The 144,179-nt window shown below is 38.5% G+C and overlaps 1 protein-coding gene, 1 non-coding gene and 1 pseudogene across 4 annotated transcripts; 2 read left to right on the top strand and 1 right to left on the bottom strand.

Annotated features, from left to right (window-relative positions):
* The first annotated feature begins 16,659 nt into the window (after positions 1–16,659).
* On the top strand, positions 16,660–17,587 carry LOC113185173 (ATP synthase peripheral stalk subunit OSCP, mitochondrial-like; annotated as a pseudogene).
* A 26,705-nt stretch (positions 17,588–44,292) lies between these two features.
* LOC113185204 (integrator complex subunit 6-like) lies at positions 44,293–116,528 on the top strand. 3 transcript variants are annotated; one of them, XM_026392232.1, is made up of 18 exons: positions 44,293–44,747; positions 44,879–44,956; positions 66,550–66,699; positions 67,495–67,584; positions 67,827–68,010; positions 68,408–68,536; positions 78,574–78,737; positions 81,182–81,334; positions 84,464–84,596; positions 102,662–102,756; positions 103,728–103,838; positions 106,101–106,319; positions 107,305–107,428; positions 108,709–108,851; positions 110,395–110,629; positions 113,935–114,309; positions 115,173–115,266; positions 115,635–116,528. In XM_026392232.1, the coding sequence occupies exons 1-18, from the start codon at positions 44,637–44,639 to the stop codon at positions 115,741–115,743; spliced, it is 2,697 nt and encodes an 898-aa protein (XP_026248017.1). In that variant the 5' UTR covers positions 44,293–44,636; the 3' UTR covers positions 115,744–116,528. The 3 variants fall into 3 exon arrangements, with proteins under 3 accessions (XP_026248017.1, XP_026248019.1, XP_026248018.1); XM_026392234.1 differs by lacking the exon at positions 103,728–103,838 and having other exon boundaries at positions 110,395–110,497; XM_026392233.1 differs by lacking the exon at positions 103,728–103,838.
* Positions 116,529–142,225: 25,697 nt separating this feature from the next.
* Positions 142,226–142,332, bottom strand: LOC144250861 (U6 spliceosomal RNA). Its single transcript, XR_013342600.1, has one exon. It is a non-coding gene; the product is annotated as a U6 spliceosomal RNA (small nuclear RNA).
* Between the last annotated feature and the right edge of the window lie 1,847 nt (positions 142,333–144,179).

The raw sequence follows: 144,179 nt of genomic DNA, 5'->3' as shown, positions 1-144,179 counted from the left end.
TTTCTAAGTATAAAACACAATGTTAATTGAGATTCTGAAATGCCTCACACTATAGTACAGTACATTTAAATGTCTTGGTTGTTATCTTAGGATGTTCAGATATGAATGAAATGCTAGGGCAAAAAGAGATGAAGTGGAATGATGTTCAGGGTTGTAGCCAGGAAAATGAGAACAAAATGTATTAATCCCTCTGGTGGAAGCAATAGAATTGATTAGCAGGAAACTGGGAGATGATCTACTTTGAGGTATAGCTTTATATCATGGATCAAAAAACTTTGGGGGGGGGGGCTATAGTGTTGTAGAGCACTTTCCCAGAACACAGAAGGCCCAGGGTTCTATTATTAAGTCAATCTATATAGAAGATCACCACAGAGGGTCACCTATACCTTCAAATCTGAAAGATACATTGTGGAGCATTAAACTGCAGAAGTATTTAATAAAATATATAGGAATAATCTATATCAGTGGTAGGAATGTCAATAGCTCTAGCCCATTTGGGAAGCAGTTTTTAAATATTTATTAAGACTCATAAGCTGGGTACAGTGGTACATGCCTGTAATCCCAGTGACTCAGGAGGCTGAGGCAGGAGGATTGCAAGTTCAAAGCCAGCCTCAGCAATTTAGCAAGGTCCTATGAAACTTAGCAAGACCCTGTCTCAAAACAAAAAAAATTAAGGGTTGGGGATGTGGCTTAGTAGTAAAAATCTCCCTGGGTTCAATCCCTGTTACCCCCTGCACCCCCCAAAATGACTCATGAAATAGCTTGTACCATCTGACCCAGACATTCTCATTTTGGGGAGTGTGTTTCAGAGGAGTGACCTTTCTGCTGCCCATGGTCCATGGTTTCTGCTCTTGGGGAAGATCTGCCTTGTCAATTTTCTTCATGTCCACATCTGAGGAGAACACCAGAAAACAGAGCCCTTCTGGGTCTAGCAGCCCACTTCTTGGTAATACGCAAAGTGCAAAGTTGGGGAAGAACTCACAGGTCTTCATTGGTAAGATCAGAAATTCCTCCAGGACAATTCCTTTATCAGCTTAGAGGACTGGAGATCACATTGCTCTGGTCAAATCTATAGACTGATAATTACAGTAAAGAGTTACCAAAAATTAGATTTAAAATAAGTGGGTCTGTCTTTTAGCATTAGTATTTGTTGCTAAGACCATTCTCCTAGCCCTGGGCTTAATGGCTTCCTTGGTTTTTGCTTTGGAATAATTCAAAATAATAGCCTGGGATGGAGAGATGCCATAGGGATAATTGGTATCTTTCTCTGGTGCTCAAGAGATGTTGGGAGGTTCAGCCTCTGGCTTATCTTAGATCCAACTTCACTGGCCTTACTTTCGTCTTGGGGCAGATACTTGGAATTTGTCACCCTTGCACAGTTGTCTGACTCAGCCATCTTGATGTGTAGGCTGCAGTGCCTCTATTTGTAGAGGCCATATTTTTATTTCCCCCTCTTTAAGATGTGTCAGCTTCACCAATACTTGTGTCTTTCTTATAAAATCTTTCTGAATGCCACAAGGAACAAGCAAAGCAACACCTCTATCTCAATTCTCTACAAAATTATGTAAGCCCCTAGACTTAATAGACACAGTTTATTTAAAAACACTTTACAAGCTATTTTGAAGCCATAACTAGATTTTTCCATATTCCAACTCAATTGGATATCACTGATATCCACTCAACCTTGTCTTATGCTGTTGTTTAGATGGGAAAGATGAGCTTTTAAAAATTGCTGATGAGCTGGACGAGGGCACATACCTGTAATTGCAGTGACTCCAGAGGCTGAGGCAGGAGGTTCGGAAGTTTGATACTAACTTTAGCAACTTAGTGAGGCCCTAAGCAATTTAGCAAGACCCTGTCTCAAAATAAAAAGGACTGGGGATGTGACTCAGTGGTTAATCACCCCTAGGTCCAATTTCTGGTACCAAAAAAAAAAAAAAAAACCAAAAAACGCAACAAACAAAAAACGCTGATGAGAAACATTCAACATTAAGGGGTGAAGAGCAATTGAAAACAAAGGGAAAGGGGGTCTGGGGAAGTAGCTCAGTTGGTAGAGTGCTTGCCTCACATGCATAAATCCCTGAGTTCAAACCCCAGAACAGTGAAATGCAGTGATAATCAAAACTCAGTGAGTCCAGGTAGAAAAAACTAGCTCAGAAGAAGCAAATGTTCTTCCTCCATGACAGGAAGGAGGGAGGCATGGATGCCTGCAGATGTGGGTGGTATTTTAATGGCATGAAGGTCAAAAGATATGGGACTTCCTGCCGAAAAATGTCTATTTTCCCTACAGACTAGGAAGCAACTTTAAATTTTTTTTTTTACTGTGACTGGGGGTTAAAAAGACGGGGAAAGATTTTAAATAGGTCTTGTGGAACCAAAGAGAATGTGATGGCTAATTTTATGTGTCAGTTTCTTTCAGTTCTTCCCAGAGTCTTCAGCCTGAAGAATTTTAAGTTTCCAGCCCCCATAATCTCTTGAGCCAATTCCTTAAATTTTTCCCTCCCCCCCAACATTCTTTCTCTCCACACACCCTATTGATTCTGCTTCTCTGGAGGACCTTGGTCAACATCATAGAATGGGTTGAGGTCAGAGACCATGAATTCGTAATGTCTAACACCTATCCACATGGTGGCAGGATTTCATCTTGCAGTACTCAACAGTTATAAATAAAGTAAGACAGGGCAGCTGGATTGACATAGGATTGGATTATTCTACAAAGTGGAATAAAAGTATAAATCTAAGGGGGATGGAGTTGTTGAATGCTGTGCCACAGGTCTAGTCCAGATTGGGAAGGAACTGAAGACAGAACAGGATTAAGTGACTAGGATAACATGGAAGGGTCAGGGAACTACAGCCTACTAAAATGTCAAAGCAAAACCAAAAACAGGTATGTCATAGATTGGATTGTGCACATCCCCCCAAAAGTATATATTAAAGCCCTAATGCTTAGGATCTCAGAATGTGACATTACTTGGAAATAGTCTTTACAAAGGTAGTCCAATTAAAACGAGGTCATTAGTATGAGCTCTAATCCAATATGACTTTAAATGTCCTTAAAAAAAAAAAGAAAAGAAAAAGAAAAACCTGGGACACACACACACAAAAGGAAGACAATGTGAAGACACACAGGGAAAATGCCAAGTGAAGACAAGATTGCATTAAACACCAAAAGCTAGAAGAGAGACATGGATTCCCCTACAGGTGTTAGGGGGAGTACAACTCTGCTACACTTTAATTTCAGACTTCTAGTCTCCAGAATGTTGAGACAATAAATTTCTGCCATTTTAAGACCCCCAGCTTGCGGTTCTTTGTTACAGTAGCCCTAGGAAACAAATTCAAGTTATATGGAGAATAATAGAATCCCAAAGCCTTAAGGATAAGAGTTGATGAGAGTGTAGGCTCTAATTGACTCCAGACTCCTAACACAGTTGGGAAATCTTGAGGGGTATACAGAATAAACACTTCCCACAGAGTTCCTGAAGAATGTACATTTCTAGAGAGTGATGTAGGTAACTAGAGAATGATGTAAGTAACTAAGAGGTTTCCTTGGAGATACTGGATCTCTTCTCCCCAAATCTTGCCATTGGTCCTAGGGCACCCCACAGCAAACCATAGGTTCAGAATATAGGATGTCTTCAAGGAAACTATTTTGAGATTAAATGAGCACTGTATTACTGTCACTAAACATTGCTACAAGGCCAATTTTGCGAACCTATAATGGCAAACAGATTTGTGGTTCACCATAGAGTGACTTCCTTTGGCTGTCACTAGGCAACAAATCAAGATGGATCCATCTGTAGCCAATTACATGCTCTCTAGAAAAAGACATTTTAGAAAGTGAACCTATAAGTCCTTTTCAATACCATGTCCATGGCAGAAATTTTTTATTTTGCTGAAAATCATTTTAACTTGGTAGGAGCCCTTAAAAACAAGGATCAAAACTTCATGCCACACATTGGGTTATAAATGTAGTTCCAACACTCATTGTGAGTGGTGTCTAGTTTTGTTTCATTATATTAGAGTGGCAGGTAACTCCTTTTGGTGACCTACTTTTAGACTAAATGGAAAGTATCAATTAAAACCCATTTCATGCCATTTTCTTTTCAAAAATCAACATATTAAATAAACTTGAAGCAATATTTTTCCTTAACTATATTTTAATTAGACATTGACTACAAAGATAAATAGGACACAGTTCCTGCCTTAAGGAAATGTTGTACAATCTACTCAGGAAGATGGAAAAACATGTATGGAAAAACAATGCATTGTATCATAAGGATCATCTCATTGAATCCTCCTAACAGTTCTATGAGGAAGTACTACCTTTTGGCCATTGACAGATGAGGAAACCAAGACAGAAGTTAAATAAATTGCCTTTGACTACAGCTACCAAACAGTATTCAAGTCCATGTAGTCTGGTTCCAGAGGGCACAATTTTTTTGTGGGGGGGGGGGACATGATTGAGTCCAGGGATGTTTAATCACTGAGCCACATCCCCAGCCCTTTTTTAAAATTTTGAGGCAGGGTCTCACTACGTTGCTTAGGTCCTCACTAAGTTGCTGAGGTTGACCTTGAATTTGCAATCCTCCTGCCTCAGCCTCCTGAGTTGCTGAGATTAAAGATGTGTGTCACTATGCCCAGCTCCAGAGGGTATAATCTTAAGAATACAATACAGTAAAAATGTATGACTCTGAACAGCAACTTCCCAAATGTTCTATGTCTTGAAGTATGGCTAGAAGAGGAACATTTTAGAGAGAAATGTTTGGACATAATTTCACATCAGGTCCATAGTAGCTATATAATATGGATAGCTTTTTCAAAGTATACTTGGTTATTATAGGTCAACCAGTACCAATCAATTTTTATAAAAATCCCTAGATCTGTTATGCATGATGAAAGCTCTCACTCATTGATACTTCAGGGGAGATTCTGTCTCTCTGGTTTTTGTCTTAATCATCTTCATCATCTTCTGACTCCTCTGTTGTGTTCTTCCTCCATCAGTCCTAACTATGGCAGATGGAGTACAGGGAGCTATGGGAACCCAGAGGACAGGCACATCACCCAGACTTGGGAGACCAGGGTAGGATTATGACACCACTTCTTGAATCTAAGACATAAAGGATGAGTAAGAGTTAGCCAGGCAAAGAGTTGGAGAAGGGAAGTGACAAAGGCCTGGAGAGTGACCCTGACTGGTTCATAGACCTGTCAGTAGTCTGGCCTGACTGAAATATTGAAAGGGAAAGGATGGGTGAAATTTTTATGAGTGAACAAGAGGACACATTTAGTTTTTCTCACTAGAAGGACTATACCAAAGAAAGTAACAGACACAGTGAGAGTAGGGATGAGTTTCAGACATCTTTGCATTGTGTGTGCATCTAGCTCTCCCCGGGGCACATGACAATTGCTCAGGAATTGATTCTTAGTTTGCCATTCTGTCCCTTTACCTGCTAGGTCACTTAACAGATTCATTTTGGCCAAGGTGACAATCTGCCAAAAATCTGACTACAATAGAATTTCTTGTTCTCAAATATGTATTGTGGGTCTAGTTGACACTTTGGAGTGGCTTTTTCCCATGTGGTGACTCAGTGATACCTGCTGCTTTGATTTCATGGCATCTGCATCTCCATAGGTATTTCTACAATCACTGTGACAGTGGGAAGAGACACCAGAGCATCTCACTCAAATGCTCTAAACTGTCAGTTCATTATACTATTCACTGGCCAAGACAGGTCACATGGCTTGTCCCAGCAGCAAAGTAGAATGGGAAATGGAATCGTCACATATGCTCTGGAAGAGAAGACAATCAGCTAACATCAGCCAGGTGGGTGTGAGATTTCACTTAAGCAGATTTACTTATGCTATGGACTAAATGTCTGTATCTTCCTGAAATTCATGTGTTGAAACCTGATCACCAAGGTGATGATATTAGAAGACCTTTGAGAGGTGATTAGGTCACAAGGGCTCCACCCTTATAAATGACATCACTGCCCTGATGAAAGGGGCCCAGAGATCTGTCTGTCCCTTCCACCCAGTGAATACATATAGAAGGCACCATATATGAGGAATAGACCATTACTAGACACCAAATATGCTGTCACCTATTGTACCTCTCAACGTCCAGAACTGTAAGCAATACATTTGTCATTTATAAATTGCCCAGTCTAAACTATTTTGTTATGGCAGCTCAAATGAACTAAGACAATTTATGATTGTTGTGTTCCAAGTTGATCTGTTGGCGATTATATTCATACAGGAAACTATTCAAATGTTTGGGCTTAGATGGATTTGTTACAGTTGCTGCTTTCTTGACTGGAAACTATGCTATCATCTGTTCTTGGGTTTGAGCCAAGAATAATAAATCATCAGGCAAGACGATTACATTACTTGAGCCACTGTATTAGCCATGCTGTTCTCACCATTTGGAAAATGTGGCCTGTATATGTGTGAATGAAATTAGACAAACAACCAAGTGGCAGACCCAGGATAGATCCACTGTATTCTGGAAGATTGTCTGACAAAGATTTTCTTTCTTTATGTCTTTTGATGGGTGATTCAGCTATTTCATTGAATCAGGTTAGATTGAAACTAAGTCATAATTATTATCCATTTCTATCTATATTTCCTATATACAAACTGCAAAGTTACACTCCAGATGTATTTCCTGGAGTGTGTTCCCAGAGTGGGTATGTAAGATGCCTGGCCCTGAGAAACAACCCTAGAAAATTTGAATGTATGTGCACAGCACATGAAAGAATAATAGAGGCTGCTTAACATTAGCATACTCCAAATATGGATGATTTATATTACTTATTGGAACAATATGATGCATTTTTTTGTCCATCATGATATAAAGAGTTCAAAAGTTTGACAATATTAAAAAGGGTGTGCACAAGCCAGAGCACTCTCATTTAAAGTGTAAATGGATATAACTCTTTAACAGGCTATTTTGTTGTGTCTATTTTTTTTTTTTTTGAGAGAGAGAGAGAGAGAGAGAGAGAGGGAATTTTATTTTTTAGTTTTTCGGCAGACACAACATCTTTGTATGTGGTGCTGAGGATCAAACCTGGGCCACACGCATGCCAGGTGAGCGCACTACCGCTTGAGCCACATCCCCAGACCTGTAGTATCTATTAAAGATAACTTTTCAGACCCTGTGATCCAAAATTTTTAGTGTTCAAAATTTATCATATAGGAAAATTTCTAAAATGTGCAACAATTTAAGTATGTGTGTATTTGTTGCAGCATTGTTTGTAACAGGAAAAAAATGAAAATGACCCAAATATTTATCCATAGAGGAACTGAGAAAATATACTATAGTACACTATTTTTTAAATTAGCATATCTGCATGTATTGTACAGAAAGATGACTCATGCTATACAGGTCAGAGAAGAAGGCAATATTTCAAAACAGCATGAATAATTTGTTAAAAATTGATTTATCTTGGGCCCTGGGTATAGCTCAGTGGTAGAGCACTTGTTTAGCATGTATGACCCTGGGTTCCATTCCTAGCACCACACAAAGAAAGAAAATTTTATCTTAATAAATGCTGTTATTTATTTCAGAGGAAACAAATATTTAGAATAGATGCATTTATAAGCAGTTACATCTATAGAGCTGGAAATATGTGATACTTTCATTTTCTAAAATACATGTCTTAGTTTGTTCCTACTGCTATAACAAAATTCCTTAAATGGAATAATTTTCTAATAAGAAGTTTGGGAATTCCAAGATCGAGGTACTAGCGGATTCAGAGGCTCATTAAAGTGGGACTTCCCAACAATACCTAGCATATTGCTTGTACAAGTCAGGCTGTTAGTAAATATTTGAATAGAATGAATAAGTGAATGAATAAATTTCCATTATAACAACTGCTTTGCCAATATATAGATGCTGCCAGTAAATGGCAAAAGTCTTCTTTGACTCTTCTATCCAGTTCACTGCTCTTATAAGAGCCTACATTTGGCAAGTAGAGCACTGTTAGTTCAAGGTAGTTTGATAAAGCAGAAAGTGCTGAAGTCAGAGTCAGGTAACCTGGGCTTTTAGCCCCAGGTCTACCATTAACTATTTATGTGTGATTTCTAAGCCAGTTCTTCATTTTCTGGAGAGAGAGAGAGAGAGAGAGGGGGAGAGAGAGGGGGGAGAGAGAGGGGGGAGAGAGAGGGGGGAGAGAGAGGGGGGAGAGAGAGGGGGGAGAGAGAGGGGGGAGAGAGAGGGGGGAGAGAGGAGGGGGAGAGAGGGGGGGAGAGGGGGGGAGAGGGGGGGAGAGGGGGGGAGAGGGGGGAGAGAGGGGGGGGAGAGAGGGGGGGGAGAGAGGGGGGGGAGAGAGGGGGGGGAGAGAGGGGGGGGAGAGAGGGGGGGAGAGAGGGGGGGAGAGAGGGGGGGAGGGGGGAGAGGGGGGAGAGGGGGGAGAGGGGGGAGAGGGGGGAGAGGGGGGGAGAGAGGGGGGGAGAGAGGGGGGAGAGAGGGGGGGAGAGAGGGGGGGAGAGAGGGGGGGAGAGAGGGGGGGAGAGAGGGGGGAGAGGGGGGAGAGGGGGGAAGAGAGGGGGGAAGAGAGGGGGGGAGGGGGGGGAAGAGAGGGGGGAGGGGGGAAGAGAGGGGGGAGAGAGGGGGGAGAGAGGGGGGGAGAGAGGGGGGAGAGAGGGAGAGGGAGAGAGGGAGAGGGAGAGAGGGAGAGAGGGAGAGAGGGGAGAGGGGGAGAGGGGGAGAGGGGGAGAGGGGGAGAGGGGGAGAGGGGGAGAGGGAGAGAGGGAGAGAGGGAGAGAGGGAGAGAGGGAGAGAGGGAGAGAGGGAGAGAGGGAGAGAGGGAGAGAGAGAAGTGAAGGAGCAAGATTGGATGATTATCCAGAGTCTGACACTCTATGATCATTATCCTTGGAAAACTCAGGATATAGTGCTATGAGATCCAGGACTAGTTTCCACCATTGTTTCTCATTACTTTTATAATGTACTTAATCCTTTTTCCTCCAAACCTTCTTGCATTGTCTACATGTAAGCTTTTTTGGGGACACCTCACCTCCAAACCATAACATTCCGCCCCTGGTCCCAACAAGGGTACATTCACCTGCCAACGCAAAATACATTTAGTTCATTCCCAAGAGTCCCCATTGTCTTAACAATTCTGAAATTGCTCAGTGGTAGAGTCCAAATCTTCTCTGAGACTCAAGGCAATCTCATTGTGACCTCCTGTAAAATTAAAAGCAATTAACAACAACTATCCAATATACAATTGTACCCAGTAAATATTTCCATTCCCAAAATTAGGGGCATAGAAAGAAGGGATAGAATCAAAGCAAGACAAAAAAATCCACCTGGGCAAATAACTCCCAGAGCTCCACGTCTGGCATCTGGGGCATGTGTGCACCATGAAGTTCTCTCCAAAGGGTTTGTGTGGCTCTGCCCCAGTGGTCTCCTATTGGCTTGCCTCTGCTCAAGTCCTGCAATTTTCCTAACACGACTGCCGTAGTCTGGCTGGGCAGTTAGCGAGCCACTTATCACCACCACAGCACCACAGGAGCTCTTCAGGAATTCCCTCAGAGCCCAACTGCCACCACCAGCTTCCCATAAGCCTCTCAACCCCCCCCCCCACTCCTCCTGCTCTTGAGACCGATTGGCTGGGTGGCATGGGCGGAGCCAAAAGAGTCCCCCAATGAGCAGCTCCGTGGTCTGAAAGGGCGGGGAAACAGCGCAATGAGCATCACTGCAGAGGAGCCAATCAGCTGTCAGCTGGAAGTTTGCTGGGGCCGCTGTGAGCCAATCATCAGCTGGCAGCTCAAAGTTTGCTGGGCCGCTGTGAGCCAATCATCAGCTGGCAGCTGGAAGTTTGCTGGGGCTCTCAATAGACAACCTCCCATGTTACTGGAATTTCTTAATCTTAGGGGTCTCCACTGCAGCTTTGGGTTCCCGCTCATGTCTCCACACCTTGCCTTCTCAGGGGGTGCCCACAGGCACTCTGACCCTGCTGCACTTTGCCTGGCCTCCAAGGCCTTCCTTTGAATTCTGGATGGAGGCCTCCATGAACTCCTGACTCCAGCATCCTGCATTCCTGCAGAATCAGCACCACCTGGTTGAACTCTGCTGTTTGCTGCCATCTCCAGCAGTACTCAAACCTCTAGAGACCCTGGCTGCAGCAGCCTCTGAGTGTCTGGGTGGCTGAGCACTTTGTACAAACTGCATAGGCCCCTTTGTGCAAGAACAGTACCCCACTGGTCTCTTCAGGAGAATTTTCATCTTTATTCCCTTGAGCCCGAGACGGATGTGGTCTTGCCAGCTCCAGAGATACCGTCAGGCCTTCCTTGGTGTCTGAGAAAAGTCCTTCGCAATTTTTCCTCACCAAAAAAAAAAAAAAAAAAAAAAGTCCTTGACAACTGCAAGCTTCCTGAGCCCCAGCTTTGTTCCTACATTCATGTCCAAGTTTTCCAAATCTTTCTGCTCTTTCTCTTTCTCACATAAATTTGGCTAAATGCCACCAGCAATATCTCTACCACTTCCTAAATGCTATACTGCCTAGATATTTCTTCCACCATATTCACAAGCCCATTGCTTTTTAAATATATCTTATTTATTTATTTATTTATTTAGAGAGAAGTTTTTGATATTTATTTTTTAGTTTTCGGTGGACACAATCTTTATTTTTATGTGGTGCTGAGGTTCCAACCCAGTGCCTCACTTCTGGGAGGCAAGTGGTCTACCGCTGAGCCACAGCCTCAGCCCCAAGCCCATTGCTTTTAAAAAATCAGTTGCATAGAAGCACTCATGACACAGGCAAAGTGCAGAGTAGTCCTTGTCAAGAATATGACATCAGTGGCCTCTACTCCAAATTCTAGTAGGTCTCTCTTCTGAGACCTGTTGAGCCCTGTCTCCACTAGACAGAGTCCTATTGGGATTTTGATCTTGTGTGTGTGTGTGTGTGTGTGTGTGTGTGTGTGTGTGAGTGTGTGTGTGTGTGTGTGTGAGTGTGTGTGGTGCTGGGGATGAAACCTAGGGCCTTGGGCATGTAAGGCAAGCACTCTACCAACTGAGCTATGTCCCCAGTCTGGCATTCTGGTCTTCTGAGCTCCCGCCACAATTGGCCATTCATCCCCGAGTAGAGCAATCTAAAACATTTCCAGCTTGCACTGCTAACCACCTCAAAATTCTACCAACCAGTTTGAAAATGTTCCGAAAACTTATGAACCAAATGGTCAGGTCAATCACAGGAAAGACCTCAGTTCTTGGTCCCAATCTCTGTTTAAGACCCAACCAGAACAATCACAGACAAGGAAAAGGTTGAGGGCTCACAGTTTCAGAGGTCTTAGTGCATAGCAGGCCGGCTCCATTCCTCAGGGCTCAAGATGAGGCAGAACATCCAGGTGGAAGAGTGTGGTGGTAGAAGGCAGCTCATGATAAGAAAGCAGACCTAGAGACTCTGGGAGTGAGCGCTCCAGACAGGAAATATATACCCCATGGCCACGCCCCCAATGACACTTCCCCAAGACACAGCCCACCTGTCTGCAGCTATCACCCAGTTAATACCATCAGGAATTAATTCACTGATTAACTTAAGGCTATAACCCAATCATTTCTCCTCCAAACCTTCTTGCATTTTCTACATGTAAGCTTTTATGGGACACCTCACATGCAAACCATAATATCCAATTTACAAGGAGCAACTGATTTAACTTTAGCTTAACCAATGATATTAATACATCTAAATTGCACAAGGAGAGAATGAGAGAGGCCATGTGACTGATTTTTATCTATGCACATGCAGCACTAAGGGAAAGAAGGTGAATATCATAATATACTGCTATATTAATAAGCAAGTTTAAGTTTCTCTAAACTGTAAAATCCATTCTCTTTAATTATAATGTATACATATAGAAAGATGTATGGAAAAAATATACAAAATATAGTCCCTGTTTATGATAGTTAAGGCAATAAACAATTTTTATTTTTTATATGTAATTCTGCCTTTTCCCAATTCTTTATGGAACTGGCAGAATTTTTATAATGTAAAAATTAAAATGAATATCAAGGCCTATTGTGTTACTAATGAAAACATATGGTTAAGTTTCTCTTGATCATTAAACCCCATTTTGTTGCCCAACCTCCGCCCATCTGACAAATTCCCAAGAGTAGGATATAATTACAAAGGTGCCCCAGAAAGCAGCCTACTCACTTTTTTTTAGTTGTAAATTGACACAATATCTTTTTATATATTTATTTTTATGTGGTGCTGAGGATCGAACAGTGGTGGCTCACATCTGTGAGGCAAGCACTCTACCACTGAGCTACAGCCCCAGCCCCCAGCCTACTTGTTATTGAATCACTAAGTACTTAGTATCCTGGTAAAGTGGCCTGAACTGTGTGTGGGATGGCCCATTCTTTTTCTCTTGGCTCATCTTGGTTCCTCTTAGGAAACATCAAGGGACCCTGGGCTGTCTTGTCACAGTAGCCATATGAGATTAAGGAGCTCAAGGAGAACCTAGAGAAGTTGCCCCACACTGAAGAGATTAACCCCAGTCCTGTTCTGACTCAAATCTCTTGAATCTTCCCAGAGAATATTCTAACACCTAGTAGGGAAGAAGAAGGGAACAAGCCTGATATTCCCTTAAGGCAGGGGCTCTCCAACTTTGACAACTCCAGTAAACACACACCACATACTCTGGCACACATCTGAAACAAAAGTTCCACAAACAATACCCTATTATCAGGGCCTCTTTCCTAGGTTTGTGACCCATAGATAGCACAGGGCTCTTTGCTCAGAAGAGCCTATTCTTGATTTAAAGTTCTGTTCTTGCTGTATAGAAATTATTAACAATGTTTTTTTTTTACTTTCCAATTAGGAAATGCCAAGTACCTTTTATTCCTAAAGATATTATGAAGAAATATAATCAATTATTAAGTATTGAAGTATTCTGTTCTGATACTTGAAAATTAGATTCTCTATAGAGAAAACCAGTGCTTCTCAACCCTGGCTGTCAATTAGAACCACCTGATGTTAAAAACAATTTTGAACTCACATTTTTTAAGTGGAGTTAGAAGCAGTAGTTGAGCATGTACACTTGCATGCATGTGTGTATATGTTAGTGTGTGTACTGCCTGTTCTTACTTTCGTGTTTGCATGTGTTTGTGATGCCCCAGGAGTGCTGAGCTTCAGTGCCCCCATGTTTGTCAGTTCATCAACACTTGAGAGGAATATAAGCTACCACTGAGTATAGAGGGGACAGGGGGCAGTAGTGATAGTGACACACCAGAGACCACACTTTACTTTTGAACTTGAACTTATTTCCAACACAGAAAGAATGCAATGCAGTTCTGAGAAACATGAAAACCAAACAATCAAACTAGTGTCCCTTTATCCATGGTTTCACTTACCATGGTTTCAGTTACCCACTATTAGCAGTAACCACAAAATATTAAGTAGAAATTTCTAGAAGTAAGCAATTCACATTTCAAATCATGTGCCATTCTGAGTAGTGTGATAAAATCCTTTATCATTCTGCTTGGTCCTCCTGGAATGTTAATTATCTCTTTGTCCAGGTGCTCACCCATTAGTCACTTAGGAATCTTCCAGGATATCAGGTGGACTGTCATAGTATTGTAGTGCTTGTGTTCATTCAAGTCACCATTATTTTACTTAATCATAACCCCAAAACACAAAAGCAATGATGCTGGCAACTTTACTATATGTAGTATGTTGTTATAATTGTTTTACTTTATTATTGTTAATCTCTTACTATGCCTAGTTTATAAATAAATTTTGTAATAGGTAAGTGTGAACAAGAAAACACACACACACTACACATGCACACACATATGGTTCGGTAGTATTCTGAGTTTCAGACTTCCACTGGGGTCTTGAAGCATATCCCCTGGGGATAAAGGGAGACTATAGTATGCTGGAAACAATGACATAGAAGGAAATGGAAAAGATACAGCAAGTCTTTTCCTTTTGTCCTTCCTTACTAGCAAACTGAAAACAGAAAATATTTGTGGAATGTGTATCCATAGTGAAATTAAAAACAAATTAGTTTTGTTCATCATTCCCATTGTTCTAGTAAGAGCTACAAAATACTAATTGTGTAATGGGCAATTCCACAGGTTAATTAAATGATTTTGCATTTGCCTTTAAACTACCCTTGCAAAACATATAAATGAATGGTAAGATTCATGTTAACAATTATAAATGTCAATACTTTTTTAAAAATTAACATGAAAATAAATAGCAAATAAAAAATACCATGACAAATAGAGAGAAACTGCAGGAGGGGAAAAAAAAGGAAAATCTTTGTATTTGAGTACCTTTGGCAACACTCTTCCTGCTTTTTGGTCAAGTACTCTCACATTTCCATTTTGCACTGGACCTGCAAATTATGTAGCAAGTCCTGCTTATAATGTGTGAGATCCTTGATACTTTCTATTCTGGTCTTCTCTGTTTTTAAATGTTGTTCATGATCCACCAAATTGATTTCATGACCCCTAATGAGCTGTGACAAGCAGTTGGGAGAACAGTGCCCTAGAGGTTAGAATGCATGGTTAACATTCCCCCAAATGATTTTCTCCTCTATTAAACCAAAGGGCTTAACAGTGAGGCATGGGGTCAATCAAAGGTGGTATTGTTCCCCCTCCAGAAAGATAATCAGAGGTATCAGCCAAACCCTTCACAAGGCTGCTTGACTAATTATTGCCATGGCTTCTAGAACCAATGAGATGGATAATTTGGTCCTTCGAGGCCTATGCAAATATCTCTTTGATGTTGCCTCAGAAGTCTCTGTAATCCATCAAAGCAATACTTCAATTAAGTTTATCCCAAGTCTACCCAGGTAGTAGACCAAGAAGTCACCCCCTATACTATTTCTCATCTAAAATTATGCATAACTAAGTTATCCAAATAGGGTCACAAGACAGGATTATACAATGTGTTCCAGATATTAATATCCCATGGAGGAAACTGCATTTTGAACAACAATAAAACTGTTGGTTCAGAGCCTGAGCTTGGGAGTCAATTAGATCAGATACTAATCCTAGCTCTGTTCCTCTCTTGGGCATGTCATTTGGCCTTTCTGAGTATTGTTTTTCTCATCAAAAAAATAGGATTATTAATACTTACCTCATAGTGTTGCTGTGAGGATTCATGCTTGCAAAATACTAACAACACTTAGCAAATGATAGCTTTTATTGTTGTTGTACTTTCCAACACAGACATTTAATTAAAATTACCTACAATATATCTTCCTTATACAACTCTGTTCCTATACTATTCAGTCCACCCAGAAGGATCTTTTCTGATTGCCTGGTTCAGCCACTCTCAATTTGGAGCAACCTTGTTTTTTAGGCAGTATTTGACTATGTCTGGAAGCATTTTTGTTGTCATTCCCAGGGGAAGAACACTACAAGCATCTGGTGGGTAGAGACCAAGAAACGATTCTACACACCCTACAATGTATAGTACACATACACATCAAAGAATCATATAGGCAGGGCGCAGTGACACATGCCTGTAATCTGAGTGTCTTGGGAGGCTGAGGCAGGAGGATTGTGAGTTCAAAACCAGCCTCAGCAAAAGCGAAGCACTAAGCAACACAGTGAGATCCTGTCTCTAAATAAAATACAAAATAGGACTGGGGATGTGGCTCAGTGGCCGAGTACCCCCAAGTTCAATCCCTGGTACCACAAAACAACAACAATAACAACAAAAAGAACCATACAATTTGAAATATCAATAAAGTCAACACTAAGCACACCTGTCTTGGTTGAATCCTGGCTCAGAATTTCTTGGAAAGTATACAGCTCCTTTAACATCTCCCAAATTAGATTATCTAACCACACAGTTTTTATTTTCCAAAGTTCTCAGAGCTATAAGAATATATGACAAGGGCAAAGTAATTTTGATCCTTCATACTACAAAATACAATGCAGCCATAAAGGGAATGAAATGGACCATTAGCATAATAGCTAACATCTGTTCATCATTCTTGTGCTTTATATTGAGTATTACATTTGTTTCTTATAGCATTGTGAAGTAGTTCTTATTATGATCACCTGCCCCCCCCCATTTTATAGATAAGGAAAATGGAAGTCAAAGAAATCAGGTAGCATGCAAGTACTCAAGATCTTGAAACTTTAGAGTTTATTTTTGTCAACCAAAGGAAAATAACTGTTATATGGTATAATTCAATTGGGAGAGACAGATTTGAATGGTTTAGTATAATTTCAAAGGGCTGTGTTTCTCTAGTTGTGATTTACTTGTTTTAAGATCTTATTTTGGGTAAAGAGAAACTCTTCTTGAATTTCTCATTATTTTTATATTTCTATATATTCACTTGAGAGGCATGAGTTCAGGCACCATGGAATGGAATTAGGATATTAAATCATTTGAATTAAACATTTGAATGCTTCATACTAAAATGCAGTGGTTCTCAAAGAGTGACCTGTGGACCCCTAAGATTCCCTGAGATGCTTTCAGGAAGTCCATAAAGTTAAAACTAAGATGGTAATATCAAATAGTATCTGCCTTTTTAATTATATTGAAGTTTGCACTAATAGCACAAAGCAATAGTAAGTAAAACTGCTGCCACTTAAAAATCAAGGCAGTGAAATCACTAGTAGTCGTTGTAGCCTTCATGCCACATGCTCAGAGCAAAAGAAAAAAGCAGTATCATTTAGGTGAGGAGGGGATGGCCGCCCCAGCAGCATCCTGGCTCCCGCTCCAGGTGCAATGCTTCAGTACATCTGTGGTCAGACCGTTTACCAAGCTTGTGAGGTCACCTGTTCAGATATATGGCATTGAAGGTCGATATGCTCTTTATTCTGCTGCATCTAAACAGAATAAGCTGGAACAAGTAGAAAAGGAGTTGTTGATTGTAGCACAACTACTGAAGGAACCCAAGGTGGCTGCTTCTATTCTGAATCCCTAAAGTAAGCATACCATCAAAATGAAAAGCCTTGGGCTGGGGTTGTGGCTCAGTGGTAGAGCGCTTGCCTATCATGTGTGAGGCCTTGGGTTCGATTCTCAGCACCACATAAAATAAATAAATAAAATAAAGATATTGTGTCCAACAACAACTAAAAAATAAATATTAAAAAAATGAAAAGCCTAATCAGAGATATGAAAATTGTGCTCTATATGTGTAATATGAATTGTAATGCATTCTGCTGTCATACACAAATTTTAAAAAATTAATTTAAAAAAATTTTAAAAATAAATAAAAGTTCACCCATATAAAACAAAATGAAAAGCATAAATGACATGACAGCAAAAGAGAGGTTTTCCCCCAAATCTAACCTGATCAACTTGCTTGCTGAAAACGGTTGCCTAGACAATGCCCTTAACATCATTTCTGCCTTTTCTACCATTATGAGTGTGAACCGTGGAGAAGTACCGTGCACAGTGATCACCAGTTCTCCTTTACATGAAGCTTCCCCTTCTGAGTAAAGACAGTCCTAAAGAGCTTCCTAAGTCAAGGCCAAGTATTGAAATTAGATGTTAAGACTGATCCAGCAATCATGGGTGGAATGATTATCTGTATTGGAGAGAAATATGTTGATATGTCTGCAAAAACCAAGATTCAGAAGCTGAGCTGGGCTATGTGGAAGAGTATCTAAAAGTGTTGATTTTCTATCATCAGTGAAAATTCTTAAACATGGAGCAACAATAAAATGCTTCCTGAAAAGACCAAAAAAAAAAAAAAAAAAGGAATGGCTTTGGTAAAAGAGCAAAAATTGTTGGCTATATTAAATTCTAATCCTTTTATATTCTGCATTGATAAAATGAAAAGTTTATAAAGTACTTACACTTCATACTGAAGTCTGAAGTTTGTTTCAATGGAAAGCTCTTGTCCAGTTGTTTGAGTTGAATCTGAATATGAAAAAATTCATTGATAAGCTTTTGCATTTCACAATGCAACTTACCTTTAAGAAATTATCAAGTCATGGGGCTGGGTTGTAGCCCAGTAGTTGAGCACTTGCCTCACATGCGTGAGGCACTGGGTTCAATACTCAGCACCACATAAAAAATAAATAAATAAATAAATAAATAATAAAGCTATTGTGTCCATCTACAACTAAAAAAAGAAGTAAAAAAGAAATAAATTACCAAGTCAGGCTGGGGTTGTAGCTCAGTGGTAGAGTCCTTGCCTACCATGTGTGAGGCACTGGGTTCGATCCTTACAACCATATAAAAATAAAATAAAGGTATTGTGTTCATGTACAACAACAAAAAAATATTTTAAACAAAATAAACTACCAAGTCACATGACTTCACTGGTATATTCTGCAACTCAGTTAAAGATTAATAATACAGCTGGGCATGGCGGAGCATGCCTATAATCCCAGCAGCTGGGGAGGCTGAGGCAGGAGGAGTCCAAGTTTGAAGCCAGTTTCAGCAAATTAGTGAGAATAGCTAATATGAAAAGGATGGCCATTCCGAGTGTTGGTGAAGATGTAAGATAATTACAATTGTCAAACACTGCTGGTGAGAATTTAAAATTTAAAATTTAAAAATAACTATTTTGGAGAACAGTTTTGTAGTTAAAAAGTTCAACACGGGGTAGAGGGAGAGGAAGAATAGAAGTTCATTGGATTAGACAAAGGGGACTAAAGGGAAGGGAGGGGATGAGAATAGGAAAGACAGTGGAATGAATCAGATATAACTTTCCTGTGTTCACATATGAATACACAATAGAGTAACTCCACATCATGTACAACTACAAGAATGGGAAGTTATACTCCATCTATGCATGATATGTCAAAATTCATTCTACTGTCATGTATAATTAAAAAGAAGAAAAAAATGGGCTGGGGTTGTGGCTCAGTGGTAGAGCACTCACCTGGCACATGGAAGGCCCTGGGTTCGAGCCTTAGCACCACATTAAAAAATAAATAAAATAAAGGTATTGTGTCCAACTACAACTAAAAAATGAACATTTTTTTTAAAAAGAACAATAAAAAAACTTCACCACACACCTACCATATGATTTAACCATTTCACTTTTAGGTATTTGCTTGAGAAGGATAGTCTATGTCCACACAAAACTTGCAGATGCAGTTCTTCTTTGTAACTTTATTTGCAAGATACTCAAATAGAAAACCACACAATTATCTAGCAATAGGTGACAGAATAAGCAAAACATTGTTTATCTTCACAATTGACTACTACTCAGAATAAAAAGGAATTAACTTTTAAGACATGAAACCATAGATGAATCTCAAAACAAATATGCTGAGTGGAAAAAGATAGACAAAAAAGAGTTCAGACATTATGATTTAATTTATAGAACATTCAATAAAATGCAAATGATTCTATAGTAACAGGATTTCAGTGGTTGCCTGGCCCAGGTGGGGAACTCGCAGGGGCAAGAGTTAGTGAATACAGAGGGGTATATGGAAACTTTGGTGTATGATAGACATATTCATTATCTTGATTGTGGAAATTATTTCATGGATATATAATCAGTACTTGCCTCCCATCCATGGGATCTGTATGGTAGATTCTATTATTCACAGATAGAATTTATTAAAAAATTGTATCTGTTTAAATACATATAGACTTTTTTTTAATGTGTGATGTTCGGGATTTGACCCAGGGGCTTATACACACTATGCAGCTGCTCTACCATTAAGCCACATCCCCAATCCAAGACTGTTTTCTTGTCTCTATTCCCTAAAAAAATATAGTGTACCATCTACTTACATGGCATTTACATTATATTAGGTATTATAAGCAATCTAGAGATGATTTAAAGTACATGGGAGGATTTGAATAATTTATATGCAAATACTACCCCATTTCATATAACAGACTTGAGTATCCTCTGTTTTTAAAACATATTAACTGATATATAAAACAAAAAAACAAAACAAATAAATATAAGAATATAAAAAATATAAAAACAAAAATTGTACATATTAATAGGGCATCAGATGATTTTTATTAATTAATTTATTTTAATTAGGTATACATGACAGCAGAATGCATTTTGATTCATTGTACACAATTGCAGCACAACTTTTCATTTCTCTGATTGTATATGATGTACTGTTGCACCATATGTGCAGTCATACATGTACCTAGGGTAATGATGTCCATCTCATTCCATCATCTTTCCTTCCCCCATATACCCTCCCCTCCCCTCCCTCCCCTTTACCCAATCAAAGTTCCTCCATTTTTCCCATGCCTTCCTCATCCCATTATGGATCAGCATCCACTTATCAGAGAGAACATTCAGCATTTGTTTTATGGGGATTGGAGTACTTTGCTTGGCATGATATTCTCCAACTCCATCCATTTACCTGCAAATGCCATGATTTTATTCTCTTTAATGCTGAGTAATATTCCATTGTGTATATATACCACAGTTTCTTTATCCTTTCACCTACTGAAGGGCATCTAGGTTGCTTCCACAGTTTAGCTATTGTGAATTGTGCTATATGATGTGGCTGTGTCCCTGTACTATGCTGTTTTTAAGTCCTTTGGGTATAGACTGAGGAGTTGGATAACTGGGTCAAATTGGTGGTTCCATTCCCAGTTTTCCAAGGAATCTCCATACTGTTTTCCATATTGGTTGCACCAATTTGCAGTCTCACCATCAATGTGTGTGCCTTTTCCCCACATCCTCACCAATACTTATTGTTGTTTGTATTCTTAATAGCTGCCATTCTGACTGGAGTGAGATGAAATCTTAGAGTAGTTTTGATTTGCATTTCTCTAATTGCTGGAGATGTTGAACATTGTTTCATATATTTGTTGATTGAATATACATTTTCTTCTGAGAAATGTCTGTTTAGCTCCTTAGTCCATGTTGGGTTGTTTGTTTTTTTGTGTGTGTGTTAAGTTTTTTAAGTCCTTTATATATGCTACAGATTAGTGCTCTATCTGATGTGCATGTGGCAAAAAATTGCTCCCAAATGTATGCTCTCCATTAACCTCATTGATTTTTTTTTTTTTTTGCTGAGAAGAAGCTTTTTAGTTTGAGTCCATCCTATTTACTAATTCTTGATTTTAGTTCGTGAGCTATAGGAGTCTTTGTTAAGGAAGTTGGGGCCTAATCCCACATGATGGAGATTTGGGCCTACTTTTTTCCTTTATTAGGCGCAGGGTCTCTGAACTAATTCCTAGGTCCTTGATCCACTTTGAGTTGAGTTTTGTGCATGTTGAGAGATAGGGGTTTATTTTCATTTTGCTACATAAGACCTGACTTCCTTACTAAGACGTTAATGGAGTGTGTTTTGGTCTATTTGGTTCTTGTATTTGAGAAGGGTTTGTTTGACATACATGCCCCATTGTTTAGGGTATAGGTATTTATGATTGTTATGTTTTGTTGATGTATGAATCCCTTAAGCAGTATGTAATGTCCATCTTTATCCCTTTTGATTAACTCTGACTTGAAGTCTACTTTAGTTGATATGAGGATGGAAACCATTGCTTACATCTGCAGTCCATGTGAGTGGTACGTTTTTTCCCACCCTTTCACCTTCACTCTGTGGATGTTTTTTCCTGTGAGATGAGTCTCTTGAAGGCAACATATTGTTCAGTCTCTTTTTTACTCCAATCTGTCAGTCTGTGTCTTTTAAATGATGAATTTAGGCCATTCACATTCAGAATTATTGAAATATGATTTGTATTCCCGAACATTTTGGTTTATTCTTGCTTTTTAACTTGACTTGGATTCTCCTTTGATTGGCCTTTCCTTTAGTGTAGTTCCTCCCTTTTCATTGTTGTTTTTCATTTCCTCCTCATGGACTATTTTGTTGAGGATGCTCTGTAGTGCAGGCTTCCTCACTGTAAATTCTTTTAACTTTTGTTTATCATGAAAGGTTTTTATTTTGTCATCAAATCTGAAACTTCGTTTTGCTGGATGTAAGATTCTTGATTGGCGTCCACTTTCTTTCAGAGTTTGGTATATGTTGTTCCACAATCTCCTGGCTTTGGGGGTCTGGGTTAAAAAATCTGCTGAGATACAAATTAGTCTCCCTCTATATGTGATTTGATTCCTCTCTCCTGTGGCCTTTAAGATTCTGTCCTTATTCTGTATGCTAGGCATTTATGATTGTTATGTTTTGTTGATATATGAATCCCTTAAGCAGTACAAAATATCTTTATCCCTTTTGATTAACGCTGGCTTGAAGTCTACTTTATTTGATATGAGGATGGAAACCCTTGCTTATAACTGCAGTCTATGTGAGTGGTATATTATAATGTGCCTTGCTGTGGGTCTGTTGTGATTTTGTACATTTAGTGTCCTGTAAGCCTCTTTATTTGATTTTCCAGGTCATTATTTATGTTCAAAAAATTTTCCAATATTATTTCATTGAAGAGATTGTTCATTCCTTTGCTTTGAATCTCTGTGCCTTCCTCTATCAGAATAACTCTTAGATTTGGTTTTTTTATGCTGTCCCATAATTCTTAGAAATTCTGTTCATGGTTTCTTACCATCTTCACTGTGTGATCAACTTTATTTTCCAGATTGTATACTGTCTTTATTATCTGACATTCTGTCTTCCAAGCGATCTAGTCTGTTGGTGAAACTTTCTATTGAGTTTTTTTTTTAATTTGATTTATTGTATCCATCATTTCAAGGATTTCTGATTGGTTTTCTTCAAAATCTCTCTTTCTTGAAGTAGTCTTTTGCTACCTGTATTTGCTTGCTTATTGCCTTGTTGGTGTGATAAATGTTTGCCTGTATTTGCTCCTGTATCTGTTTATTGTTGTAATCAATGGTTGCCTGTATTTGCTCTCTTATCGCTTTGTTGGAGTGATCAATTTTTGCCTGTATTTGCTCATTTAGGTCATTCTTTAATTCACAGATCATTTTAATTATGAACCTTCTGAACTCCTTCTCTGACATTTCATCAACTTCGCTGTCCATGGGTTCTCTTATTATAGTGTCCTGGTTTGTTTGGGGCACTTTCCTCCCTTGTTTCTTCATGTTGCCTATGTGTCTTCCTTTCTTGCAGTGTGGATCTGAGATATTACAGTTTCTTCCCTATAATCTTGTACTATCCGTGCAGATTATCTGTACCTCACCTTGGTGTTGGGCTTCCATACCCCGCCCGTGTCCCACCATGGATGCTACTGAAACTAAAGGTGGTGGCAGCAATAGTGGAGGTAACTTGTGATAGCAGTGGAGGTGCCCCAATATGGATGAAACCTCTTTCAGAGATGGGGTTGGAATGGTGGGCCTTACACTGGTTTTGGGATGCCTGTTTGAAGATGCAGGTGCTTTTAGGCCCTGTCTGTTGTTGCAAGGTGGAGGATATGGCATCGGGAGGGATATGATGATAGCCACGTCTGGGCTCTGGTGTGGGTCTGTCTGTTGGTGGAGGCGGTCCTGGGCCTAAACTAGGCCTGGACTCCCACACAGGTGGCAGGGCCAGTCCAAGTGATGTTTTGATACATGTATACATTGTATAATCAGGTAATAATATCTTTCCTCATTTATCATTTTTATGGTGGAAACATTAAAAAATTCTTCTAGCTTTTAAAAATATACAGTAAATTATAGTTATCTATAATTACACTATGGTGCAATCACATACCAGAATTTCTTACTTCTATCCAACTGTAACATAGTACCCATGGATCAACTTCTTTCCCACCCGCTTCTCCCCTCTACTCTCCCTAGCCTTTGATAATCATCTTTCTATTTTCAACTTCTATAATATCAATTTTTTAGACTCCACATGTAAGTGAGATCATTCCATACTTGTTTTTCTCTGCTGGCTTATTTTACTTAACATAAAGATCTCCAGTTCCATCATGGTTGCAGTAGTGCATGCCTGTAATCCTAGCAACTCAGGAGGCTGAGTCAGGAGAATCATGAGTTCAAAGCCAGCCTCAGCAATGGTGAGGCGCTCAGCAACTCAGTGACACTCGTCTCTAAATAAAATACAAAATAGGGTTTGTGGCTCAGTGGTGAGTGCCCTGAGTTCAATACCTGGTATCAAAAAAAAAAAAAAAAAAAAGACAAAAGATCTTCAGTTCTATCCATGTTGTTGCAAATGACAGAACTTTATTCTTTTTTATGGTTAAATAATGTTCTGTTATGTATATGTACCACATTTTCCTTATCTATTTGATAAATATTATTTCTTGGCTATTGAAAACAGAGCTGCAATAAACATAGGAGTATAGATGTCCCTTCAACATACTGATTTCATTTGTTTTGGATATATACCTAGTAGTGGAGTTGATGGATCATATGGTAGTTTTATTTTGTATTTTTGAGGAATCTCCATATGTTTTATATGATGACTGAGTTTGTTTATATTATCAAAATTTATGTCTATATAAATTTTTAAATAGTCTCTTTACATGCAGTTTATCATACATCAGTTATATTTCAATAAATTATAAGGAATATATCTGCAAAAGTTATTAAAATACTCCTTTTTTCCAACTACATATCAATGTGAGCCCTGATTGTCTTTCACAAACTCTAACCAGAATAACATATGGCAACTGATTGAACACAGAAGCAGATATGAGGATCCAGCTGTCTTTTATTATACCAGGCATTAAAGAGATTTGCAAAAATGCAGAACAATGCCACTTTTCTCATTAATTTATTTGCTTGGGAAACATAAGGTTTTAAAATTTTATTTTGCCAGTTTGGGGAAATACCTGAAATCAATATGGAATTAAAATTCTAAATGGGACACAGCCCTCATCATCTATCTGGCTTTCTATCACACCTATGAATCACCATTCTGAAAGAAAATATATTTTAAGTAAGAATCTAGCTGACTTTTTTTTTCATCTTTTTTTCTAGAGATAGACAAAACAAGAGTACAAATATGAGGACCCTGAAAAATGTATAAATGGATTTGTTTGGAATAAAAACAAAAGAGTTCCCATAGACAAGAATAAAAAAATTTAAGGAATGAAATTGGTGGATAGAGGGGTAAATATGTAAGAATGGGTGGAAATTCAGAGTTGAAAATGCCATGAGATATGGTTAAAAAGTGAAAAGTAACTTGAAACTATATCTTAGTCTGCTTAGTCTATTAATGAAATGAGTCAGACTGAGAGTTAACCAGTGGAAGGTTATTCAAATGTCCATTAACAGAAAGCTGGACAAACAAATTCTGGGGTATTTTTACTATGGAGTGCTATCCAATAATAGAAAGGAATGGATTGTTGATAATACACAGCAGTAGATGAATCTCGGCAACACTATGGGAAATGAAAAAAGTCAGACTCAAAAGAATATATACAATACGGTTCCACTGGGGCTGGGGATGTAACTCAGTGATACAGCACTTATTTAGCATGTACAAGGGCCTAGGTTTAATCCCCAGCACTGCCAAAAATTAAAGGAATAAAAGAGAAAGAAAAGAAAAAAAAAAAACGATTCCATTTATACCAAGTTCAAACACAGACAAAAATAACCAATGGTGATGTAATTCAGAACAGAATTGGAGCCTATGAGGGTGTGGAAGGAGGCACAAAGAGACCTTTAACTCAATTAAATCATACCTCAAAAAAGTGAATGAACCAATGGATTAATTTTACTTTTAATCTACTTGTCATTGATTTAACCTAACATGCCTGTTTCCTTCCAACTGAAATCTCTGAAATGAGGCTTTCACTGCTGTCATAAAAACGAGTCATTTCTTCAGCAAAAACCTCCTGAATCCATACAATATTTCACACCTCCAGTACTTACTTTACTTATAACCTCCTATGTGGACACCCTGCTTCCAATCCTGCCCCACTGCAATCCTGCCCCACTGCAGGAGTTATTTTAATCAGATCAGGATGCACTCCTGCTTAAGCCTTCTAATGCTTTCCCAGCACATTTAGAAAGAAATTGAAGATTTTTTTTCTCTCTCCTACAAAGTCCTGCAAAGATATGTCCTGCCCTCCTAGCCTCCAGCCACTCTGCCACTTATTCCTGTTCTGTAGCTTCTCTGGCCTTCTTTCAGTTCAAAACACCAAACTCTTTCATGGCTCTGGACTCCAACTGTTTTTCTTCCCAAAGAACTCTTCCCTGCCCCTCTTTTACTGATAAACTCACACACATTTTGTAAATATATTGAATCCTATTTCTGTAAGAGTCCTTCCCAACTTCTTCAGTCTGTTAGAATTTCCCATACATCATTCTTATGTTGCATCTTGTTATATCTTTCATGGAATATAGCACAATTTGTAGTCTTATATTAGTTGGTGATTTCATTTGTTTATTGCATGTGTTCCCTGCTAACATACAGCATCTCCAGTGTTTAGCACTTGTCAATAAATATTTGGCAAGTGAATGAATGAATTGCTTATCTTGCTAATTAGCTTGAAAAGGATTGCATAATGAAATATTTTGGAGGATGTTGTAGACTAGCCTGATGAAAAAGAAAAGGGAACATTAGTGGAACTGGACAGAGTATAAAGAAGAGCAATATTGCAAAAGTGAAGGGCATCTGCTGTTTGAGAATCCTAAGTGATTTCATGGTACATGGTTCCAAAATGGGACTCTTTTTTTTGGTTCATGCCACAAGTGCTTAATTAGTGCTGGATGCTAGCAGAGAGCAGGGAACAAGAGAGGCAGTTCCTTTCCTCAGATAATTCATATTCTAGTGGAAGGCAAGAAAAAATAACCAAAAGTACTATATCTAATAGTTTTAAATTTGTAATGATAATATAAGGCTCGATCTGTAGAAGTGGCTCTACTTACTCTATGTCCATTTCCACATTTAAACACCCAGCAAGTACCAAGAAGTACCACCCTGACCTGGTCACTTTTCTTCTTTTTGCTTTTTCACTATTTTAGACGGAATTCTCACCCTACCATTTCTGTTTTCACTGTGGTTCCTGACCATGGCTGTACAGTGAAATTTCTCAGGGAACTTATAAGAACACCAGTACGATGCTAGGCCAGGTTCAATCCCTAGTCCTATCAAAAAAAAAAAAAATACTGATATCCAGGGCTTTCTCCTCCCCCAAGAGATTCTGATTTAATTGCTTTGGCATGTGGTCTAGGCATATGGATTTTTTTAAGCTTTCAAGGTGATTCTCATATGTAGCCAAGGTTTAGATGCCACATTACAAAGAATACTAAAAGACCCAATAAGGCTTTGGACATTTGTGATTTTGAACAAGACCTTATCTTTAGCTGGAACACTTCACATCAAACCATAACATTCTGCCCTGGCCTCCAAAAGCTTACATTCATCTGATAATGCAAAATACATTTAGTTTTTTCCCAAAAGTCCCCATTGTCTCAACAGTTCTGAGATTGCTCAGAGTTAGAATCCAAGATTTCTCTGAGGCTGAAGGCAATCTCACATTGTGAGCGCCTATAAAATTAAAAATAATTTACAAGTATCCAATATATAATTGTACACTTTTAATGCTGAGTAATATTCCATTGTGTGTGTGTGTGTGTGTGTGTGTATATATATATATATATATATATATATATATATATCACATTTTCTTTATCTATTCATCTGTTGCAGGGCACCTAGGTTGATCCCATAATTTAGCTATTGTGAATTGAGCTGCTATAAACATCAATGTGGCTGTGTCCCTGTAGTATGCTGATTTTAAGTCCTTTGGGTATATAGTGAGGAGTGGGATAACTAGGTCAAATGATGGTTCCATTCCAAGTTTTCTGAGGAATCTCCATACTGCTTTCCATATTGGCTGCACCAATGTGCAGTCCCACAAGCAATGTATATGTATACATTTTCCTCCAAATTCTCGCCAACACTTATTATTGTTTGTATTCTTGATAATTCCCATTCTTACTAGAGTGTGATGAAATCTCAGTGTAGTTTTAATTTGCATTTCTCTTATTGCTAGAGATGTTGAACTTTTTTTCATATATTTGTTGATCAATTGTATTTCTTTTTCTGTCTGAAATGTTTCTTCAGTTCCTTTGCCCATTTATTGATTGGGTTATATTTTTTCTGGTATTAAATGTTTTGAGTTCTTGATACATTCTGGAGATTAATGCTCTATCTGAGGTGCAGGTGGCAAAGATTTTGGTGAGCTTAATTTAAAAAGGGGGGGATGCCCAGGCATCCCTACTTCTGCTCTACAGATATTTTGATTCTATTGGTTTGGAACTAGACCTGGAAATTGAATAGTTTTGAAAGTTTCCCGAAGAAAAAGGTGCACTCATACAATCTTGGTGGGATTTTAAATTATTATTAAATTAGTACAATCACTATGGAAATCCATATGGAGGTTCCTCAAAAGACCAAGAATGGAACCACCATATGATCTATTTATACTACTTCTTGGTATTTATCCTAAAGAATTACAGCCATTATACTATAGCAATACATTCATGCCCAATTTATAGCAATGCAATTGACAGTATCCACATTATGGAACCAGCCTAGGTATTTTTCAACAGATGAATGACAAGAGAATATACAAAATATATTCATACAATAGAGTTTTATTTAGCAATAAAGAATGAAATTATGGAATTTTAAGGAAAATGAATGGGACTTGAGAACATTATGTTAAGCAAAATAAGCTAAACTCAGAAAGTCAACAGTCATATGTTTCCTCTCCTATGTGGAAGCTAGAGAGAAAAAGGGGGATGAAAGGGGGGGCATCTCATTAAAATAGAAGAGAGACTAGTAGAGGACAGGGACCAGAGGAAGAGAGAAGAGGAGGGAAAGGGGAAGTACTGAGGAATAAAATTGACCAAATTATGCAGTGTGCATGTATGGGTATGTACAAATGAAACCAACTATTATGTATAATTTGAATGCACCCATAAAAATAACACAATAGGGTTGAAGAAAAAAAGTTTCCCAGATATGAATGTTCATAGCAGCATTATTCATAATAACCCCAAAGTGGAAGTAAACTAAATATATATAAATGAATACATGATCAAATTCATACAATCAAATATCAAATATACCATCAAACAAAATATAGAAATACAAATAAAATATCCATAAAATGTGATAATATTCATCCAATAAAAGAAGTGAAATATTGATACCAGCTACAATATGAATAAACCTTATAAATATTACATAAAATGAAAGAAGTCAATTACAAAAGGCCACATTATATGGTTGTACTCATCGAAATGTCTAGAAATGGAAAATCTGTATAGTTAAAACTTAGTGGTTGTCAGAGTTGGTGAGATTGGAAGAAATCTAATTGCTGTAGAATTTCTTTTTGGAATGATGAAATGTTCTGGAATTAGTTGTGAGGGTTGTATAACCTTCTGAATATACTAAACACCACTAAATTATATTCTTTAAAAGGGTGAATAGGGCTGGGGATGTGGCTCAAGCGGTAGCGCGCTCGCCTGGCATGCGTGCGGCCCGGGTTCCATCCTCAGCACCACATACAAACATAAAGATGTTGTGTCCCCCGAGAACTAAAAAATAAATATTAAAAAAAAACTGCATTGTAAAAGGGTGAATATTCTGGAATGGGAACTTTATAGCAATAAAAAATTCTTGCCAAATGACATCCAATATATTCCAATAACTACAACAATATAACATAATACTTCACAAGAAGTCACAAGTGCTAACTAATATCCAGGTAAAGGGTCTGTTTCTATTTATGTAGGTCAGAATTTTCTAAACTTATCTGATTAAAAGAATAAACTGAGGGCTGGGGTTGTGACTCAGTGATAGAGTGCTTGCCTAGCATGTGTGAGGCACTGGGTTCAATTCTCAGCATGACATATAAATAAATGAATAAAATAGAGGTCCATCAATATCTGAAAACATTGTAAAAGAAAAGAAGAATAAACTGAGATCTTGTTGAAAATACAGAGTCTTAAACTCCTTCAGTAATGTTTTAGATTTTTGGATTATAATCAGATTTAGGTCTATAATGGCACCTGTAATTTTTTTTTTTAGAGAGAGAATTTTAATATTTATTTTTTAGTTTTCCGCGGACACAACATCTTTGTTGGTATGTGGTGCTGAGGATCGAACCCGGGCCGCATGCGCACCAGGCAAGCACGCTACCACTTGAGCCACATCCCCAGCCCTGTAATTTGTTCTTTTAACATTTACCTGGAGTGATTTTGATTTTTTAAGCAAGTTTTAAAAAGCCCTTCAAAAGATGAATGGATAAAGAAAATATGGTATATATACACAATGGAATATTACTCAGCCTTAAAGAAGAATGAAATTATGGTATTTGAAGATAAATGGATGCAGCTGGAGAATATCATGCTATGTGACATAAACCAAACCCAAAAAACCAAAGACCAAATGTTTTCTCTGATAAGCAGATGGTAATCCATAATGGGAGTGGGTGGGTGGGGAAGAATACAGGAACATTGTATTGTGCAGAGGGGAGTGAGGGGAGAGGAGGGGTTGTGGGGATTAAAAGGACAGTTGTTGAGAGCCACAGTTTAGTCGGAATGACGCCTGGCATTTTGCTAGAGAGAATGGTTGAAAGGTGACCCTGCTCCGGAATTAGGGCGGATCCTGGCGCTACTTTGGAGTTCTCTCGGGGGTTCAGGGAGAATTGGCGCACAGAGCCCGGTGGAGGTAGTGTGTTCTTGGGAAGTGTGTGTAGAGTGCCGGTGAGAGTTGGGGAATAAAGAGTTGCTGTTTGAACTTACAAGGCTTTGTGGCGGCTTGGCTATTTTGTGCCCAGCCAGACTGCAGCAGACAGTCTGGACATTATTACCCTATATACATGTATGATTATACTACTGGTGTGACTTTATACCATGTCCAGCCACAGGAATGAGAAGTTGTGCTCCATTTGCGTACACTGTGTCAAAATGCATTCTGCTGTAATGTATAACTAAAAAAATAGACTTAGGTAATGGGGAGCCATCAAAAGCTTTTTCTCTTGCAATTGAAGATTATATTAAGCCTGGTGCAGGAAGAAGGATCACAAGTTCCAGGTCAGCCTTAGCAACTTAGCGAGGCCCTAAGCAACTCAGTGAGACCCTGTCTCTAAATAAAATACAAAATAGGGCTGGGGATGTGGCTCAGTGGTTGAGTGCCCCTGGGTTAGAACCCCAGTACCAAATAAAAGAAAAGAAAATTATGTTATTTTCTAAAATGTCTCATTGTTTTGGTAGAAGTCACTTAATTTAATCAGAATTTTAATTTACCACGTTTGTCCAAGAGAAATGAAGTCTTCATATCATTGAGCTGTTTTAAACAATGAGAAATGTTCTCTGTATTTGTAAAGTTTATTTGATGTTAAGTCTAATTATGTCTCCATAGTTTGTTCCCACAGTTAACAGATGTTAAATTTGTGTCAACTGTAGATTTCTATATACTTTCTCATAGTTTGCCCTGTCTTGTTCCTTTTTCCTTCAACTGATATGTAGCACATTCTAAAAATTACATCATTTATACAATGTTTTTCAAAATGAAAAATTTCTTTCCTTTCTGACAATACTTTTTAAAAATATTCAAGCAATAAAGTAAAAAGTTAAGGTTTCTGTATATGTGTCTACTTCCCAGAAATAACTTATGTTAACACTATAGTATATTTACTTTCAGACATCTGATGTGTATATACAAAAGTGGAATTATAATATAACTTCTATTTTTTCACTTAATGTGGTGAAAACTTTTTATTTCAATCTTTTAATTTTTTTTCTTATCCACCAACTAAAAAACAACAAATAAATAGAAGGAAGACCACTAGAGTAGGGGAAGGGGTGCGGGGGAGGGAGGAGGAGAGGGAAAATGGAAGTATTAGGTATTGAAATGTATCAAATTATATTCCACACATGTAAGAATAGGTCAAAATGAACCCTGCTATTATGTATAACTATAAAGCACTAAGAAAACTAAGAAAAACATTTTTAAAAGCTTATGTTTCTTAATAACAGTGTGCCATTTCATTACTTGTGAATATGTGTGTCTTGTATGTGTGTGTGTATAGTAACTTATGTCATCAGTATACTTAAAAGCTATTGTAATCCATTTTGTTGCTACTGTGTTCTTTGCCTTTGAAATAAATATTTAAACATTTAAAAATAAAACAATAAATATACTAGGTGAAAAAGTACAATATACTTATCACCATGAATTAGGAAGAGCTTCTTAAACCATGGCAACCCCCCCCCCCCAGAAACTATAAAGAATATGCCAATCAACCCGGATGGCAGAATACTTAAAAAATTTTAACTGATACAATTAACAAAGTTAAAACATGTATTAACAGATTGGATTAAATTGTCACAACACCTGACAGAACTCACAGTGTTGCTGTGCAACAAGCTCAGCTCACAGAAAGTAGTAAGAAAAGTTCAAAATTAAGTAGGAACATGGGATAAGTGATATTAGTCAATTCATATTAAGTGAAATACAAGTGGCCCATAATCTTGTGAAATGCTGTTCAATTGCACTAATTAAATAAAAATTAAAACAACAATGCAATAGTACTTTTGCCTATTAGCTTTGAGTGTGGGAAAGCAGAGCTTCCTTAACTGTTACGAGTGTGAAAATTGGCACAACCACATCAAAAGGACAATTTTGCATTCCATTTTAATATTTAAAATATCTATAACCTATGATACAATGGTTGCATTTCTAGGACTCTAACCTATAGAAATGAATGAGGCATAAAGAAATATGAACAATTCCACATATTGCAGCAATATTTGAGAGCAAAATGTGGAACCAACCAGTAATTTTCCAGTAGGGAAATGGTTAAATAAATGATGGTGCAATACTCAGAAACTTTCTAATGAATGAAGTAAATATTCATGTATTATCATGAAAAAATATACAGGAAGTAATTTTAGGTAAAAAAAAACACCTAAATTGCACAATAATATTCATGCTATTATCCTTTTTAAAAAAAAGTTTCTTAACTGTATCTACAGTATATATATTTTTATATGCATTTCTGTGTATTTGTGACACAAGCACATGCACATACACATGTATATACTTAGAATAGGCACACACTCACACTAGAAAAATGTCTGGACCATAATACCACATATTAATAGTAACTACCTCTGGTGATAAGACATTTCTATCTTTATTTTAACAAATATGATTTGTTACAATGAAAAATCCAAGTGTTATTTTTGTAAAGATATATATAAAAGATAATTATTTAGAATATACATTTAGGATAATATGTATATATGTGTGTGCATGTGTGTGTGTGTGTGTGTGTGTGTGTGTGTGAATTTCCATCTAGAAGTTGTTTCTGTGAAAATTGACAGTTTTAGAGCAGGAATAAATATGAACAATTACAGCTTGGCTTTAGTTTAATGGGCAGAAAGGCAAATACCAAAGGACAGATAGCAGAGCCATTGTGGAAAGGAAAATCTATATGACCTGACAATGAATTATATGTAAGTGGAGAGATGGGGGTGAGTTAAGACACTGAAAGAAATTTGGAGATAGCATTAACCTGTGTGGTGAAGCTAGAGGAGCTGATTTTGAGGGGGGAAATCACGACTTCAGAGTCTAGACATATGTATTAGTTTATTGCTACCAAATAAATTTCTCCTAAACTTAGTGGCTAAAAAACTTGTTTCTACCCATGATCTCTGTGCCTAAGTTGGAAGATCCAAAAACTGGGGGCTAGAATCTCTGATGATCCTTTTACTTGCATGTCTAATGTTTGATGCAACTGGTGATTGGTGTCAGTTGGGAGCCTGGCAGGGACTATTGACCAATACACCAATAAGTGGCCTCTTCATGTGGCCTGGCTTCCATACAACATGGTGGCTGGGTTCTAATTCAGAGAGCATTCTGATGAGGGAAATACAGAGAGAGATCCAGGTGGCAATCATATTGCTTTTTAGGACCTTGCCTTGGCCATCACAACACACTGCTCTGCTGTATGCCACTGGCCACAGCAGTCACAAGCCCTCTTCTTCAGATTCGAGGGTGAGAAAACTAGACCCCACCTCCCAGATTGGAGAGTGTTATATTTTAAGAGCATGTGGGTTGAAATAAATGCATAGTTGTGTCCATCTTTGGAAAACAAATCTGTCATACTTCATCAGGCCTTAAGGTGAATTAGACTATTAATGGCTTCATGGATTATCACTTTGAGATGGATTTGCATTGTTTTAGTCAGTTTTTTCATTGCTGTGACCAAAATACCTAAAAAATCAACTTAGAGGAGAAAAAGTTCATTTGGGGTTCATGGTTTCAGAGGTCTCAATCCATAGATGGCTGACTCCATTTCTTTGGACCCAAGGTGAGGCAGCATATCATGGTCCAGTGGAGGAAAGACATTTCCCTCATGGAAGCAAGGAAGCAGAAAGAGAAGGGGAAAGGGGCCACAGGGAAGATGCACCCTTCAAGGGCATGCCCTCAGTGACCTACTCCTCCAGCCATGACCCACCTCCCTACAGTTACCACCTAGTCAGTTCATTCTAAGTAGGATGAATTGATTAGGTTACAATTCTCATAACCTAATAATTTTACCTCTAAATAACACAAGCTTTTGGGAGACACTTCATATCCAAGCCATAACATGCATATAGCCTAAGGACCCCAATGACATTCAATGCCTTAATCTAAACAAATATGTCACCATAAAGTTGGGGAGGCAACATCATTAATAGTAGGAAGCATGATTAGAATATGGGAGTTTTAATCTTTGATTTAAAAGACTTAATATAAAAACTTTAAAAATACTTAAAAGTCTTTCACATGGCTGTATTAGCTTTCTGTTGCTATGGCAAAATACCTCAGAATAACATTTTATGAAGGAAATATTTATTTTGGTTCATAGTTTCAGAGGTTTCAGTCCATGGCCACTTGGCTCCTTGGTTTCTTGGCTGTGGTGAGGCAGAACATCATGGCAGAAGGGGATGGTGGAGCAAAGCTGCTCAACTTATAGTGGTTGGAAAGTAAAGAAAGAAAGGAAGGGGATTGGGCAAGATATATCCTTCAAAGACACACTCCCAATGATCCACCTCTTCCAACTAGGCCTCACCTCCTGAAGCTTACATCAACTCCCAATAGTGCCATTAGCTGGGGGCCAAACATATGAGCCTTTGAGAGACATTTAAGATCCAAATCATAATAATGACATTCAAAGTTCCCTGTGATCTGGCTCTTGCCTAATTCTTGTGATTAATCTTCCATCTATTCCTTAATTTACATCTTAACTTCAATGCATGCCAAATGCCTAGAAGCTTATCAAATAAACTCTCTTAAGTCAGCTTCTATAAAAGCAGAGTGTGAGGCAGGGATTTGGGCCCTTGTAATTTACTGATGGAGACCACTCAGGAAGAAGGGAGTGATAGAAGCAGGATGGGGCAGGGGACAGAGCAAAGCAAGAATGTGGGCTGATTTACAGTCGAGCGTAGGTCCAGAGGGACACCACAAAGGTAATGCCATTCTGAGGCAAGTGTCAGGCAGTCATTGGCTGCAGGTTGGGGAAGGGGTCATGGCAAGCTGCTGAAATGATAGGGCCTGCCCATCATCCAAGGTGGCTTCCACTCCTAAGGGCTGTATTCTGGAGAAATGGGAGTAGTCTTCAAATGAGACAGCTGTAGGATTGGAACTCTGGCCAGTAAAGGGAACCTAGGAACTTGGGAACCTGGGAAGGCCACCTGTGGGGGCATCACACAAATGAACCAGTTTCAAGGCTTCAGCCTATGGTTCCTTTTATTTCCTTATTCTGGGAGATAATTGCCTCTCTTATCACTAGCTCTTCTTCATCTCAGGTGAAGTTCAGGTGCACCTCTTCCAGGAGGCTTTCCATGGTAACTCTTCAGCTACATCCTCTTCATCTATATTCATGTAGAACCTTGTTTAACTCTCTGTCTGTGAGCATTTACTGCACCATATTAAAAACATCTGTCTCTATATCAGGCTTTTACAGTGGAGTAGCAGCTTACCAAGGCAGGAACCATGTCCTGTTTGTCTTTCGACCTCAGGCATGTAGCAAAAGGGCCAAGCAGAACCTAAGTAAATATCTGATGAACTGAACACCAAGTAAAAGGCTTCTGTGGCCACGTAAGTCCAGCTGGCTGTGCTGCCAAGAACTCTTCCATGTGGGATGAGGGAAAATCAGAGACTAGCAATATTCTTAGGATGAATTAAGTGATTTATGATATAAAAACTAAGGGTTCTCACTATATGAAAGTAAAAGTATGATTCTACTATCCTTTTTTTTTTTTTCTTTGCAGTACTATGGATGGAACCCAGGGCTCCAGCATGATAGGTAAGCACTCTACCACTGAACTACACTCAGCCCTATGGATACATTTTAAAGGACACATTCTAACATTGATTCCATGTTGTCAATTTTTAAAAAATAGCCTTGGAAGGGGGGAGAGAAGAACAAAGAAGCCTATACTTTAGCAGGAATCAAAATGTTTGTTTTTTTAATTAGTGGAAATGGTTTGTGTAAAAGCTGGTTTTAAATTCTTCACATCACAGATCCTCCTAAGAAGTTAAGAGGAAAACTAAAATATATTGGCACTATGGGCTAAATAAGATGCAAAGGGCCTAAACCAAAAGAAAGGCAGCAGAGAGGGGGATTCAAGTGATATCCAAAAAGTAATAACTCCACAGTACTTGATGGCCTGGTGGATGTAATGGAAACAAGAGATGGAAAAAGATTCTAGGTTTCTAGAGACAGGAGAGGATAAGACTGGCTGTGACAGGCCTCCCTCGCCACTGTGCTTAGAATCACTCTGTGTGTCATGTGCACCCCTGGGGCTTCACAAATAGAATAATGATTCTCTTGCCTGGTGAGTTCCTATCATTCCATACTACAGCGGGGTATGGGGTGGTGGCCTCAGGGAAGTAAAGTAGAAGGAGGAGGGCTCCACAGAACTTATGAAGAGGAAAGATGGAGATTCTGAGGCCTCAGTGAAGATACTCATGCACCCTGACTTGTGGCAGGAAGTTACTCAAGTGGCATAACCCGCTGGGGATCTTTGTGGGGACTGCCCTGGGCCTAGTTCCTTCACCAGCTATTTTAATTTTAGCCTACATCACCTCTCAGAGCAACCAGGTCTATAAACATCCATATAGTTAGCTGTGCCTGGAACTTGGCAGAAGGGAACAGCTAATAAAAAAGAATTGTATTTGGCCTTCTGCTGGGCACTTGGCTGCCTTTGATTGACAGATGCCTGGATTTCACTTTGATTTTCTGGGTGTCTCACTATCATCACCATCCCTCAGCACCTCTCCTCCCATTGGGTTTCAGAAAGAGGGTTCCCTGAGCACAAGGGTTTTTTTAAAATATTTTATTAGTTATTCATGAATCTTTATTTATTTATTTGCTTATATGTGATGCTGAGACTCGAACCCACTGCCTCACACATGCTAGGCAAGTGCTCTACCACTGAGCCATAACCCCAGCCCCCCCCAGCAGAAGTTGATCAGAAGTTATCAGTAGGTAGATCACAGCAAATTGAGGCTCCATACAGTCCCACAAGATGGATTACCCAAGGCCAGTCTCTTGGGGAATGCAGGAGGGCAGTCTCCAGACTGTATTACTGCTTGAAGCTGGTTGACTTCTGCCCTCCTCTCTGTGGCCCATCTGCATCCTGCTGTCCTGGCTCCCTGGGCTTCTCTGTTGGCAACCTGGTTCCATGCTGGATTGCTCTCATATATCTGGGCTCTCAGGCACCCAGCACACACTCTTTCATTGTGATATTATTTCTGCACAGTGGGGAAGGTGAGCTTTGACTTAGGGTCAGGCAACTGACCAGCAGAGGGACCTAGGTTTCCTCACCTTCTCTTGGAAGAATAGTCCCTATCTCACTGGACTATGGCCCCAAGATAAGGTGTGCAAAGTGCAAGGTCCTTGCCTTGCACATAGTAAAATATAAGCAATGAAGCACTGAAAACTCTAGTATATTAAAAAAAAAAAAAAGCTGCCTGTGCAGCTTCTCCTCCTTCTGAGGTTTATGTTTATACTTCACCACACCAGATTGCTTCCTGGTTATTTCTACTTGGGTGGCCCACAGGCAATTCAAACTCACCTTGTCCCCCTGCACACAGAATTACCTTTAGTCTGCAGCCAGCGCAGACAGTGTGAATGGTTTGGCTACGTGGGAAAATCCTAAGGGAGTTTAAATTAAAGACACAGCTCTCATATTTTCACCTCTGAACATTCTTGCATTATCTCACACATGAATTTTTGAAGGACACTTCAGATCAAGATTATAATAGATAGTTACAAAGTCAGATCCTTCAGGAAACCTCTGTATGCATCCCTAAACTCTCTACTCCTTTTAGAATATGTCCTCATTCTTGTTGCTTCCATAACTTCCTGTATTTCCTGTCTGACAGCATTTAATATGTTATTGCATCTGCTCTTTTGCTTATTTTCCTTCTAGAATATAAACTTTATGAGGGTATGAACTATAACTTTTTTTGCAGTGATGGATATTAAACCCAGGACCTTGCATATGCTAGGCAAGTGTTCTACCAGTGAGCTACAGCTTCAACTAGTTTTTTTTTTTTAAATTGAACATTTAATTATATATAACTTATACTTTGTTTTAAAATGTAAGTATCATTTCTGATTCACTGGATGTAGGATATAGAGCAGTGGTATATAGAATCGTCATTTTTTTCCCTCCAGTACTGGTGATTAGGCCTAGGACCTCATGCATGATATGCAAGCACTCTTATATTGAGGTATATACCCAGCCCTGAATTATTCTTTGTGTGTGTGTGTGTGTGTATGTGTTGCTGAGGATTGAACCCATGGCTGTGTGCATGCAAGGCGAGCACTCTACCAACTGAGCTATATCCCCAGACCCTGAATTCTTCATTCTTTTTTTTTTTTGAAGGAGGAAATTTATTTTATTTTATTTTATTTTTGGTTTGTATTTATTTATTTATTTATTTATTTATTTATTTATTTATTTTTATTGGTTGTTCACAACATTACAAAGCTCTTGACATATCATATTTTATACATTAGATTGAAGTGGGTTATGAATTCCCAATTTTTACCCCAAATGCAGATTGAAGAATAACTATTTTTAAATTTGAGATGAGGTCTTACTGAATTGCCCAGGCTAGCCTTGAATTTGTGATCCTCATGTCTCAGCCTCCCAAGTAGCTGGGATTCCAGAAATGCACCACGTGCCCAGTGGACTATGTCTATTTTTAAAATTTTCTAGTTGTTGATGGACCTTTATTTTATTTATTTATAAGTGGTGCTGAGAATTGAACCCAGTGCCTCACACATGCTAGGCAAGCGCTCTACAACTGAGCCACAGCCTCAGTCCTGGACTATGTCTATTATTGCTTTTATTTAATACATATGAAGAGCTTACTCTCTACTAAGCACTTCTATAGGAGCTTTATAAGTATTAATTCATATAATCTTCAAAACGATCCTGAGATGCTATTATTATTACTGTTATTTAGATGATAAAGCTGGGACAGGGAGAGATTAAATAACTTGCCTAAGGTCACAATCTGGTAAATGGCACAGCTGGAATTCAACCCCCCCAAATCCAAGGACTTAATCACTAAAGTGTGCTGGTTCCCTTATTCCCCTATGTATTGCCATTGCCTGTCATCTGCAAGGCCTACCCAAGAAATATTTGAAAAAAAAAAAACAAAGAAAGGATGACTAAATGAACAGACTGTGGAAATAACACAGTCCTTTGTGAGGGCAGAGGGAAGAAATAAGTAGCTACAGAATGGGAAAGAGATTCAGCTAGGAATTAGCAAATGTTGTGGAAAAAAGTCCAAGGGGTCAAAAGACTCCAGGAGAAATGGCAGGTGATGAAAAGCAAGGTAGATGGGGGTGCAGGGAGCTCAGGAAGGCAAGTGACAAACAACTCTGCAATCAACAAAGGAAAATATAGAACAGACCATTGGACTTGGTCAGGGGCAGGCCACTGGGGACCTCTGAGCGGTTTCCATGGAGTGCTGGGGAGAGAAACCAGATTGTGCATGGTTGAGGAGTGAGTGGGTGGTGGAGACAGCAGGCGGGAGGTTGAACTCCCCTCTGAGCCATGAAAGGCAGGTTTTGGGAGGAGGTTAAGTAAGGTGTTTTTGTCAAGATGTGGAGATTAGGAGCTGCTTGAAGCCAAGAGAGAAGAAATCTTCGGAGGGAGAAGTCAAAGAGGCCTTCACCAAAGCAAAGTGTCGGTCTCCTACATGGTGGTGGACCACATGGTGGCCAGCCATATGAAGGGTAAACAAGGGGAAAGTCTGCTAACATCTGTGTGAAGGGAATAGAAGCCAGGAAAGTAGTACTTTGTAGAAAATTCCTTCCCAAGAAGCAAAAGGGGCCTCAGACATGAGGTAGAGAGTTCTGGAATAGGGGAGTGTGACAAGGTAGAAAAGCAAATTGATTTAGGGGCTCCTAGTGAATGAAAAGCAGATAAAGACTAGAGACATACAGAAGAAAGAGGAAACTATTTTCAAGAGCCCACAAGTTCAAAAAACATGAGATGACTAGAAGGAAGACAGGATGATTAGAACTACAATGAAAAAAAAAAAAAAAAAGAATCAGTTTACTGGCCAGAGGACTGACAGTGAAAAATGAGCCTGAAGTTAGGTAACAGTTGGGAAGAAGATTTGACTGAGGGTGACAGTGAGCATGCCCCCGCTAAAGAGTCACTTTATAAAGTAGGATGATTGGAACATAATGGATGCTGCAAGAGTTGGGAGGGGAAGGATGTCAATTCAATGTCTTATCTGAAGGGGCGTACTGGCACCTCAAATTAAAAGGCTGTTGATCCCTAGGGACAAGGACTTGGTCCTACAAGCCAACTCTGATAGGGGCTGGCAGGCAGGAGCAACAAAGCAGGGCTGAGTAGCCCCAGGAAAAGAGCCACAGGATAATACCCAAGTAGGAAAACAGGGAAAGAATGAGAACCACAGCATAGTTGACAATTTCTTTCTGCAGCCATGTATTTTTGTTTTATTGTGTATTTTTTTATTTTTGAAGTACTTGATTTGAACCTGTGGCCTCAAACAAGCTAGATGAGGGCCCTACCACTAAGCTACATCCCCAGCCCAACAAACATTTATTAAGCAAGTATTTTGTACCACACATTTGTTACAGGTACTGACTGAGTTCAAGGAGTTTACATTCTGGTGGGACAGATAAGTCAATTCAAGGCACAAATAACCCCAATACAAGGGGGTTGATATTCTGTAGCAAAAAATATGTCAAAAGAGCTCTGGAGGTCTATATACCCTCTACTATAATAGAGAGTTTATTTTCCTTCAGAAAAGGAAGAGTGGTTGCACACTGAGGGCTTGGGTTTTGGTTTAATGTGAATAAATAATACATTCAGTAAATTGTTATTTTTTGTATATTGTCACCATTTTTGTATTTTATGAGACATGTTATTTTTCAGATTCTATGTTTTCATTATTTCAATTACATTTGAGCTCATGCCACAAAAAATAAATAACATGCCTTGTTACAAATACACACACACACACACACACACACACACACACACACACACACACACACATATATTAAAAGGCATTTGCCTGCCTGGAAAGAATACCTTTTTTCAAAGGTCCACACTGTGGAAGCTGCATGTCCTCAGCCACTGCAGAATTGTGTAAATGAAACTATTTGTCCTTCACTAATGCTGGTAAATCATGTGTTGAGAGCCACAGTTTAGTCTGGCATTTTGCTAGATGGAATGGTTGAAAGGTGACCCTGCTCTGGGATTAGGGAGGCTCCCGGATTAGGGCGGATCCTGCTGGGATTAGGGCGGATCCTGCTGGGATTAGGGTGGATCCTGCTGCCTCAGGATCTTAGTTCCCAGTTGAGTTCTCCCAGGGTTCCGGGAGAATTGGTGCACGGAGCCCCGTGGAGGCAGTGTGTTCCCGGGAAGTGTGTGTAGAGTGCCCGTGAGAGTTTGGGAATAAAGAGTTGCTGTTTGAACCTAAAAGGCTTTGTGGCGGCTCTGTTATTTTGTGCCCAGCCAGACTGGGGCAATCATGTTTGAAAAGAGTTTCCGTATTATTCATCTGGGAGGGACTTTTTGTACGGTGATTTTTAACATAGCCTCTTTTCTGATTATTAAAGTAAGGCACGCTAGTTGGAAAAAAAGTTGAGAGACAGTGTAGAGGAGTTTTTTAAAATGTCATCTTAAAATGCCACTTGTGAACTGGGGCATATCATGGCTTAGCAGTCTTTTCATATATATATATATATATATATATATATATATATATATATGTATATAAATATATGTATATATGTATATATACATACATATATATCCATCACAATAAAATATAAACTTATAATAAGAAATTCTATAATTCTTCAACAAAAGGATAGTCTAAGCAATCAACTAACCCAATGCATGTATTTTGGCAGGCTGAACATGTCATATTATTACTCAGAATTGACTTTAACAAAAACTGAGCTAGGTGTTTCCAGGTAATGATCTTCTCCCTACCTAATGATAGGCTGAATTCTTAGATGGTTCCCATGATCTACATCTACTAGTATTATTACATCCAATGTAATCTCCTGCAGGACCTGTGGCTTTCTTCTAGTGAATAGAACATGGCAAAGGTAATGATTATGTTATATGAGGTTCCACATTAGCAGATCAGAGTGAGAGATTTCCCTGCTGGCCCTGAAGAAGAGGCCATGCCCCCATGGCTGGGAACTGCAATAGCAGGTGGGCCTGAGGGAGGCATCTAGCCTGCATACATACAGCCTCAAGGAAATGAGTTCTGCCAAGAGTCTGCATGAGCTCAGAAAATGATTCTTTTTCCAGTTGAGCTTCCAGAAGAAAGTGGCCTGACCAGGCCTTCACTATAGCCTTGTGAGACTGAGTAGAGAATCAGCTAGGTAAACCCAGAGCCCTGACTTCTTGAAACCATGAGATAGGTAATAGATGCATGTGCCATTTTAAGCTGCTGAATTTGTGCTAACTTGTTACAAAGAAATACAAAACTAATACACAGGTCCCCATCATTCCTATACTTTTAGTACCCTAGCCCATAAAGCTATTGTCCTCCATAATATTTGTATCAGCAGGATACAAATATTGTATCTTTTTCATCCTTATTTCTCCATTAGTTTCCTAACATTCCACCATACTGGCCTGAAATATACCATGCATAGAACAGTCTCTGACTGAATTTTCGTTCATACCATTCCTTCCAACCTAGAGTTCCTCCGTTCCCTTTTTTGCCTTGACCTTGAAACTTTCTGAACTTCTAGAACACTGGACCATTGCTTCCATTGCACTTTTTATTTGCATCATTGTTTGTCCCTGATTCATACACTGCCACATGACTTCTTTTGAAATCTTATTTTCCTGAAAATCCTATTGAATATGTATATAGAATATATATAACACATAGAATAAATACATAGGATGTCTACATAAAACATTTAAAAGATTATACATGTGTGAGTGAGAGAGATCATCTCTACTCACCAAAAGTGCGAACTCATTGAGGCTCAGGATTCTACATCATGTGTGCATAGCATGTTGCTAGAAATACTCTGTATTTAAAAATTGTGTCACATGGTCACCACCATGTCTAGTTGACCACTTACTTACTGAGCCCTTCCACAGAGACAGACCTGACTGCATCCCCATTGTTACCCTAATCTCAGGAGCTGCAATTTCCTATTCTGAAAATTGAGTATGATGTCATCTGCCATAATTATTTCAAAGATTAAATAAGTCTACCATGGGTGCCTGGCACTTCATGGGTGCTCAATTGTGAATTGAAGCTGAATTTAGGTTGGCAAACCTCCCATGTGTAAAGGCTGTGCAGACACACAGTGGTGGAATTATCACAGGCTTGCCAATGCTTCAAAGAGCTGAATAAAACTGAAGAAGTCTGTGTATACAAAACGCCAGTTTCCGTATCTGTTAAAGATTTAGTTTCCTTTCTAACTACATATATATGGACTACAAGGTCAGCAAATAATGCACAAATACAGATCAAGCCAGTGCTGAATCCAAAGGAATGCGAGTAATTCTGACCAGGAAACTTTGCTGCTTCTGAAATGTTTTGGTCTTAGCCACTGGCAGGATTGATCGATTGCAGTTAGTAAAGCATTTTCTGTGCGGCCCGTCCAAGCATCTGCTTCTGTACTTCTGTACAACTGTTGCTCAATTCACTATTCCTTTCGAATTACCATCTTTGAGGAGCAAGAGAAAATCTATCCAAGCCACCCGCACGAATCATCCTAAAGGCTTCCAAGTCCTTTAACAGAGAATCTGAGCCTACCAAGCAAGGGTCCTTTACATTTCCCTTTACCCCCTGCCTTGGTTCTAATTTCAACACCCTGGGTTCGCCCAAGTCCCTCCCCGTGAGCTGTCATCTGATGAATATGCAAATCCAAAATAATTGGCAGCCAATGGCGTGGATTGTGGTCACGTGGTACTGATGGTAGGTGAGCAGACAGAAGTTGTGTGTCGGTGAACAGAGAGAGCTCTCAGTCTGGGGCGAGCACTCTAGTCAGTGCAGAAGGATGCTTAGGCAGTAGTCCTGGCAGCGGCAGCGGCGGCAGTTGTGGTGGCAGGAGGAGAGGGGAGGGGGGAGGCCCCCAAGGGCTACACACGCTCACACTTTCAAGTTCCCTTGCAGGTTAAGGAGGTGGGGCTGCTAAAAGAGGACTCCAGGAGCTGTCCCATCTGTCCCGTCCCGTCTCCCCGTCTTCCTCTTTCTCCCTGCCCCCTGGCTCTGCGAGAGTTCAGGGTTCGGGTGGCCGTACGTGGCAGTGAGGGCAAGAGGGCCAGGAGAGTGGGAAGTAGAGACAGGGGTGCGGGGCAAGATGCCCATCCTGCTGTTCCTCATAGACACGTCCGCCTCCATGAACCAGCGCACTGACCTGGGCACCTCCTATTTGGACATTGCCAAAGGCGCTGTGGAGTTATTTTTGAAGGTAATGGGAAGGGAGGGGAGTGTTGGGTCTTGTTCCTGAGGGATTGGGAGGTGGATTTAGGTGCTTCTGTAATGCTCGTGTCATTCCCCTCCTTTTCTCTGCGACCTCCTCCGTCATCCCTCGTTCCGCAGCTGCGCGCCCGGGACCCGGCCAGCCGCGGAGACAGGTACATGCTGGTCACCTACGACGAGCCCCCGTACTGCATCAAGGTAAGCGGGCCAGCCGGGGAGTGGTGGGTGAGAAGCAGCAGCAAGTCGGCTGGGGCTGCTGGCGCCTCGGCCCCCTCCCGCCACGGTCCTGCGTCCCCGGCGGGCGTGCGGGCGACGCAGAGGGCGGGCGGAACGGTGCAGTCAGCCACTTCCGAGGAGCCAAGGCGCCCGGGATCCGAGATAGGGGAGTACCCCCGCGCCCCCACCCCGGAGAAACAGCGGGAGGGCAGAGGTCTTGGCGCGACGACTGCAGCCGCCTCGGAAGATGGCGGACATTTTGCTTTTGTATGAGGCAGAGAGAGTCTGAGGGCGCTGCGGAGATGGAAAGGAGGAGGGGAGGGAGGAGAAGAAGGAGGAAGGAGGGCCAAGCCCTGGAGGGAGGCTGTAAGGCGGGCCCGCCCCTTCGGAGAGCTCCGAGCGCGGCCCCGGCCCGGGCGGGCGGGCGGAGCCTGAAACTCCACCGGGAGGTGCTGCGGGCTGGGCGCGCGGGCTTTCCTGGAGCCCCAGCACCTCCTCGGGTTCCTCCTTCCTCCCCTCCGCCGGCCTGCCCAGTCTTCCCCCCCATCCTCAGACTTTTCGCTGCTTCTCCTTCTCCTCCTCTTCCTCTCGCTCCCCTCCCCTTCCTGCCAAATCTTGGCAGCGCCAGTCGCTGGCCTTCAAAGGCCACACACTGCTTTTGCACTCTGCAGCCTCAAACCTACCCCCGCCCAATTGGAAATCTGTCCGCCCAGCCAGCTCCCAACCCCCAGGCCCAGAGACTCAGTTTCTGCTGGGGACTCGGTCAGGTTCAGCCCCATTCTGTTACCTTAGCTACTGTTAGTGTTTCATCTGAGATTCCAGCGAAGCAACGACGTGGGAGAGATGCCCATGCACAACCCGCAAGGGGCAGAACTTTTTAGGGACCTGGCCTACCTATTTGCATCAGAAATTAGGTTTCTGCCAGCCACGTAGGGATTTGTCCAGGGACAAGCAAGAAAGGAAGGGAAGACTAAAATGTGAGCAGTTATACCCACCCAATTCGATGAGTAGATTCTCAGGGTTCTGATCCACCGGAGGAAAGTAGGGAGGACTTAGCCTATGTGGGATAGTTCATTTATGCTCTCATGGTAAGAAGATAAAGAACTTCTTCTCCTGAAGTTGCCAGATAAAATAGAACGCAAACTGGTAAATCAACCTGTGTAAGAGGCATGCTTGAATATATTGTCAATTTAAAGTTATTACCATAATCCTTGACGTCTTTCACTAGACTTTTTCCCCCTCGGAATTATGTCCATAGTGCTGCAGAGGTGCGGTCTGCATGTGTTGTAATCCGTTTCAGCAGAGTGAGGTGTTTTAATGACTGGAATCTACCAGACTGAATAGTTGGTCAAAGAGTTCCCTTCAGACATAAGAAAACCAACGGGAAGCTAATTTGGTAACCTGTAGCTTCCGTTAACAATTTCATGAATAGGTCCCTCTTGACACTGTTCTGGTTTCATTGCTTTGTTTTCAGTTTTTTAATATATCTTTTTACACAGTATATATCTTTCAAAATGCCATTAGCTTTTTGAAAAATGTCAGTTTTCTGACAATTTTTTTACGCCTACTAAAGCGCATGTTTGTACATCCTGGGTTTAAATGGCCACACCTTTTTGACTACTAATACAGATGAGAACACATCATTTGTAGTGTGAAAGTTTGAAGGCATGCTCCTCAATGTGGAAAAGTAAAAAGGATAAACTACAAAGTAGTGTGCCTGTGTTTTTCCTTTAAAGGAACAACTTATTTACATTTAAAAAAATGCTAAGACTTACTTAGCAAATGAATATATATATATATATATATATATATATATATATATAGAGAGAGAGAGAGAGAGAGAGAGAGAGAGAGAGAGAGAGGGAGATGTACACACATATATATATACACACATACACACATATATATTATCTATAAAACTTGCATGGCAATGTTTATAGAATCATTTTCTTTGGAAAGGAAAAAGAAAGTTTTATCCTACTCTTTTAACTCCAGCTGCCACATAGTTTTCAATACTTAAATTTTTTTAGTGATTATATATCTTAACTGTGGTTTTAAAAAAGCTCCAGATGGAACAGAAGGGAAAAAAGATGGATTTTAGTTCAGTAGAAATTTCATCTGTTGGCTCTTTTTATCCTGTTACCTTATATACTATATTTATTTTTTCAAAAGCAAAAAACATTTGATTTTTTTCCTCATTAGGTCAAATATGGTAAGCTACATTGTTTATGTGTTTTGTTATTGATCATTGATTATTATCTTAGTCTTTTTGCTTTTCCACAGTTTTTAAGGGCTTCAACTTTACTCTTAGGTGATTACTACATGTTCTAGAAAAAGGTTAATGATCTCATGATGTTCTTTTCATTTTGTTTTTCGTACTACAAATTCAAAAAAACATAGGTCATATTTTGGTAATATTTTCCTCTTCTGAGCCTCTTTTTGGTCATTCACTCCTAACCGCCCCCTACCCCATCATTCTGTTCTTTTGCTTTTAGGATCTAGTCTGCTTGGAAGGTTAGATATTTTAGAACATCTGGTGATTTTTTTTTTTTCTTAAGATTTACTCTAGTCTTTTACTTGCTAACAGTTAGGAGTCATAGATCTGTTTTCCGTCATCTCACTGTTTATGAAACAGGCCTTTCTTTGATTATCAGCAGGTATCTTAGTTCCTACTTAAAAAAGGTTCATTCTTCATTAGGAGTCTGAGGTCCTTTGAGCAAAGTGATGTTAGGGTTTTATTAGTAGATTATTCTTTGAAGAATAATCTCTGTGTGTTTTTTAAATTTCTCTAAGGTTAGAGAACCATTGTAACTGTTTTTCTCAGGTTTTGGTTATATCCAACTCTAAATACTGTAAAATGAATTTTATTTTCTACTAGAGAAGTCATTTCGGGCTGGGGATGTGGCTCAAGCGGTAGCGCGCTCGCCTGGCATGCGTGAGGCCCGGGTTCGATCCTCAGCACCACATACCAACAAAGATGTTGTGTCCACCGAGAACTAAAAATAAATAAATAAATAAATATTTAAAAAAAAAAAGCCATTTCTATTGGTATTGTAACAGGCATGAGTTGTGCATTTGGTTGGAAGATTTTTCCCTAACAGGCATGCCACTATTCCCAGTATATCTACTTACAAGTTCTGATAATAAATCTTGTGAAAAGTTACTGTGACTGGAATTTTTCCTGATGTATACTGTTGAGTATGTAAATATAGTATTTCGCCAAAGACTTAGTAACTTTTTATTGCATACCTCTTGGCAAATAGCTGTGTGTTCTTTTAAAATTAGTCATACCTTTTATTTGCAGTTAGCTTTGCATGGATGGAATTAAGCTTGATTTGGGGATCATATAAAAAAGCATATGGAATGTAAGCACAGTGTGCCACATCTGTTTTAAGTGTTACTCTGTAAACAAGTTTTATAAACAGTATCACATTTATTTATACAATGCATCTTTAGTGTTCACAGCTAGGATGAAACCCTATTTAATACTTTGAAATTACCAATACATCCTTATAAGACTAATACAGAATGTGGCTTTAAAAAACGTGTGTGTGTGCATAATAATCCTTAATCATCTTGGCTGAGGTTCTGCTGTCTTGTATGTTTTGTTATGAATTACAAGTTCCTTTTATTCAGTGATGAGGAGAGGAATGCTTGTTGAAAGAATGTAAGCCACCAGCCTGGGATTTATATTAGCATAAGTAATCAAAATACTTTTATATTTGAAGCTAGTTTCTTAAAATTATTTCTATTTTATTAAGGGATTTTTAAATTTTTTTTTAGTTGTAAATAGATACAGTATCTTTTATGTATTTATTTTTATGTGGTGCTGAGGATCAACCCAGTGCCTAGCATGTAGCTCTACCACTGAGCTACAGCCCCAGCCTGAGGGAAATTATTTTTAACATAAAATGGAGAGTCATTTTTCTAGAAATAGTTGAAACACATGTATAAAAATAGTGTACAGAATTTTTTAAAAATATATAAATAGGAAGAGATACTGTTTCAAAGATATATCCTAATCCAGCAATTTGAAAACCTGAAACATTTGAAAAGGGGGAAATTTCCCTTGAAGGTTGCTTTTTTTCACATTCTGTAGCTAGCTTGGCTTCCTGGTGTCTGCATGTATCATAAAAAGGCAGAATTTTGGCTTACAGATTAAGGAAGTTAACTTAAGCTTTTAAAATGGCATGTGTTATAGACATTTATTGGAATTTTAACTAAGACATACCTTTTACATATACCCATGGATATATTCCATGGCTCTTATTTGGAAAAGGGACGACTTTGAAGGGTGCCCTTCATTGTCTAGGAAGCTGAGGAAGTGCTTTGGGTGTCATCTTAGAAAATGCAAGGTGATTTTAATACAAAATGCTGGAAGGCAGTGCAATGATTTTCATGATGGATTGTTTCACTTGTGATTTTGCTTTCTTTTTCACCTTCCTCACTGGCCATTGGAGGCATTTGGCAATAGTTATTTTGAGATAAGAAAAGGGAACGGTTGGGGCTTGGGTTGGGGCTTAGGGGTAGAGTACTTGCTAGCATGTTTTAAGACACTGGGTTTAATTTTAAGCACTGCATATAAATAAATGAATAAAATAAAGGTCCATCAAAAAATTTAAAAAAATCAAAAAGAAAAGGGAAGGGTTAATGTAGGAGACTAGATCTCTGGGCAAGAGAGTAAGTACAATTTTCAGACTAGGGTCCAAACTCTAAGATAACTAGGGGACATTGACAAAATTATGGATGCCTCTCTATTCTGTATCTTCAACCTCTCTTGTATCCATTCACTCTTATTTGCTCCAAGTTTTAACCTTCATCATTTCTTCCCTGGACCATTGTCACATCAGTCACTCAATTGATAGTCTCGCTTTTCAACAAATTTCCCCCTTCATTGCCAAAAGATTGCTCTTCTCCTTCTTCTCCTTCTCTTCTCCTCCTTCTTTCTTGTCCTCCTTTCTTCTCCTTTCTTCTTCTCTCCTCCTCCTCCTCCTTCTCCTCCTCCTCCTCCTTCTTCTACTGGGGACTGAACCCAGGAGTGCTCTACCACTGAGCCACATCCCTACCCATTTTTATGTTTATTTTTATTTATTTTGAGACAGGGTTTTGCTAAGTTGCTGAGGTTGGCTTCAACCTTGGCAGTCCTCCTGCCTCAGCCTCTCAAGTGACTAGGGTTACAGGCATGTTCCATTGCCTGATAAACTTAATAAAACACAATGAAGTGCAATAAAATCATCATTCCTCTATGAAAAAAAATCTTCCAGTGGCTCCTCATTACATTTCAGAATAAAGTCCAAATACCTTGGCCTGACTTCCAAGGCCCTTTGCCATCTGGCCCTGTGTTACCTTTCCAACAATTTCTTTCCACATTGTTCTCTTCTAATGGGCATCAGGATCCAATCACAAGGAGAAATTAAGCCCCCTTTTCCAAACTTACTGTACCTTTTGCTATTTCATACCTTGTTCTCTCTGGGGCATACTAGTTAGCCTGACATCTCAACTCTTCATTCCACAATTATCAAAACTTACCTGGCTCCTCTTCCCCACCCCTACTCCAAACAGTGTAACAATTCCTTCTGTTATCCCTTAACACTTTCCACATACCTTAACTATATATCCACATTTGTGTGTGTGTGTATCTGAACACATACACATACACATTTAGCATGTTATTTTATGTGTGTGTGATGCTGAGGTTCAAACCCATGTCCTCATGAATGCCATGCAAGCATTCTACCACCGAGCTACATCCCCAGTCCCTAGCATATGCATTAGATGGTGAATGTTAGAATTCATATTGGCCTAAAAATGCAATCTTTTTAAGGGCATATATTGGAACATTGCTATATTTGTACCTCTGATACCTATGGGAGTGCCTCGATTTTAGTAGATACTCAATAAGTGGAGAAAAAATTTGAGGCAATATGTATGAGTGAAAGCTACTTACCCCCCTTCCCCTCTCATTGCTACAACTATTCACCAGAAGGTGACCACTGTTAACAGTTTAATATGTTTAATGTTTATTATAGTTAACATTTTCATATGGGTTCAGTTTATGATATGATAGAATTATATTTTTATAAAATCAGTGTATATACCTCCTTTTTCTCTCTTTTGCTTATCAAAGTATATTTTGTATACAGTAAAATACAGGAATCCTAATGACTTGATGCATTTTTATATTTATACATTCATGCAACCACCTCCCCATGCCAAGATAGAGATCGTTTCCATCAACCCAGAAAATACCTCTTGCATCTTCTACAATGCCTCCCCCCCCCTTGCAGGTAAATATGGGTCTGGCTTATATAAATATCGCAGTGGTATGATTAAAATGTTTTTTTTTTCCCATGGATAGTCTGAATACCTTGGCCTGACTTCCGAGGTATAGTCTGAAAGTGGTTTGCTGCTACAGCAGTCTAGCTATTTATTTACCATATGATTATTGAGCATCCCCTGTGCACCAGACTTTGTTATAAGGACCTAAAGTGACACCAAGAAACATGTGGCCTAAAGGGACCAGAATAGTAAAAGATATGGCTCTAGTCATCAGGGGTCTTGGGAAAAGGTGACTAGAGAAGGTAGGTGAGGGTATGGGTGTGTCAAGACTAGTGGACTCTTTTTTTTTTTTTTAGAGAGAGAATTTTTTGATATTTATTTATTTTTTTTAGTTTTTGGCAGACACAACATCTTTGTTGGTATGTGGTGCTGAGGATCGAACCCGGGCCGCACGCATGCCAGGCAAGTGCGCTACCGCTTGAGCCACATCCCCAGCCCCAAGACTAGTGGACTCTTAACCAAAGAATTAGAGAGGAAGGATGGAGGGAGGATGCACAGGCCTCTGCGAGAATTCAGTTCATCTGGTCAGGATTGTAACTAGTTCAGGCTAGACAGCAAAAGGACTTTGAAGCCTACAGGCTAGAGTGTGTCTATTTATTTTGAGATGAAGAGCTATTCAGCGGATTTGAAGAAAAATGGGGCAAGGTTGTTATCTGTCTCTGTGCTTGTTTGATTATTATTATACAGCATTCCTTGAAGTGGGCTGATGAGAGGGGAAATTGAAAGGTGAGGGAAACCCAGAAGATGTAGTTGACGTTGCCTAGTTTTGCATTAATAAGATGGTTACTTGAAAGTGTTTGGCCTTGGCATCGGGATGGGAGTGGTAGCAGGCAGTGGGGAGCAGAAAAGGAGAGGGCAAATGTTTTCCTTTTCAGTTTGCCTTTGCGTCAGGAAGCTAATTTGAACTGCTTGGAACACAGGGTTCTCAGTTTCAACAGAGTGACCAAATCAGGCAGCTGCTTCATGTCTCATGGAGAAATTGCTTTCTGGGGAAAGGCCAGATTGAAGGACCCTCTGTTTGGCGTAGAGGATGTGAAGAAAGGAACCTGAAACTTTGTAAACATGGCCAGTTCCCTTTGACCAATAGAGTGTAAATGAGAGATCCAGGCAGATCCTTGGTACGTGTGCTGGGAGCTTAGAACACATTATCTCCTGAGTACAAGGTTGGAAATGATGATTAACTTCCCAGAACTTCCTCCTTAGGAAAGCCTTTTTAACCCTTAGTGGTCACTTAGCCATAGAACTATTGTGTTTATGGGTTGGGGGTACAGCTTACTGGTAGTGGGTGTACTCAGTGGTAGAGAACTGGTCTAGCATACTCAGAGGCCCTGGATTTGGTCCCCAGCACCTGCAAAAAGCAAAAAAACAAAAACCACAAGTATCGTGTGTATTTTTGTTTCTACTATTGATAAATGGGTTTGGGTTTCCTAGTTGATTTGTTAAAAGCACATCCTCCCAGCTTCTTCCTCACAACTTTCATCAGAGACAGTGAGGGGCTGAAACGGCAGAAGAGGTTGGCATGGCTCTTCCAATGTGGCAGTTTTTCATATGTGTAGATTGACTTTATCTACACTCTTCAGCACAGTATCTATGAGCTATGTGTGGTTATTGAGCACTTGAAAAGTTGCTAGTCTGTAAGTAGATGCTGTACGGAATAATGGAAAATTTAATATTTTGAATATATGAAGCTAAATAAACTATGTCTTTTGTTTGTTTTAGTACCGAGGATTGTACCCAGGGGTGCTTAACCACTGAGCCCCATCCCCAGCCCCTTTTTATATTTTACTTAGAGACAGGGTCTCACTAAGTTGCTTAGGGCTTCACTAAGTTGCTGAGGCTGGCTTTGAACTCGTGATACTCCTGCCTCAGCTGCCGGAGCCACTAGGATTATGGGCATATGCCACCATGCTTGGCAATAAATTATGTTATTAATATTGCTTGTTTCTTTTACATTTTTGTTGTTGTTGTTGTTGTTCCAGGGTCTCCCTCTGTTGCCCAGACTGGCCATGGTCTCCTGAGCTCAAGCAAACCTCTTGCCTCAGTGTCCCAAGTAGCTGGGACTATAGGCATGCTCCATCATGCCCACCTTTTACTGTTTTAATGTGATTGCTTGAAAATATAAAATTACATACATGACTTGCACTGTATTTCTGTTAGATAGCAGTGTTGGTCTGTATTCTTTCAGAAGGTATTTTCTGATATTCATGCCCTAAAATTTGTTTCTGAGGGAGAATCCTTTCAAAGTTCTATTTAAAATGAATAATGCCATAAAGGACTCATTTAAGCACTAAAGGTTATCATACAGTTCAGAGTTGATAGCTTGATAACCCTTTGCCCTGGGGCAGAATGTGAAAGCATCCTATTCTTATTTGTATTGAGCCGGTTTGTTGCTTAGACTTTTGGATCCAGTTGCTGATCCAACTGGTTGGGTTAGAAGTCCCCCGCCCCCGCCCCCGCCCCCGCCTCTGGGTTAAATATGACAAGAGTATATATGTGAACTAATCTAACTGTTGTAGTTAAGAATTCTGTTCATAAAACATGGTCATTGGTAGTAGTACATTTTTCAAGCTTTGGGTATTATTACAAATATATATCATGTCCCTTTTTCGATTTACTTAGCTACCTTGCCTAAAATTTCTCCAGAACAACCCTTTTTTGGGAAAAGTAGGATAAAGAATAAATTCTCCACGTTGGCATAATGTTAAAGCTAGGAAACAAAGAGGAGTTTGTATCATTGTTCTTACTGAAGCCTTTTTTGATGTTCCTAAACATCAGAGCCTCTTTGTCTTATCATAGGAAGTCATCAGTAGCATTAAAATGACAGGGGAGGTCCACTGGACAGGAAGGCTCCCAGGATTCTTACTGCTGGTGTTAGTCAACTTCTTAGTGGGATTTCCAAGAGTGTGTCTTTGTATTTTTATCACTATAATTGCTCCTATTTAAGGAATATTTAATTGTGAAGCTGAATGGAAATACAGATAGAGTAATGAGTAGCCACATATAAGAGGTGAGAGAGGAGGACAGGGCTATAGTTCAGTGGGAGAGAGTTTGTCTAGCATTCCTAAGATGCTGGACTCAATTCCCAGTGCCAAAGAGGTGGGACCATTTTATAGCCCTAGTTTTGGATCCCTCTAAGTCCTATCTTGCAGTCAAAGGTGTTATCTAGCTTTTATAGCATACCCTGTATTTCATCTATGAGATAACTTATATCTGCTTCCTTGTAATCATGAATGATCATATAATTGGTTTCTAATAATAGCAGCTGACATTTATTGAGTAATGCTTATGTACAGGGCAGTGTGCCAATGAACATAAAGTATTATTTAGCTTATCTTCCCCGTCAGCTTATGTTGTCATAGGTACTATTATTATCACCATTTAATAGATAAGGAAGAGGTTTTATCTGGGGCCTGGAGAGGTTAAGAAACAAAATCGATTGCAAAGTAGGTCTAGACCTATTCCAAAGACTTAAGTAATTAACCACTTCACTTTTTCTATAAATTGTGATAGGAGTTTTGTTTTGATAACTTCTCATAGGTATTTTTTATTACCATATGTCCCAAAACCATCATTTTTCAGAGTCAGAATGCTATTATTTATATCTGCATTTAATATAACTGTGTTTTATAATATAGCAAACATTCAATGGATGAAAATTATTAGTACTAGCATCATTTTTATTATTTCTCTGGCTATTTCTGGGTGAATATCATTAGGCATTTGTTTGCATAAATTTGTTTGGGAGGATACTGAGAACTGAACCCAGAAGCACTCTACCACTGAGCTACAACCCCAACCCTTTTTACTTTGTATTCTGATACAGGGCCATGCTGAGTTGCTGAGGCTGCCTCAAACTTGCAATCCTCCTGCCTCAGCCTCTCAGGTAGCTGGGATTATAGCTGGTGCCACCATACCCTGCTACACTTCTGCCTTTGATGTTCCACAGATATGCCCTTACAAGGAGTTGTTGAGATTCTGAGTTGATGGAGCTTCAGATTGAGTGTATATGTTGGTGAAAGTTGGAGTGATCTGGTGACTGGGCTGAGTGGGCCCTATAGGAAGGGTGGTAGGCTTCTAAAAGTAACTGGGTAGTCCTTGACTATCTAGTGGCACCAAAAATTGAAATGCCATTACCACTTTACTAATCTCCTGATAAATGTTTTTTTTTTTTCTGTGTAGAAAAGAAAGACAGTCCACACTTTCTTTGGTAGCTACTTGGCTTCTTTTAACTCACAGACTGTGGCTGAGGAAGACATTTATTTTTTAAGGCCTGGATGTACTATACTGCGTCTTAGAGTTTTATATGCCTCATTTTTTGGTGTGATCCTCATTTCACCCAGATCTCCCACTGTTTTCTCCAGCAAAATCTGTCATACCTAGATGGCTTTCCACTCTACTCTTTAGTCAGATGGCCTACCGTAGAGGGGTAGATTCAGAAAAGAAACAGAGATGCTGTCAACTCAACCATTGGGGTCCTAACTAGGGAAACATTACATGAAGGCTTTTGGTGTGATGTGAAACATGTTTGTAGAAAAAAGTAATGTACTGTATCTCAAACCTTATTCACTTGATGATACTACTCACTGATGCCTGTTGCTGTTTTCATTGTGTAGATTTCCCCCTTTAGTTTGAATAGTTCAGTGAATTAAATACCAAGAGCCAAGCTCTGGATTTGAATGCTATAGAAACAAAGCCTCTGAACATTATTGTTTTTGTTTGTACAACTGAGGAACAGTCCTATTGAGAAAAGTAAATATGATTTATTAAGGTCTTAGGATTCACTATAGGGCTTCTTGGGCAAATTTACTGTTTCTTCTACTTATTCTTGACTGCATTTGAAAATAGCTACTCCTTCCTTCCAGAAACTTGTAACCTCCTTTATTCTGTTTCCCTACCTCTCTCTTTTTATTCTTGTTTTATCTTCTAAATTATTTCCCCTGATAAGTGCACCCCACCTTACTAATAGTTTCAAATATTTCATCCACACTGATGCCTCAACATTTCCAACTTTTCACCTAGGTTTCTCAAATGACTCCAGGTCATCTCCCCTGGCTCTCTGTCCTACTATCAGCTCACAGTTAGACCTCCTATGTCTCTATAATCTTACCATCTCTTCTACATTCCTCATCTTTTAATCACCCAGGATTAAAAGCAAAGTCATTATTCAGCTGTGATTCTTTTCTTCCATCTTCTAAGGACCATCTCTCTTACCTATGAAATGTCTCCTACATTCATTCAACTCAATTTCTTTCTACTGCCATTACTTTAACCCAGGTCCTTATGTTTTAATGCTTTGACCACTCTATCAACCTTCTAACTGATCTCCCAAGCACTTCCCAAATTCCTACTCCCCACTCACACCAACTGACAAAAAAAGAAGCTTTTGAGCTGTATATTAGAAGCAGATTTACACCATTGCTGGGTACTTATAAAAAGTTGTCATAATAATCAACTGCTCACTTTCCACTAAAGCTGGTTCCATCATATCACCCTCCCAACAAACCTTCAAAGACTCCCCATGCCAATGGAGTTAAGTCTAAATTGCTCAGCTTGGCATTCAGAGCTTTGGAATCTGCTCCATGTGTTTGTATAAACTTATTCCCATCATTTATGGATATACACTTTAGATAGACCTGTCTTTTCTACCCATGAGTGTGCCTCCCCACTCCTGATGACAGCCCTTAGAACATCAGTCAACAAAAGAAAAAGAGATCCAGAGCCAGGAGTTGAAGGCCTGGGTGAGGAAAGGAAGTGAACTGACAGCATCCCATTAAGGGTGTGACTGGAGGGGAAAGCTGTGATGGAAGATGCTTTAAAGTGCTATTATAATGATGAGAAGTTGCAGAAGGAATGGGGGAGGGAGCTGGAGTATGACCTTTAGTGGTTGATTAGCCTGAACTAGACCAAGATGGTTTGATTTAAATTGGCACTGCTATTTAATAAGAAACCCATTTCTCTTTGCATTTCTGTATCATAGGAAGAGGGCCCATAGAACTAGGCAGTGGACTAAAGGATTCTAGGGAATATCTAGCATTTAATACATATTTGGCACTGAAAAGTTAGGGCTCCTTCCTGTATTTGTTCATTTATTCTTTTTTTCTTCCTCCTCCTCCTTCTCTTCTTCTTCTTCCTCTTCCTTGCCCTCCATCTCTCCCTTCCCCACTTCTCCTCCTCCTCTTTCTTCTTCCTTCTTTCTTCTTTTTTTTTTCTACCAGGGATTGAATCCAGGGGCACTTAACCACTTAGCTGCATTCCCCTGTATTCTTTCTTGAATGAGAATGCTGGTGATATACAAAGCAAAATTTCCATTTCTCTTGAAATTTTACATAGATGCATAGACATCAAATACTCCATAGTGATGCTTTTGAGCTGTATATTAGAAGCAGATTTACACATTGCTGGGTACTTATAAAAAGTGGTCATAGTAATCCTTTCAGGTAGATCACAATATCCACTGCCATGTTATATGGCAAGCTGTGTTACTTTGGCAGCTCTGTAAAGAGTACTAGACTGGAAGGCAATAGAATTATACACATGACCTCAGGCAAGTCATTTAACCTTTTATGGTGTCAGTTTCCCCATCTATTAAATGAACAGTAGACTAGATTGTTTCAAGGGGTCTTTCTGGAAAAAAGTACAGGAGAGATTGTATAACTGAAAGGCAGGAAGTGGAATAATTGAGGATTGGAATTCAGGGTGATTTTAAAATTACTTTAAACTTTAGAAAACAGTTCCTAGATATGCTTAATGTGCAATATCACACACTTAGCAGTTAAATCTGTAATTGTCACCCTGTCTTATTGATGTTGTTTCCCTTTGCCACTAATAAATAGTTAAATGTTCAGGACAGAGTCCTACTGATGGTTACTTTGAAATGATGGACAGAGTGACTAATTTTGTTTTTCTGTTGAGATTTTCAAAAATTAATTTGAGTTCCTTTTATCATGTAATAAATAGCTCATAAAATTATTTGAGGCTTTAAAAAATTAGTCTAGGTGAAAGAGATGCTATCTAATCTTTAGAAATTCATAAATGGCCATTCTGTTATTTATTTTCAACTCTTTTTGCAGTGTTTAGTTGGCTAAACACATTCCTGTCCATGTGTTTTTCCCCTAAAACTACCTTTGTTAATTTTTATCTTGTGTGTGTTCATAAAAAAAGTCTCATTTTAGAAGCCAAAACTTAAGCAAACATGCATGTGATCTGCACAGTACCATTTTTTCCCTGATAATAGCTACAATTGAAACAGTCTGAGCGTGGAAAAGGAACCCCCTCCTCTCTCTCTCACACACACACACACACAGTGATTTAACCCAGGATCTCAAGCATGCTGGACAAGCACTCTATCCCCAGCCCCAGGGTAAAGGAAACTTAACAATTATATCCTACCAAGCTTTCTAAATTCTAAGACATTTCTGTTGCAACAGCACTGCAATTGACTCTTGCACAGAGGAGAAAAGTTTCTAAAACCTATTTGTTTCTATGTGTTAACATCCACTAGTGAAGATCGATTTTCTTTTCATCTTATATTTTCCAGTGCACTTTTTTTTTTTCAGGACTGGGGATGGAACCCAAGGCCTTGCATATATTAGACAAGTGCTCTACCATTGAGCTGCACCCCCAGTCCTCCATTAAACTCTGGAGAGATGTGGTGCTTCCTACTTTTATCCAAATTCCTAGAGTAGGAATTGGAAAACTTTACAAAAGTATTTTGAAAATTTGTTTTATTAATCTTTATGATCATTCAGCCACTAAAAAAAATCATAGGTATTATATAGACAATGTGCGATGGTGAACTGTATCAATGGAATCAAAATGTGCGTCATTTCTTTGCCAGGTTCACTTAAAATATGTAGTCCTCTGAGTCTTTAAAAAATAAATGCCTTTATTTTTATGTGGTTCTGAGGATTGAAACCAGTGCCTCACACAGGCTAGACAAGTGCTGTGCCACTGAGCTACAGCCCCAGCCCTCTATGAGTCTTTAACCATCTGCTGAAAAGCAATTCAGTGGTCCTAGACTGTCAAACAAGTTTCTGTTATATATTAGGTAACTTCTTAAGAATAGTTTTAAAGTAGAAGACTCAAATAAGGGAGACTTCTTTTATGTGATTTTGATTGGTAATATTTCCTGAAGGATGTGGATAGAAATTGGTAGATTGAACCCCATAATGATAGCATTTAGAACTCACTGGGAGAGAACTCATTTAATCAAGTAAAATGGACTTTGCACATACATTTTAGCAAGTTCAGGACACCAAGAAGGGACTTTGGGAGGTGACTTTGACAAAAGGGAATCCAATAGAACTAGATAGTCTTAAAACAAGAATTTTATAAGAAATTAACAAAAGAAATTAAAAGTACATATAAATTAAAGAATAGTGAAATGCCTCCTTTGTGCCCAAAAGTGTATCAATTCCTTGAGATAATTGATTGGTACTTGACTAAGTGAGAAAACCACAAAAAATGGGAAATCAAATCAGGCCAAATTGCTAGAGTATTAAGGAGAAAAATGTGTCAGACAGGGTCAGAAAATATAATGCAAAAATGAGTCTGAAAAGGAGGTACAAGAAGAACGATAAGTCTATTCTTATAATGGTAAAGCTTCTTCCTAACATGTCCTTCATTATTTTAACAACCTCCTTTAAAGGTGTAAACATATTTTGAAAGGATATTTTATTTTTTTAAGGTGATTCAGCTGTCAGTGTTCTATTAAGAGGGCAGGTAAACCTTGTCTTGTATCTATCAGAATTGGAATCCATTTTAATTGCAAGAAGAAAATCCTTGCCATAGAAAAGTTTTAACTTGCATAAATGTTCAATATAAGGCTAAGAACAGAGACAAAGAGAAAAGCCATGTGTCTCCTTGGGAGACAGAGTTGATTGGAAAAGCAGGACTTCTTATTTTTCACTTCATTCCATTTTACTAGTCAGTTTACCAACATAGGAACATTTTGTAATGACAAAGATGATAGAAAGTTAAATTGAAGAAGAAAGTTGGTTAAGAAACACTGTTGAAATTGATTTATTCCAATTGTCTGGGTTTTTGCAGAGCAAGTTTCCCCTAAACTTACAGAGAGCAAATGGAAAAAGGAAAATAGTTTATCTTTCACCAAGAGAATTGATGGCCCAGCTAAATTTAGACTCTCCAGCTTTAACTTGGGACATCTGGGAAAACACTCCAATCTGTTACTCATCTAGTTTGTAACCATCTAGAAAGAAGCTCAAAGTCCAGAATAGCTCTAAGATGGTCTTATAAAGGGCAAATAGTATTGGGCTGATTTTATTTCCTTTCATAAAAGATAAAATGTCTGTTGAGAAGGGAAAGCTACATGGATTACCTCTGCATGTCAGTGACACTTGTTATTTCTTTATTGCAAAAGGCTTGTTGACAAGCTGGGAAGACTTGGGATGCACTGCACCATTCTTCAGGGGGACATCCAAATAGGCTTAGGGGAGAAGTGTGCCCCAAATCATCTGTGTAGTGGCTCAGCACCAAGTTTGGGACACAGCAAGTGGTGCCTTCCAGGGAGTTCTCTCACTGATGTAATATATGGGATTCTATTTTATTTATTTTTTGGTAAAAATCCACTTCCAGTCCCTTTAAATAGCTACCACCTTAGAGAATCTTAGTTATTCAGTTATTTTTTTTATTTACATGTGCTCAATTTAAGTACATTTTGTAAGGAGGATTTCTTGTGTGGAAAGTTAGGTGCAGCTGGCCGAAATTTCTTTTATAAATTAACTTGGAGGGGAAATTAATAGTATGTTTATGAAACCTTTGCATTATACTCAAGCAATGTCACCAGTATTTTGGAAAATGATTACAAATGACCTTTGGAGATAGAGTGACAGTTTTCAGAAAAGGCTCTAACACTGTTCCCACATCCTCTTCAAGGACAGTTGATTTGTTTTTTTCTCTTACTTGTTTATAGTTCCTGGCAAGATTTTGATGAAGGAAAGAGTTCCTCATTTAAAAAAAAATAAAAATCAATGAGAAATAGTCTGGCCAAAATGGGATGAAGTTCAGGAAGGATAAGGATTAGGAGGCTGAGGTTTGAGGAAGACACTAAGTAATACCCCCTCCTTTTCTTTTTCCGTTTGAAATCAATGGAGTAATATGTCACAAGAACCAGCCTGAGTTCTAAGTACCATTTTTATTCCTGATAAAAGCTAGAGCTGAGGACATAGCCTAGATGTATGTTCACCAAAGCGTCCAAATGGCTTGCATATTGGCAAACCTCCCTGTAGGTCTGTTGTAATATATGTATAACTAAGAACCACATGTCAGGGCTGGGATTGTGGTTCAGTGATAGAGCAGTCGCTAAGCATGTGTGTGAGGCACTGGGTTTCATTCTTAGTGGAAAGAAGGAAGGAAGGAAGGGGAAAGGAAGAAGAAAGGAAGGAAGGAAGGTCTATCGACAATACACACACACACACACACACACACACACATACACATATACATGTCAGAGAATATACAGAAAATGAGAAAGAGCTTTAGCAACAGGCCTAGAGAGAACATCCTGGTTTCCTGTTCCCAAACCCAGCAGTCAGGTTAGAAAATGGAAACAAGGGTGCAAGATGGTAGTAGGAAAGGATTTCTTTTGGTTTTTGCCTTTCTGAGCAAAAAGTGCAAATTTTCTCTGTTCCGTGGTGATATGGGTGGGGAATAAATAGCTAGTGGCTAGCCAGATAGAGCTGAGACCAGAACCCGGGCCATCAATAGACTGAAAGACCCATGCTTTTTTAGTATGGAAGGTCATTTTTAGTTGACTATGCAAATTTAAACCAGGTCTGCATTATTATTTTCTAAAGCAGGAGGTGTTTTATTTCTGATTTATTTAAAGGGCTGTTATAAGGTGTAGAATAATAGGACACATAAGTCCAATTTATATAAAGGATTGCTTTGAGGTATCAAATTACAGGATATGAAAACTGGAAGAGAGCTTAGAATAGGTTTTTTTTTTTTTAGGCCTTTTGTTCTTTGAATGAGAAAACAGAAGCCCAGAGGGCTAAGTGAATTACTATGGACCACTCACTTGTCAAGCTAGTGACAGCCCGGAATAGACCAGGGTCTTCTAATTCCAAACTTAATGTCTTCCCTACACCCAATTGTTCTGTATTTAGTCATCAGGGAAAGTAGGCTTAAATTAAATGAAATTTGGAAAATCCATTAAGCTTAAGAACTGTTAGGCAAATAGTTCTATATGAAATATGTGAGTGTGTAATATAGTGGTTTAAATGGGGGGAGGGTGGCTCAGAGTTTAGGCTACCTGGGATCAAATTCTGGCTACACCAATTGTAGTTGTCTGACCTGTACAAGTTCCTTCACCTTGCTGAGACTCAGTATCCTCATCTATAAAATGGATATCATAATAGCACCCACCTGGAGGGTGGTAAGGAGACTCAGATGAGAAGGGTTTATATAAGATACTGTGCTTGGGGCTGGGGATGTGGCTCAAGTGGTAGCACGCTCGCCTGGCATGTGTGCGGCCCGGGTTCGATCCTCAGCACCACATACAAACAAAGATGTTGTGTCCGCCGAGAACTGAAATAAATAAATAAATTAATTAATTTTAAAAAAAGATACTGTGCTTGGCATAAGTGAGTTCCTAGCATGTAGGCACTTATAAATATAATCTGTCATCATTCATCACCATTTTCATTTACCTCTGAGAGACTTTTAAAACTTGATTTGCAAAGACAATAAATCCTTAACTTAGGATTCTACCCATGCCAAGATCCTCCTTTGTCCTAAACCTCCCTTATTTATGTCTCTCTGGATAGAAACTTTATAATCATCTTTTTTCCTCTCACCCCACATTATGGTACCTCTCTGTCACTAAATCCTATCTTGTTGTTTCAAATGTTTCTCAATTAACTCCTTCTCTATTCTCATCCTAAGTCACACCCTGATTCCCACAGGCCTGGATTACTATTTAAATCTCCTCACTTCTTTTTCTGACTAGTTTCTTCTTCCTCAGTCTGTCTTCTACATTAGAACCAGACTTATCTCCCTGAGACCCTGCTTTTATTCTATTTGCCCTGCCTTGGAACCTGTAATGAATCCATTGTCTGCTGCCTCAATGCCAAGCTCTTCTGCCTGTCTTCAGTCCTTCTAAAAAACCAGTGTCCAATAGGAATATAATGGCAGCCATCAACACAAAGTGTTCTAGTTTTCACATTAAAAAGTAAAAAGAAAACATGAAACTTCTTTCTATTAATATATGTAACTTAAAATATCCAAAGTAGTATCATTTTAACAGGCAATATAAAAAGGAATAATGAGATATTTTACATTTGGGGGATCTACATTCTCAAAATTCCATGTTTAGGTCTAGCAATATAGCTTGTGGTAGAATGCTTGCTTGGCCTGCATGAGACCCTAGGTTAAATCACCAGTAACACAAACATACACACACACACACACGTATTCTATACCTACATCAAATCTTGATTTAGACTAGTCATATTTGAAGTGTTCCTTGGCTACTTGTGGCTGAGGGCTTCTGAATCAGATACTACAATTCCAAAATGTGACTTGTTACCACTGTCACTCCCACAAATAAGATATACCTAAGTCTCCTTTCTTCCTCATTTTAAAAAATAGAGTTTGTAATGTGCTGTTGTATAGGTTGTCCTAAACCACTGTAAAGTGTGAAGGTGCTTTGTAAGCTACAATTTTGCAAGAATGTACAAAATTCACCATCCTGAGAGGAAGATATCTTTGAAATAAAGTAATTTGAAAGAAAGACCATATTAAGATGGCAAATTAGGGTCTGGGGAATATAGCTCATTCAGCATTTGCTTAGCTTGCAAGAGGCCTTGGGTTCAAATTCCAAACATAACACACACAAAAACATGGCAAATTAGCTGTCCTAAATTCATTTCTGAAAAACTTCACTTCAAGCAATGAATAGAGACTATAACACGCACTTTCTCTTGCTATCTCTTTATAATAGACTATTATAAAGAGATTTGTCACATTATTAAAGTTCTCTAAATATTTTAATCTGTGGTTCTTTTATTGTTTTTACTTTGGCATTTTGAAAAATGGATATAGGAGCATTTAGTTTTTCTCTTGAAATGGGAGGGGGACCGTTAGCAAGAAATTCATTGTCTTTGGTAATGCAGTGCACACACTTTTTAGTAGTGAGGTAGGAGGATTACAATTTGCTCTTATTGTCCAGTTTATTGCAAAGGATCAGAATTGACCTAAAAACAGAATGTCAGAGTTTCAGATGGCAGAAAATGTAAAAATGCTTTAAAATCATAGTACAAAAGAATATTTAAATAGTAATTATTCTGACAGATTGAATAAGAAGAATTAGGACATTTTAAAAAAAATATTGATGAGTTATAAAGTGACACCCAAATCTTATCCTAGGGCTTTGTCAAGCCAAATAGTCCAGTCATTTTTCTTTAGTCATACCCTGAACTATCACATGGTCCTTTAGGAATTCAACACTTAATATAGATATTGCCACAAGGTTACAATGTGGAAGGAAGATTGCTAAATGAAGTAACATCCCAAATAGTTAACTTTATAAGGCAGCTTCTTGGTAAAGAACCCTACCATTCCTAAGTTTGCCCAAGCCAGAAACACTAACCTAATGTATAACCCTTTCTCCCTCACCTATCCCTGTAATTAGCTGCCTAATCCTTCCAACTCCACCTCTTGAAATCCTTCTTTAATCTGCAACCTCTTCTCTGTCCTCACTGCCCTAGACAGGCTTTCATTACTCTTTTCATACCCTATTGCAACAGTCTCTAAACCAGTTTCCCAGCCCTAAGCTTCAGCCTCCTCTCCACCCCGCAATTTAGCCTCCAACTCGCAACAGAATTATCTGGCTAGAATGCAGATCTGATCGTGCCACTCCCCTAATTAAAAACACCAAGCTCTTCCCAGGGCTGACAGATAAAATCTAAACTATTAAACATGGTATAAAAATCACTGTAAGTCAGAGCCCAAATTATTGGATCTGTTGTGCCTCCTGCCATGTACCCAGAACAATGATAATCAGGTTACTCCTGGTTCTCCAGTAAGTCCTATCCTTTTGTGAACTCTCTTCTCAACCCTTGGGTAGTCCCCTCCACCCCTTGAGTCTCATGATCTTCAGGCTTATTCTCTCACTCTCATCATCTGTTCTTTCAGCCTTCATATTGCCTCCATACTTCCTAGTGCTATGAGAGACCATGAAATTGGAAAAGAGTACTGTAGTTATATGAATAATGGACAATTGAATATGAAATCAAAATAATTTAATTCATCTCAGTATTATTTGCTCTTTCTTTCTACCTCCAGCTATACTGGCCTGCTTGGCATAATTGTAGCATTCAGGATATCACCCTGCTGATATCCTGAATCTTTAGGACTACCATGCTCAGGTCCACCATGTTGCCAAGATGTGCTATTGGCTGTCATCCTTGCTGCTCCACTCCTGGGACTTACTCGTAGTTGCATCTGTTTCTATTGGTCTATTTCTTTTGGCTTCTCTTCTTGACATTTTGTACCGATTTGTTTTTATATCCATCCCTGACCAGTCAGGACCATACTTTCCTTCCTTTTGTTCTACGAACCAGTCAATGAAATCTTGTTGACTGTTGACCTGAGGTCATTGGTTCTTTGCTACTGTTCATGGGGTGCCTAGAGAATGCTGTTCCTTTGCCAGAACTTTTTGTTTCTTTTCTTTTTCCCCTTATTCTAGAGTTGGTGCTTTCTGAATGCTTGAGAGACTAGAAGGGTCATCTCCCAAGAAGTGTTGGCTCTATTATAATTCCCTTTACTCTGATTGAAAAGTCAAACTAATTTGCTTGGGAGGAAGAATCCTGACTAGCAAAATTCATGAAGATCAGACACTTAGTAGCTAACCATTTGTCTCTATTGAGAATTTAACTGCTCCTTGTTCTTCAGTGTCAAGATAAGATAACAGAAGTGTCTTGGTCAGTTTGGTTGAGCCTAAATACAAAAATAAACTTCTTGAGTCAAAGCTCTCCTGCCCTAGTAACTGAATATATTTGCTTGAGATTTTTGCTGTTGATCATTAAAGTTAGCAGATCTTTCTCAAACTGCTTACTTTAGTTCAACTCAAGCAGGCAAAATATAAAATAGAATTAGGTTAAGGAGTGATTAATTTCCCAGACAGAGGCTCGATACTTGCTGTTTAGTTCTTGTTCATACTTTTTATATTGTTCATTGTATAATCAGGAATTTCTTTGTAAATGTTTGGTTTTCAGGCTGGTTGGAAGGAAAATCACGCAACATTCATGAGCGAACTAAAAAATCTTCAGGCTTCTGGACTGACTACTCTTGGTCAGGCTCTAAGATCCTCATTTGATTTGTTAAATCTCAATAGATTAATATCTGGAATAGACAATTATGGACAGGTAAAAAAAATTTGAGTGAGTACAGCTAATTTATTTTGATGACTTGGGGTAAGAATTCAAACTTGGGCATGGTTACCAAGATTTCTGTTACTTTTCACATCCTCCAAAAAAGAGGTTCACATGCCTTTTAAGAATGTACTTTGCAAAAAGAAATCCTCTTGTTTGGCTCTTGTATATTGTTTGATGACAAAATAGTTAAAATCACCTACCATCAGATTATCAGAGAATGGAATGAATAAATTGCTGAGAAATATTGGAACAAGACAGTTGGAGAGAAACTCTGTCCTTAATCCGCCTTGCTCCTCCCAGTCTGATGAAAAAGCTCTAGAATAAGAGGAAGGCTGAAAAGCATTTGTTGCTTCTACCATTGTCCTTTTCTACTCTAAAAAATGCCCATAGTCTCCAGAGTCACTCTTAAGGTTGCAGAGTGAATCTGTACCAAGATTTTGACTCAGGTGAATTGATTAATGAATATAGATGATACTGCCATTATGATCCCTTTAATATCATTATTTTGTGATTACTTGAAAAGAAGTGAGAGAAAAAAAGTATTTTGAATGTTAGGGATTAGGGAGTTTCTGAATTGTAAGAATTTCTCAGTTTATACAAGTATTACCTCTCTACAGGAGGTATTGTTATTTTGATTCTCACATATTTTGGTCTCTAATCTTTTCTTCTTATTTATCCAAGCAGATTTTATCATTTATTTGAGAGGTCATTGGCAGGGCAAATGTAAAACTTGAAATACAATTTTATTACTTTATATAGCTCTAATGCTTTTTAACTGTATTTTAGGGAAGAAATCCATTTTTTTTAGAACCATCTATTTTAATTACCATCACAGATGGAAACAAGTTAACAAGTACTGCTAGCGTTCAAGATGAGGTGAGATTTAATTTTTTTTTTTTTTTTTACATTTCACTTACATGGCAGAGAACATGCAGCTATTTGTGTGGGAGGCATGTATTTCCAGTAAAGAATCAAGTTTGGACAAACCTCCCGTCTTGGTAATCCTTGAGAGATTGCTTAATTTTATTGAGTTCCATGAAAGAAAAGTGAACCTTTTAACTCTTTCCTTATTTTTATATGGGTTGTTATGATGAACCTTTTCAAATTTTGCCTTATAGCTTCATCTTCCTTTAAATTCTCCTCTGCCTGGAAGTGAACTAACCAAAGAACCTTTTCGTTGGGATCAAAGGTTATTTGCCCTGGTGTTACGTTTGCCTGGAGTGGCTTCTACTGAACCAGAGCAACTAGGGAGTGTACCCACAGATGAATCGGCCATCACACAGATGTGTGAAGTCACAGGAGGTATTGGCAATATTTTCTATTTCTGAAGGAAGAAATTAGGGCAGCAGAGTATAGTTTTATTAAGTGCCATATATAGACTTGGCTTGTTTTCCTTCAAAACCTTTTAACTCTACTGCTTAAGCTCATTGTGTTATATTTGCAGTCAATGTAGTTATGATCATTCCAAGCTTTATTTTAGGATTTCAAATGCTTGTATTATGAAGTAGTATTTTTAAAAAATATTTTTTTAGTTGTCGATGGACCTTTATTTTTTATTTGTTTATATGTGGCACTGAGGATCAAATCCAGTGCCTCACACATGCTAGGCAAGTGTTCCACCACTGAGCCACAACCCCAGCCCATGAAATAGTATTTTATTCTATCAAACTTGTGCACTTTGTTTTTCTCTCTGATATAGGTCGCTCCTACTGTGTTAGGACACAAAGAATGTTGAATCAGTGTTTAGAATCTCTAGTTCAAAAAGTTCAGAGTGGTGTAGTTATTAATTTTGAAAAGACGGGACCAGATCCACTTCCTGTTGGAGAAGGTAAGGTAAATCAACTTATTTTTAACCCTTAAGTGTTTCATAGGAGAATGACTTGAGATTCAGAAGATATTAAGCAATTGGTAATAGAGATAGCTTTTATTATCCATGTACATTTGAATAGTTACAATATCCTTCAAATAATTGCCTATATATGCATATCAGGTAGCCAAATTCTAATAACCTTAATTTTTCACATGAATGTTTCTAAGAAAATTCCTCCTTTTCCTGACCTCTTTTATATTCCCTGGTCCCACTGTGGAGATGACACTAATTCATTTACCTCTATATTCCCAAAATATCTGGATATTCACTATGGTATGATACTTCAGTAGCAGTCTGTTTGGGGGATTGTGAGCACTATATTTAAAGGTGCCTGTCTTTATGAAATTTGTTAGTTAACCTCACTGAAACAAGAGATTGTGAATATTTATCTAGGAACTTATAATATTCCATAAGGTCCTATGCTGGTATTTTCCTTATCGCTTTTTAACTGCAGAACCTTTTCAAATGAGATTTTATAAAAAGTTTTGACATCTAGAAATAGATAAAAGTAAAGCTACTTTTGCATGGGGGAAGTTGGCCATAGTCATTCTTTAGATGCTTTGTGAATGGATGTTTGTAACTATTGAATATGTGTGGATTTCAAAGGGACCAAGGAACTAAACCATACTATAGTAATTGTAGGACTTCCTTAGACTTCTGATCTAGGTTATTATTTTTCCTCATGTGTCAGTTCAAACACATATATACATATGCATATATAGGTTCCATTGTTAACCATGGTGCTTATCTGATCTGATCCATACATTTTAATTGCCTTGGCCAAGGCTAAAGGGATAGAATAGGAAGTTACACATTTCTATCTGAAGTAGTCCATTCTGTGGTTCTTGACTTTTTTTTTCTCTTTTGTTCTTGGATCCTTTTGAGAAGATGTTGGAAAAATATGGAATCTTTTCCCTACAAAAAAATGACAGCTCATAAACAAGTTTTTCTACCAGGATTTCTTCCTCCCATCCCCCACTCACCTCCCTCTACTGATCCCTCTTCAATCCATTTACTTCTTTTTTTTTTAAATTAGTGTCCTAAGGATACACCTGATGCCAAGACTCACTGAACCACATTCATACATGCACATATAAAAGGTTGATCAGATTCATTCCACTGTTCTTCCCTTTTCCTGTTCCTTCCTCCTCCTAAATCAGTTCCTTCCTCCTCCTCGATCCTCTTCATCTACTCTACAGATTGTTCCTCTATATTGATGAAATTCTTTCTCCTTTTTTTCATTTCTCTCTCTCTCTTTCTTTTAAATTCCCTCCTCCTTATTTTGGATTAGCTTCTGCATATCTGAGAAAACATTCCACCTTTAACTTTTTGGGACTGGCTTGTTTCACTTAGCATGATATTCACCAGTTTCATCCATCTACCTGCAAATGCCATAATATCATTCTTCTTTAGGCTGAGTATTACTGCATTGTGTATATATATCAAACACAACTTTATGTGTAATTTTGGGAGTTTCTTGAACTCTGAAATTAAAAATAGCTTCCATAGAATACTGAGGCCTCTCAGCCTATTTTAAATCAATCATATTGGAAGGGCATGCTATATTGCTAGCAACTGACTGCCCAGGCCATAATTTTGTGTTTACTACTTTGATGTGAACTGAAAACTTTCATGTGGAAATCCTAGTGGGAATTGATGTCATGTAAGTGGCTCACATTTTCTTTCCCCTTTGACCAGAGTTCTTAACCTTTCACACTCTGATGAAAGCAAAGAACTCTTTTCTTAGGAAAATGCACATCCCCAGAATTGTGATCTCAATTTCACAGGGGTCCTCTGAAGCCATTATATGTTCTCCCTAGAACACAAGGGACCCCAGAAAATCTGATCTGAAGTAATTACTTGTTAAAGTAATGCTGAAATAAGAAAATCAAATGGATGTAATTTAAGAAAAATGAGACTTAAATCATTAAAACATATTTTTTAAAAATATAATTTAGACTAATGAATCATGGGATAAAAGGTTATGTCACTCCACCTACTGGGTGGGGGCAAATGAAATAGGCTAGTTTTTTTTTTTTTTTTTATTGGTCGTTCATAACATTACATAGTTCTTAATACATCATATTACACGGTTTGATTCACGTGGATTATGAACTCCCCCTTTTACCCCGTATACAAATTGCTGTATCACATCAGTTTCCCTTCCATTGATTGACATATTGCCTTTCTAGTGTCTGATGTATTCTGATGTCTGTCCTATTCTCTACTATCCCCCCTCCCCTCCCCTCCCCTCCCCTCCCCTCCCCTTTTCTCTCTCTACCCCTTCTACTGTAAATCATGTCTTCCATTTGTATTATCTTGTCTTACCCCTCCTTTCCTCTTGTATGACATTTTGTATATCCCTGAGGATCGCCTTCCATTTCCATGCAATTTCCCTTCTCACTCCCTTTCCCTCCCACCTCTCATCCCTGTTTAATGTAAATCTTCTTCTCAAGCTCTTCGTCCCTACCCTGTCCTTGTTTACTCCCCTTATATCAAAGGAGTCATTTGGTATTTGTTTTTTAAAGATTGACTAGCTTCACTTAGCATAATCTGCTCTAATGCCATCCATTTTCCTCCAAATTCTATGATTTTGTCATTTTTTAATGCAGAATAATACTCCATAGTATATAAATGCCACATTTTTTTTATCCATTCATCTATTGAAGGGCATCTAGGCTGGTTCCACAGTCTTGCTATCGTGAATTGAGCTGCTATGAACATCGATGTAGCAGTGTCCCTGTAGCATGCTCTTGTTAGGGCTTTAGGGAATAGACCGAGAAGGGGAATAGCTGGGTCGAATGGTGGTTCCATTCCCAGCTTTCCGAGAAATCTCCATACTGCTTTCCAAATTGGCTGCACCAATTTGCAGTCCCACCAGCAATGAACAAGAGTGCCCTTTTCCCCACATCCTCTCCAGCACTTATTGTTGTTTGACTTCCTAATGGCTGCCAGTCTTACTGGAGTGAGATGGTATCTTAGGGTAGTTTTGATTTGCATTTCTCTGACTGCTAGCGATGGTGAGCATTTTTTCATGTACGTGTTGATTGATTGTATGTCCTCCTCTGAGAAGTGTCTGTTCAGGTCCTTGGCCCATTTATTGATTGGGTTATTTGTTATCTTATTGTCTAATTTTTTGAGTTCTTTGTATATTCTGGTTATTAGGGCTCTATCTGAAGTGTGTGGAGTAAAGATTTGTTCCCAGGATGTAGGCTCCCTGTTTATCTCTCTTATTGTTTCTTTTGCTGAGAAAAAACTTTTTAGTTTGAGTAAGTCCCATTTGTTGATTCTATTTGTTAACTCTAGCGCTATGGGTGTCCTATTGAGGAATTTGGAGCCCGATCCCACAGCGTGTAGATCATAACCAACTTTTTCTTCTATCAGATGCCATGTCTCTGATTTAATATCAAGCTCCTTGATCCATTTTGAGTTAACTTTTGTGCACGGCGAGAGATAGGGATTCAGATTCATTTTGGTGCAAATGGATTTCCAGTTTTCCCAGCACCATTTGTTGAAGATGCTATCCTTCCTCCATTGCATGCTTTTAGCCCCTTTATCAAAAATAAGATAGTTGTAGTTTTGTGGATTGGTTACTGTGTCCTCTATTCTGTACCATTGGTCCACCCGCCTGTTTTGGTACCAGTACCATGCTGTTTTTGTTACTATTGCTCTGTAGTATAGTTTGAAGTCTGGTATCGCTATACCACCTGATTCACACTTCCTGCTTAGTATTGTTTTTGCTATTCTGGGTCTTTTATTATTCCATATGAATTTCATGATTCTTTTATCGATTTCTATAAGATATGCTGTTGGGATTTTGATTGGCATTGCATTGAACTTATATAGGACTTTTGGTAATATCGCCATTTTGATGATGTTAGTTCTGCCTATCCATGAGCAGGGTATATTTTTCCATCTTCTAAGGTCTTCTTCTATGTCTTTCTTTAGGGTTCTGTAATTTTCATTGTATAAATCTTTCACCTCTTTTGTTAGGTTGATTCCCAAGTATTTTATTTTTTTGGGGGATATTGTGAATGGAGTAGTTGTCCTCATTTCCGTTTCAGAGGATTTGTCGCTCATATACAGGAATGCCTTTGATTTATGCGTGTTGATCTTATATCCTGCCACTTTGCTGAATTCATTTATTAGCTCTAATAGCTTCTTTGTGGACCCTTTTGGGTCTGCTAGGTATAGAATCATATCATCTGCAAATAGTGATAATTTAAGTTCTTCTTTTCCTATTTTTATGCCTTTAATTTCTTTCGTCTGCCTAATTGCTCTGGCCAGTGTTTCGAGGACTATGTTGAACAGAAGTGGCGAGAGAGGGCATCCCTGTCTTGTACCAGATCTTAGAGGGAATGCTTTCAATTTTTCTCCATTCAGAATGATGCTGGCCTGTGGCTTATCATAGATTGCTTTTACAATGTTGAGGTATGATCCAGTTATCCCTAATTTTTCTAGAGTTTTGAACATAAAGGGATGCTGTACTTTGTCGAAAGCTTTTTCTGCATCTATCGAGATGATCATATGGTTCTTGTTTTTAAGTCTATTGATGTGGTGGATAACATTTATTGATTTCCGTATATTGAACCAACCTTGCATACCAGGGATGAATCCTACTTGATCATGGTGTATAATTTTTTTGATATGTATTTGAATCCGATTCGCCAGAATTTTATTGAGGATTTTTGCATCAAGGTTCATTAGAGATATTGGTCTGTAGTTTTCTTTCTTTGAAGTGTCTTTGTCTGGTTTCGGAATCAGGGTGATGTTGGCCTCGTAGAATGAATTTGGAAGTTCTCCCTCTTTTTCTATTTCCTGAAATAGCTTGAAAAGTATTGGTGTTAGTTCCTCTTTAAAGGTTTTGTAAAACTCTGCTGTATACCCATCCGGTCCTGGGCTTTTCTTAGTTGGTAGTCTTTTGATGGTTTCTTCTATTTCCTCTATTGTTATTGGTCTGTTTAGGTTGTCTATATCCTCCTGGCTCAATCTGGGCAGATCATAAGACTCAAGGAATTTATCTATGCCTTCACTATCTTCTATTTTATTGGAGTATAAGGATTCAAAGTACTTTCTTATTATCTTCTGTATTTCTGAAGTGTCTGTTGTGATATTGCCTTTTTCATCCCGTATGCTAGTAATTTGGGTTCTCTCTCTTCTTCTCTTCGTTAGCATGGCTAAGGGTCTGTCAATTTTATTTATTTTTTCAAAGAACCAGCTTTTAGTTTTGTCAATTTTTTCAATTGTTTCTTTTGTTTCAATTTCATTAATTTCAGCTCTGATTTTAATTATTTCTTGCCTTCTACTTCTTTTGCTGTTGTTTTGCTCTTCTTTTTCTAGGATTTTGAGATGAAGTATGAGATCATTTATTTGTTGGTTTTTTCTTTTTTTGAGGAATGAACTCCAAGCAATGAATTTTCCTCTTAGAACTGCTTTCAATGTGTCCCATAGATTCCGATATGTTGTGTCTGTGTTTTCATTTAACTCTAGGAATTTTTTAATTTCCTCCTTGATGTCTTCTAAAACCCATTGATCACTCAGCAACCTATTGTTCGTTCTCCAGGTGATGCTTGATTTTTCCTTTCTTCTTTTATCATTGATTTTCAGTTTCATTCCATTATGATCAGATAAGATGCATGGTATTATCTCTACCTCTTTGTATTGTTTAAGAGTTGCCCTGTGACATAGTATATGGTCTATTTTTGAGAAGGTTCCATGTGCTGCTGAGAAAAAAGTGTAGCTACTTGATGTTGGGTGGTATAGTCTATATATGTCAATTAAGTCTAGGTTGTTAATTGTGTTATTGAGTTCTATAGTTTCCTTATTTAACTTTTGTTTGGAAGATCTGTCCAGTGGTGAGAGAGGTGTGTTGAAGTCTCCCATGATTATTGTATGGTGGTCTATTAGACTCTTGAACTTGAGAAGAGTTTGCTTGATAAACACGGCTGCACCATTATTTGGGGCATATATATTTATGATTGTTATGTCTTGTTGGTGTATGGTTCCCTTGAGCAGTATGAAGTGACCTTCTTTATCCCTTTTGATTAGCTTTGGCTTGAAATCTATTTTATTAGATATGAGTATGGACACTCCTGCTTGTTTCCGTGGTCCATGTGAGTGATATGATTTTTCCCAACCTTTCACCTTCAGTCTATGTACATCTTTTCCTATCAAATGCGTCTCCTGTAGACAGCATATTGTTGGGTCTTGTTTTGTGATCCATTCTACTAGCCTGTGTCTCTTAATTGGTGAGTTTAAGCCATTAACATTTAGGGTTATTATTGAGATATGGTTTGTTCTTCTATCCATATTTGTTTATTGATGTTACTATACCTGATTTGTTATCCTCTTTGACTACTTTCCCCCCTTTACTGTCCTACCTCCCATTGTTGGTTATCAATGTTATTTTCCATTTCCTCTTCCTGTAATGTTTTGCCAAGGATTTTTTGAAGAGATGGTTTTCTAGCTGCGAATTCTTTTAACTTTTGTTTATCGTGGAAGGTTTTCATTTCATCTTCTAATCTGAAGCTTAATTTCGCCGGATACACGATTCTTGGTTGGAATCCATTTTCTTTAAGCGTTTGAAATATGTTATTCCAGGATCTTCTAGCTTTTAGAGTCTGTGTTGAGAGATCAGCTGTTATCCTGATTGGTTTACCCCTAAATGTAATCTGCTTCCTTTCCCTTGTAGCTTTTAAAATTCTCTCCTTATTCTGTATGTTGGACATCTTCATTATAATGTGTCTAGGTGTGGATCTCTTATGATTTTGCACATTCGGCGTCCTGTAGGCTTCTAGGATTTGGGATTCTGTCTCATTCTTCAAGTCTGGGAAGTTTTCTTGTATTATTTCACTGAATAGATTGCTTAATCCTTTGGTTTGGAGCTCTGTGCCTTCCTGTATCCCAATGACTCTTAAGTTTGGTCTTTTGATATTATCCCATAGTTCTTGAATGTTCTGCTCATGGTTTCTTAGTAGACTTGCTGAGCTATCTATGTTCTTTTCAAGTTGAAATATTCTGTCTTCATTGTCTGATGTTCTATCTTCTAAGTGATCAACTCTGCTGGTAGTATTCTCAATTGAGTTTTTAAGTTGGTTTATTGATTCCTGCATCTCTAGTATTTCTATTTGTTTGTTTTTTATTACCTCTATCTCCCTGTGAAATTGATCTTTTATTTCCTGGATTTGTTTGTCAATATGATCTTTCATTGTCTGATTTTGCTGTCTCATGTCTTCCTTGAGACTCCAGATCATCTGAAGCATGTATGTCCTGAGCTCTCTATCTGACATTCCATCTGTTGCAGCTATTACCTCTTCTAAAGTTGAGTTGACCTGCATTGCCTGTGGTCCTTTCTTTCCTTGTCGTTTCATACTGCTGGCGTTTCTTTCTGCTTGGTGAAATTGTTGTGTCTTTGATATTTTCCCCCTCTATTTAATTATATTGCTCTTGTATAGTTGAAAAGTCACCCTTTCGGGGCAGGTAGTGGCTGTGATCCTCCTCCAATTAGTGTGATACTGGGGAGGAGAGATATTAGAAGGGGAGGGAAGAAGTCACTAAAGAGAATGAGTGTAGGCAGGTAGAATTCAAGGAAGGTGGAATAGGAAAATTGAAAGAAGTGAGAAGACAAAAGAAAAAAAAAGTGAAAAGAAAGAAAGAAGAAACGAAAAAAAATAAAAATTTAAAACCAACAAAAAAAAAGAAAAAAAGAAAAAATTTTATAATGATAGTAAAAAAATGGAAATTAAAGTTTAAAAAATAATAGTAATACTAATAAAATAAAAAGAATTTAAAAAAATTGAAACCATTAATAGGAACGTTAAAGAACAACAACTACATCAACAACAAAAAGTGAAAATAAAATAAAAAAAATACTAATAATAATCATTAAAAAAAATAATAATAATAAATGCATTTATATAGCTCGATTAACTTCTCATCCAGTTGGTGGAGCTATGCCCACTGGGCCAGGCTTTTCTTCTTGATAGGTGGGAACCAATCACTGTGCCTCAGCTCTTCTTCCCAGACTGTGTGGGTCTCTAATCCTGAGTGCCTAGGGCCTTCTCTTGTGGTTCCTCAAGCCAGGCCCCGCTCACCTGTGACACTCACCCCAATACTGACTACATGCCAGGTCTGCTGCTCCTGGGAGCCCTGTTTTCATGGGTGCCTGGGCACACCCTTTCTGTTTGCCTCCCTCAGACCCTAAGTTTGTAGGGCTTGGGGCTGAGGGCCCCCAGCGAATTTATTTGCCCTCAGGTAGCAGCAACGCCCCTGATAGCTGGTGCAAGGGACCTGTTGTCAGCACTGGTGATAGCAATAGCTGGGAGTCCTGCACCGCTAGTCCTGCGTCACTCCTGATTCCCTGGGTCTGGCTGTGGTGCTCAGTTGGCTTTTACCTCTTTGAGTTCAGGCGGGCCGACTAGTTATTTCAGTGGGATCATTAGTGTTGAGTCCATGAAGCAGGCGAACCTGAGCTAGAATGCAGCCAATTCGGGCTCGGTGTGTTCTGAGAAGGCTAGACCGTTCGCCCGGGGTCCACTTCAGCTCAACCGTGCCTAGTGGTCCTGAGCGAACAGTATTTTGACAGTTTCCTTCTCCCTATGCCCGTGCAGCTGAAGGGGTTAGAGACTTGATCTCTCCGCGTCCTGAAGGGGTTAGAGACTTGATCTCTCCGCGTCCGCCGCCATGTTGGATCATTTAGATTTTAAATTGTCACTCATCTTATCAGCTGTTCCATTTTACTCGGTTAAGAGTCTGTTCTAAGGTGCTCCGCGGAAAGCGGTGGCGGCAGCGGAGGTGGCTGCAGCGGCGGCGGCGGTGGCGGCAAAGCTGTGGCCTTCGGGACCCCCGTGGAGGGGGTGCTGGCTGGGGGAGGGGAGGCCGCGCCTCGGGGCCCGCGCGGGCTGGGTACTGGGCACGCAAGAGAGCGGGTGGGGTGGGGGAAAGAGATTGAGATCTAGATTTAGGGAGTGAGCGTGGGAGGAGAGATGGCGGGGGAGAAGCGAAGCGGAGAGGCGGAGAGGGGAGTGAGAAGGGGCCCAGGGAGCCCGGCAGCTCGGGGGCTGCAGCCTTACTGCTCGTGCTGAAGTCGTGGCGGATTCACTCCATCTAGGCCCTTTTCTTGACACGGTGCTGAATCCTTGTCGACAGATGTCCTTTGATGATCTTTACTTCTTCTTTTAAGAAGCAGCAACATACGCTGCGGCGGCGGTGGCGCGGAGCACAGAGCGGCTCACTCATTCCCCGCCGCCATCTTGTTAAGTACTTCAATAGGCTAGTTTAAATGATTAAAATTCATCCAGGACATGCACGTTACTCAGTGTCATACAATGCTCAGTTTCCATGGAATTTTAATGGTGAGTGGGAAAACAATAGTGAATTAACCCAAAATAACTTTGATACATTTGCTTTTTGTTTATCACCCCTAATGACACACATAGATAGTATCTTCAGCATGCCTTCTACCTTCAAGTGAATTTGGATAGATTTTATTTTGCTATGTGGACATTAGCTCTAACTTTTCCGTAAAGAACACTTTTTTCATCTAATTAGCATAGAAAGAGTATATAAATGGAATTTATGATCTATTTTATCACATTCCAAAAATATAAAAACTCTGCTGGGAAACAAATGATTTCATTTGCTTAATTTAGTAATTGACTTCTTGAAAAACAACTGTACTGTTTTGGTATGTTTAATTTATGTGTCCAAGTCTCATAAAATTTAAAACTGATTTTATAATATTTTTTCCACACATCTATATATTCTCATAATGGTTGAAGGATAGTGGGAGGTGTTGAACTAGAGGGGATGGATTAGAGGAAGAGTTGCTAGAGAGGACATTTGGAAATCTTAGTAATATTGTCTTTTCTTCCATTTTTCATGAATTGCTTTTTGTTTTGCTTTGTTCATTGCTTTTAGCTGGAGAATTTGTACAAGACGATCAGTAACTATGAAAATAAATTCATGCCTCCATCTATATTTTGTTTAATTTTTAGATGGACTTATGGATTCATTTAGGCCAAGCAATTCATTTGCTGCTCAACCGTGGCATAGTTGTCATAAACTCATTTATGTACGACCTAACTCTAAAACCGGTGTTCCTGTTGGACATTGGCCAATTCCAGAATCTTTTTGGCCAGATCAGAATTTACCTTCACTAGTAAGTATCATAAACTAAAAGGTAAACATCATTCTGGATTTTTCACTTTGCTGATTACAGTGAACCTTTAAAAAATAACTTTGAGGCTTTTTAGATGTACCACAGGCAAATCAATCTATTTTTTAATATCTTTATTTTTTAATTTATTTTTATGTGGTGCTGAGGATTGAACCCAGTGCTTCACATGTGCAAGGCAATCACTCTGCCACTGAACCACAACCCTAGCCCCCAAATGGACCTTTTCTCCTTTGCCTTCTGTCTCTTCCTGAATGTGTAACTTGTGCCTAAAAGCAAGAGAGAAGGGCTTCCTTTATTTTCTGGCACTTTTCATTCTTTCATTTACCTTTGCTGCTTAAACTGCCCTCTTTGGATGTTAAAGCATTATTGTTTTTAATATTGTCAAAATCTGTGACTTGGTTTTCATTTTAGAGGGGCTGACTTGATTTACATGTAATTACAATGTCTAAACAATACTGGTGTTGATTTGCACATATAGCCTCAGGAAATTTGAACCTAGTTTACACCTTATATAGGTTCTAGAAGCATATTCAAAGAATCTTCAAAGTTCTACTAAAGGAGTCCTTAATCCCTACTTTCATCTTTTTTATTTTTTCAGTGCCAGAATCTTTAAATCAACGATCTTCTGTTCTGTAGCAGTGCACTTTTAAGTGATGAATAATTAATATTTTTAAATGATGTTTAAGACTTGTCTTTTTGATCACTTCAGTTGGTATAATAGGGCTTGATACTATTATTATTCCTAGTACCAAGTGGATGGTCTATAATGAGGAAGACTGTGAAGCATACTCTCTCCCCAGCCCCCAGTGTAAGAAAGCCTGAGTAATAACTCTTGTTTGGGCTGAGGAGTGGATGGGGGGACACAAACATACTGTTACTCTAGTTTAACACCTTCCTTGTTCAGCTTATCTATATTATAAATTCTAGAAATTCCCAGAAAACTGCATTTTCTCCTAGATTACTATTTTGAAGCCCCTGCATTCCTTTGCAGGAGTATCCATGGAAGGTTTGCTTGTAAAACTAAAGAGCTCTTTGGTCCTTGCTGTGAGTGAGAGTAAGTGTCTCCCTCCTCACCCTGGTGCTCCAAGGAGGCACATGTGTTAAATCTCAGCTACTTCAAACACCCAAGTTATTCTTTTAGTGTCAAATTTACTCATAGTTGCTAATGATAGGGCTTCACTCATATCTTTATTGCCCTTTTACAAGTCTAGGAACTCAAATGTTTCATAAGATGAATTGAAACTGAACTCAGGAAAATCTAGAATAAAAGAACTTCCAAATAATCTGCAGTTAAATTGTGTTTCCATTCTTCTATCTTTAAAAGCTCATTGGAGCTGGGAGTGGTGACTCACTTCCTTAATATAAGTGACTTGTGAGGGAGGATGAAGAAAGAAGATAACAAGTTTGAAACCAGCCTCAGCAACTTAGTGAGACCCTGTTTCAACAAATAAAAAGGATTATGGATATAGCCCAGTTGTAGAGCACCACTGGGTTCATTCCCCACTACCAAAAACATTAAATTTAATTTAAAACTCATTTGAGGGCTATTTTTCTTAACCCTCAAACATCTTGTAGGTTTGTAAATGACAGGAGCAAATGAATGTATTTTTCCTTTTTATAAAGGGCATTAGTATTTTATTGTATTTATGTTAACCTTCCAGATCTCTCTGCCCTTGCTGTCCCCTTTTCTCTCTCTGGTGCTTTCTAGTCATACAAGTTAAACCAAAATATCATGACTTCTCCATTAAACCTGCTGGTCTACCCCAGTCACACAGGCCTTTGCAACCTTGCCAAAATCATACAAAGCTCTAGCTATTTGAGGCAAGTATGTGGACATGAGCAATACTACAGAACTCCACCTGGACCCTCTAGTTGCAACTGGCTCCTTTTTGGTCGTTATCTTGCCCTTTCTCGTATCTTTGCTGTTTTGCATTTTGCTTATAATTGGCTGTAGCTTTGCCCTTAATTACCTCATTAGAAAGTTTCATAGATTCTTTTCTTCCCGGGTAGTATCTGGATTATCTAACCTCATGACACAAAGAAATGAAGAAGAGCAAGCAATGCTTAGAGGTTGTAAATGTAATTAAGGGTTTATCCTATGGATCATAATGGCTTAAACATATTTAAAGCTGGGTTTTTACTTCACTAAAATTCTAGTTATGAGTGTTGTAATATACCTTTCTTCTTCCCAGTGCTAAGTAGGTGGTAGAGATAAAGAATCTGAGTCCCCTCCTGCTGTAGAAGCCTCTGATGATTCCTACAGATCTTGTAGCTTTTTGCTCATGTCCACATGTAGTGTTTTCTCAAAACACTAGTCTATATTTCAGTGATGGGTAATAGAATATAAAAGGGCTTGAAGAATTGTCAGAAATGTAAGCTTGCTTGATATCTGATCATGTTTTCTTCTTATTTTTAAATTTTTTAAGCCTCCACGAACATCTCATCCTGTTGTGAGGTTCTCCTGTATAGACTGTGAGCCAATGGTAATAGACAAACTGCCCTTCGACAAATATGAACTTGAACCCTCTCCCTTGACTCAGTACATCTTGGAACGAAAATCTCCCCATACCTGCTGGCAGGTATTTATCCTTGTCAATTAGCCAAATGTCTTTAACCACTTTGAGATATGGGAATTGTCTTAAGAAGTTTCAAAGGTTAATCTGGAAATATTAGACTAAGTTTTTTTTTCTCTGAAATGCTAACAAATAGGCAATAGAACCAACCCAATAATTTTAGACTGATATGAATCATTAGCCTTATGTACATTGCCATTTAAGGCCATATAATCTGATGAAATCTATATATTTGAAAACTTCAGGGGGCCCTAAAGCTTATCCATGAACCCCAGGTTAAAAACCCCTAATTTAAAGGTTGTAATTCTATTATGGTATTATGGCCTCTGCAGTTGAAATGGGGTTTTCAGCTCTTGGTTTGAACTTGAAAGATTAGAAGTGCAGGATATTTGGGGCAGAAAACCATAAGACCTGAAACTAACTTCTATATTAGTATAATATAATAAACTCTTCTTATAATACAAACCACACTCTGTATGTTTTGGGATTTTGTGTGGATGAGACAGATATCATACTCTGGCTCTTCTGAGTATTATGGTTCAGTTGGAAAGACTTGCTGATTGGTTAATAGTCACCTGTGGAGTTTGATTTGTAAAAATCTGGACATAGTAGTCACATAGTCTTTTTATTTGTATTCAACAAAAATTCTGCACCGTAAAGATGTTTGTTCTATTTCTAAACTACAGGGCCATATAGCAATCACTGATTTTTAAGTTCTGCTGGTGCAAGAGCATTTTCAGATTTCCATCTGTTTCATCCTAAAATATGACATTATTGTTACTAGTTCTCTGTCTGTAAGCTTATTGAATTCACCAAGATGCTTAAAACAGCAAAAAGGGAACAGGGTCAAAGCAAAGATTTAAGAGTGCAAGAAACAGAACAATATCAGAAACATAATATTGAGCAAAAGAAGCCAGACAAAAATTATTACATATTATTATATAATTCCACTTAATATTCAAAAGAGTTAAAATTGCCTTACTCTGTTATAAGTCAGGATAGTGGTTCTTGTTGGGGCAGCAGGGTAGTAACTGGAAAAGGACAGGAGGATGTTTCTAGTTGTGTTCTGTTTCTTTACCTGGGTGCTGTTTGCATATATACATCCACTTTGTAAACATTCATTTAATCATACACTTATAATTTATCCCCCAAAATGTTAGAAAGGTAGAGATATGGATAATAGATTGCTTAAAATAAATATGAGAAGCTTGAATTCATAGGTTGTAAAGCATTTTTACAACAAATGCAAATAAAGTTACAAATGACACTTTTCCCTTAAAATAAAACATTTTTTCTATATAGTACATTCCTTGTATACCTTCTCCCATGAAACTTAAGAAATCCAGTATTCATTACTGCACAGAACCTCAAATATACCATAGTCCTTTATCCTGATGTTATGTTACTTTGTTTTAGAGTATTTTTAATGTGATGAATTATTAGGAGTGAAAAAGAATAAAATAAATCAGGAGCCAGGAGGTTTGGCAAAACCATGGTGAGAGTGGATTCTAACCCTAGCTCTGCCACCAACTATGTGGCCTTGTACTGGGCACTTACTTTCTCTGAACTAGATAGCCTCTAAAGACCCTGTTTTCTTCTAGCAATCTAAATTTGTGAGTGATAATAAATTTAGAAAAAGTTAAGGGTTTTATACAAAGCAAAGAAAGGGATGGAGAAAGTAAGGGTAGAAGAGAAATAAAACCCAAAACAGTGCTTTTCCTTTCATGGTAATCACTGGTCTGGCCCCTGACTGCTATGTGTATATAAATTTTTTTTTTATCTTTCATGATGAATTTTCCCCTTCTTCTAATGTACACACACAGGGAATAAAATCTAGCATGGTTAATTACAGTTGTACATTTATATTGAAGTTCAAAACATAACACAAAATCTTGAATTGTGATTTAGCACAGCTCATGCTTTGTGGAGCTTTAAGTCACATGGAAAAAGATATGTTCTTCGTAATTACTAAATAAAACAAGAATTTAGTGAATTCTTAGGTAGGTGATATTGCTGGTACCAAGAGCTAGCAAGATAAATAGATGTTACTAACATCAGGTTTTGACTTTGTCTTAAGTGATCCTGCCAAAGGACTTTGGAAAAAAACGTGGTATCTCTACAAGTGTATACTGGTGTCCTGATTTGGACCAAAGAATATGAACATGGAACACAGAAAGCATAGTAGCTAGAGGACTCTGGCACAGCACAATGAAGTGTACAGGGGATGATAATATATATCACAAAGATATCAATAAGGAATAAGAAGATAGTCATGTGGGATAAGATTAATGTTTTAATCTTTATTGAATGTTTGCTCTAGCAGTGTACCTTATAGGAGAAAATGCCTTCCAGATTGAATCAAAGCATCTCCTTGCTGCCTTATAATTATCTGCAACAGTGCCTGCCTTATAGTAGGTTACTAAAAAAATGTTTATCAAGTGAAAAATGAATACCTGGGTAGCGGAATGGGACAGTGAATGGAAATAGAGCAAGTTAATAGTAGTACATATGAGGACTGTTCACACATCTTTTAAATGGGCTTTGTTTTCGTAATTGCTGCTTTAGGCATGGAACCATGTTCCATTTTCCTAGAAGTCTACCCTAATCACTACTTGTTCTTTTGAGTAGTTAATTTGTTTTAATGGCTGTTATCATTTAATGGTATTTCAGCCTTATTTTCCATTGTACTAATCAAGTAAATATTTGTACATTGTTGATGTGGCCTGTGGTCTCTGAATGGTTATTGCATAGTTTTGTTTCATTTTTTTCTTTTTATTTTTTAAAAATTTTTTTTTAGTTGTAGATGGACATGATATTTTTATTTTTATTTTTATTTTTTTATGTGGTCCTAAGGATTGAACCTAGGGCCTCACACATGCAAAGCGAGCACTCTACTGCTGAGCTACAACCCCTGCCCATTGTTTCATTTCTTAATGTAATATATGGAAAAATTATAATCTCAACATTCATATTTAATGTCATATATTATGACTTAACCATAGGCTAAAAGCACTATACTATTTTTAAACTTGAATTAAATTGTGCCACAGATGTTGCTATGAAATGTTGCTATGAGTTTGGCTTTACATAAAATCATTATTGTACTAACTATACATTAATTCATGTTCTTTTCAGGTATTTGTTACTAGTAGTGGAAAATACAATGAACTTGGATATCCATTTGGTTATTTAAAAGCTAGTACAACTTTAACTTGTGTGAACCTCTTTGTGATGCCTTACAACTACCCAGTTTTACTTCCTCTTTTAGGTAAGTAAAATATGTCATTTAATCAACTTTAAAATACAGCAAAAAGTAGATATAAATTAAGTATTTCAAATTAACCAAATAATACTTGTTACCAGAATAAATAAAAGTATAAAAATTGATTTGAAAGGATAGAATTTGCATATTTTCTGGATTTTTTTCTTTTTATTGATTGTACATCAAATAGAAGAGATACCTGACCTCTGCTGTGTGATTATTATGCTGTTCTTGAGTTAGCAAGCCCCAATGAAATCCTCCTCTTCATTTTTAAAATGTACCTGGCCTTTTTTGTAAACTGGTTTGGGCCAAAAAATAATTGTGATTGACCTTCTAAGAATTTTCTTCAGAAAATAGGGTTTTCAATTCCTGAGTAAGAAAATGGTGCTGGATGCATCATAATACCTGATCTCAAATTATACTACAGAGCTATAGTAACAAAAACAGCACGGTCTGGCATCAAAACCGAAATAAAGGCCAATGTAATAGAATAGAAGACACAGGACAAATCCACATAGATAGTCATTTGATACTCAAAAAGAAAGGTACCAACAGCATATGTTGGAGAAAACATAGCTTTTTAAACAATAGTGCTGGATATTTTTAACAATATTGCTGGAAAACTGGATATTCACATGTACAAGAATGAAACTAGATCCCTATCTCTCACTCTTCACAAAAGCCAACTCAAAGTGGATTGAAGACAAAGGAATTAGAACAGAAACACTACAATTGCCAGAAGAAAACATAGGGTCAACCCTCTGTCAGATTGGCCCAGGCACTGACTTCCTTAGTAAGAGTCCTAAAGCTCAAGAAAAAAACCAAAACAAAACCATATTCACTATGTAGGATAGCATCAAATTAAAAAGCTTCCACACAGTAAAGGAAAAGATTAAGAGGGTCAAGAGAGAGCCTACAGATGGGGAGAAAGTGTTTGCCAGATACTATTCCTCCAGGGGATCAATATCTAGAATATATAAAGAATTAAGAAAACCTTAACAATGGAAATCAAATAACCCAATAAATAAATGGGCAAATGACCTAAACAGACATTTCGGAGAAGAACTACAAATGGCCAACAAATATATGAAAAAAATGTTCAACATTTTTAGCAATCAAGGAAGTACAAATGGAAACTACCCTGAAATTTCTTCTCACTCTAGTCAGAATAGCAATCATCATGAATACAAAATAGTAATTGCTGGCAAGGATGTGGGGTAGGGTTGCAAATTAGTACAACCACTCTGGAAATTGGTAAGGAGGTTACTCAAAAGACTAGGAGTTGAGCCACCATATGACACAGTTATCCCACTCCTCGGTATATATCCACAAGATCTAACATCAGCATACTGTAGGGATACATCCACAACAATATTTATAGCAGCACAATTCTCAATAGCCAGAAATGGAAAAGTGCCTCTCAACAGATGAATGCATTGAGAAAAAGTGGCATATACATGTGGTATGTATACACAATGGAGTTTTACTGAGCCATAAAGAACTAACTTATGTTAATTGCTGGCAAGTGGATGAAACTGGAAAACATCATGCTGGTTGAAATAAAGCCAGACTCAGAAAGTTAAGGGTCAAATGTTTTTCTCATATGTGGAAGCTAGATGTGGGAGGGGTAGAGGTGAGAGGAAGAAAGAAAGAAAAGGAGTAAAAAGAATGATCTACTGAAAATAGAGGGGAGACCAGGAGAGTTGAGGAAGGGAATCAATAGGGAGGGAGAAAGGGAGGGAATGGGAAGTACTGGGGAATGAAATTGAACAAATTACACTTTGTGCATGTACAAATATATCACAATGAATGAAGTTTTATATATAATTACAATGTGCCAATTAAAATAATGATAATAATAATAATAGAAATAGAAGGGGAATTCATACAGTAGAGCTAGTGGATGAGGGGGAGGGTGAAGGGAACAGAAAAGAAAGGTACACGGGAATGAAATTTATCAAATTATGTTATGTGTATGTACAAATAATGGCCATAATGATTCATATTATTATGTATAATTCAAGTCCATCAGTAAAATATGTACTTGATAGTAAATTAATAAATGAAAAAAATTGGACTTCCTTTAGGGTATTGGCTTACACTCTTTTCTCCTCAGAATATTAAGTGCTCTTGAGGTCTCTGTTTTAGGCAAGGCAGGAAGTTAGATAACAAGAGTGAATTCTGCAGTCACTGTGGTTATAGAGCTATGGCTTCCATGGAAAAATTCTGAAATTTTTCAAGCACTTGTTACTCAGAGACTAATGAAAATGTGTGGAGATTTTTCTCATTTGAAGAGCTATATCTATTTAGAGTTATAGACACTTCATGGTGTCTGTTTAGTCGTAAAGTTGTAAGAAATTTTGTTTGGTGGGTTTTTTCAATTTTGTGAAAAGGATCAATCGTTATAAAGTTTTTATAAAAAGGGTCAAATCTTTACTAAGTTTGATCATTATAAGTATAAGACTTTACATACTATAAATAGTACACATTGAGTACTGAAGAAGTAGTACTTTAAAATGTTAAGAAGTTTAAGAACGGGTCACCATAAATATAGTAGCATGATTGTTTTGCACAGTCTAGCAACATTATTTCTTAGTCCAATCTAAAAAAAAAAACACAAAAACTTCTTTCCAAGAGTTGTTGTCAGTAATACAAAATGTAGGTTATGTCTTGGAGATGCATAAAACTGCCAATAAGATAATCTATCTTTTATATTTATTTTCCTTTTTCTTAAGTTCCCATTATTAGAGAGATTAGACCAGTTAATCTTCACTATCACTGTTAATTGTATTTTTTCTATTTTTAAGCGTACTTTTTTGATCCATGCTATTGATTGTTGATTGACATACAAAAGCTGTGCATATTTAAAGTATACAACTTGATGAGTTTGGAGATAAGTGTACAACCATGAAACCATACCACAGTTTATGATGTAAACCTATCCATCACTTCCAAAAGTTTCCTCTAAACACTCTCTATATCAAAGGACACAATCAATACTTTGAAAAGGTAGCCTGTGGAATGGGGAAATATTTGCAAATCATATATCTCATAAGGGTTTAATATCCAAACTATATAAAGAACTCCTACAGCTCAACAATAAGAACAACAAATATCCCAATGAAAAATAGGCATTTCTACAAAGATGTATACAAATGGCCAACAAGCATATGAAAAAGCACTGAACATCACTAATCATTGGAGAAATACAAATAAAAGCTACCATAAGCTATTACTTCATTAAAATTACTCTGATTAAAAAAAGTGCTGGTGAGGATATGGAGAAATTAGAATCCTTGTGCACTGTCCCTAGGAATGTAAAATGACATAACTATTATGGACAACAGTAGGTAGATTCCTCAGACTATTAAAAATAGAATTATCATATGATGTAGCATTCCTATTTCTGGGTATATATCCAAAAATATTTAATCCAGGATTTTGAAGATACAATTATTCATCTGCATTCATTGCATCATTATTCACAATAGCCAGGAAGTGGAAACAACCCAAGTGTCTGTTGATGGATGAATGGATAAAGGAAATGTGGTGGGCTGGGGATGTAGTGTAGCTTAGAAGTATAGCACAAACAGAGGCTGTGCCTTTGATCCCCAGCACAGAAAGAAAGAAAATTTGATGTATACATACAATGGCCTATTATTCAAATTTGAAAAAGGAAAAATAAATCACATGCTACAACATAGATGAACCTGGATGAACTTATGCAAAATGACATTCACAAAAAGACATACTGTGTGATTCCACTTATATGAGGTATCACATTCTTAAAAACAGGCTGGGGAGGGAAGAATGAGAGTTGTTCAGTGTGTGTAGGGTTTCAGTTTTGTAAGATATAAAAACTCTACAGATCTGTTGCACAACAATGTGAAAATAGTTAACCCTATTGAATTGTATACTTAAAATGGTTAAGATAGTAAATATTTCATGGTTTTAAACAATTTTAAAAATAAATTATATAAAGACCCTCATATATTCTTTACCCAGATTTTCCAATTAGATTACTTGCAAAACTATAGTACATTATCACAACCATGATACTGCATTGATTAAGTCAAGATGCAGAACATTTTCATCACCACAAGGCGCCCTCATGTGGCCCTTTTGTAGTTCTACCCTTCATTTTGTCCCCACCCCTCCTTAACTACTGGCAACCACTAATATATTCTACATTGCTATAATTTTATCATATCAAGAATGGTATATAAATAGAATCAGTTAGTATGTGATCTTATAGGACTGGATTTTTTTCACTCAACATTATTTTCTAGAGATTAATCCAGGTTATTGTATGAATCAGTAGTTTGGTTTTTTTTTAATGCTGAATAATAAATCTTGTCATGGGTATATCATATTTTGTATAGTAGCCATTGAAGGGCATCTTAGCTTATAGTAGCCATTGAAGGGCATCTTAGCTGTCTATACTTTTGAATGAAGTGTTGTGGTGAATGAAGCTACTATAAACATTTATGCACAGTTTTTCTGTGAACTTGAGCATCTTTATTTCTACCGCATAAATATGCAGGACTACAATCCAGTGGTAGTTGTATGTTTAGTTATTTAAGAAACTGCCTAAGTGTTTTCAAAGCACCTCTACCAGATTATATTTCCATGATCAGTGTATGAATGATCCAGTTTCTCTGCATCTTCACCAAACTTTGTTGGTGGTAATTTATTTACTTATTTCTTGTTGTTTTAAGCCATTCCAATAGGTGTATGTTGATACAGATTGCAGTTTTAATTTGCATTTTTCTAATGGTGGATTATATTGATCATCTCTCCAATATGTTTATATACCATCTGTATATCCTATTTGGTGAACTGACTTTTGCTTATATTTACTTGGGTAGTTTGCTTTCATTAGTGCAGAGTTTGTAGAGATCTCCATATGATGGAGATATCAGTCTGTGGTCAGATATGTGGCTTGCAAAGATTGATGTGGATCTTCTTTGGGCAGTGTTTGGCATTCAAGTACCGTGCATATTCTGTTAGATTTCCATCAAAGTATTTCAGTTTTTTGAGCGCTTACAAATGGTATTGTATTTTGAATGTTGGCATCCACATGTTCATTGGTGGTATATAGAAATGCAGTTGACTTTTTAATGTGTATATTGTATCCTGGAACCTCCCTTAACTCACTTTCAAGTTGTAGGAGCATTTTGTAGATCCCTGGGAGTTTTCTATGGAGACATTCATGTCATCTGCAAATGGAGACAATTTTACCTCGTCCCATCTGATCTATTTACCATTTATTTCCTTTTCTTGCTGTATTGAACTCTGGAATAGTAATGGTAAGAACAGGGAGCCATGCCTTGTTCCCAGTCTTATGGGGGAAAGCATTCATTTTGTTCATTGTGAAATATGTTTTTGTAAATGCTCTTAATCAGGTTGTAGATGTTAACCTCCAGTCTTATTTTTTGAGTTTTAAAAATCATGAATAAGGGGGCTGGAGTTGTGGCTTAGCAGTGGAGTGCTTGCCTAGCATGCATGAGGCCCTGGGATCAATCCTCAGCACCACATAAGAATAAATAAATAGGGCTGGGATTGTGGCTCAGCGGTAGAGTGCTCGCCTAGCACTGGCAGGACCTGGGTTCGATTCTCAGCACCACATAAAAATAAAGGCATTGTGTTGTGTCCATCTACAAAAAAGATTCTCTCTCTCTCTCTCTCTCTCTCTCTCTCTCTCTCTCTCTCTCTTTAAAAAAAGAATAAAGGTACTGTGTCCAAAAACAACTAAAAAATAGATATTTTTTTTTAAAATCATGAGTAAGTGTTGAAGTTCTTTCAAATGTCTTTTATTTATCAATTAACATGACCACGTGATTATACTGATTGGTTTTGGAATATTGAACCAGATTTGTATTCCTGAAATAAACCCCATTGGTCATGGCATATCATTCTTTTAAATCTTTTTGAGTTCTATTTGGTTACATTTTTATTAAGTATTTTTGTACTTATATTCATGAGAGATACTAGTCTATAGTTTTCTTTATTATTTTGTATTGTTTTGGTTTAGGTATTGAATAATACAAGCATCTTTCACTATCCCCCACCCCCCCCAACACACACACAAATACTAAAATCTATAGATACTCAAGTCCCTGGTGTATTGTAGTAAAGTACATGTAACCTACTCATATCATCCCATGCACTTTATTTTGTTTTTATAGTCTACTTATGACTGGTAAATAAAAACAAAAATAATACATAATTTGGGGCATTATGTGATGTTTCCATGCATGTATGCATTGTATATTGTATAAATCAGGGCAATCATGTCCTCAGACATTTATTATTTCTTTTTGGTAAAAAACATTCAAAATCCTTTCTTCTAACTTTTTGAAATATATAGTACATTATAGTTATCTGTATTCACCCTACTGTGCAATAGCACAGCACAGCTTCTTACTCTTATCTCACTATAACTTGGTACCTGTTGATCAATTTCTCCCCAGCTCTCTATGCCCCCCGCCCTTGCTTTCCCAAGGGTCTTGAAACTACCATTCTACTCTCAACTTCTATGAAGTCAACATTTAGATTCCACATGAGGGAGATTATATCATACTTGGCATTCTGTGCCTGGTTTATTTCATTTAGCATAACAGGATTTCATTCTTTTTCACAAATGAATAATATTCCATTGTGTCGAAGTACCACATATTTTTTTTCTTTTTAGTTACATATGACAGTAGAATCTATTTTGATATATTCATACGAACATGTAATAATAGATCTTATTCTAATTAGTATCCCAGTCTTGTCAATGTACACAATGTTGAGATTCACTTTGATGTATTCATATATGTACATAGGAAAGCTGTGTCAGATTCCTTCCTCTGTCTTTCCTATTCTTATCACCCTTCCCTTCCCTTAATTCCCCTTTGTCTAATCCAGTGAACTTCTATTTTTACCCCCTTGTTGTGGGTGAGCTTCTACATATCAGAGTTCTCATTTAACTTTTTTAACTTTATCATTGATTTCTAATTTTTTCCATTACAATCTGATAGAATGCGAGGTATTATCCCTATTTTTTGTATTTGCTAAGAGTTGCTTTGTGGCCTAAGATGTGGTCTATTTTAGAAAACGATCCAGGCAATCCTAAGAAGAAAGTGTATTCAGTCATTTAACTCTAAATCATTAATTATATTTTGGTTGTATAGCTTCTTTATTTAGTTTTTGTTTCAAAGATCCATCCAGGGATGAGAGAGGGGTGGTAAAGTCACCCAGTATTATTGTGTTGTGGTCCCTTAGATTCTTGATATTCACAAGGGTTTGTTTGATGTATGTAGGGGCATAAATATTTATGACTGTTTTATCTTGTTGATGTATAATTCCCTTAAGCAGTATGAAATGACCTTCTTTGTCCCTTCTGATTAACTTTGGCTTGAAGTCCACTTTATCTGATATGAGAATAGAAACCCATTCTAGGATCCTGGTCCCAGGAGTCCCCACTAGGTTCCATTTGTGTGGCAGAGTAGGTAATCTTTCACCCCTCTACCACCTGTGGATGCCGTCCTTCCTGGTCTCCTGGGTCCGGTCCCCAAGCATACCTACCTGCTTGATCGAATTCTCAGCCCATTCCAGCTAGCCACCAAACCCAAAGGGTGGAAAGGACCTGGGATCTCTCAAGTCTCAATGACCTTTATTTTCCTGGGTGAAACACTTTCCAGGCCTGAATTTATCCTGGTCAACTATGAACACTCCGAATCATGTGGTAGGCATCTGCCCATTCTGATTCTTGGACCCAGCTTGGATGACACAGGCCTGGGCTCCTGGACTTGTTCCCGTAACCACCAGCCACCATAGCATGGTGGGAAAAATGACATCTGCCTCATCTCCATGGACAGCCAGGAGATAAGGAGCATCTTTCCTGCACCAGCATATGGTTTAGCTCACTCTCTGGATCAGTCAGGCAGTGTCCTTGATCTCTTTTTCTGTATCAAGACATGCTACCATGTCACCTGAAATGCAGGTTCTCTTAGTCTCCCTCCCTGCTTTAACTGTGGTGGATCAGCTCTGGTGGCCACCGCTGCCAGTGGTGGGTTTTCTTCTTCTATTTTATTATATCTAACCTTCTAAGTCCCTAAGCTGTTCTGGGAGTCTACTGTCTAAATCCCAGTATAATCCCTCTCACCTCACTGAGAATCTGTTTACCTGTTTTCCTGGTCTCATGCCATGGAGCAGCTTGGAAAGCAACCTCCTTTACTTTGCCATCTTCAGGAATTCCGGATTCATTTTTTTTTAATCTATTCATCAGTTGATGGACATGTAAGTAACTTTGATTTCTTGGCAACTGTGAATACTACTGCAATAAACATGGGAGTGCAGGTGTCTCTTCAATATATTGATTTCATTTCCTTTAGATACATATCCAGTAGTAAGATTGCTGGATCATATGGTAGTTCTATTTTAATTTAAAAGAAAATTTTTTGAGGAACTTCTGTACTGTTTTTCAAAATGACTATAGCAATTTACATTCTCCCCCTACAATTTGCAAAGGCTCCCTTTTCTCCACATCCTCATCAGCACTTGTATTGCTTGTCTTTTTGACATGAGTCATTCTTACTGCAATGAGGTGTTATCTCAATGTGGTTTTGCTTTGCATTTCTCTGATGATTAGTGCTGTTGGGAATTTTCTCAAATACTTGTTGGTCATCTATATCTCTTTTGCAAGTGTTTATCAGGTCTGTTGCCCATTTTTAATTGGGCTGTTTGTTTGCAGTTTTGGAGTTCCTTATATATTCTGGATATCAACCTCTTGTCAGATATACAATTTGCAAATATTTGCCCCTCCCATTCTGCAGGTTGTGTCTTCATTGTGTTGATTGTCATTTTGACTGTGCAAAAACATTTTAGTTTAATGTATTTGTCCATTTATTTGTCTAGTTTTTTGCTTTTGGTTCTTGTGCTTTGGGGTCTTGTCCAAAAAATCCTTGCCCATACCAATGTCATGTAGTGTTTTCCATATATCCTCTACTAGTAGTTTCATAGTTTCAGATCTCATATTTAAGTCATTAATTAGATTTTGGTTTGATGAAAGGAATCTAGTTGCATTCTTCTGCATGTGGATATCCAAATTTCCCAGCACCATTTATTGAACAGATTGTCTTTTCTCTGCTGTGTGAATGTTCTAGCACCCTTATGGAAAATCAATTGGCTGTAGATGTGTGAGTTTATGTGCAGGTTTCTATTCAGATTCCTTTGGTTTTTTTATGCCAATACCATGCTCATTTGATTACTATAGCTTTGTTGTATATTTTGAAGTCAGATAGCATAATGCCTCATTCATTCTTTGCTCTTTTTGCTGAAGATTCATTTTGCTATTCAGAAATTTAAGGGATTACGTACAAATTTTTAAAATTATTTTTCTCTAATTCTGTGAAGAATGTCATTGGTGTGTTGATAGGGATTGCAGTGAATCTGTAGATTATTTGAGTAGTGTAGGCACTTTGACAATATTAATTCTTCAAATTCATGAACACAGGATGTCTTTCAATTTTTTGTGTGGGGGGTCCCTTTAAATTTTTTCATCAATGTTGAATAGGTGTCATTTAGAGATTTTTCAGTTCTTTGGTTAAATTAATTGGAGAGATTTCCTTTTTTCTAGCTATTTCAGATGGACCTTTATTTTATTTATTATTTTTATATGGTGCTGAGAATTGAGCCCAGTGCCTCACACATGCTAGGAAAGCATTCTACCTCTCAGCCACAACCTCACCCCTCTAGTTATTGTAAATGGGATTGCTTTCTTGTTTTCCAGTTCAGATAATTGGCTATTGGATATGACAGTGTTACAATTTTTCTGTGTTTATTTTGTATGCTGAAGCTTCACTTGATTTGTTTACTAGTTCCGATAGTTTTTTTTTTTTTTTTGGTGGGCTCTTTAGGGTTTTCCATATATCATGTCTTCTACAAATAGTGACAATTTCATTTCCTTTTTTTCCAATTTGTTGCCCTTAATTTTTCTTGCCTGATTTCTCTGGCTGGGACTTCTAGTATTATGTTGAATAAAAGTGGTAAAAGTGGGCTTCCTTATTTGTTCCAGAGCTTAGAAAGAAAACTTTCAGCTTTACTCCACTTGGTATGTAATCTGTCAGCTTATCACATATGACCTTTATTATGTTGAAGTATATTCTTTTCATACATAATTTGTTCCACATTTTTATCATGAATGGGATGTTGAATTTATCAGATGCTTTTTCTGCATCTAATTAGATGATCATATGGATTTTTGTCCTTAATTTTGTTGATGTGTTAGATTGCATTTATTTATTTAGGTATGTTAAGCCACCCTTGTATTCCTCCTGCTTGATCATGATAAATACTCTTTTTAATGTGCTGTTGGATTTAATTTACTAGTGTTTGTTAAGGATTTTTGTGTTTCTGTTCACCAAGGATATTGGTCTGTAACTTTCTTTTTTTATTGTATCCTTGTCTGCTTTTGGTATCTGGGTAATTTTGGCCTTGTAGAATGTGTTTGGAAGAATTCCCTGCTCCTCAAAATTTATTTGAAATAATTTAAAAATAATTGGTATTAATTCTTTAAATGTTTGGTAGATCTCAGGAGTGAAACATCTGGTCCTGGGCTTTTCTTTGATAGGAGACTTTTTCTTACTGATTCAATCCCACTACTTGTTCTTGGTCTATTCAAGTTTTCTATTTCTTCATGGTTCAGTCTTGGTAAGGTGTATGTGTCTAGGAATTTGTTAATTTCTTCTAGATTATCAAATTTGTTGACATGTAGTTATTCATAATAATCTCTAATGATTGTATTTCTGTGATGTCAGTTGTAATGCCTCTCTTCCATATATATTTAAAATCATGTCTAGGTTACTTATAATGCCTAATTCAATGTAAGTGCTATGTAAATAGTTGCTATGCTGTATTGTTTAGGGAATAATGACAAGAACATAGAATATATGGGTTAAGTACAGATGCAATCCCTACCCCATCCCTGTTTGAATCTTTTGTGTGGAACCCACAGATATATGGAGGACTAATTGTTAATTTCATAAAAGGAAGTGAGACTTGTTCTTCCTATTCTGTTTTCTAGAAGAGATTGTGTTTAATTCATATTATATTATTATTATTTAAACATTTGATAGAATATTTCAGTGAAACTGCCAGGTACAAACCATGCATATGTAATCCCAGCTACTTAGGAAGCTGAGGTGGGAAAATCACAAGTTTGAGGCCCACCTTAGCAATTTAATGAGATGCCATCTCAAAAAATAAAAAAAGAAGTAAAACATTCCTTGGTCCAATCTCCAGTACCACCACAAAAAGAATTTCTCAGTGAAACTATTTAGGCCTAGAGATTCCTTTGGCAGGGGTTAAATGATTAATTCAATTACTTTCAGAGTCACGAGGTTCTTCAGATTATTTCATTGGGTGAATAATGGTTAGTTGTGCTTCTGTGGAATTTGACCATTTCATCTAAATTGTCACATTTAAGTATGGAGAGTAGTTCTTAGTAATCCTTTACTATTCTTTTGGTATGTGGTTCTATGAGGATATCACTTATTTCATTCATGGTATTGATAATAGAGTCTCATGTCTTTTTTGTCAGTCTCATCAGAGGATTGTCCCTTTAATTGGTCTTATCAAAGAAACAGCTATTTTGTGTCTTAATTTTTCTTTTGTTCAGTTTCATTGGTGTCTTTTTTGTTGTTGCTATTTCCTTTCTTTGGGTTTGTTATACTTTTTTATTCTCTGGATAGAATCTTAGATTATTGGTTTGAATCTTCATTTTTAAAATTTCTCTCTCAGCACTGATGTAATCTTAACATGAAAATTGTCAAATTTTAATATGCTATATTTCATTTTCATTCACTTCAATATCTTTTGATGTCTCTTGACACTCTTTGACTCATATTACTTAGAAGTGTATTGTTGGATTTCCAAGTATTTTGAAATTTTCCTGTTACTTTTCTATTAGCAGTTTCTAGCTTGATACCATCGTGATCAGAACACACACTGCATGACATCCATTCTTCTAAATATGTTGACATTTGTTTCATGGCAAATGCTATTGTCTGTCTTGGTATATGTTCCATGGATGCTTGAGAATAATGTGTGGTACACTGTTGCTGGATGGAGTATTTTATAGCTGTTAAATTGTTCCTGTTGGTTAGTGTTCTGCTATGTTTTTGTTCTTTTTCTTCTTGCTCTTGCATTTGTTGAGACAGAAATCTTAAAGTCCCCAACTATAATTATGGATTTGTCAGTTTCTTTTTCACTTCCGTCAAGTTTTGCTTCAAATACTTTGCAACTCTGCTTGTTATTTGGTGCCTTCACATTTGGAAGTGCTGTGTATTCTTCCTGTAATGAATCTCTTCTAATTTTCTTTGCTTTTAAGTGCACTTTATCAGATATTAATATAGCCAATCCTGCTATTCTTTAATGTTTGTAGGATTTCCTTTTCCATTATTTCATCCATCCATCCATCTATCTATCTATCTATCTATCTATCTATCTATCTATCTATCTATCTATTGGTACTGGGGATTGAACCCAGTGGCATTTAACTACTGAGCCATATCCCCAGTCCTCTTTTGACTTTCATCTAGAGGCAGGGTCTCACTGAGTTGCTAGTTTCTGAGGCTAGCTTTATCCTCCTGCCTCGGCCTTCTGAGCTGCTGGGATTACAGGCATGTACCACCAGATCTGGCCCAACATTTTATTTTTAACATGACTATGACCACTAAATTTTAATGAATTTCTTGTAAACATGTTTGAATTCATGTTTTTTCATCCATTCTGCAAATCTTAGCCTTTTAATTGGTATGTTTACACATCTAATATAATATATAATTTAATATAATTATTGTTATATGTTAGGGCTTAAGTCTGCATTTTGATATTTTTATTCGTTGTTTTCTCTGGTTTTCATTTCTCTATTTTCATCTTCCTGACTTGTTTTGGGTTTTTTGGACATTTTTAAAGATTCCATCTTCATTTTTCTGTAGTGTTTTTGAGTATATCTGTTTGGATAGATCTGTAAGGGACTTTTCTAGATGTTATATATACATAACTTAGGCAGTATACCAGTGTCATTATTGTATAAATTCAAGGGAAATATAGAATCTTTACATTACTTTATCCTTTTCCATTTATGATAAAATTAGCCTAGCTATTCCCTAAATATTTAGAAACATGTGAGGCACAACTTTTGTTTCAACTGTCAAACAGAAAACACAAGAGGAAAAAGAAAGCCTATTGTATTGACTCTTATTTTTGCTTATCATGTTATTTCTTCCTTCCTGATGCTCTAAGGTTCATTTTTTTTATTGTTTAATTTCTGTTTCAAGAACTTCTATAGCTGGTTTTTTTTTGTTGTTGTTGTTGTTTTTTGCTGGGGGCAGGGGTGGTGCGGGGCAGTCTGCTATTGACAAATTCTCTTAGTTTCCTTTTATCCAAGAATGTCCTAATCTTAGCCAGGCCTGGTGGTGCATACCTATAATCACCATGATTCAAGAGGTGAGGCAGGAAGGTAACCAAGTTCAAGGCCAGCCTCAGCAACTTAGTAAGACCCTGTCTCAAAGATAAAAAGGACTGAAGATGGAGCTCAGTGGTAGAATGCTACTGGGTTTGAACCCCAGTACTTGGGGAAAAACAAACAAAAGAATGTTTTTGTGAACAATGTTTTTGTTGGATATAGGACTCTGGGTTGACAGCATTTGTATTTCAACACCTGAAATTTCTGTGCTACTTCCTTCTACTCTTTGGTTTATAGAAACAAATCCACTTTTATTCTGATTGTTTTACCACTATAGGTGAGGTGTTGATTTTCTCTGCTTTTAAGACATATTTCTGTCTTTAGTTTTTAAAAGTATAATTAGGATGTGTCTTGGCATGCATTTCTTTGAGTATGTTCTGTTTGGAATTCATTTAGCTTCAAGAATCTATTTATGTGTCTTTCCAAATTTGGACATTTTCAGTTATTATTATCTTTCAAACCACCTTCTTTCTCCTCTCCTTCCATAACCCCTATAATCTCATGGATTTCTGAGGCTCTGTTCATTTTTTTCCATTCTACTTTCTCTGTTTTTCAGATTAGATTATTTCTATAATTCTGTTTTCCAGTTCACTGATTACTTCTTCTGTCCCCTTCATTCCGCTGTTGAGACTATTCACTGAGCTTTTTAAATTTTTGTTATTGTACCTTTCAGTCCTAAAATGTCCATTTGCTGCTTCTTTATATCTTCTACTTATTTTCCATCTGCTTGCTGAGGCTGTCCATGTTTTAACAAGCCTATTCATCATTATTTATTGAAACAAATTTTATAATGGCTTCTTTAAAATTCTTATAAATATTTCTAATATTGATACCTTGTTGTTGGCCTCTTTTGGTTTTTTAAAATATTTAAAAATATTTTTAGTTGTTGATGGACCTTTATTTTTATTTATTTGTACGTGGTGCTGAGAATCAAACCGAGTGCCTCACACCTGCTAGGCAAGTGGGCTACCACTGAGCCACAACCCCAGCCCCATCTTTTGTGTTTTAAAATTTATTTTGATGTCTTTCTGGCTTCTGGTATGTGAGTGATTTTTTCCCAGTTGAAATCTATACATTTTCAATATTATGGGTCTCTGGATTTTTATTTTTTATTTTTTGGCAGTACTGGGAATGGAACCTGGGGCTTCATACATGCTATGCAAGTGCTCCACCAATAAGCTGCATCCCAAGCCCCTTTTAATTTTTTTTTTATCTTGAGCCTGAGTCTTCCTAAGTTGCTCAGGTTGGCCTCCAACTTATAATCCTCCTGTCAGCCTCCTGAGTCACTGGAATTACAGGTGAGTGACACTATGCCTGGCTTGTAGGTTTCTTTTTTTTTTTTTTTCCTTTTTTAAATTGAAGTCTGGGGACTTATGTAAAAAATAAAATTCTGTTTTATATTAAGATCAGTTATGTGAGGTGGGGCTGTAGCTCAGTGGTAGAGCACTTGCCTAGCCTGCACTAGGCAGTGAGTTCAATCCCCAGCACCTCAAAAAGAAAAGAATACTTCAGTTATGATCAGGAAGAAGAAAGGAAGATGTGTCAGAAAAAAAGACTAAAGAAGAATAATTTGTATAAGTTTCTATATATCTCATGCTTGACAGTTTACATTCCATACTAATTCAGTTCCTTAGAATATTATTGTGGTAAGGCAGTTATCACTTACACCATTTTATAGCTGAAATGAGTGCTCAAAAAGGTGAATTGACTTATGCAGACTCACTTAGCTAGGGAAGTGACTGAGCTTGCACTCCAAAACAGGTCTACTCTCTGTAGGAGAGTAGAGTAGAAAGAAAGAAACCGGAAGAGAAAATATCAGTAGCTTTTGAGGTATTGCCTGTATTATTTTACTTTATTCTACACTTTTATCTCCTATTCTTTCAAATATGAATCAGCTAATTGTTGATGAAGTCTTTACTGTACCATCCTAGAGACCCCATGCAAATGGACATCTAATAGCATAGAAACCATTTTCTGAGCCACAGTATCCCTACTATTATTCTAGACTATGGAACATTTTCTTCCTTCCCCTGACCCTCATTTAAAAAATTGGAGAAGAAAAATTTAGACTAAGCCAACTTCTGGGCAGAATCATTGCACGTGGCCTTGTTAGAAATACTAAGTGTATTACTGACTCTGGTTATCTAATCTATTTGTATCTAAAAGTCTCTTCAGTGTTTTTATTTGTCAGTTTTCAAAAATCTGCCTAATTCCAAACAGATTCCATGTAAAGACACAGTATGATGGGATATTTCCATGGTGTCTCATGGTATCAAGATATGAATGAAGATCTGAATGGTCTGTAAAGGACTGGCATGCTGCAATGAACCAGAAATCTCTTCAGATCTTTTTTGTTTTTGTTTTTAACCCTATACCAAAGAATGAAAGACCTACATTTTATGACTTTGTAAATTCATTTCAGCAGGAGTGAATAATTTGTTATAGCACTAAAAGGAAGAAAATGTGTAGTTGCTTTTTGTTTATTTAGGTACTGAGGATTGAACCCAGGGGTACTTAACCACTGAACCACATCCCCAGCCCTTTATTTTTTTTATTTTATTTTATTTATTTTTATTTTGAGACAGGGCCTTGCTAAGTTGCTTGGGGCCTTCTTAAATTGCCAAGGCTGGCTTTGAACTAACAATCCTCCTGCCTCAGCCTCTCAAATTGCTGAGATCTCAGGTGTGCATCACCACACCCAGCTTATAGTTGCCTTTTTTAAAAATATATTTTTAGTTGTACTTGGATACAGTGTCTTTATTTATTTTTATGTGGTGCTGAGGATCCAACCCAGTGCCTCACACATGCAAGGTAAGCGCTCTACCACTGAGCTACAGCCCCAGCCCTATAGTTGCTTTTCTTAACTAAAGTAATTCAGAATTTCAAAGAAAAGCCTATTTGTAGAGAAATTAAGCATGGTTTTATTTCTGGAAGTAAATATTTGCTTTTTTAAAAGTAAAAATTAAAACCTGAAGAAACAGAGTAGAGAATGAATTCATGGTATATTTTGTATTTGTAGTATGTGTGTCAGATTCATTTTGATGTCTGGGGATGCCAATTTTGAATTATTATATATGCTTCTTACCCTTGAAAGGAAATAATAGTTTGAAGGAAATAATGAGATGTTTTGGAAATTGTCTTACAGTATATAAAGTATATTTAGATTATCAAAATAATTAAAGTGTGAAAGGGTAGGGAATGTCTGCATATTTAAGTTAAATATCTTCAGTTACATTGATATACATGGTACTTAAGAAACAATCAGGGCTGGGTTGTGGCTCAGCCGTAGAGCACTTACCTAGAACACGTGAGGCCTGGGGTTTGATCATCAGCACCACATAAAAATAAGTGAATAAAATAAACATTATATATATGAAACATGTTCATCTGTACCGAATTTTCAACTTTATCCTAACATCTCTATGTGCTTTTACTATCACCCAATAACTAAAATTTAAGTGACACAAAGTTTGGCTCAAAATGTTTGAACACAGAAAACGAAGCAATGAAGAGGAAGGGAAATATGGATGAACAAATAGGAGCCAATTAAGGAGAACCCAAAATATAACTCCGAGCTTGCCCTTCACTGCCTTGAAACTAGAGACTGAGCTTTTCTTCTCAGATGTTTTGTAAAATTTCTCTCTTTTAAAAAATATTATTTTTTTAGTTGTAGTTGGACACAATACCTTTATTCCATTCATTTATTTTTATGTGATGCTGAGGATCGAACACAGAGCCCCACGCATGCTAGGCAAGTGCTCTACCGCTGAGCCACAACCCCAGCCGCTGTAAAATCTCTTTACCTTAACCTTTCAGCAAAACCAATAACATATTCTATGTTTAAATGAAAGAAATATAATTCCATCCACCACTGACTATGGAGCCACCCACTGATGAAAATTACTACAGTGAAATCATCATATGTAATAGATCAGGAAAAATATTTCAAGTGAATCAGAGTCAACATGTAGCTTTGTAGATGGAAGAGGAGTGTGTTTCTCAATAATTTGTTTCATTTTCTAGAAAAATTCTACAATACAGATGCTTTCCAACTTGTGATGGAGTCAAGTCAGATAAACCAGCTTTAGGTGGTAAATGACCTAATCTACCAACCACCCCACCATAGCTTAGCAACACAGTACACTGTAGAGTGTCAGTTGTTTCCCCTGGTGATTGCATGGTTGACTGGGAGCTGCAGCCCACAGTTGCTACCTAGCATTGTGAGAGAGAGTTGATTGTGCTGCATATTTCTAGACTGGGAAAAGATCAAAATTTGAAGCTTGGTTTCTACCAAATGCATATTGTTTTCACATTGTTGTAAAGTTGAAAAATCATGAGTTGAACTGTTGTGAGCTTGGGTCATCTCTATATAATTTTGAAAAATACAACCACCAAAAAAAGACAATAATATAAATGATGGAATATTCATCTCAGTAATTAAAATCTGACATTTATGGATGCAAGTTACTAACTGCTTGATTTAGATGTTGGAATTCAGATGTTAGGATTTATTATATTAAAATAATGTAATATTTTATTTGTTTTTCTGTTACAGATGACTTGTTCAAAGTTCACAAGCTTAAGCCAAATCTGAAGTGGCGACAGGCTTTTGACAGCTACTTAAAAACTCTGCCTCCATACTACTTATTAGTATGTATTGATGTGTATATGTATTAACTGTGTCAATGATGATTCTTGTCATAAGAAATGTCAATGAATCAAAAGCTTTACCTTGCTATAAGATAGTTATCTTTTTATTTATTTTATGAACATTTGTGTCATCACTGTCTTCTCAAACCATGTAAGAGTTTAGAGATGTCATGATAGTATAAAAGAGCACTGTTTTCTCTATTTTGTTTCTTTTAACTGCCATGGTTATTTTTATGAAACACATCTATGTTTCTCTTATTAAAACTGATCTTATGAAATTATAATTTTGGAATGAAGAATAAATAGGTATTGATTCATGTGTTATACCAACTTCCCTTTTTAACTCTAGAAATTCTCAATCTTGGGGACTCCCTCTGAAAACAAAATGCTGAAGACATTGTAGTTGTTTATGTTCTAGGCACAGCAAGAAGTAGAGGCACTGTAAACATTACTTGGCCTCATTTTGGGTATTATAGTTGGAGACAAACACTCACAATGACTTTGAACTTGTAATGTAATCTAAATTCAGATTCTCAAACCTATTTCAGAGGTTGATGTGGTAACTTAAAACCAATTTTCTAGAGGTGAAAAGGCAGAATCTTCATTGGTGTCACTGGGAGGAGAAATTGGGGTGTGTTGGTATTGACCATGGCAGGAATGGGGTCCACAATAAAATGCAATGTGAAATGATTTTATGACTTTGGAATTAAGACTGAAAGCAATTTACTTATTTGAATTTGCTGTTACTTGCTCTTCTTATCCCACTCTCTTCTGATTTTTTTTTTTTTTTACTTTCTGCTCCTTACCTCTCTGCTATTTTCATTGCCACTTTTTAATGTTCCATGTTTGGTTTTATGTGCAGCGCCTTGACTTCTAAAAAATTAATCATGTCCCTTTGCCCCTTATAACTGAACTTTGAGTATTTTAAGATTTATTCTATTCTTACTGTTGTGTATTTTGTTTCCTTATAGCCATTAAAGAAAGCACTAAGGATGATGGGAGCTCCAAATCTGATATCAGATAATTTAGATTGTGGACTTAGTTACAGTGTTATCTCTTACCTTAAAAAACTCAGCCAACAGGTAGTATTGGTAAAAACAAACAAACAAAAATCCTTTGCCCTCAGAAGTGCATTTCCTTATTCTTTAGTATAATTGTAATTTTCCAATTAAATGTATATATATATATATATATATCTACACTTTATTGGCTAGTAATAATGTGATTTTCTATGGCTTCTAGCTTCACCATTTAAACTGCAGTTAAGGGTCTGTCAGTATCGTTTGATGCTGTGCCATTTTTCCTTCTGCCTGCTGGTTTGTCCTATTCACAACTGGCTGATATTTTGTGGCCTAAGAGGGACAGAGGCTTAAAAGAATTCTCTCCTGGGTCACATTTTGTCTATCCTCAACCTAGTTTCTCCTTGAATCGCTTTGGGCTAGAGCATCCCCCTTTTGTAGGTCAGCACACTGAGGCCTGGTATGGTGAAATGACTTGCTTGAAATTCATTTTTAGGCAGCATGTAAAGGACTTACACTCTCACATGCTACTAGCCCTTGGATAAACAGCTATCTGCTTTACCCTGGAGAAGGGGAAGATGAGACCAGTGTTCCTCAACCTGAAGAGTGGGATTCAGCCTCCTCTCTTCTTGCCCTCGACCTCCATCTGTTCCTTTAGACCCCACCTCATGTGCCATTATTCACTTTGTCCCTTGGATGCCCCTCTCTATTAGTACCTCATCCTCCACTCACCCCTCCTTACCATACTTCTCACCTCTACCTAGCCCATTCTTGTAGGATGGAAATGTTTAGGAACTATTGAGTTAGCACTCTACTACCATACAATTGTTCTATATTATGTGACAAATTCAGGCAGCAGTTTTACTGTCTTGTGCAAATTGTATACCCAGGTAGGGAACAGTAGTAGCATTTGCAGTGGCTACAATGCTTCAAAACAAATAGATTTGGATGTTTGGCCTTTGCAAAAACCAAGAATAGTAAGCAAAGTGTCATTTTACTAAAGGACAAAAGGAGTCCACAACTGGCATGCTGACACATCTCGCTAGGAACTGGCAAAAACTTCAATACTGTTAAGAGCTTACTGGTTCCTATCGGTCCAGTGTGCCCCAAAATGAAAAAAAGAAAGTAAAGGCAAACCCAGAGATCTTATCTGCCAAGTGTCCCCCCAATCCTTTTTCCTCTCTGCTAAGTTTTTTTTGTTTTTGTTGTAAATGTTTTGGTTTGGTTATTTATTTATCTATCTATTGGTCCATTTATTTTTTTTTAACTTGATGTTTACCTTAGGCCTTTAAGGCTGTGTCAGCAGAGTATGACCACAAGGAAGAATAATGAACAGATTTGAAACTAATGCAAGTTCTTGGATCTTCTGGGGGCACATTGATTATATATAGTTTTATAAATGAGCTTTCAAGAAAATTTAATGAAGTAGACCACTCTTTTGCTCTTAAGTCATATTTAAGAATTTTTTAGAGCTAATAAACATAGACTCAGTTCCAATTATTAGGGAAGATCAATAAATATCCATGACCAAAACAAAATAAATCCAAAGTTTTTTGGGGACTTAATGGACATTGGTGGAATTTTACCTTTTAGAGAGAAAGATATCATAAATAATTTATAATATTTCTAATTACTAACTTAATTACTACTTGAATAACTATGTCACCAGTGCTCCTTAAACCATCTCAGATGTATATAGAACACAAAATATGTTAAATATCTTGCTACAATGCATTCTCAAGCAAAATTAATCAAGATAGTATAAAAATGTCTATTAAAATGATTTTTCATCATAAATTAGTGAAAAACTTATTGAGTACACATTACAAATTATTGGTTTGGTTACATTTGTTAAATTAAGTATTACAATATAAGACTTTTTTATGTAGTCCAATGTTAAAAATAAACAGTTTAATTTTTTATATATAACGCCAGTCTATATAATCTGAATTTTAGCACTAATTTACATGTGTAAATAGAGTCTAAACCTTTATGTCTGTTTCTGAAACAAATATGTTGATGTAGACTAGATGCTTTAAAATGACTATGAATGAAATTCTTCCCCATGGTTTCCATTCTTTCCACAGTTCAGCAATAGTTTTGACAATAGACAAGAGACAAAATATATTATTTGCCTTTCCAGCCCCCTCTTTGTTTGCTGTGATAGTACAGAGAAGCACAGGAAAATGTTTAATTATCTGTTTTTCTGTAATTTGCAATTGAAGTTGTTCTTTGAGGTTCTTAAAGTATTATCTTTCTTAAGTAGTAAAAATGGATAGCAGTAAGGTAGATGTTTTCATAACATATTATGTACTTTCATTTTAGACCAAACTAGAATCAGAACGAATACTAGCATCAGTGGGGAAGAAACCTCCCCAGGAAATTGGTATCAAAGTGAAAAATCATTCTGGAGGTGGTGTGTCCTTGGTTCACAATAAGAATTTTAGAAAACTATTGAAAGAGATTACAGGGGAAACTGCACTGAGACTGACAGAATTGAATACCAAAGAATTTGCTGGCTTCCAAGTAGGGATCTTAAACAAGGTAAATGGTGACATAAAGAGATTGTATACGTTTGAACTTGTCTGATACATTTATATTATTCATATGGCTTTAGTTTTGAGATAATGACAGTCCTATTTTGGAGTTAGTAGTTATTAATGGAACAGTTTAGGAATTCTCCTGCTAGTGATGCCAAGATGGAATTAAATGTACAAGGAATGTTTGGGAAACAGCACCTGTGAAAGGTAATGGAGAGAGCCTCCAGGCTGCCATGCTGATCTAGCACCTGTGAGAGAGCAGGCAGGAAGGAGGATTGAGAATGAAGAGACTCAGATGTTGGTGCAGCTTGGAGAAAGTCTGGGCCAGCCCAGTGGGGACATCTGGTATGAGCTTTTCCCATGGAGAAGGTCCACTGGCAGAACTAGCCAGGCTCTACCATTTTCTCCATTCTTAGAAGGAGCAGGAGCTCAGCTCAGTTCTGTAGCAGTTGCCTAAGGCCCTACAGCTGGACTCAGCTCACTGTACTCCCTTTGGAGTCAACCATTGCTGTCCTTCGGGGAGATTCCAGCAGCCCACCTCTATAGCTGCCAAAAGACTATGTCTAGATTACAAGCAGTGGTCATAAGGTGACCACAGGAATAAATCTCAGGATTTTGAATTTAAAATTATATACTTGAAAAGGGATATTCCGGGGCTGGGATTGTGGCTCAGTGGTAGAGCGCTTGCCTACCATGCATGAGGCACTGGGTTCGATCCTCAGCACCACATAAATGTAAAATTAAGATATTGTGTCCACCTAAAACTAAAAATTAAAAAAAAAGAAAAAGAAAAGGGATATTCCTAGTGACTTTAATAGTGTTGTGGGTGTCTTAGAATAATCATAACAACAAATGGAAATTTTTCACTGTGAAAATTCTACCATAGTTAGTTAAAGTAAATATAGCTCTTTTCAGAGTTTAAGAGGTCAGGTATTACATTTCTAGATTAGAAGCCTCAGGAGTAATTGAAATTATTTCATTTCAAACAGGATTTGAAACCTCAGACATACAGAAATGCTTATGATATTCCACGCAGAGGTCTTTTGGACCAGTTGACCAGAATGAGATCCAATCTGCTGAAAACTCACAAGTTTATTGTTGGACAAGATGAAGGTAAATTGAACAGGGGAGTAATTTTCACTAGGAAAATGCCAGGCATGACTTTCATGAAATTTTCTATCTCATTATGAGTAGTTTATGTTGTAATAGTTTAATGTTTCCAAGTGCCTGTTTTCATGGAATCCCTACATCTGCTCAGACATAATTTGTTTTTCTCAAGTTTAAAGGCAAGTGTGCATTCATCAACACATACACCACACTCACCATACTTTGCCTCAAACAACCCCATTAGACAGATAGTGTGTTTATGCTCATAAAATGGGCATTAAAATTGACAATGAGCATTTTTGTAGTTTTCCCAGGTGTAACCCAAAGTAACAGAACTTAGGTCTGTCAGATTCTCCAATCTGCACACCCAGAACTCTACTACCCACTCTACCACCCAGCTTACTGTGATAAAGAGAATACCTCATTTCTAGAATAGTAATGAACTGGATAGTAATGAACTGGAGAATCATGATCATTTGCAATTTCCCCTTACTCAATTTTGTTCATTTTAAATGGGTTCATCCATCTAGCAAAATCAGCAAATTTTAAATTGGACAATCCTCAGAAACCCCTCACAAAATTTTGTGTAAGGGGACTTAGCTAGAAAGATAGCATACACATTTAATTCAATCCTCACAGGTTATGGCCCACTAACCAAGATTCTCTGTATAATAAGAGAATGCCATGGAATCTCAGCTCTTTCAAATGTAGCAGATTCATAGTGTTTTGGGTTGAGATGAAAGGTATGAAGCAGGTCATCCATTCTTTTTTTTAATTAATTTGTTCTTTTTAGGTATACATGACAGTAGAGTGTATTTTTACATATCGTACCTACATGGAGTAGAACTTATTTTAATTAGGATGCCATTCTTGTGGCTGTACATGATGTGGAGTTTCACTGGTGTATTCATATACAAATATAGGAAAGTTATGTCCAATTCATTCTACCATCTTTCCCATCCCCACCCTTTCTCCCTTCTCTTCATTCCCCTTTGTCTAATCCACTGGAAGAACAGAAGGTCAGCCCATTCTTAAACCTGGCTTGAAGGTAAGGGAGTTGTTCTCATCCTAGGGATATGAGCCTGAAGGCAGTAGTAATAGTAGACTAAATAATGATTTGGATGAAGAGAGATATGATTCAAGATCCCAGAATGCCAGATTCAAGATTTTCAACTTTATTGGATGCCAAGATGCACATTGTTAAACCCAATGATGATCATGTCATCTCAAAAGGGACATGCACTCCAATTGTAGAGCATCAATTTAATTGCTGGTGATTTTTACAGATTCCCTTCATAGTGTTCCAGTTGCACAAATGGGTAACTATCAGGAATATCTAAAGACAGTGGCCTCCCCATTACGAGAGATTGATCCAGACCAACCAAAACGACTGCATACTTTTGGCAATCCATTTAAACAAGATAAGAAGGTAGGATGCCTATTTCTATTTCTGTCTAAATTGTGATACCCCTTTGATTCTCTTCTTTTTTTGGTAAGAGGAATACAAATGAGAGACAAAATGTGATCCCAGGGCTCTTTGTGGATGGAAATGGGAGCCTCCTGATGCAAGAATGTGTTGAATGAGTAAAATAATACCTGCCATTTTTTAAGTACCTGGTAGGAGCTGGTGGCTTTAATGATTACATTTTAATGCTTACAACTGTTTTGTAAGGCTTATATTGAGCAAGTTTCAAAGTTCTGTGACATAACTGATAAGAACCAGGATTTGAACCCACATCTTTCTGGCTCCAGAGTCTATATTCAGTCCTACCACCACACATTAATTTCACCAATTATTTTATTTCATCTATTTCCATGAATCAGGTAGGGGGCTCTAGCTAGATGGTGATGAGTGTGTCCCTTGAAATATGGAATACTAGGTGATGTGAACTTTTTTTTTTTGGTGATGTCAATTTTTTGGAATTATCACACTAGAGCTCTTAATGTGGTACATGTGTGATATATCAACTTGACCATTTTAGCATGAAAACAAATGAGATTATATATGTACTCATGGAGGAGACCATTGCTATTAAGGCACAGACCAGGCAGTAGTCTCTTTTATAATCTCTTTTATATCTCTGAACTTGAAAGTATTTCACCTCACCACAAAGGTTAACTAATTAAAGTATGTTTTATCTTTCTGAACCTTAGTATCCTTACAAAACATTGGGGATAATAATTGCACCTAACAGGCAGAGGTCTGTGGAATATTAAGCAAGTTAGTACATGCACACTGTTTAGAACATTACTGGGCATGTAACAAATGCTCCGTGAAAATGTTTTCCCCTTCCAGTATAGTATATGGGGGGGGGGTCCTCTGAAAAAGTCATTTTTCATAATTTTGTTAGGGTACATACTCTTAGGTTATTCTTCTATATTTCTGGCTCTCATCCTTCATCTACCCTCAAGAGCAAAAAGTCTCCTTGCTACTTTGCTAGCACCAAAGTGAACGTATTTGAATTCATATTGGAAATTCCGGTTGGAAAAATAACTTTTTCCATCTATCTGCCTTTCCTAATCTAACTGTAGCATAATCTAACTGTACAATGATGATCAGTGTTTCTTAATGATTAGTTTTAAGCACAAAAGCACCAAAAGGAGAACTTACTGGGGTAGGGGTGGGCAGGTATGCAAAGTGGTTTATACTTCTCCAAAAAGGTAACTATGAGTTTATCCCATTTTGGTTGGTCAGAACTGCTCATTCCTGAAGCTTTCTGATTATTATTGTAGCATGTTTGGCCTTGGACAACACCTTGTATGTTAGTTTCCTCTTTGTTCCACTTAGACTGGATTAAAATTGAGTGTCATTTTCTGAGAATAAAGTTGATAAATATTTGGCCTGTGTTTATACTTATGTAAAGTAATGTAATGTGTAATTGATTGATTGTGTATGTATAAGACAAGTGTTTGCAGTTTTTTGATAGTGGAATCTTTGTTTTCAATAGAATATGTTTGTTAATGTCTTTTAGGGAATGATGATTGATGAAGCAGATGAGTTTGTAGCAGGGCCACAGAACAAAGTGAAACGTCCTGGAGAGCTCAACAGTCCTATGTCATCTAAGAGAAGGCGGAGTATGTCCCTGCAGTTGAGGAAACCACAAACACCGCCTACTGTAACTAACCATGTGGGCGGAAAGGGACCACTCTCAACCTCGTGGTTCCCATCTTATCCAAACCTCATAAAACCCACCCTTGTACATCCAGGTATAGAGTAGTGGTTGTGATTTCCTTATGGCTCCTAGAGGACTAAGACGCTAAACAGTTTTATTTTCTTTTGTATTCCTTTTTTTTGTATGTTTAGTTGTTGTTTATTAAGTAAGTCATTTAGTAAACCATCTATGTGGTAGGTGCAAAAGACCCCATGGGGAGCAGACAACCTGTTTCAAGGATCTTAGTATATATGAGAAGAGATTCATAATAACAGCAATTAACACATGGCATGGACATAGTAATTACTAATTAATTCATAACTTAGTAAATAAATAACAGTAATTAATAGAGACATGGAGAGTTATGGGCATGATCATTGTAGCCATTTGGAGCAGCTTCAAGGGTTGGGACAAAGTAGGTTTCCAAGGCAGTTGGAGTGAATTGGCTAGATAGAGCGTGAATCTATACTTGCTCCCTGTGCTGTCACCTCCTGTTCATGCTCTAGCCAAGTACAGCATGGTGTCTGCCACCTTGACCCCATTAAAACCATTCTCAGGCTCACCAGTGTCTGCTGCACCTTGCCATTACCTCTCAACAGCATTTGGACACCATTGTCCATTCCTTTCTCCGTGAAGACCTTCATGAATTCCCAGATACCTCGTTTTCTTTTCCCTTTAAAAATGGCTCTTTCCATCCTTTGTCTGTGTTTTTCCCCCTTTCTTTCCTTCCTCTAGAAATTGGAGGGCCTCAAAGCTCAATTCCAGGGCATCTTCTCTTCCCTGTGTTTTCTCCCTGAGTGATCCCATGCAGTCTGGTGGCTATTAAATTGATTTAGATTTCAACAACTTCAATATTTATACCTCTAGATGAGAGCTTGCTCCTTAGCTCCAGATTCTTATTTTACCATGGACATGGGTTCTCCACTTAGGTATCTAATAGACATATAAAACTCAATAGGTTGCATGTGTTGCAACTAGGCTCCCAACCTTGCCCCTCTTCAAAATAACTCTGCTGACATCCTTATGCATAGCAATTAATGACTTCATCCAGTGACATGCTGGTAAAGCTATAGCACCTGTGGGGACTGAGATGGCAGAGAAACTCTAGACTATAGCATTTTCAGATTTCTCTAGAGTAAATAATGCTAATAGTATTAATGCCAGAATAGCAATCTGAGACTATTGAATTAGAGTCAGGAAGAATTGGGCACAATTCCCTCTCAAGAGCAGTAGAATACTGGCTCATTCATACCCCTGGCATTGTTATTTACTCAGTAGTTAAGGTGACAAACTTTAGAGTCACTCTGATTATTATTTTATTCTTCTCTTACTTCCATCAATTTATCAAATCCAGGAACTTGACATTTAATATAATCCCTGTACTCTACCATTTTTTCTATTCCATGACTACACTACCATGATCTCTCACCATGCTACCATGATAGCTTCTTTTCTGATATCTCTGATTCCTGTTCTTTTGTTTTTTATTGTTTGTGCTTTTGGTAGTATGGTCATTTTGATAATATTAATTCTGCCTATCCAAGAGCAAGGTAGATCTTTCCATCTTCTAAGTTTTTCTTTGATTTCTTTCTTAAGGGTTCTGTAGTTTTCATTGTATCGATCTTTCATCTCTTTTGTTAAGTTGATTCCCAAATATTTTATTTTTTTTAGGCTACTGTAAATAGGGTAGTTTTCCTCATTTCCCTGTCAGAGGATATGTCATTGATATACAGAAATGCCTTTTATTTATGGGTGTTGATTTTATATCCTGCTACTTTGCTGAATTCATTTACTAGTTCTAAAAGTTTTCTGGTGGAGCTTTTTGGGTCTTCTAGGTATAGAATCATATCATCAGCAAATAGTGCTAAATTAAGTTCTTATTTTCCTATACATATCCCTTTAATTTTTTTCATCTAATTGTTCTGGCCAGTGTTTCAAGAACTATCGTAAATAGAAGTGGTGAGAGAGGGCATCCCTGTTTGTACTTGGGATGGAACCCAGGGATGCTTAACCACTGAGCCACATCCTCAACCCTTTTTTGTATTTTATTTAGAGACAGGATCTTGCTACCTTGCTTAGGGCCTCACAAAGTTGCTGAGGCTGACTTCGAACTCGTGATATTTCTGACTCAGTCTCCTGAGTCGCTGGGATTATAGGTGTGTACCACAGTGGCACTAGGTTCTGATTCACATTCTTGCTCCTAACTCACTCCTGGCCCTGAAGGCAGAGTGATAGTGTCAGCAGGTAAATGGGTCCATGCCATGCCTATTCTGGAAGTGCATCCTCCACTTTCCCAAGCACTTAGAACACACCCTGAACTCCTGACTGTGGGTCACAGGCTCTGCACAGCTTCGCCTGGAGGCAGGCAGCCTCTTCCTCCACTCCATGGTCCTCAGCAGGTCCCCCTCTGACCCTCACCCTTACTGCAGCCTGAACTGTCCCTCTAAATCTGCACAAGCCTGCTCTGTCTCCTCCTCAGGCTCTGCTCAGAGGACACCACCCAGAAGGCCCTGCCACCACCCTCAGCCCTGGAGGCCCCTCTGCTGCTCCCTCCCACTCCTCTGCCCCCTCCCACTCCCCTGCCCACATCTCCCCCAACAGGAGTCCAGCTGGGATGGCCTGTTGCTCTCCATGCACTTCCTCTCTGACTTCCCATCTCGGTGTAGGTTCCATCAGGGCAGGTGCAGTTTCTGTTTTCTTCAGTGATGATCCATCTCTTGGGATGGCAAAAGATGAGTAAAAGATATGTCAGACTTGGAGTAAAAAGAAACCCACTTTGACACAGAAGGGGCGAAGGATGAGGACAATCATATAGATAGATAGATAGATGATAGATAGATAGATAGATAGATAGATAGATAGATATAGATTGATTGATTTGGGGTGATGGAGTAGAGAGAGCATATTCAGCCCCAATGTATTTTCTCAGAATATTTTAGATAGAAGTGAGACAGAATTGTCTATTCATGTTACCTGGCTTAAAGCTCAGGTAACTGCTAGCTCAGGCAATGCATGGTAGTTTATATGTGACTTTGAGAAATCATGTCATCAAGTGAGACTTGGTACTTTTTGCTTTGTAAAGAGTAATAGGATGACACTAAATCATGAGTACCAGGGACTTCCCAATGTTTGTTGTGCTATCTCAGTTTCTACGTGTTTTCATAGTAGCAAGAGGGAAAAAGGTGATCATGTAGTATTATTTTCCTGAGCTCAGTGTGAGGGGTTTCAGATTTCCACCTGGTACATATTTCTGCTCTGTGAAGTAAATAACTTCCTTGAAACTTAGAAGCACAGGGATGTACCTGTGGGACTGACATAATGCAACTACCTCATAGCTCAACTTCTTAAATTGCTTTCCAGATGCCACTGTCATTCATGATGTGCATGAAGAGAAGATGGAAAATGGGCAAACCCCACCTGATGGCTTCTTGTCAAAATCTGCTCCAGCAGAGCTTATGAACACAACAGGAGATGATGTCCCACCCAACCAATTGGATTCTCTGTCTGATGACTTCACTAGTCTCAAGAGAGATGGACCATTTCACAAACTTGGTAATAACATACTTAGAGAAGGAGCCCCAAATTGCAATCTCTCTGTGGATGACCAAAAAATTGCAGTAGTATCTACTTTGGGAACTGCACCAAATGCATTGCAGATCACTCCTGCAATGGCACAAGGAATCAATGCTGATATCAAACATCAATTAATGAAAGAAGTTCGAAAGTTTGGACGAAGTAAGTAGGACTATCTATCAATAATGTAACAGTAAAACAGGCGGTACCTCTAATTCTATGATTCTGAAAAGATCCAAACTACCTCTTGATGTGCATTTTTGGGCAATATTGGGTTCTCACATAATTTAATGTGGTTCCTTCTGGCTTTAACTAAAAAGATATAATCATCTTTCTCCTTGCTTCTTGTAATAGTTCCCTTTTGCTGCTATAACAAATTATTGTGTTTATTACACACATCATGTATCATTGAGTTATTTAAAACAACATAAATTTATTATCTGATAGTTTAAGAAGTTAGAATTCTGAAGATACTTTCACTAGGCTAATATGAAGGTATTGGCAGGCCGGTGTTCTGAGGGCTCTGGCAAGAATCTTTTCCAACTTCCAAAGGTTGTCTGTATTCCTTGGTTCTTAGCCCTTTTCCTCATCTTTGAGTCAACAGAATTATCACTTTTTCTTCTCTCTAACCACTACTTCTGTCCTTCCATCTTTCTTCTCTCCGGCATTTACTGTCCCATCTTATAAGGATATTTGTGTGATTACATTGGACCTGCACATAAAAACCTGGATGATCTCCCCATCTCAACATCCTTGACTTGATTTTATCTGCAAATAACGTTTATTAGGTAACATTAAAAGTAACACTTTCACAGGCTCCAGGGATTAGGGCAATTTGAGGCAGCCATTTTTCAGCCTTCCACATTTGGTAGTGTTTGCAAGAGTTTCCTTAGTAGATACAAGCAAATATTTTCATTTCAGTGTTTAAAATGCCCATAAAGAATGATTACTGAGGATGAATCACGATTCAATACTATATCTTATTCATATTTTTAAAAATACTAAAGTTTTTAAAATCTCTTCAGAGTATGAAAGAATCTTCATTTTGCTTGAAAAAGTGCAAGGACCTCTGGAGATAAAGAAGCAGTTTGTTGAATTTACCATCAAGGAAGCTGCAAGGTGAGTATAAACAAGCTCTTCAGAGTATGTTTTGTTTTGTTTTAGCAGCATGGCCCAATGCAAGACAGAGAAGAATAGGCTCTGCCTTGATTTTCGCAAACTCTGGTCCTAAGTCATAGTTAAGGCTGTCTCTAGAGGTATTTAGATTGATGTTATCTGCATCCAACTCATTCATTACTCTAGACTAATGTGAGCTTGGGCCCTCAGCTGGCACTCATTGTATTTGGTAAATCATATCTTCCTGTAAGGATAAATTATATATCCCCCTGTAGGTTGAAAGTTCTGCTTTGTATCCCATTCGGTACCTTGCACCCCATAAGTGCTCTAAGTATCATTTAGTTAATAAAATTTTCTTTTTTTTTTTTCAGGTTTAAAAGACGAGTCTTAATTCAGCAACTTGAGAAGGTGTTAGAAAAAATAGATTCTCATCACCTTCTCAACAATGTGAATCACATCAACAGCAGATCATCAAGTTAATGCAGAGACAAGTGAAAAAAAAGATAAGATTTCTGAGCTGTAGGACTGGTCAGGATATTGTTGAAGCCTCAAAGAGTCTAAGAGAAAGTGGTAGAGCTTTAAATTTTATGATTATCTGGCAGTAAAAGTTGGACTTTTGCCTTAAAAATTTTTGTGAAAAGCATCATTTTTAAAAATTTTCTTGTTTATTTTCCCAATTAAAGGAAAGTGGTGGTGTTAATTCAGTAGGCTAACTTCATAAAACCCTGCTGTCCCTACCACAGGCAATAAGGGAATCACTCATTTAAACTGCCATTTCAGGCATTTTCAAAGTAATGAGGGGCTACCTGCAAGTGGAACACCACTTGATGTTCTTACAATGTCTTTTAGAAAGAATAAGCTTACAGAATCCAAGTATTAGTCATGTGTGTGCTAAACAGAACTTTCAACAATTCCTAGTTGTGCCTTTTAAACCATGCAATATTTTGGAAAGTTTGAATCAAAGAGTAAGAAGCTGCTATTTGGGTAACTTATTTCTCTGTGGGAAGGGGCAGGGAGAGTCACCAAACAGTCTACCTCCAACTCTCTTGTATTTTGTCTAAAGACATTACAAAGTGCACCTGAGGCTGCGCTATGCTCTGGCTTTTGTTCTTGCATGTGATAACAGAACATCTTCAGGTGGACTTAAGTGCTTTGGAAGCACTAAAAGAAAAAAAAATGTGTATGTGTCCTTTAATGTTTATATGGAACAGTATTGTTATGTTTGTATTATTTGTAAAAATTTAAGTATTCAAAGAGATTTTTGACTTTGCATATAAAAAATAAATCATTTTATTGATTTTTCACGGTTTATTGATGATAGAGAAGTTTCTAGTGGTGTGTTTCTTGTGATGTGTCATTTTCAGAAAAAGTGCTTACTATTCAATAATTAAGATATTAACATAGGCTTTAAGCTTCCAAATATCACTCACAGGACTAAGTGATGTTAGTCAAAGTACTGGGGAGGCCAGTCTCTCCTAAGAAACACTGAAGAGGAAAAACTGTCAGAATCAAGTTTATTGAATTTCTAGAATATAAGTAAAAAGTTTATAGCAACCAAGCAAATACTATATCATGAGAAAAACCATTGAGTATGATAAGAGCTTTGATGCATTTCAGTTTACCCTTGTCCATGCCCCCCGCACCACGACATGGCAGTGATTTTGAAGATGGCAGACTGCATTCCAAGTATGGGCTCCCGTTTCTGGAGGGAGTGTATGTTTGCACCTGTCTGGAGGACTCCCTGAACTGACGAAAGGGGATTAATTGCCTTTGTTTTATGTAACTCCAAAGTCTCTCGGCATCTATGTGGATGATATTTCTCAAAAATATTTCAAGGCAGACGAATAAGCTGCAGCAAACAATATGGCAAAAGGCTGGGAGGAAATTGGGGGATATATGACACTTTAGAGAATTAGGGCTTTAAAATTCTCCCACGTATACCTGGAAATCTAGGAAACCATATACATACCCAAAGTTAGAACTCCTGTCTATAAAAGACCTGAAAGCACAGATTTCACCTCTGTCTGATCTTTAGACCCAGTTCAAGCAGGAAGTGAAGGCTAAAATAAGGCAAAGTTGTAAACAACCTGTTTAAGTGTTGAAGAAGCATCCCAATAGATGATAGCTAATGTACTATCATTTGGAGAATATTTTTTTTCTTTTTATTCCAGGTTCATGAGAAAATCTTTTGAACTACTAGATGACCTCCAAGTTATAGGAACAAAGACTTCAGAGACTATACATGACAAAGAATACAGTCCTTAAAAAGAGTTTAGAGAAATTGATAAATAATTGACAAAATAGGGATGGGGCTGTGGCTCATTGGTAGAGCACCTGCCTCGCACATGTGAGGCACTGGGTTCGATCCTCAGCACCACATAAAAAATAAATAAAGATATTGTGTCCAACTACAACTAAAAAAATATTTTAAAAAATAAGACACAGCAGTATGGAGATTTCTTGGAAAGCTGGGAATGGAACCACCATTTGACCCAGCTATTCCCCTTCTCGGTCTATTCCCTAAAGACCTAATAAGAGCATGCTACAGGGACACTGCTACATCGATGTTCATAGCAGCACAATTCACGATAGCAAGATTGTGGAATCAGCCTAGATGCCCTTCAATAGATGAATGGATAAAAAAAATGTGGCATTTATACACAATGGAGTATTACTCTGCATTAAAAAATGACAAAATCATAGAATTTGGAGGGAAATGGATGGCATTAGAGCAGATTATGCTAAGTGAAGCTAGTCAATCTTTAAAAAACAAATACCAAATGACCCCTTTGATATAAGGGGAGTAAACAAGGACAGGGTAGGGACGAAGATCTTGAGAAGAAGATGTACATTAAACAGGGATGAGAGGTGGGAGGGAAAGGGAGTGAGAAGGGAAATCGCATGGAAATGGAAGGCGATCCTCAGGGTTATACATAAGGACATATAAGAGGAAAGGAGGGGTAAGACAAGATAATACAAATCGAAGAAATGATTTACAGTAGAAGGGGTAGAGAGAGGAAAGGGGAGGGGAGGGGAGGGGGGATAGTAGAGAATAGGACAGACAGCAGAATACATCAGACACTAGAAAGGCAATTTGTTAATCAATGGAAGGGTAACGGATGTGATTCAGCAATCTGTATATGGGGTATAATTGGGAGTTCATAACCCACTTGAATCAAATTCTGAAATATGATATATTAAGAACTATGTAATGTTTTGAACGACCAACAATAAAAAAAAATAAGACAAAATAACCCACAAGTAAACAATAAACCCTGGGAGAAGTCAGAATTTCCAGAGTCATTATATCATAATATTCAAAATGTCCAGTTTTTAATTAAAAAAATGTGAGGTTTGCAGAGAAAAAAGTATGGACCAGTAATGAGGGAGATGAGGGGCTGGGATTGTGGCTCAGTGGTACCATGCTTGCCTAGTATCTGTGAGGCACTGGGTTCAATTCTTAGCACCACATACAAATAAATAAAATAAAGGTCCATCAACAACTAAAAATATTTTTAAAAATAATGGGGGAGAGGAAGAAATTAACACAAAGTATCCCTCAAAAGGCATGGGAATAGAACTCAATAAACAAATACTTTAAACAAATGTCCTTACTGTCTTCAGTATGATCGAAGAGCTAAGGGAAACCCTGCATAAACACCAAGCAACCAGGAGAATGATGAACAAAGCAAAATGAATAAAGGGAATCAAATAAAAATTATGGACCTGGAATATACAATAATTGAGATGGAAAATTCTCTCAGAGGGTTCTATATCAGATATGAGCAGACAGAAGAAAGACTCAGAAATTATCCAGCATTAGGAGCAAAAAGAAAACAGAAATTCAACAACAAATAGAACCTAAGAAACTTAGCCCAAATAACATCATCATGCATAACACCACATAGACATAGGATCCCTGGAATGAAAGATGGGGGAAAATAATTTTAAGTAAATGTTGGCCTCAAACTCCCAGGTTTGATAATATACACGAATCCATATACCCAAGGAGCTCAAAGAACTGCATTGGAGACAAACTGAGAGATATTATAATCAAAATGCTCAAAGACAAAGAGACTCCTGAAGGCAGCCAGAGAGAAAACACCTGTCATAACAAGAGATCAACACCAAGATTAGCAGCTAATTTCTTATCAGAAGCATGGGAGGTCAGAAGGCAATATAATGACCTTTAAAATTATAAAAATGGGGCTGAGGGTGTAGCTCAGTGGTAGAGCACTTGCCTAGCAAGAATGAGACACAGGATTGATTCCTAGCACTGAAAACAAAACAAAACAATTTTTTTTAAAGAGAGAGTGAGAGAGGAGAGAGAGAGAGAGAGAATTTTTAATATTTATTTTTTAGTTCTCCACGGACACAACATCTTTGTTGGTATGTGGTGCTGAGGATCGAACCCAGGCCGCACACATGCCAGGCGAGCGCGCTACCGCTTGAGCCACATCCCCAGCCCCAAAAAACAAAAATTTTTTAAAAAACCACACACACACACACAAACACACACAAAGCCAAAAAAAAAAAAAAAAAAAAAAAACTCAACCAAGTTGTCTGTCCTGAGCCAAAGTAAACTTCAAAGAGGAAGGAGAAATTAAGACATTATCAGAAAAGCAAAGGTAGTTCATTACTAGTAGATTTTGATTAGGGCTGTGGGGAGGAGATAATGTAGAGTTGTTGCTGATGGTTACATAGTTTCTGCTTGAGTGATGAAAATGTTTTGGAAATAGGCATTGGTGATGTTTTAAAATTTTAAAATACAGCATTGTGAATGTAATCAAAGGCACTGAATTGTATGCTTAAAATTGGTTAAAATAGCAAATTTTAGATTATATATTTCAACCAATTTTTTAAAACATTAACTAGGTAATCTACCAAAAGGTATTGAATCATATACTTTATTTTTTATTATTTTTTTGAGAATTTTAATATTTTATTTTTCTTTTTTTTTTTTTTAGTTATCAGCGGGCACAACATCTTTGTCTGTATGTGGTGCTGAGGATCCAAAAAATTCCTTTACAAGCAGGAGTAGAAGGACTTCTACTAGCTGAGATATTTTGCAAAATTCAGAAGTCTGCAATGGATTAAATATGCCCCTCTACCATTTATTTGTTGAAATCTTATTCCCTATTGTGATGCTATTAGGAACTGGGCCTTTGAGAGTTGGTTAGGTCATGAGGGTGGTGGTATCAGTTCCCTTATAAAAGGGACCCCAGGAAGTTCTCTCACTCACTTTCTGTCATAGGGGAAAACATGAGACGTCAACTGTCTGCAACCTAGGAGGGAGTCCTCACCAGAACCCAACCATGCTGGCACCCTGATCTTGCCTTCCAGCTTTCATCATTGTGAGAAATAAAATTTTGGAAAAGGGAAGATGGTGGAGTAGAGGAGGTTACTTTACAAGCTGCTGCATGGTGTGAGACCAAGAAAGTAGATAAACAGCTTCTCAGTGAAGTGGGTGAAAAGAGGGGTTTTATTTGGATTTAATACTGGACTCTCAGAACAGCTTGGGGACTCAGAAGTTTGGATATAATGAAATAAAAGAAGAAAACCCATTGCTGGTGCCAGCAGCTGCCAGAGCAGATCCACTGGGCAAAGCAGAAAGGGGGACTAAGAGAATCCATTTTTTTAGGTGGCACCATGGAGTGTCTTGGTATGCAGAAATCAAAGATCAAGGACACTGCCAGACTGCTCCAAAAGAAGTGCTATACTATATCCTCATGCAGGAACACCATTCCATGGAGAAAAAAGACAGGTACCATTTTTCCCGCCATGCTGCAGTGGCCAGTGACTGTGAGAGTAAGTCCAGGAGCCCAGACCTGTATAATCCAAGCTGGGTCCAAAAACTAGATCAGGCAGAGGTCTGCCACATGACTCAGAGGGTGCTTAGGAAACCAGGAGAAATTCAGGCATGGAGTGTATTTTACGCAGAGGAATATGGGTCATTGAGACCCAAGTGATCCTGGGTCCTATTCACTCTTCAAGTCTTGCAGCTTACAGGATCAGCTGGGGTGGGCAGGAATTCGACTGGGCAGCTGGAAATGAGAATGTGCTTGGGGACTGAGCCCAAGATACTAGAAAAAGTGGGGTCCATGGGTGACAGAGGGGACAAAGGATTAGCTCCTCTGCTACATGAATGGAACCTAGGGGAAACTCCTGGAGTACAGACTCCTAGCATGAATCAGCAGCTGCAGGGCTTTGGGACAGTACTGATTTAAAATCTGCAGACCATTTGCCATTCAACGAAGCACCTAGGGCCTGCCTAGACCTAACCCCCATTTTCAGAAGCTCTGCCTACAGGAACTCCTCTCACAGAAATTTCAGGCCCCACCCTGGGAGTTGAGCAGACAACACTCTACAACCCACTCTACCTCATACTGCCAAGAAAGGAAGCTGAGAAATTTTGAACTCCAAATGGCAACATGACACACAACCCCAAAAGAGGAAGGTCTTCAAAGCCTATGACTACTGCTTTTGTGTGCAGTACATACCTCAAGAAAAGGTGGAAAGAAAAAGACATTTGGGAACAGGCAACACACATATATTCTCATTGACAATTTTTGACCACCACAATGGAAACAATTTCTTAATTTTTCATCAAGAACCTTTTTTAAAATTTAATATTTATTTTATTTTATTTTTCTCTCTTCTTTCTCTTTTTTCTTTTGATTGTATGCTGAATGGTTCATGGACATTTATACATATATATATATTTGTCTCACTTTTCTCATTTTTAGCACTTTTTGAAGGTAGTTATTTTTCATCATTGTCTATTCATGGCTAGAGGTTTTTGATTAGTGTATTTTGGTTTCATTTGTATTGTTTTTCACGTATATATATGTCTTGATTTTCTCTCTCTCTCTCTCTCTCTCTCTCTCCCCCCTCTCTCTTTTTGCTAATAACCAAATTCAATTGTTCTCTCTTTCACTCTTCCTTTAATTTTTTACTTCTAATTTCTCTCCTCCTCCTTCATAATCATCACATCCTACATCTCTTCTGCATTCTCCCAGTTCACCTTTTGAAATAGCAAACCCTTTTGCAAGCTTACCATTTTTACTGATGGTAATTTCTTATACCATTTCTGTTTATTGTGCCAATTAACATTGTACATGTCATAATAGGAATTAAGTATTTAGTTTGATGCTGTATATGGTTTGCATTGGTGGTTGTTAATATTTGTCTCCTCCTAAATCAAGAGATACTAGAAACCTTCAGGGACACTATAAGTTCATAGGGTAGAAACTCTGCCACCTCAGATTCATACTGATAAATGGGTAGACACCCAAACAATATGAAAAAGCAAGGCAGCAAACCATCTCAAACAAGTGAAAATACCTTAATAACAGAATCCATGCACACCACAGTGGAAGAAATATCAGAGAAGGAATTTAGAAAGTTCATACTTAAACTGATCTGTGAGGTGAAAAAGCAATGTAAGGAGTGAAATCAAAGAGAAACTATGGAAGTGAAAGATCACTTCAATAAGGAGAGATTCTGAAAAAAATTAATTGGAAATCTTTGAAATGAAGGAATCAATTAAAACTTCAATGGAAAACATCAACAACAGACTAGACCACTTGGAAGGAAGTTTCAGGCAATGAAGACAAAATATATAATATTGTAAATAAAATCAACCATGGAGAAAAGATGTTAGGAGACCATGAACAGCACTTTCAACAAATATGGGATAACATGAAAAGGCCAAATTCAAGGTGCAACAGGATAGATAAAAGACTCTGAAATAAAAACTAAAGGAATGCACAATTTTTTAATAAAATAATATTACAAAATTTCCCACATGTTAAGAATGAAATGGAAAATTGAATACAGGAGACACAGGACTCCAAATATGCAGACCCACACCAAGGCAAATTATTATGAAAATACCTATCATACAGAGTAAGGATAAAATCTGAAAGGTTTCTAGGGAAAAACAATAGTTCACATTTAGAAGTAAACCAATTCAGGTATCAGCTAACTTCTCAGCCCAGACTCTAAAAGCCAGGAGGTCTTGGAATAATATATACCAAGCTTTGAAAGAAAATGGATGCCAACCAAGAATACTATCTATACCCAGAAAAATTAAGCTACAGAATTGAAGATGAAATAAAAATTTCAGGCCCAGAATAGCAATCTATAGCAATAAAAGTGAAGCAGGAGGCATCACATTATCTACCAGACCTTAAATTATACTACAGAGGTATAGTAACAAAAACAGAATGGTATTGTCACCAAAACAGGCAAGAAGACCAATGGAACAGAATAGAAGACACAGAGACAAACCCACATAAATACAGTTATCTCATACTAGACAAACGTGCTAAAAACATACATTGGAGAAAAGATAGCTTCCTCAACAAATGATGCTGGGAAAACTGGAAATCCATATGTAACAAAATGAAATTGAACCTCTGTCAACCTGCACAAAATTCAACTCAAAGTGGATCAAAGACTTAGACACTAGAACAAAGACCCTGCACCTAATAGAAGAAAAAATAGGCCCAAAACTTCATCATGTCAGCTTAGGACCTGACTTCCTTAACAAGATTCCTAACGTGCAAGAAATAAAATAAAATATCAGTAAATGGGATAGCATCAAACTATAAACTTCTTCACAGCAAAGGAAACAATCAAGAGCATGAAGAGAGAGCCTACAGAATGGAAGAAAATCTTTGCCACTCATACCTCAGATAAGTTATTAATTTCCAGGATATACAAATAACTCAAAAAGCTTAACACAGACAAAAATAATAATAACCCAATGGGCAAAGGAATGAAACATACATTTCTTAAAAGAAGAATACAAATGGTCAACAAATGTGTGAAAAAAAATGTTAAACATCTCTAGCAAATAGAGAAATGCAAATTAAAACTACACTGAGATTTCACCTTACTCCAGTCAGAATGGCAATTATCAAGAATACAAGCAACAGGGCTGGGGTTGTAGCTCAGTGGTAGAGTGCTTGCCTACCATGTGCAAGGCACTGGGTTTGATCCTCAGTACCATATAAAAATAAATAAAACACAGGCGTTGTGTCAATCTACAACTAAGAAAAAAATTTTAAAACAATACAAGTAACAGTAAATGTTGGCAAGGATGTGGAAAAAAGGGTACACTCATACATTATGGGTGGGAGTGAAAATTGGTGCAACCGCTCTGGAAAGCAGTATGAATATTCCTCAAAAAACTAGAAATAGAAACACCATTTGACCCTGTTATCCCACTCCTCAGTCTATACCCAAAGGACTTAAAATCAGCATACTTTAGTGACACAGCCACATCAATGTTTATAGAAGCTCAATTCACAATACTAAGCTATGGAACCAACCTAGATGCCCATCAACAGATTATGGATAAAGAAAATGTGGTTTATATACACGATGGGATATTACTCAGCCTTAAAGAAGAATGACTTTGACTTTCACTGGTAAATGGATGGATCTGGAGACTGTCATGCTAAGTGAATTGAGCCAATACCGAAAATCCAAAGGTGGAATGTTCTCTCTGATATGTGGATGCTAACACACAAAGAATTGGGGGAGAGAAAGGACAGAAGTGGATGAGACAAAGAGGAATGAAGGGAAAGGAGGGGCAATAGGAATAGGAAAGACAGTGGAAAGAATCTGACATAACTTTCCTATGTACATATATAAATATACCACAGTGAATCTCAACATTGTGTACATCCACAGACTGTGATCTTAACTAGATTAAGATATATTCCATGTTTGTATAAATGTATCAAAATAGATCCTACTGTCATGTATAACTAAAAAACAAATAAAACATTTTTAAAAAATTGATTGTTTCTAAGCCACCCAATCTATGGTACTTTATTATAGTAGCCTTAACTGTGTAAGAGGGTTCAAGGTGCCCAGATTCATTGGCATGAAACCATATATACTTATTCCCAGTTTTCACTAACCAATTTCTCCCAACAAGTGCTCTAACATTAACAGAAGTGATCCTATAAAGTTGTAAATTCAATCTATATTATAACTGAGCCACTCACAGAATTAGACTGTGATGTTTGTTTTCCAGAATCTTGGCCCTAGTGGCTATAGGACAGAGCACTTTCTACAAGGTGCTTCATTGGAGTTTGCAGGTCCTTTATTTGACCTTCAAGTGGGGACTTTAAGATCCTGAACTCATCATTTTCTTTCCTCAAATTCTTCAACATATTTAGAAACAACAAACCAAAGAACTCCATAATACTCCTTATTTTGACTAAACTATTCTAAGAAATGTTTAGATCCAGAGACTTGTCTTTTATAGTCATTTGATTACAGGTATCTAAAGATGAGAATTTGAATAATTATTTTGCTACTTCCTGCTGTAGACTACCTGAGTCATGGAGGCCTATAAACCTAACAAGATTAAAGATCTTTTCCAAAAAACCCAGAATGAATTCAAGGAGAGCATCATAAGATTCTGTTCCTTTGGAACCATTCTTAATACCAAAATCTGATTCATTAAGTCTTGAACCAGAGAAGCAAAACTAATAGGAGATTTTAATATGTGTGTGTGTGTGTGTGTGTGTGTGTGTGTGTGTGCATGTGTGTACATGTGACACTGGCATAGTTGTTTGGAGCTGATGAAGGAGTTCCTGTATGGCAATTGTCTTCAGGTATGACTTGTCACATTCTATGCTTTTCAAACAGTAAAACTAAAGAAAAATATTGTGTAGCTTGTTTTTAATATTAATACAAATGTTTGTATTTAATAGTATTGTTATGTTTTATTATTTTGCAGATATATTGTGTAAAAAGATTCAGACTTTGCATATATAAAAATAGAACATTTATTGATTTTCACAAGTTCATTAATGTTAGAGGAAATTCTAGTCATTCTCATGATTTTTACTCCTTTATAGGAAAATATATTGTGCCATTTTCTTTAAAAAATTAAATAAGAATATAAGGATTTAGACTTTGAATCATCACTGTCAATGGTATTTCTTCATGTTTAATTTGAAATCTTGAGCTTAATAGCAAGAAAGTTTTAAATGATGGATTTATAGACAGGCCATGTGTACAGCTATCAACATGGAGGAAAACACACAACTACAAGTGGCAATACAATGAGGCTTAATAATAGTACAGGATACATAGACTCATTGATTAGATAAAAGAAACTGGTATTATGCAATTATGAAAGGTGATTAAACAGTCTCTATAAGTTTGTTGTCATCTCAATTGAGAACGAGGCAGTAACAAATAAGCTGAAACCCACAAACATGATCTGGAATACTTTAAGGACAGATTGAGGTACACATTCTTTCTTGTTGCCTCCGAGTTTGGTGGCAAGGGCTCCTGAAGAAGTCATGGAAGACCCTTTCTCCTGCACTAAACATACAGGTCTGACCCAGAAGATGGAGAAGCTGAAGGAGGATACCCAGGAAAGTAGAGAAATTGCAGGTCCAGTTGTTGCTTCATGCCAATGAGGTAAATCTGCAGATCAGCAGCAATGTGTGGGAGCTACAAATGGCTGCTGCTTCCCTTCAACCACCACCCACAACTTTCAAAGCATCCCCCTGTGAGATACCAGATACATCCCAGAAAGTGGATTGTGGGTAATATAAGTCAGTCTAGAAAAGTGACACACTATAAGTGATAATCTTGTCACTTTGGTATCCGGACATATCTTTATACCATCCTTAGTCTCTAAATTGAGAGAAGAACAAAGTCATAATTTTGCTTAACATGATATATCTCTCCAACCTGAAGTTTTATTTTTCTTGTTTGGGTCATTATTTTACTATCCTATATCTTAAATACTGAAACATAAAGTTAACTTAATAACACACCTTGTCTTAAAATTAAAAGAATGAGTACTTCCTTTATTTAAAGCAAATATATATTTTATATATGTAAATGAATTCATATCAAAATAAGAAACTAGTACTCATAATTATTGCCTTTATGTCTTCTGGAGGTGTAGAGAAGACAGATTTGGAGGACCCTCTAACTGATTGCTTTCTCCTGGGAAAAAGGAAAAGGCAGATGATGAGAAAAGAGAGCCAGGAAGCCTGGGCTTATGTGGATGTCTAAATTCTGCTGGTCTTGTGGTTACTTTTTCCAGTACCCACTCTATAACACCTTTGTGTTCAGCAAACTGACTGTCTAGTGATGGTCCTATTTCTGGTGGGATGACCCAAACCTTCATTCCTGAGGTTCAGGGCCACTAGCAGTCTTGAATGAATTATAGTTTCCAATGACCTTGATCACTGGATGTGGGCATACTAGGCAATGTTGTACAGGAAATTCTGGATTCTGAACATATACCTCCTTAACCCCATGAATACTGAGGTTCAATAAAATCCTAGACTTGACTATTTTATAGATGGAAAATCTCATGAATAAAGGGGTTGTCTCTTGAGGAGAGACTTCTCTACATTAAAAAAACGTACACTGTCATTCTTATTCAAGGAAAATTTACTAAGGTGGGAGTACAAGGGAGAGAAATATAATCAGATTTCTTTTACTTTTCATGTTCTTATTGCTACATTATAATTATACATAATAATGAGATTCATTGTGGCATATTCATATATGTACATAATATAATTCATTCCACTGAAATCCCCACTATTTCCCCTTTCCCTCCTCTCCTCCTTATCTCCTTCCTTTACTTGATTGGTCTCCCCTCTAACTTTTAAATTGTGCATTATAATTATGCAAAAGTGGTACTCATTGTTATATATTCATACTTGCACATAGCATAACTTGGTCAATTTCATTCCCAAGTACTTTCCCTTTCTCTTTTATCCTCCCTTCCCATTGAACTCTATTCTATTGTTTTCCCTTCAATTTTAATGAGATTCCCCTCTTTTTATTTCTTTTTTTTATTCCATTTTCCCTCTAACTTCTGCATATGAGAGGAAATATCTGACACTGAAAAACTGACTTTCTGAGTCTGGCTTATTTCACTTAACATGTTTTCCAGTTTCACCCATTTACCAGCAAATGCCATAAGTTTATTCTTCTTTGTGACTGAGTAAAACTGCATTGTGTATATATATACCACATTTTCTTTATCCATTTATCTGTTGATAGACACATAGTTTGGTTCCATAACTTCACTTTTGTGAATTGCACTGCTATAAACATTGGAATGCATGTATCACTTTAGTATGCTGATTTTAGTTACTTTGGATAAATACCAAGAAGTAGAATAGCAGGGACATATGGTGGTTCTACTTTTAGTCTTTTGAGAAATTTCAATAGTGGTTGCACTACTTTGCAGTCCCACCAACAACGTATACGTGTACCTTTCTCCCTACATCTTTGTGAGCATTCATTATTTATTAATTATATTCATGATAATTGCCACTCTAAGTGGGGTGAGATGAAATCTCAATGTAGTTTTGACTAGCATTTCCCTGATAAAAAGATTCCTTAATAATTACGAGACATGAGCTTCAAAATGATACTAATTCCATAGAGACACAAATGTCATTCTGGTCCTTTGGGGAAACATTTGGTCACTAACTTTTGCTAACACTCAGTGCTTGAGTATGGACACCAAGTTGTGGTGCCACCTGAGCTATTTGTCTTAACCTTGGTGCCACATTATCCACCAAAGTCATAGCAATAGATAGGCACAGAAACACCCTGTTATCAATGGAGGTAATATGTACAATATTAGATTCAGGCAAGTAATGAAGCCAAAAAGTAAGTTCCATGAGGAAGTAGCCATTTGTCCTAAAAATGCTAGATGAACTTCTCTGTCTATGCTTGGCAAATATCTAAAATGGTGCCCATGAACTTCACTCCCAGATTATGTACATAACATGACAAACGCAATTTGCAGCCAAAACTAAGGATACTAGTTATTTCATCTACATCTAGGGTATTACCCTTAGTGGCCCAGACATGTACCCATCAGACCTGAAAAAGCAGAACATCTTCTGTTGCTGTTAGCATGCACAGAATTGGATTAGCCCTTGCTAGATTGAAGATGTAGAGAAGAATGCAGAAACATGAAATTGCTCCTATGTGTGGGGGGGTGAAACTCAGGTCACACCCATCAAGAAATCAAGTACTTTGGTTCCATTCTACATGGAATTGGATTCTACCAACAATCTGAATGAATTTTTTCAACTATTCCACCTCAGACATTCTGGAAGAGAACACGGTTTGCCCCAGATTGGGATTTCAATGTTTTGACCTCCATAGCAGAGAACCAAGTCAAGACCACAAACACCTGTCATTTATATATCTGAGATAATAAATAATAACTAGGTGTTACTTTAAGTCACTAAATTGGGGGTAATGGTTTTAAAACATTAAATCAGGATAACTGTGCATGCACACAAACACACACACACACAAACACACAGGGAATATACTGAGTGTACCATTTCATCATGTAAAGATTTTGCAATAACAAGCTCACTAAAGAAGTAATTTCTTAGGCCTTGTTTACAGAGAACTCTTCACAGTATGCACACACTGATTTATAAAATTATCTACCAAAACAAAATGAGAAACAAAGTAAATACTCTTTGGTCTGATTGCATGGAAGTAAATATCCTTAAAATGTTCCACATAGGAATCAGCAACCACCATCTTGGAAAGCTGAAGTATCCACCGCCAATCTCCAACAGATTGCAACAACAAAACAGGTGTGTGTCACTCAGCTCACCCCCTATACATCGGGGAACTCGCATTAAATCTCTCCTAGGCTTTCCGGGGGAGGGAGTATCAGAGTGAGCCTGCATAAAGACTAGGGGACAACTAGAGACACTTGACCTTCAACCCCCCCTCCCATCAGCAGCCAAAACGAAACCTGTCTAGCCAGCGCTGGGGGAGGGTCAAGCAGGAAAAATCAAAACGATAGAGTGCCGGGGTTCCCAATAGCCAACTGCGGGACCCCGAGATCCAGGCCGACTGATTCGCGTGGCCTGCCCTACGGCTACAGAAGGCGTGGCGCCCCAGAGAAGCGATTAATTAGCAAGCAGGGAGATAAGGGGCTACAACTGCTGGAATCCTGCCAGCCAAGCCCGCACTGACCCCCGGACTGATTACGGGACTTCAGACGGGTAAGGAAGCTTTACAGTTCTATCTATTGAGTGCCGGGGTTCTCAATAGTCACCCTCCACACCCAACAAACGGCAGGCCCAGAGTACAGTTTGAACTGCCGAGAACCATCACTCAGGGGAAACCTGGTCTAGCAGGAGAAACCAAGACTAGCAGGAGAAACCAGGGGACTAGAGGCAAGGCCCTCGCGACTGGGCGGCTGGAAACCGCAGGCCCGCCGGCGACACTTTACCCACTGCCCGCGTAACTGGGCAGTAGGAGAACGCCCACTCACTGGCGACCAAACACCCGCCCGCGGCCTGTGATACTGGGCAGCTGGAGACCGCCCACCTGCTGCAACCGGGAGCTGAAACCAAACAGGGACAGTCCAGTCACACCCCCCCATTAGGACACCCCGGCAAGGAGCCTGGGGCCCGTCATAGCAGAGTAGTGTCGTCACTGCAGCTCGGATGTCGGAATTCCTTCCCAGCAGAATCCACGTTAGCAGGCATAGTTTAACAACACAAAGTAGAGACATCAGAGTAATACAGAACCAAAACAAATCTATAGAAGAGAGCAGAAACACGACAATCAAATAGAACTGGAAAGTAACGTGGACAACATGAGAAAACAAGGGAAAAAAAGGAGTACAAACAATGCAAGACAACTTAATTCTACAGGAGGACATAGAAACATCAGAAGCAGGGATAGGGAAAGAACTCAAGGCATACCTAACTCGAATGGAAAGGAATATTAGAGAAGACATGAGACAGCAAGTCCAAGCAATAAAAGTATATTTTGAAAATGAATTAAACAAACAAATTCAAATGGCAAAGAACGAGCTCTACCAGGAGATAGAGATCTTAAAAAAAAATCAAACAATGATCCTAGAATTTCAGGCAACTATAAACCAAATTAAAAACTCAAACGAGAATATTACAAATAGACATGATCAAGTAGAAGTCAGAACATCAGATAATGAAGACAAGGTTTATCAACTTGAAAAGAGTATAGTCAACACAGAAAAGATGCTTAAATCCCACAAGCAATCTATTCAAGAGATATGGGATGTCATAAAAAAAACAAATTTGAGAGTCATCGGGATAGAAGAAGGCACAGAGATTCAAACCAAAGGTATGGACAGCATATTAAATGAAATAATTGTAGAAAACTTCCCAGAGATGAAAGATGGAATGGATTGCCAAATCCTGGAAGCCTACAGGACCCCAAACATTCAAAACCATAATAGACCAACTCCAAGACACATAATTATGAAGATTGCCAACGTACAGAACAAGGAGAGAATATTAAAAGCTACAAGAGAAAAGAGGCAGATTACATTCAGGGGTAAACCAATTAGGTTAACAACTGACTTCTCATCACAGACTTTGAAAGCGAGAAGATCCTGGAACAATGTATTTCAAACGCTGAAAAATAATGGATTCCAACCAAGAATACTGTACCCAGCAAAATTAAGCTTCAGATTTGACAACGAAATTAAAATCTTTCACGATAAACAAAAGCTAAAAGAATTTGCAGCAAGAAAACCAGCACTGCAAAGCATATTGAGCAAAATACTACAAGAAGAGGAATTGAAAAATAGTGCCCAAAACTAACAGCAGGAGATATCTCAGTAAAGGGGGAGGAAAATAACCAAAATGTAAAACTAGCCAAACTAAAATAAATAAATAAAGAAGCATGACTGGAAGTACAAATCATATCTCAATTGTAACCTTAAATGTTAATGGCCTAAACTCACCAATCAAGAGACATAGGCTAGTAACCTGGATCAAAAAAACAAATCCAACAATATGCTGCCTTCAGGAGACTCATATGATAGGAAAAGACATACACAGGCTGAAGGTAAAAGGTTGGGAAAAATCATACCACTCACATGGCCCTCAGAAGCAAGTAGGATACTCATATCGAATAAAATCAACTTCAAACCTAAGTTAATCAAGAAGGATAAAGAAGGACACTATATACTGTTAAAAGGAACCATCCACCAACAAGACATAACAATTTTCAATTTGTATGCACCAAACAATGGAGCTGCAACGTTCATAAAACAAACTCTCCTCAAGTTCAAGAGTCAAATGGACCACAACACAATAATTATGGGTGACTTCAACACACCGTTCTCGCCATTAGACAGATCCTCTAGACAAAAGCTGAATAAAGAAACTAGAGAACTCAACAGCACAATCAATAACCTAGACTTAACCGACATATATAGAATATATCAACCATCATCAAGTGGATACACGTTCTTCTCAGCAGCACATGGATCCTACTCAAAGATAGACCATATATTATGCCATAAGGCAACTCTTAGCAAATATAAAGGCGTGGAGATAATACCATGCACCATATCTGATCATAATGGAAAGAAATTGGAAATCAATGATAAAAGAAGGAAGGAAAAATCCTACATCACATGGAAAATGTGTTATTGAATGATCAATGGGTTACAGAAGACATAAAGGAGGAGATGAAAAAAATTCTTAGAGTCAACTGATAACACAGACACAACATACCGGAATCTATGGGACACAATGAAAGCAGTTTTAAGAGGGAAATTCATTTCTTGGAGCTCTTTCCTCAACAAAAGAAAAAACCAACAAATAAATGAACTCACACTACACCTCAAAAACCTAGAAAAGGAAGAGCAAAACAACAGCAAATGTAGTAGAAGACAAGAAATAATTAAAATTAGAGCAGAAATCAACGAAATTGAAACAAAAGAAACCATTGAAAAAATTGATAAAACTAAAAGTTGGTTCTTTGAAAAAATAAATAAGATAGACAAGCCCTTAGCCATGCTAACGAAAAGAAGAAGAGAGAGAACTCAAATTACTAACATACGGGATGAAAAAGGCAATATCACAACAGACACTAAAGAAATACAGAAGATAATTAGAAAGTATTTTGAAACCCTATATTCCAATAAAAAAGAAGATAGTGAAGATATCGATAAATTTCTTAAGGCATATGATTTGCCCAGATTGAGACAGGAAGACACACACAATTTAAACAGACCAATAACAAAGGAAGAAATAGAAGAAGCCATCAAAAGACTACCAACCAAGAAAAGCCCTGGACCGGATGGGTATACAGCGGAGTTTTACAAAACCTTCAAAGAAGAATTAATACCAATACTTCTCAAGCTATTTCAAGAAATAGGAAAAGAAGGAGCTCTTCCAAATTCATTCTATGAGGCCAACATCACTCTGATCCCAAAACCAGACAAAGACACTTCAAAGAAAGAAAACTACAGACCAATATCTCTAATGAACTTGGATGCAAAAATTCTCAACAAAATTCTGGCAAATCGAATACAAAAACATATCAGAAAACTTGTGCACCATGATCAAGTAGGATTCATCCCTGGGATGCAAGGCTGGTTCAATATACGGAAATCAATAAATGCTATTCACCACATCAATAGACTTAAAGACAAGAACCATATGATCATCTCGATAGATGCAGAAAAAGCATTTGACAAGGTACAGCATCCCTTTATGTTCAAAACACTAGAAAAACTAGGGATAACAGGATCATACCTCAACATTGTAAAAGCAATCTATGATAAGCCACAGGCCAGCATCATTCTGAATGGAGAAAAATTGAAGGCATTCCCTCTAAGATCTGGTACAAGACAGGGATGCCCTCTCTCACCACTTCTGTTCAACATAGTCCTCGAAACACTGGCCAGAGCAATTAGACAGACGAAAGAAATTAAAGGCATAAAAATAGGAAAAGAAGAACTTAAATTATCACTATTTGCAGATGATATGATTCTATACCTAGCAGACCCAAAAGGGTCCACAAAGAAGCTATTAGAGCTAATAAATGAATTCAGCAAAGTGGCAGGTTATAAAATCAACATGCATAAATCAAAGGCATTCCTGTATGTCAGCAACAAAACCTCTGAAATGGAAATAAGGAAAACCACTCCATTCACAATATCCTCAAAGAAAATAAGATACTTGGGAATCAACCTAACAAAAGAGGTGAAAGATTTATACAATGAAAACTACAGAACCCTAAAGAGAGAGATAGAAGAAGATCTCAGAAGATGGAAAAATGTACCCTGCTCATGGATAGGCAGAACTAACATCATCAAAATGGCGATATTACCCAAAGTTCTCTACAGGTTTAATGCGATGCCAATCAAAATCCCAATGGCATTTCTTGTAGAAATAGAGAAAGCAATCATGAAATTCATATGGAAAAACAAAAGACCCAAAATAGCCAAAGCAATTCTAAGCAGGAAGTGTGAATCTGGAGGTATAGCGATACCTGAGTTCAAACTGTACTACAAAGCAATAGTAACAAAAACAGCATGGTCCTGGTACCAAAACAGGCGGGTGGACCAATGGTACAGAATAGAGGACACAGAGACTAATCCACAAAGTTACAACTATCTTATATTTGAAAAGGGGGCTAAAAGCATGCAATGGAGGAAGGATAGCATCTTCAACAAATGGTGCTGGGAAAATTGGAAATCCATATGCAACAAAATGAAGCTGAACCCCTTTCTCTCGCCATGCACAAAAGTTAACTCAAAATGGATCAAGGAGCTAGATATCAAATCAGAGACACTGCGTCTGATAGAAGAAAAAGTTGGCTCCGATCTACATACTGTGGGGTCGGGCTCCAAATTCCTTAATAGGATGCCCATAGCCCAAGAGTTAATAACAAGAATCAACAAATGGGACTTACTTAAACTAAAAAGTTTTTTCTCAGCAAGAGAAACAATAAAAGAGGTAAATAGAGAGCCTACATCCTGGGAACAAATTTTTACCCCTCACACTTCATATAGAGCCCTAATATCCAGAATGTACAAAGAACTAAAAAAATTAAACAATAAGAAAACAAATAACCCAATCAACAAATGGGCCAAGGACCTGAACAGACACTTCTCAGAGGAGGACATACAATCAATCAACAAGTACATGAAAAAATGCTCACCATCTCTAGCAGTCAGAGAAATGCAAATCAAAACCACCCTAAGATACCATCTCACTCCAGTAAGATTGGCAGCCATTATGAAGTCAAACAACAACAAGTGTTGGCGAGGATGTGGGGAAAAGGGTACACTTGTACACTGCTGGTGGGACTGCAAATTGGTGCGGCCAATTTGGAAAGCAGTATAGAGATTGCTGGGAAAGCTGGGAATGGATCCACCATTTGACCCAGCTATCGCCGTTCTCAGACTATTCCCTGAGGATCTTAAAAGAGCGTACTACAGGGATACTGCCACATCAATGATTATAGCGGCACAATTCACAATAGCTAGACGGTGGAACCCACCTAGATGCCCTTCAACAGATGAATGGATAAAAAAAATGTGGCATCTATACACAATGGAGTATTATGCAGCACTAAGAAATGACAAAATCATAGAATTTGCAGGGAAATGGATGGCATTAGAGCAGATTATGCTAAGTGAAGCTAGCCAAGCCCTAAAAAACAAATGCCAAATGTCCTTTTTGATATAAAGATAGCCACTAAGAACAGAACAGGAAGGAAGAGCATGAGGAAAAGACTAACAGTAAACAAAGACGAATGGGGGGAGAGAAAGGGAGAGAGAAGGGAAAGCATATGGAAATGGTAGGAGACCTTCAATGACACACAAAATTATAAGAGGTTATGAAGGGCAAGGGGGAGGGGAAAAAAGGGAGAGAACTGAACAACAGCAGAGGAGGTAGAGAGGGAAGATGGGAGGGGAGGGGAGGGGAGGGGGGATAGTAGGGGATAGGAAAGGTAGCAGAATACAACAGTCACTAATATGCCATTATGTAAAAATGTGAGTGTGTAACCGATGTGATTCTGCAATCTGTATTTGGGGTAGAAATGGGAGTTCAAAACCCAATAGAGTCAAATGTATGAAAGATGATATATCATGAGCTCTGTAATGTTTTGAACAATCAATAAAAAAAAAAATGTTCCACATAGTAAAAACCACTTTGCAGAACAGTGAAGTAGGGATTTCCAAAACCCACTAATGCTGGGCAGGTAATCCAAGGAATCCAGAGGCAGGAAGATCACAAGTTTCAGAGTAGCCTGGGCAATTTAGCAAGACACTGTTTAAAAAAAAAATTAAAGGGCTGGGAATGTAGGTGAGTAGGAGAGACCACTGGGTTCAATCCTCAGGACTGAAGTGGGCAGGGGAGACACTGTACCATAAAAAAAAAAAAAAAAAAAAAAAAAAAAAAAAAAAAAAAAAAAAAAAAAAACAGAAATACTGGTCAGCTGAGTAAATGTCTTCCCCAGGGAAGGGCGCCCTCCTGTGGTCGCAGCTTCTCCCTGGGCCGAGACGGAAGGAGCCCCACACAACAGCCTGGGCAACACAGTGAGACCCGGTGTCACAGCAGAGTCAAAACAAAACACAGGTTTTCAGAACTCTAAAAAGAACCAGACGCTGGCAACCACAGCAAGAGCCTTTCTTGGGCCACAAAGGTGGACTCTCAACATGGCCAGCAAGCTCTGTGGTGTTTCTTCAACTTGCCCCATCGCCATCCCCCACCCGCGCCTCCCCAGAAGCCTTGAAACCCGCAATCTTACTCTGTGGGAGCTCAGGACTGGAGCATCTGTCTGCCCCCTGGAGGGGCGGCTGCCCTCAGAGCTCTATTCCGACCCAATTGTCACTGCTCCGCAGGCAGGACGACCCCCTGAAAAGCGCCATTCTCAAGGCTGTTCCAGAGAACTCGCTGGGTGGGAACAGCTTCACCTGCCACCTGCAGGTGCCAGCTGGGAACCCCTGGAGCACAGTGGTCCACACAAGAAAGACAGTGGCCGCCATCGTCTCACTTGGACTCTATTAGGATCGCTTCTAAACTTCTGCCTGGGAATAATGCGTACCTTCGGTTCTGGGGAGCGCGCTTCCCAACAAGTCCTTTATTTTCTTTTAAGCTTCAATTTTTTTTTTTTATATCGTATTATTTATTTATTTATATGTGCGCCGGGGCTCGAACCCAGTGCCTCGCAAGGCTCCACTCGTGCTGTAGCACTGAGCTACAATCCTACAATCCCAGCCCCTCCCCCCCCTTTTTTCCCCGTTCCAGGAATTGAATCCCAGGCTGCTTTCCCACTGGGCCACATCACCAGCCCCCTCCCCTCTAAGATTTTATCTGGAGACAGTTCTCCCAAACTACCTCTTGGCCTTGTTAAATTGGTGCAGCCGGCTTTGAATTTGCAATCCTCCTGCCTCAGCTTCCTGAGCCCCTGACATCACAGGTGTGCGCGATGCACCGGGCTCGCACAAATGCTTTAGTTTTTTCCTCACGGGGAGTCGTGGGGTTTGATCCTACGAATTTTTTACCCGGTAGGAAGATCCACCAGCGTCCTCCGTCCAGTCGGGTGGCGCTCGCACTACCGGTGGGCTCCAAATTTACGCTTTTATCCCGCTCAGCTGAAGAGGTACTGGTTCCTTTGGAGATGTTTCTTGTGGCAGTTGTCAGAGAAGGTGGTGCCTGGAGGGCGCCAGAGACAGGGGAAGGGAAAGTGGCGCACCCCGTTTTCTGTGGCTGACCCGGAGGGTCTGCCGGTCACCGGGTGTGTCCCCCACGGAGCTCTGGGCACTGCAGGCGGCTCCCCCAGGACCCGGCCGGGCAGGGCGCAGAGGCCAGCCACACTCTGGTTCCAGCGACATCCCTGGGTCTCCCTTGGCAGGCATGTACCAGAAGCTTCCGGAAAAACACCCCTGTTGACCCGCAGATGCCCCAGGGGGCGCATTCTAGAAAGCCCACTGCGGGGAGGGGGTGTGTGTGTGCGCCCCAACCTCCCTGCCCTTTGGGGAGGTGCTTCATCCCAGGCTCCCTTACGAGGTGGGCGTTTCAGCTGTGGAGCGGCCACTTTTCCTGGGGTGCTGTCCTTCAGCCCAGGAGGTGTGCTTATTACGGGGGTCTCAGTGCAGCCTGGGGAGGTTCTGCTCAGCCCTATATGGACGCCTGGTGAGGCGATGCGCTCAGTCCAGGAGGGCTTTCCCTTGGCACCCCTTCTCAGCTCTGCAGAGGTCCTCAGGAAGCCCCCACAGTTCTGGGAGGGACACTGTGCGGATGACTCTCTCTCTCTCTCTCTCTCTCTCTCTCTCTCTCTCCTCTCTCTCTCTCTACACACACACACACACACACACACACACACACACGCGCGCGCGCACACACGCACGCACACACGCACACACACGCACACACACACACGTGTGGCAGTTCTCTGCAGGCGAGCAGCCATCCTTAAGGGGGCAGTGTTCCTGGCGTCCTGGGTGAGCCCCACGAGGGGACTCTTCCCTTCCTTCCGTGCTGTCTGGCCACCAGGGCTTCGCTCCTTACCTTGGGACTGCTCCCCGAAGTGTGGATCTCCACACAGAAGGGGCTTCTTTCCTGACGGCTCTTAGCCCCAGGTGAGGTGCATGCCTTGGCCAGTCCAGCTCCGCGGCGTGGGGGTGGCGGCGTCATCTCGCCTGCCTTGGGTCTCAGCCACTGTCTGTCCGGTGGGGATTCCCGCCGCCCTTGCCTGGGGCACATTGTCAGCGAGCAAGCCTGCACCTCTGGGCTGTGGCGAGGGGTGGCTGGGCCTCAGCCCCCACGGAGCTCTTCAGACACCGTGGTCTTGGGCGCCTGGGTGTGAATCCGGGTGTCGGAAGGTTCCAGTAGCCCCTCATACTGGAAGCTGCGCTGCCCAGTCAGTCACGCCGGGGAACATCCGCCACCCTGGCGGGTGTGCAGCCATCCCCTCTGTCTGCACTTGCATTTCTCTGATGAGTTGGAGGAGGGTTTCAGTGTTCAGGACTTTTGCACAAACTCCATTGGCGTGTTTGTACTTGCAGGAGTGGCGAAATATGGAGCTCTGCTATGTCAGGGTTCCACTCGGATTTTTTGATTTACATACTTTTATGTACGTAAGCACATCGACAAAAGCACAAGTTTGAGTTTTGATTCAAATCTTTGTTTTCGTTTTAGAGGGTTTTTTCCCCTGGTACTGGAGATTCAATTCAGGAGTGCCCTACCACCACTGAAGGACACCCTAAGTCCTCTCTTAAAGAGTTTGAGCCAGGCTGGTTGGTGCATGCCTGTAATCCCTGAGGCTCAGGAGGCTGAGACAGGAGGATGGCAAGTTCAAAGCTGGCCTCAGCAATGGCGAGGCGCTAAACAACTCAGTGAGACCCCGTCTCTCTCTAAAATACAAAACAGGGCTGGGGTTGTGGCTCAAGTGCCCCTGAGTTCAATCCCTGGTACCCCAAACAAACAACAACAAAACACCCCGAGTTTGACACAGGCATTTGCTTAATTGCCCAGGCAGCCTGACTGGGATCCACCTGCCTCAGCCCCCTGGTGTGTGTGATTATAGAAGGGCGCCACCACGGCAACCATAAATGCTGTCTTTTACCGGCACAGAAACTACCCATGTCATTATTCAGACTAGTTTTTATGGTTGGTGTTTGTATTCTTTGAAAATCTATCTTTGCCCCCCACCCCAATCAATGAGGGTAACCCCCTGCTTTGGCTTCCAGGGGGGCTGTGGGTGTGGTTTTGCTGGTCTCTAGGAAGTGAGCTGGTTAAAAGGAGGGTGGTGGGCTGCAGGCGCAGCTCAGTGGTAGAGGCCCCCCCTCCCCGCAGCATGCGTGGGAGCCTGGCTTCGGCCCTGCACCTCAGATGAGTAGCCCGGGAAAAACACGCCTATTTTTCTCACAAGGGTTTTCTGGCCCCAGGGCAATAAATACAGCTATTTTTTATTTCCAAATTTGTTGTGAGACTCTGTGCTGCTCTATTGGTGTATATGCCTATCTTGCTCCAGGACCATGCGATTGGACTTAGATTCGCTTTTATAGTAAATCTAGTATCTAGAAGTATGTGTCTTCCAGCCGTTGTTTAATTTCTTAAAGACCGTTTGGATTGTTTAAGACTTTGGTTTCCCTTTTTGTATTACCAGCTTGTCTGTGCAAAATGAGCATGGTGAGATTTTAGAGAAGATTGCCAGAAGATTTCATTCTGGGAAGAACCAAGAAAGCTTGTTGGTTGGTTGGTTGGTTGGTTGGTTTTTGTTTTGGTAGAGGGGATTGAACTCGAATTGGATGGTGCTGTGGCCCAGAGCCACATACCCAGCCTCCCCTATTTATATTTTATCTAGTGACAGGAATTGCACAGTTTCTCCAGGCCTAGCTAAGTTGCTGTAGCTGGCTTTGAATTTCCGATCCTCCTGCCTCAGGATCCTGAGCTGCTGGGATTCGGGCATGCATGACCACACTTGGTGACCATAAAGTTTGAATAAGAATTGAACTCGGGCATGCTTTCCGACTGACCCATCTCTTCAGACCCCCCCCCCCCCTTTTTCACATTTTATCTAGAAACCGGTCTTGGTAATTTTACCAGGGCCTCGTTAATTTGCTGAGGCTGGTTTGCAATTGAGATCCTCTTTGCCCCAACCTCCCAGGCTGCTGGGATTTGGGCATGCGCAGCGCCCCCTCCCCACCATTAGGCTTGAACAAGGACTCATCCCAAGCACAGAAAGACCATTTGTCTCCACTTAAGCAGCTCCTCAGTTTCTCTCGATGCTGCTCTTTTCTCTTCGGGGAATGCCCCAGCACATCATCATTACACGTGTGCCTACATTTTCAGTGATTTGGGCACTGTTTTCAGTGGGGCTTACATTTTCTTTCTGGTGACTTGTTGCTCTTATACGGATGTGCTGGTGGTGTTTGAAGAGTGTTGCTGGATCCAGCAACTTCCTACAGTCACTTCCTACCTGCAGTGGCGTTGTATCCTTCCGAGTATTCTCCCTACATAGAAATGTCCTCAGAGAAAGATTGAAAGTTCCACTTGAAACATTATACTGTCCTGTTTATCTGCCTGCAGTGCACTTGGGGGACCTTCAACTGACCTTATTGACTATATGGTAGACATCCTCCTCATCTTGTTGACGAATTTAGGGACAAAATGAGCAATACTTCACCTGTAATTTGGGTGCTTCCATGTTGGTTTTTTTTTTTTTAATTTTCATTGAATTGTTTTGGGGTGTTGGTTTGTTTTTGGAGGTGGGGGAGAAAGGTTTTATTAGGTTAAGGAGGTTTCCTTCTCTTATAAGTTACTGATAGTTTTCAATCATGAATAGGAGTTGCAAATTAACCAAAATATAAATATTGATCATGTGAATTCCCTTATTTCCTTCTGCTTCCTGTTGTTAATGTGGTTAACTCTGACTGATCTGAGGATGTGGACAGGTCTTGCCTTCCTGCATTCCATGGTGCCATGCCTTGATGTATGTGTTTTTATCTCTCGTTGCACTGGGTTGGCTTTTATTTTACTTAGGATTTTCATCAGTGTTGTCAGGACAGATGTCGGCCCGTGGTTTTCTTTCCTTCTAATGTCCTTGCTAGCTGTTGGCATCAGGTTGACACTGGCCTCACAAAGTGAGCCGAAAACTTGTTCCTTTTATCTACTTTACAGAGGAGTTTGTGTAAAACACATTTCTCACCTGAGTATTTGGAGGACTCATTAGGGAGATGTCTGAACTGGAAGGTGTGCATTTTTTCTTTGTTAATACTTCTACCATCCCAGTGGCTCACGGAGGCTGGAGCAGGAGGATCTCGAGTTCAAAGACGGCCTCGGCCACTTTGCAAGGCCCTAAGCAACTCATTGAGACCCTGTCTCAAAATTAAGAAATATAAAGGGTTGGGGGTGTTGCTCAGTGGTTAAGCGCCCGTTGGTTGAATCCCTGGTACCATGACAAAAATTTTTCCAGACGTGAGAGCATTCAGATTTTTCTCTTTCACATGGGATTGAATTTTATTTTTTTCTACGAGTGTTTTCTGCTTCGTCTCATTTTTCAAATCTGAAGTCATAATTTTCACATTAATCCCAACCTCTTCTTTTCCTTCTCTTAGCATGCTTTATTTTCAGATAAAATTTCCCCTTTTCTCTCTTCTCCTTAAAAATTTATGGAATGTTCCACGAATTTGCATGTCATCCTTGCTCAAGGGCCATGCTAATATTCTCTGAGTCGTTGCAATTTTAGCGTACGCACTGCCCCAGGAAGCACTAAGGTTTTTGTTGCTTGGTGAAGTCAGACATGTCTACCTTTGGTGTGTGTTTTAACAGATCCACTTTGCCAATGTTGGTCTTTGCTGTTGTCGCTTTCTCATTCCGTTTTATCAGCTCTGCTTCCCCTTAAATAGTAAAGTGGGGCTGGGTGTGTAAGTTAGTGGTGTTAGTGGTAGAGCCCCTGCCTGCCTGTGCTACAACCCCGGCTTCCCCCTCATACCCACCCCCCCCCCCCGGCCAATAAAAGTAAAGCTCCTTCTCCTATTTTCTTTGCATTTGGATTTCTTGTACTCCTCTTTTACCTTACTGAAACTCACAGCTTAGGAATTTTCAGAATTTTTTTTCTTTTCTAGTACTGCATTCCACATGTTATGTTATGAGATATATTCTTCAGAGCTCGTTTACTTCTGTTGATTTCAGTTTAATTTATATTTTTGAGATGGGGTTTCAACATGTTGGCCACACGGGCCCCACACTCGCTGCTTAGGATGAATGGGGCTGGGGGGCGGGGGTATGAGACAGCAAGAGGGAGAGGGAAGAAATGTGTGTCACTGTAAAGGCACACGCCCAGTGACCCATGGCTTCCAACTCGGCTCCACCTCCTAAAGTTTCTAGCACCAACCAATAATGAAGCCCACTGAGGACCAAGCCTTTAGCCCATGGCTTGGGATCCAACCATAACAGGCAGGAAGAACCCACGGGGTTGCCATGTTCCCTGGCTGCAGATGGAGTCACTTGGTGGTGGGTGATGTCTCTAGGGGCTGCTCAGCTCTCACATCATCACCAGAGACTCGGGCTGATGTGCAGCCTTTTGGGTTCAAACTTCAGTCTAGCAGCTTCCTGGGGCTTGAGAATTCCAACAAGTGTTGATTCACACAGAAATGTCACACGAGCTTTCCAGAGAGCCAAACTGCCCAGGGTGGAGTGAGAAGCCTGGTACTGCTGGGCAGACTGCATTGCTCTTTTGCTCTATCCTGCTTCCTAGGTGCCTGGCAACTGTCACTGAATGAAGCCCATGGAGCCTCCTCCTATGCAGTTCAGTAGTCCTCCATTTCCTTTCTTGCTGGCCTCAGGGATGACCACCCCTGTCACTTATCTTCCTGTCTTCCCCAGATGTTCCTCCTTCACGTCCAGAGGGGTTCGCTTAGCAGGTGATTCTTGGGGCAGAGTGCTTGTGACTGGAACAGTTTACCTGTAGGACAAGCCATCCCTGCCAAGGGGGCTGAACCTTCCTAACCACTAAATCTTCTCTTCCCAGAATTGTGCTTTGCCAAATAGCCAGCTAAGACATGGAAGGCACTGGAACAAGTTATGCTGTGTGCATGGATGAGGACATGAAAATGCATCTCATTCTCCTGTATAATTCTAATCCACAAGGAAAAGTAATGGCAAATAAAACAAGGAATTCCTGGCCGTTATTCCATGACCTCTGGAAAATTCTTTCCTCCTCTTTGCACTCCTCTTCATGGGTAATACAGGAGGCTCACAAAACGTGTTGTACTGATTTTGTTCCAGCAGTGCTGGGGAGAGTCTTGGGTTTCGCCTGGACAATAGGGCCTTACTAAGTTCAGTCTTCTCTGTCACTGCCTCTCACCTTTACCTGCCACCAACACTGCATGGTGCACATGCAAGCTTTTCAGTGCCAGCGTGGTGGTATGTAATGAACTCTCTCTCATGAGAACAGGACAAGGAATTCCATCTCCAAACATGGGTAGCCACAGAATAGTGGGGAGTTACTCACTGAGGTCACTGTGTGTTCCGACGTGGTTGCTGATATCCGCTCATTCCACAAGTACTAATTAATCATGAGCCATGTCTGGGTGTGAGCAGCACCTTGCATGCCAC

Source organism: Urocitellus parryii, chromosome X (assembly GCF_045843805.1).
Source record: "Urocitellus parryii isolate mUroPar1 chromosome X, mUroPar1.hap1, whole genome shotgun sequence".
In the NCBI taxonomy this organism is placed as follows: Eukaryota; Metazoa; Chordata; class Mammalia; order Rodentia; family Sciuridae; genus Urocitellus; species Urocitellus parryii.
Note: the sequence above shows the minus strand (reverse complement) of the source record. Positions and strands in the feature narration are given on the sequence as shown.

What these genes read in the sequence shown, in the direction of transcription:
- LOC113185204 (XM_026392232.1), top strand. Translation starts at nt 44,637, where the DNA reads ATGCCCATCCTGCTGTTCCTCATAGACACGTCCGCCTCCATGAACCAG. An exon ending in CTGCTAGCGTTCAAGATGAG is followed by an intron (nt 67,585 to 67,826) that starts GTGAGATTTAAT and finishes TTTGCCTTATAG; the next exon opens with CTTCATCTTCCTTTAAATTC. An exon ending in GATGTGTGAAGTCACAGGAG is followed by an intron (nt 68,011 to 68,407) that starts GTATTGGCAATA and finishes TCTCTGATATAG; the next exon opens with GTCGCTCCTACTGTGTTAGG.